The sequence below is a fragment of the Sceloporus occidentalis genome, unplaced genomic scaffold, assembly GCF_023333645.1.
Source record: "Sceloporus occidentalis isolate IW3139 unplaced genomic scaffold, rSceOcc1.0.p SCAF_76, whole genome shotgun sequence".
NCBI lineage: Eukaryota > Metazoa > Chordata > Lepidosauria > Squamata > Phrynosomatidae > Sceloporus > Sceloporus occidentalis.
In genome coordinates this window covers 1,399,762-1,538,879 of record NW_028317056.1, presented here as the reverse complement: position 1 = coordinate 1,538,879, position 139,118 = coordinate 1,399,762, and the positions used below count along the sequence as shown (strand labels likewise).

Genomic DNA, 139,118 nt, shown 5'->3' with positions numbered 1-139,118 from the left:
TGACTGCTGAAGCAGATAAAGATCCCCAAATAATAATAATCACCTGGTGCTTCAAAGTCTTTGAAATCCTCGGGGTAAATATATCGTGTGATGTGTCTTTGTCCAGGGGCTTTGCCAGCCGCCCGCGGGCCAGGAGATCCTGACGCTGAAAGCTGTGATTGGTTATAACGGGAACGGCCGGGGGAACATGGTGTGGAATCCGGACACAGGTATTCTGCAGCGCACAAGGAGTTAATACATTAACCCATTCAGACAGGTCATTAGACGAGTTCACTGCCTTTTATTCAGGTACTTGTCCCTACTACCTCTGTTTCTGCTGCTTTAAGCCCCCGCAGTATTCCATACCGCTCGCTGACGCACACGGAAAAGCATTAAAACCCGTTTAAGATGTATTTTTATTGTAGAAATACACTGTTTATTCCCCAATCTCAAGCCGACTGTTGTTGGTGGTCTTTTCCCTTAAATAATGGAGAAGTGCCACCCTCTGCGCTGTCTGGGGTAACCGCTGGGGGATTGCCCCCCGAGACGGGGGGGTTCACGCGGATCTGATACCCGTGTCGGTTGCCTGACCCGTGTGTTTCTGGAGCAGGTTTTTTCGCGTACACGTGCGGCTGCGTCATCGTAGTGGAAGATCTGCACTCCGGCTCACAGCAGCACTGGCTCGGTCACCCCGAGGAGATCTCCACCCTGGCGCTTGCCAATGATGCCCTGGTGAGTACTCCGCGTGTTAGTCATCTGGACATGGAGATGCCGTGAGATCATAAAGCTTCAGCGTACACTCATTCGCTATAACCCTGGAATATAGAAACTCTTTTTAATTGTTAAACGCAGACAAACATTTCCATGGATGCCGAGAATATTAAGTAAGCTTTATTTTCTTTCATCTGAATTGCCCCCCGAGGGCTACAACATCTTGTCTGCTTGACTGCTTCCATTACCTGCACTATGTCAGAGAGGGTACGGCAGAGACAAATTACCCCCTGCTGAAGCTCAATGAGTGATATATATATGTGTGTGTGTGTGTGTGTGTGTGTGTGTATATGTGTATATATATATATATATATATATATATATATATATATATATATATATATATATATATATATATATATATATATATAGCACCTCGAGTTGCTGTAATGGCAGCTGCGTCTCCAGATTTTTCAGGAGAAGGATGCACATAAGAGGATATGCCCCCTAACCTTCATATTTCGTTTTCCCAATGTTTTTTCTCCCCAGGTCCTGGCTTCTGCCTCTGGCGCAGGCGATGGTTCTTCCCTGTGTCAGATCCGAATATGGGACACTCAGGATGGTTCGTGCGTAAAGATCCTGCAGCATCACATGGCGGAGGTCCAGGTCATGAGCTTCTCCCGGGACGACCGCCTGCTCGTTACTGTCGGTCGGTATTCACTATCGTGCACAATGAGAAATGTGTCCAGAGAAGGGCCACAAGCCATTTCAGCACAGTGTATAAATATCGAAAGCAGTGTTCCTTCATTTTGACTCGATTTTTTTTTTTCTTCCCGCAGGAGACTACCACGATGGCGGGCTCGCTCTGTGGAGCACCGCGTCATACACGCTGCTGGCAAACAGCCGCCTGAGCGAGCCGGTCCACACCACGGCCTTTAATCCTGCGCATGCTGGTAGCTTTGCGTGCGTTGGCTCGAGGGGAGTGAGTTTCTGGAGGATAGACGAGCTGGGATCTGGTACTCAGTTGAAGGTGAGTGCTGTGGAATAATCTTACTCATTGAAAATCACTTCTATAGTAATATATCTGGGTGCCAAAGGACCTGTTCTGCTTTTGTTTTTTCCCCCCCGTCCTGCGGTTTCTTTGATTTGCCCGTTTTTCCTCCCCTTTTCAGGTGTTTAGAGCCTCGGTCCCGGATGACGTTGGCGCCGCAGAACTGACGTCCATCGCCTATAATGCCACCTCGGTGCTGTACGCCGGCTGCAGCACGGGACAAGTGTGCGTGTGGGACGCCCAGACCCACCGGTGCTTCATGACCTGGGAGGCAGACCAGGGGGAGATCGGTGAGCGTCGGCTCTGAAGTAGATGTTAAAAAAAAAAAAAAAAAAAAAAAAAAAAAAAAGTGAATTTCCTGAACTTTTTTTTTTTTTTTTCTCTTAAAAGGTGTTTTGCGGTGTAAAGGGAACAAGCTGCTGACCGGTAGCAACACGCGGAAAATACGGCTGTGGTCGGTGGCCGCCGTGCAGGAACTGAGAGACCGAGGATCTGCGGCCAGGTCTGAGCCCCCATCAGGATGATAATTCCACCCGTTCATACGTGAAGCGTGACCGCAGACCACGGCTCCACGTGATCAGGCCATTTAAACACCCCCCCCCCCCTCTTCTCTTGCGTTTAGCTCCAGCTCAGTCCTCATGGAGCACGAGATGACCCTGGACGGCGCCGTCATCAGCGCGACATTCGACGATAACCTGGACATGGGAATCGTGGGCACCACGGCTGGCACTTTGTGGTACATAAACTGGGTGGAGAACACCAGTATTCGGCTAATCAGCGGCCACAGGAACAAGGTAAAAAGCAAACGGTATACGCTAATCATGTTATTTAAGAAAACCGATATAGTGGATATTAGAGAACATTGAAGCTTTATGTGATGCCTGATGAAATCTGAAGAAGAGACCTCTGAGGTCCCAAAAGCTTGAAACTAATGAACAGAAGCCTGAAACTAATGAATCTTATTTTCTTTGTCTCGTGAAGGTAACGGACGTGGCGGTGGGTCCCGGTGAGAATCATTGTGCTACGTGCGGGGAGGATGGCAGCGTGCGAGTCTGGTCGCTCCACAGCTTTGAGCTCCTTCTTCAGTTCCAAGTCCTCAACCAGGTAATGCGGGGGGCTGCTACGTATCGTTCCTCATGCTGGTAATGTGGGGGGCCCACTGCGTATCGTTCCTCCTGCAGGTAATGCGGGGGGCCGCTGCGTATCGTTCCTCCTGCAGGTAATGCGGGGGGGCCGCTGCGTATCGTTCCTCCTGCAGGTAATGCGGGGGGGGGCGCTGCGTATTGTTCCTCCTGCTGGTAATGCGGGGGGGCCGCTGCGTATCGTTCCTCCTGCAGGTAATGCGGAGGGCTGCTGCGTATCGTTCCTCCTGCTGGTAATGCGGGGGGCTGCTGCGTATCGTTCCTCCTGCTGGTAATGCGGGGGGCTGCTGCGTATCGTTCCTCCTGCAGGTGATGCGGGGGGCCGCTGCGTATTGTTGGGGCAGACGGTATATCCGTTAAGCAGCCGCGGGTTCCTCCTCCTCCTCTTATAATTCCTCCCGTGTTTTAAGAGACGTGGGCTCCTTCCCGTGTGCCAGTGGTCAGTCCGTGATCTCCGTGTCTCCCGCAGAGCTGCTTGTGTGTGACCTGGAGTCCAGCACCAGTATCCGGCTTCCCGAAGGACAAGCAACATATTGCTGCCGGGTACAGCGACGGGACGATCCGCATCTTCAGTGTGTCCAGTACCGAGATGGAGATGAAAATACACCCGCACCCCTGTGCCGTGACCTCCATCGCCTACTCGGGTACAGGTGAGGAGCGTGTCGTGCAGCCTGACTTCGGGGGGGGTCGCGTGTCTGTCCTGGAGATTATATTGTTTGCTGTCTGCGCAGGCGAGGTGCTGCTCTCCGGTGGGAAGGACGGTCTGATCGCCATCAACAGCCCGCGGACAGGAATGACCATACGAGTGCTGAGCGATCACAAAGGATCTCCCATAACGTCCGTGGAATGCAGCCGCAGGAAGGTGAGAGACGCCTCCGGTGGGTCTTCTACATCCAAGAAGGAGACCGACTTTCCCCCAGGGACCTGAGCGTGTGATTTGGGCAGCACTAGCTTTATAAATCGGGCTGCAGCCAGCTGATTGGACACTGCTTTGGAACCCCCCCCCCTATCATATAACATACAGGCTTCCTCCTCTGTTATAGGCGGACGAGCTAGGCCTGGGTGCAGGGGAGCTGTGGCTGGCGGCCAGCGCGGACAGACGCGTTTCCGTGTGGGCGTCCGACTGGACTAAGGATAAATGTGAGCTTCTGGATTGGCTGACCTTCCCAGCGCCCGACGGCGATGATGTAAGTAACAGCTGCCCCTTTAACCGGTAACAGCTGTGACAAGCTTTGTGTGAGGGGCATAGGGCTGACATCGGTGGGGCACAAGGGCAAATTGTCACAGCAGGGCATGGTCAAAATAGTGCATGTGGGTAGGGCCAGATTAAACCCCTCCTGTTTTTCAGTCATGTTGGTAATAGTCTGATGCCAATTGGCTAATGAAAATTTTACGCAGTGACCAATTGCATCTGCTAACCAAGTCCCCCCCCCACAGGAGCAGGACTCGGCCGTGCCCAGCCTGGCAGCTTTTTGCCCGTGGCAGCCTGGCACAGTAGTCTATACCGGGTTCGGCATCGACAAGGAAGTCCTCTTCTACGGTCTGGTCCAGAAACAGGTATTCAGCGTCAAGAAACGGTTTGTGATACAGAGCGAGCCTCTCGTTGGGGGTGGCGAGGCAGCCCCGGCACTTTAAGACCGGCAGCCGCTGGCTGGATCCACGTGGGGCCACAGAACCCGGGAGCTGTGATGTCATACGGCGTTTTCTCTGATGCCTAATAATAATAATAATAATAATAATATGTTTCAGGTGGTGTTGAAGATTCCGCTCTCCCATTTTGCGACGTCTCTCGCCCTCTCTCCTGCCTCGTCACACTTGGCCCTTGGCAGCAATGGTAAGTCTGATATGCCGCCTTTAGTATGATTGCCCCTCCCCTTCATAGACTCCACCCACTCTGGAGGAAGCTGATAAGTCGCGGCTAAAAAGGAGGATCTGCCAGGCTCTGTAAAAATAATAATAAAAAAAGCAATAATTCTGGGTGAAAATGTGTTTTTTTTTTTTTTTTTTTTTTAATGAGCCAGAAGTCCTGAAAGATTCAAAAGCTCCAGTAACACAAAGCCCTCGGGTGATAAAGATCGTTCCGAAAACCGGAGGAGACGCGTCAAAAACGGCCAAATCAGTACAGATCTTAAATGATAAAAAACAGCACTTTCTTAAACATAAGAATTTCTTAAGATTTGTAAAAATTCTTCGTGGACCTCAAATGACCTCAAAACAGAATCGTTTTGTTTTTGTATTCGTTGCTAAAAAGCATTCCAGCGTCATCATAAGGGGGGGGGGGGGGGGGATATTTTTTTTTTACACATTTGGCATTTTATTTGCCTGTTTATCTCCATCTTTACAGAGCGTGTCCTGCGCGTCGTGGACTCCTCCGCAGGGACCCAGCAGGACTTCGCGAGCCACGATGACCGCGTACATCTCTGCCGAGTATCTCCTTCAGGGAAGCTCCTCTTCTCAGCCTCCTATAACCAAGTCCTGGTTTGGGACATTCAGAAATCCTGAAGCTGCGCATGCTCGGGGCACCCAGATGATTGGAGTGTCCGTGGTTCGCGGGGTACATCTCTGCATCCCCCGATCCCTCAACCCGCCGACACTGGCCTGACAGCTGCCGGGGAATCTTGGCCGGCTGTGCCTCTTGGGAGTAGTAGTCCCCAGCCACTCTGTGTCCCCCTGCCTTTGTGTAAATATATTATTTATGTGTTCGGCGCGATGTATTTATCTTTTTAATGATTGTGGTCAGCCACCAGTTACAGTTTCCATAAATCCAAATATATTTTAATGGGTTCTTTGGTAATATGTTGTTTTTAATAAAGTTTTAACTTGTGTAAATCCGCTTTATTGGTTTAATAACCAATAAAGTATATATATACGTGATCTGCTTTAGAAAAAGACACCACAGTCTCCCTTTACGTGATCCCGCGTAAAGAATATGGACAGCGCACGTTACCTATGGATACGATAAGGTGCATATACACCAGGGTACATTATCTATACGTTACAGATCTATAGGATGTACGAGAGGCAGATAGCTGGCGGGATCTCCCTTTTGGCAGTTGGGGGCTTTAGAGAGAGAGAGAGAGAGTGTGTGCGTGTGCGTGTGCGTGTGCGTGTGCGTGTGCGTGTGCGTGTGCGTGTGCGTGTGCGTGTGCGTGTGCGTGTGCGTGTGCGTGTACATGTGTGTGTACATAGATGTACTTGTCCAGCACTGCCTCAGCCATAAACAGTATCCTAATAGACTGGACTTTGCAATGGCTCCCCTAGGCCTGGACACCCCGGAGCCTCCTGGAGAGCCCGAACACCCTCTATGCTCGAGGACACTCGGGGGAGTGCCCGCTCCTCGCTCAGGAAGGTGAGGGGGCTCCGCGCTATCGCTGCAGCTGCAGGCTTACGTGCTATCAGGCAGGTACAGCGAGGGCCGCGCCCCCAACGTTACCATGGCAGCCTTGCCGCGCGCTGACTCTCGCGTGCGGGAAGTGACGACACTGTCTATGTCAGGGAAACCGGAAGCTGAGGCAGCCAGTCGCTTGCTGGTCCTCCGCTTACCCGGAAGTTGGAGGTGACACCGGAGCCATGAAGCGGGACGTGAGGATCCTCCTGCTGGGGGAGGGTGAGAGGGATATTCGTTATACCCCGGGGGTGGAGGAGGGCCCCTCAGAAAAGGGAATGTGAGGGTGGAAAAGCGTGTCAATGTCACCTCTGCAGAGTGGGAGTGCACACTCCATACTGAGTGTGGCTTGGAGGAGTGCGCACACATCACACGGGGTGTATTCACTAAACGGAGAGCTGGCTCCGTCGCTATGAAGAGTTTAGCTGGCCCCGTATAATGTATGATTCAATGGCTAGTAAAAGTTGTACCGCTTTTGCCATAGAAAGGCAAAGAGCACATTTGGTAAAGATAATAACCAAATAGATTGTAAGCTCCCAGGACCAGCGACATTTTCTCCTTCTGTGTGTTTGTCATTTAATGGTTAAATCCTTAATTCTTTTTCACTGTATCCTTATTGTAACTCCGCTACAGAATCTGCAGGCGCTATATCGCTATGAATGTATTGAATAACTCAAGTACAGTAGATTGCATGCTTTTTATAGGAGAGACCTACATGGATTGCTATCTGTTTTACTTCATTTAACCCTTTAAAGGTGTCGTCTTCACCGGCTACGGTGCACGGTTACAGAATGATAATACCAATTCTCCTATGCAGATCGGCCCCATTCGGCCCCCGTCTAGTCGCCCGTTTCTCCTGCTTTCTCGTCTTAGATTCAGGAGCCGTATGTCTATCCCATGCATGTCTACATCCCCTCACTGTATTACCCTCTACCACTTCTGCTGGGAGGCTGTACCACTTATCTACCACTGTCCCAGTAAAGGGGAACCTGCATATTGTAGATTCTGATATCGTATGGTTGGAGTCACCCGCTCAAACTAGATCAACAGTACTGTACTTCGTATGAAATAATCCCGAGCTTTGCAACTTGAATCCTATTCCCTGTGGGTTGGTGTAAGTGGGGGGCAAATGTATATGGGGGGGGATTCTTCAGAAGAAGAGACCCTGTACATTTAAAGGGACCACGCAGTTATCACATGCGTTAAAGAGCACATGGCGACCAGCGTGCCCCTTTAATAACAGATAATAACGGATAAATGTTCAGACTCGGACGCGCCGCGCGATTCTCTGGAGTTTCGTTTTCTATCCTCGTTTTTCTTGCTGAAGGTGTTAATTTCTCCTCGTTTTCTGTCTTTATAGCCCAGGTGGGGAAGACGTCCCTGGTTATGGCTCTGGTGGGCGAGGAATTCCCCGATGAGGTGAGTGGGCTCCTTCAGCAAGTCTGGCTGCGTAAACCCTTAAAGCTGCTGTTCCACCTACACTGCCGAACGTAACACTAAAGGCTGCGTCAGAAAAAGTGTTGTCAGCGCCCCGCTGAACGCGCAAACCTTTCCCGGGGGTGATTCTTTACTCAGGAGCCCCTGATTGTCACGTGACACGAAAGCGGGCGCCAATAGCCTGCTGCGATCAGACCTTCAGAGAAAAGAAATGGCAGATCTAAGGTTTTATTTGCTTTACGTACCAGAGTATAATCGATATCTTGTGTAAGTGGGACAGCAGCTTTAGATTAACGTTCGGAACGCGGGGTTCGTTCTCAGCGCGCTTCGTTGTGTCGCTCGGTGACGGTAAAAAGCTCACGAAATCTCCATGCTTTATGTGAAAGGTCCCGGCGCGCGCCGAAGAAATCACCATACCGGCCGACGTCACCCCAGAGCGAGTCCCGACGCACATCGTGGATTTCTCAGGTATGTAGTTAATCCGGCCCCTTTCGGGGGGGGGGCTGCGTGAGAGTCCTGTCTCTCGCTTTTAACGGCAACCCAACAAAGCGCTGAGTGTTTGACCCGAAACTGGATGCCGCAAACAAGAAGAGGGTTCTGTCCGATCCTCGGCCCGGGGGCATCCTGTACTGAGAAGAGAAGAAATGGACCCGGTGTTTGTATAACTGCGCGCGTCTGAGGCAGATAATGCCCTTCGTTGGGGCATTAATGATACACGGATACTCGGTCGCCGTTCGCCATGTGCCGCCCAAAAAGAAAAAAACACGGCGCTCAGGCAATTTGAGAACACACGGTTTCCATGGCTACTGTATTTTATCACACGGCTCGCATCTTGGCAAAAGAGGAAACTTAGAAAAACAAAAACTGTTTCATCAGCTGCTTCCCGGCGCGCTTCGCGTCTCCAAACTGTGAACGGATCGCGTAAGCAGCGTAGGAAGAAAAGGCCCATCTGCTAAACGCATCCACGCGTCTAAAACTATTCCGCTGCGTGTTTTGTTACTAATGGAGCGTGTGTGTGTATATATATATATATATATATATATATATATATACTGTATATTCATTCTAATCATAGTACCTGCCGGTGGATCGGCCCCCATTCGGCCCCCGTCTAGTCGCCCGTTTCTCCTGCTGTAAAGACTCAAACCTTAATCAGTCGTTGGTCTCGTCTTAGATCCAGGAGCCGTATGTCTATCCCATGCATGTTTAATCCCCTCACTGTATTACCCTCTACCACTTCTGCTGGGAGGCTGTTCCACTTATCTGCCACTTAACTTTCTTTCCGTCCGTCTAGTTTCAGATTCTGACCTGTTGTGACGGGGTTTATGTGTTTTGTGGAGTGAGGTTAAACACACAGAAATCACATTAAACAGAAGCATGCGCTGCAACGGCCGTAAATCCATAAAACTTTGAAATGAACACAAAGTGAGAAGAGATTTAAACGCAAATGTTATGACTTTTTTTACTTTATTGCCCCAATGATCTTTAAGCGCAGCTTTTAGAGAGCTTGTGGTGGCTAAAGGAAAAAGAAAAATAAAGCCCTCACCCGACACAGAAGCTGCCGCCCTGCTGCCGCAGCTGCCCTTCTCCAACATCCATTGCCACTGATTGGCTGCTTGAAGCCGACGGGCGGTAAATCGCGTGCGAGGGGCTGCGTTCAGCTGAACACATACACAGGAAATAGCTGGGGTTTAGAGGGTTAAACGAATATGGGGTGGATTCTGCAAAATCCCCCCAATGTGTTTGCAAACCGGACGCCGCGGAAACTTAAAGGGTCCGCTTTGCCGTCATTGAAGTTCCGATAACGGTTTCCAGCTCGGCTGATAATTCCTACGAATCCTTCATATTGAGTACATTTTTAATGTTAATTTGACAGCAAAGTGAGCAAACGCTGTGTTTTTGTTAAACAGAAGCGGAGCAAACGGAGGAGGAACTCCTGGAGGAAGTAACAAAGGTGAGGCGGGGGGCGTCCGCTCGGAACGGAACTGTTACACCGTTTAACCGGACGCTCCTACAACTAACGCTCCGTCCTCTTTCTCCAGGCGAACGTCGTGTGCGTGGTGTACGACGTCACGGACTTAAACACCATCGAGAAGGTGAGACGGCCCGGCCCGGGACCTGCTGGGCTCTTCTGCCGGGACCTGCTGGGCTCTTCTGCCTGAATGGTTGTGCGGTTATTGCCGTTGTTTGTACACAGAGGAGACGGGAATATGCATAATGTATAACATCGGCCGTTTCTGATCCCGTCCGGTAATCAGCGGCCGGCCCTTTATCTTTTACTGATAAGAACACGGCCGGGTTTTCCTCCTGCTGGCCAAGCACACATGTAGCCCACCCGCTCGTCATGCCTCGCCCTCCTCGCTTTACGGCTTTTGGTGAAGCTGGTGGACGTGCGGCGGGCGCGCGGTGTCACTCGGCTAAGCCGTCGCTTCTCTTTTTCAGATCTCATCCAAATGGATCCCCCTGGTGAACGGCAACGCAGAACGGAATTCCAGGTAAAGCGGCCGGGAGGAAAAGGTCCGGCGGGGGCTCCTAACCCCCCCCGAGCGATGTCAGGATGGCCGACTAACGTAACTCGTGTCTCCCGCAGGCTTCCCATCATCCTAGTGGGCAATAAATCCGATCTGCAGTGTGGCAGCTCCATGGAGGCCATCTTACCCATTATGAACCAGTTCTCTGAGATAGAGACCTGTGTGGAGGTAAGGCCCCCAGGGGCCGGATTCCTGCGGCTCCTGCATGTATTGTTCTTATCTCTAATTGGTTATTATTCTTCTCCGCGCGCCCGGCGGCCCCCCGTGTTCTCGTTTTGGAGATAATGCTTATAAATCGTTTATATCCCCTCCGTTGGTCAGAAAAATAAAAATACTTTGTTTGGTAGAACTGACCCCAGAAATGCCTTTTCCTTCCTCTAGTGTTCAGCAAAAAACTTGAAGAATATCTCTGAGGTCTTCTATTACGCCCAAAAGGCTGTTCTGCACCCCACGGCGCCGCTGTACGACCCCGAGGAGAAGCAGGTGAGTCCGTGCTCGGTCTGAGCTTTAACCCCACGGAAATGGGATCCCGGCTTATGCCACGCTATCCTGTCTCAAAATATGTTCATTCACTTGCTAGATCAGACCTAGACCTAGTACCGGAAGGAAAGGCCGTGATCTGAACCTAGAGGGTCAGAGGATTAGATGGAACGGAAGGAGGTTTTACGTTACTGAGAGGGTGGTAGATAAGTGGAACAGCCTCCCAGCAGAAGCGGTAGAGGGTAATACAGTGAGGGTATTAAACATGCATGGGATAGACATACGGCTCCTGAATCTAAGACGAGACCAACGACTGATTAAGGTTTGAGTCTTTACAGCAGGAGAAACGGGGCGACTAGACGGGACGGAGGAGTCTGAGCTGCGGTAATAGCGTGATGCTCTTCATGGCTGGGGGCGCAGGATCAAACATGTCAGAATGCGTCCTGTGTCTGGTCTTCCGCCTTCCGCCTCTCGTGTTCTAGATACTCTAGGCGTGTAGATGCTCTCCACGCTGTGACGGGGAGGATGGTATAGACGAGGCGTTAGGAGTATTTTTCCGGTTCTCTTCTAGCTGCGGCCGCAGTGCGTTAAAGCTCTGACCCGAATCTTCAGCATCTCCGATCAAGACAACAACCAGATCCTGAGCGACGCAGAACTCAACTATTTCCAGGTAAACGGGGAACCCGCCGCGTGTGCTGTCCCCGTGTCCCGTCCGCACTACATGATCTAGAACGTTCTCCTCTCGCGTTTCCCCTCCCCGCCTGACCGGAACTGTCTCTTTTTGGGAGGCAGCAGTCCTGCTTCGGGAACCCGCTGGCGCCCCAAGCCTTGGAAGACGTGAAGATGGTGGTGAGGAAGAACACGGCAGACGGCGTGCGGGAGAACGGACTTACACTAACCGGTACGAATGGGGAGGAAAACTCCAATGTGTGTGTATCGGTGCCGGTACCGCTATATACCCCCCTAACTCCAGCCTTACTGGCCTGGCAATAAATCAAACAATCAATCTAGGATTGAATATCTTTATTTGTGTTTAGTTCAGCAGGTTAGATGACAGATGAGATTCTCCCGTTAGCCTCACGAGTCTCCTTTAAAAGAACCTTTGGCGGTTGGGCCGGAGCGCCATAAAGATGTTGTTTGTTTCCGGAAGCTCTATTAGTGGAGTTTTTAGTAGAGTCTATTAAATGTTTTAATTGGGTTTAAAGGTCATGCGCCGGGAGGTGCTGATCAGCCGATCAAACTGACCTTTAAATGATCTCACGTCTGGAACACACAGGCTTCCTCTTCCTGAACACCCTGTTCATCCAGCGCGGCCGCCACGAGACCACCTGGACCATTCTCAGACGCTTTGGCTACGACGACGCGCTGGAGCTGACGGATGACTACCTCTACCCCCCGTAAGTCAAACCGACTGCCATGGCTTCTTACTGCCCCAAATCGTTTTAAGCGTAGAGACTCCGGAATATACAGTCGCCGGCGTCCCCGAGACCGCCGTGTCCTTGTTCCTTTTCCCTCTCCCTCCTTACCGACTGCCGTTCCCTCTTCCTCCCGGCGCAGGATCCGCGTCCCTCACGATTCCTCCACCGAGCTCAATCACTTCGGGTACCAATTCCTGCAGAAGGTGTTCGAGAAGCACGACCTGGTGAGTGCCGCCTCCCGCGCTGCACACTCACGCACTCACATACACTCACACTCACACACGTCATAATATCGGTGATAGTGATGCGGGTTAACGCTGTCCCCATTGTGTCCCGGCAGGACGGCGACGGGGCTCTGAGTCCGGGCGAGCTACAGAGTTATTTCAGTGTCTTCCCCTACACCCCGTGGGGGCCGGAGCTTCACAGCACGGTGTGCACGGGCGAGCGGGGCTACCTGCCTCTGCACGGCTACCTGTGCCAGTGGATGTAAGACATCGGACTCGTGTGTTAACCCTTTCTGTGGGCTAAAGCTTGAGGGTCCGTCCTCCCGAGGGGCAGCCTGGACCCAGGGATATCTGGACTCCAGCGTCGCTGTCTGCCTTTCTCCTTCCTTTATGTTCTGACTTTTTCCGTCTCTCTCTCCCCGTCTGTCTGGCAGGATGGTGGCGTATCTGGACGTCCATCGATGCCTCGAGCACCTCGGTTACTTGGGATACCCCATCCTCTGCGAGCAGGAAAGCCAGACCCAAGCCATCACGGGTGGGCACTGATCACCTAAATGTCATTCATTTGGCAAATGTCATATTTTCCCCTTTTATGTATTTTTTTTTTTACTTAGTATAAAATTATACAGATTTTTCAGACAAAAAAAATGAAACGACATCAGATGTGGCAAATGTGTCGCAGTGAACGGTACATTTACATGTAAAATAAGAACACTCCATGTTATCTCTGCACCTGTGTGTCTGATTGATACATAGTATCCCGTCAGGGTAATTCATTGTCGCCCTGATTGCAGAGGGGAAAGAGTTAAAAACACCCCTATTACGAGACCCCATAACTTATCTGAGACCCTCGACCGGTAACGAACCTCGCCATGAAATGTCCAAGACGTGAAAACCTTCACCCGATATCCGCAACCCATCCGCCGCCCCTTACGTTCCACGGCTGCTGTCCATGGCCGGATTTTGTCATATTGGGTTTTGTGGCCCTCGGCTCGGTGAATCGCCGGGTTGTTTGTGGATCCGTCCGTCCGTCTTCCGCCCCACTAATGTCCGTCTGTCCCTTCAGTCACTCGGGAGAAGAGAATAGACCTGGAAAAAGGACAGACGCAGAGGAACGTTTTCCTGTGTAAAGTCATCGGCCCCCGGGGGACGGGGAAATCTGCCTTCCTGCGGACGTTCCTGGGGCCGAGCCTGGAGGTGAGCGGCGTGTAGATGGGATCTGCGTGACTCGTGCCAACTATCAATAGAACTACAACTCCCATTGCTCTAAACCGACCCGTCTCCCCATCCTCGCTTTACGTCCTTTTCTTTTTGTCTCTTTCTGCGGCTTTTTTCCGATCTCACTCTGTTTTATCGGATTTTTTGGCTCTTTCTGTCTCTTTCACTCTTTCGCTAGATTTATCGATTTCTGTTTTATTTTAACCTTTTTTATTCTGTTTTTTGGGGGGGGTTTCCAGGAGCAGCTGCAGAAGCGTCACGAGTCTTCTCTGTACTCTGTGAACACGGTGCTGGTTGGAGGTCAAGAGAAATATCTCATTGTGAGTCACCTGAAATAAAGCAGGGGCCGGGCGGCTCTGTCCTGCTTTAACCCTTTAACCTCGGTGTAAAAAGCAGTGTCACTGAATGACATTTACGTTTCTCCCTTAGCTCTTCGAGGTGGACGTGGACACGGAGTTTTTGAAGGCATCAGACGCTGCCTGTGACGTCGCTTGTCTCATGTATGATGTCAGCGATCCAAAGTCCTTCAATTACTGTGCCAGCATCTATAAGGTGGGCTTATTTTCCTCGCGCGTCCCCCCCGTTTGTGTTTCTTCCACAAGAATCAGCCCTCTGAAGGGCCGTGACCGATATTTAAATTCACGGGCATTAGGCGTGTTGTGTTGTTAGGGATATTAATGAGACAAAATAGGCAAAACCAATATTTTATCACATACGCAAAATAACGACGCTATCAAATATTGTAGTACTACATCCACAATATGAATTTAAGGAGATACCCTATATTTTATCTCCGATCCTAAATTCTTTCAGATCGCCGAAAATTATAATTCAAATTATTATTATTATTATTATCCTTTATTTATATAGCGCCAACAGTTTACGCAGCGCTTAATACAATACATAAATTCAAGGGATATGACAAGACAAGAATTGACAGACTAAGACAAACCGATACATTTGGTGGAGAGAGCCCTGCTCGCAAGCTTACAATCTAGAGGATATCACCACGATAGTCAATCAAAAATATTTATTTATTGTGAATACAATTTATAAAATCTATATATGGGTCACGCAGTGCATAATATAAAACACAACGTTCTTAAAACATGTCAAAATTGAATCAATTCAAATACAATATATTATCGATAGTTATCAATATGAATTAGTACTATATGAGTCTAACACACAATTAATTTCCAGTCCACTCAGCAACCAAAAATTTATAATAATCAGGGCAGTAATAAAAATATCACTATCTCTCTAATATTAGTTCAATTAATATAACAAATTAAAAACTAATTTAATAATGTCTACGAGTATTAGTGAAATTCCTAATAGATGCAAATGATGTCAAACTTCATCTATAGGTAAAAATACCTTTTCATTATTGTTATTATCACGGGTTATAAGCTGCAGTCTCACAAGCCGTCATATACAATAATGCAATATATTATTTCCCAGAAACAGGGAATTCTATACGAAGAAGACAAAATTCACCTCTATTCAGAATAATAAAACAATTATATTTACCACCACTTGTTGCTGTTGTCCAACTGGTCCTTGTAGAAGTTAATCCAGGTTCATTGGCAAGAAATTAAGTGGAAAAGAATATAACTTTCTACCAGTTATATAGGTTAGAACTCCAAGTAACTCCAAGAGTGAAATATGGTGCCAGAATCTTAAGATTCCAATTCTCTGGGGTAACTTTGGTGAATAAGTCCGTCCGGGTCGGTCTGTTTCAGGGTGCGATCTTTTTTTTAAGGTCCGTTTTTTTTTTTAATTATCCAAGACATAAGCTTAAAAACAGAGCTTATTATCATAGCCTCCACCTCTTGATTGGAATTCTCCAATCATAACGGTGGGTTTTACCCATTAAAATTAGGATTTCTACTCATATTTACACCGTTGTAATTTCTTAATTTACCTGTGAGAGACGCTCTGGTCTAAGAATTAATTTAAAACCATTAAATATGTGTTTGGAATTTATCCTTGGTCACCCTAATCGCCAGGTGTTACCTCCTAGATAGTAACTCAGGCCTTGGTAGTCTTACCATGTATCCCCCATTCCAAGTTACATTTCTAAAGATATGCAGCGTCTACTCCTTAACTTTCTCATGGAAGATAACATTAATTGTATCATACTTACTGAAACATCATTATACATGAATACTCCTTTGTTCTCTATTATAGAGGGAACAAGGACAAAAAGAAATCATCACTACATGATTAAGTAAAATAAAATGGCTCTGACTCCATTTTGTGTTCATGTAAAGTACAGAATATATGGAATACATGTTTTCTATCATAAAATATCTGACAGTGTTCCTGCACACGGTATTCACACGCCTTCGTGTCTGTTCCCTTACAGCAGCACTACATGGAGAGCCAGACGCCGTGCCTGTTTGTGGGCTGTAAGTCCGACCTCGGGGAAGTGAAGCAGCAGCACGGGATCTCGCCCTCCGAGTTCTGCCACAAGCACCGGCTGCCCCCGCCGTATCACTTCACCTGCCAGGGGGTCCCGGACAAAGTCGTCTACAACAAGCTCGCCACAGCTGCTGCCTTCCCGTCAGTACCGGGCAGGGGTGGTGGTTGGGGGGGTTGTTACAGATAAAGGTGGGGTAATAAGAGTCAGACCATAGATAAGGAGGGTATGTACGGGAGTGACGTTACCGCTATTCCGTCTCCCATGATCCTTTGCAGTGACGCTTCCTTATTTTTTTTTCTTCTTCCTGTAGCCACCTGCATGACACGGAGCTCAGTACGGCGTCGTTCTGGCTGAGAGTGGCCCTGGGGGCCACAGTCGCCGCCGTTGTGGGATTCACACTCTTCAAAGCGCTGCAACGGAGCAAATGACCCGCGGCGTCCCCTCTAACCCGATAAATCTGCCTACAGACGTTAAAGCCCCGGGTGGGGACCACCGGCGCTGATCACTGTGCCGCCTAACGGGACCCCCGGGGCGGTTTATATACGTGGCTCTATATACTTTTGAGGGACTGTGCCCGTTCCATATATACTTTCTTCCTAAACCCATGGGTCCGGTAACGCGTTTATAACCCCTGTACCGGCCCACAGAGACACTACGGCCGGCGCCGGTCCTTTTACTTTGCGTTTTAACCCTTTCTTTTTGCGTCTGTGGAACGCTTTCGGTGGCGCCGCGCCACGTCAGACCAAAGCGATCGGTTCCCAGCGGGTTTCATGTTACTAATTTCCGCGCCTCCTGCCTGCTTCTCACCCTTTTAGCTTCTCGGGGGTCGGTGTCATCCGGGTCCCGCTCTCCCTCAAGGATTTAACCCCTTTCCCGTGGTACTGGAAGCTGTGTGTAACGGCCACGGTCCAATACTGGGAGAACTGGTTTCATCCAAGCCGCGCTGCGGAGTATCCCCCAAGAGTACAGAAGCCACCTTTACTGGGTCACCGACACCTGCGTCTCTTACTCCGAGATCTCCTTCCTATTAAAACATCCACACGTGGCGTCTGCGTTATCTCAACGTTTATTTTTTTTTGACACGCGATCTTTCATCTTAAAAGAGTATTTTGTAGGAGAAGATCTCCGGGAACATTCCATTTGTTACTATGGCAACTGCGTCACTTTTAGGACCAGAATCCCTGCTTCCCTGTACCTCCCGGCGGGATTTTTAGAGGAACGTCGGGCGAAGGATTATTTCGGACCCCCGTGGCTTCGGCAGATACCGGGTCCTGTTATATTTGTAGCGATAACTACTTTATGAGCATTTTTGGGGGGCCGTCTGGACCGGGGGGGCTCCGAGTCTCCTGCGATCACAGAAGAAATCCAGAAAAATGTATAAAAGCAAGCACCAATCACAAGAAAGAGCCCATCAGCAAACGTATAGAGCGGGAGGGATTCCATTTAGAGTGGGTGGCGCTTTTGTGATGTCATAGTTACCGCATTTTTCAAAATTCTAGAGCCTTTCTCACTTTTCGGTGGTTCTAGAGCAGGGAAGACACTTTTTTATGTGCCTCATCGCTGTAAATATTAGCCCCCCCCCCCCCCCGAATAATTATGATAGAACCGGATAATTACCCAAACGCGGAACTGGAATTTAAACGCCGCGTGTCGGAGGAATCACGTGACGTGCACCCGCTGTGAAGGATTTTGTATCAATTTGTCACCGAAAATAAAGGATTTTTTTAAAACTCATTGTAAGAGGTGTTTCATTTTTTTTTTTTTGTGGATTTATAATTAAAAAACGTTTTCGTGGGATTTAATTTTTGGGGCAGAAAGAATAAGCAGCCGGCCCCAAAGCTGAGGTTTACTAAGGGCCCATTAAAGCCGGCACGGCTCGTTGCTGATTTAATGTTTTTCTGGATTCTCCCCGATTCTGCCCTATTTTCAAACAGTGCAGAAATTTCACTTTTATTTTAAATTCACTTGATTTATTTGAGTAATAATTATGCATGAAATGTATTTTCCCAAATCTTATCAAATACCAAATTTACATCATACACGAAAAGGGGGCGTCAATGAACCAAAGAAAACAAAAATACCCCCCCATAAAAGATACTTTGTAACCTCGTACCTCGTATGTTCTAGAACCCTCTCAGAGCCAACAATGTTTCAAGTTATTTGAATAGTAGATTCCTTTCAATCAGCATAAATGATTCAGCTAGACACGTGTTTCTAATTGAGTCGGCAGAAAACGAAGACGCCAAAAATGAAAAAGAGAAAAGTTTGAATCTGTTTCGCTTGCAGTGTCTACAGTAAAAAGAATCGATTTCATTGGCTCGCCGCGGACTACAAAAATCTTATTCACAAAAACCGTAAAGTGATCATGTGAGGTTATTTTAGGCAAAACAAGGGGATTTGTTGGCATTCTAGCTGGTAATTGATAACATTTAATAATCTTTTATTATTTAAAGTTCATCTTTAAGAGGATTTGGATTCCAAGATCTTGACTCGTGTCTTTTTGCCGGTGGCCGGCAGACCACAAGTAATTTCTTGTTTCTGAGGAGCCACGTGTCGGAACGTCCTTCACAAGTTCCTCGTGACTTATTTTGATTCAAAACAGAGAGGTTTAAATGTAACATAAGAGGGTGGTAGATACATGGAACAGCCTCCCAGCAGAAGTGGTAGAGGGTAATACAGTGAGGGTATTAAACATGCATGGGATAGGCATACAGCTCCTGAATCTAAGACGAGACCAACGACTGATTAAGGTTTGAGTCTTTACAGCGGGAGAAACGGGTGACTAGACGGGGGCCGGATGGGGCCGATCCGCTGGCAGATTCTGGGTTTCCTTCACAGATAATGGGAATTTCCACGTGAACTTTGAACCCGTAACTGCCATAGAAAGAAAAACAAGAGTCCAGGAACTGGTATTTATGAGAAGTTGATTTCCTGGAGCTCGGAGATATTCTGCAGAAGAAGTGCGAGGAGTCTCTGTGCCGAGCAGCGCCCACCAGCCGCTGAGGCTCCCGGATTAACCGATGGCCGCCAATAAAGACCTGCCGGTCGAGCTATCGGGGATTCTGGACAAAAGACGGCAAAACCTGGTGAGATTTTACTTTAACGAAAGAGTGGTGGATGAATGGAACAGTCTCCCAGCAGCAGCGGTAGAGGCTACTATAATGTACCTTTCCTCGAAAGCTTGTCTTAAATTCTCATCATTTTTTTTTCTTTTGCAGAAGTTCCAGTGGAGGACGTACAGCTTCGTTCTGCGGGGGATGGAACTTTCCTATTACAAAATTGGGGGAAGCAACAATAAAGAGGTGCCCCCCGTCCCATAACATTTAACATTAGAAGCAGGGTACTTGTGGCGAGCGTGGAGTCCTGCGCCAGTCATAAAATGTGATGCGTTCTATAGGTAAAGGGTTAATATTGTTCACGTGTCCAGCGATGGAATGCAGGGCCGGACTGGGGCTGACTCCGCGGCGCCGGCATTTAAGGCCAGCAGCCACCCAATGATGGAAGTGCTGCTGCTGGCTGGGCCTGCGCTGCCACACGTAGTGTGCTGGTGGCTGAAAGGGCAGGTTGGGCGGGGATGTCGGGGGCTGTTGGCCAGCGGCCCACCCGGCATTTGCCCCGTTATAACTCACATGGTTCTCTTCTTTCTTCAGGGAGAGCTATGGGGAACGATCGACTTGCAGGAGGTGAGGATTTAGTGGGGACCCCCGCGTTAATCCCCCATATTCTATATCATGTGATACGGATGCATATTATATAAGAACCTTCGCTTCCTAATCCTTGGCTGAGAGCCTCGAGCGGGGTTCATGTGACCCTCAGGCTGATACCCACTACCCCTCGAGACCACCAGACCTTGGAGACCTCTAAAGATGGATTGGAGATGTCCATCTCTTAGTTAATCGGGGGAGGGGGGTATTTATCTCAGTCCTGTGATTACAGAGACTTAGATGGGATTCAAGGAAGTTTTACTTTACTGAGAGGGTGGTAGATAAGTGGAACAGCCTCCCAGCAGAAGTGGTAGAGGGTAATACAGTGAGGGGATTAAACATGCATGGGATAGACATACGGCTCCTGAATCTAAGACGAGACCAACGACTGATAAAGGTTTGAGTCTTTACAGCAGGAGAAACGGACGACTAGACGGGGGCCGGATGGGGCCGATTTGCCGGCGGGTTCTGTGTTTCTATTTAGTGAACCGAACCCACGGAAATTTCTGGAATATTTCTCGATATTATTCTTCCTCCCCATACAGGTGGCGTCCTTGTCCCCGGTCGATCCTGCTGGCGTTCGTTACCCTTTTGCGGTGACATTAAAGAACGGGAAAGCCATCTTGCTTGTATGTATAGAAAAAACACGAGGAAAGAGAGTGTAGGTTTAATGAGCTTCTCTGGTGGCAGCCGTAACGCGCCGCTCTCCCGTTATCTCATCAGGCCTCAGACAGCCATTTTGAAAGAGAGCGCTGGCTGCGAGCTCTTCAGGAGAAGATGGTTTGGGAGAAGAGGTAACTACGATTCCCCGCCTGTCTCGCTGCTTACCCAACCGGCCCCCGACGGCTGTGAGAATGCCCCCGACAGCTGTAAGAAAGCCCCCGGCCTACGAGGACCTGGAAGACCAAGCCCACTCCGTCAGAGACACCCGGGGCGTCTCTTTTCGTTTGGCGTCGGCTGTCGCTGACCGAATCCCCGCTCTCTCGCTGTCTTTTATCGCGTTTTAACCCTTTCTATAACCTCTGTTGTCTCTCACAGACGTTCTTCAGCTGTTACCAACGTCCGCGAGACGTCAACAAAATTACGGCAGGTAATCGCCGAATAAATGACTTATTATTATTATTTGTCATTTTTTTTGTTATTTATCATTATTATTATTAATATTTGTCACTAGTTTTGCTATTATTAATAATAAGAAGAAGAATGACAAATAATACCAAAAATAATGACATAATAATAACGACAAAAATAACAAAACTAATAACACATATTATGATGTCATTATTTTATTATCTTTATTATTATTATAATTTTTTGTCATTATTAATCATTATTACACAGTATTTTTATTATTTATCATTATTAATATTTGTCATTAGTTTTGCCATTATTAATAATAATAAGAAGAAGAATGACAAATAATATCAAAAACAATGACATACATTAATAATGATATTTGTCATTATTTTATTATTATTATTGATATTTTAATTAATATTGTGTTTATTTTTCTAGCCCCAATCGACTACTGAAGCTGAAATCACCGACAGCCTTGCAGGTAGGCGCTCGTTACTAGTCTATGGCGGCACTTTAACCCCGCGAGTGCCGGCTGCATATATTCCAGCTTGTACATCCAGAGGGGTAACTGAGCCTTCCCTGGGTAATTTGCCCCCATCGAGCCGCCCCTCACCCCCACCGCTCAGCAGTCGCCAACTCTGAACGTTTCTAAGAGGCTGACGCTTGTTTTGCAGACCTTGATGAGTTTCCCGATCTGGACGATTTCATCGATCAGACGTTTAACGGGATCACGTTTAATCGCGAGTCACGGATGGTGAGGAGCGAGGAGATCCGACACCAGGGTGAGAATGTAGCGGATGGCAACTGGAACGGGCTAGGGCTGGTAGAAAAGAGGAACAGCCTCCCAGCAGAAGTGGCAGAGGATAATACAGTGTGGGGAGTCCAACGACATGATGGGGAGGGTGGAGGCGGTGGGTGTGATGGGGAGGGGAGAGGCGGCTGGTGTGATGGGGAGGGTGGAGGCGGCGGGTGTGATTGGGAGGGTGGAGGCGGCAGGTGTGATGGGGAGGTTGGAGACGGCGGGTGTGATGGGGAGGTTGGAGGCGGCGGGTGTGATGGGGAGAGGCGGCAGGTGTGATGGGGAGGTTGGAGGCGGCGGGTGTGATGGGGAGAGGCGGCAGGGGTGATGGGGAGGTTGGAGGCGGCGGGTGTGATGGGGAGAGGCGGCAGGTGTGATGGGGAGGTTGGAGGCGGCGGGTGTGATGGGGAGAGGCGGCAGGGGTGATGGGGAGGTTGGAGGCGGCGGGTGTGATGGGGAGAGGCGGCAGGGGTGATGGGGAGGTTGGAGGCGGCGGGTGTGATGGGGAGAGGCGGCAGGTGTGATGGGGAGGTTGGAGGCGGCGGGTGTGATGGGGAGAGGCGGCAGGTGTGATGGGGAGGTTGGAGGCGGCGGGTGTGATGGGGAGGGGAGACTCAGTAAATATTCTTGTTTTGTTCTCCTGATTTTCAGGCTGGGGAGGAAATAAAACCTGAAATCACAGAAATCTTTTTGTCTCCGTGACGTCCTCTCTCCCCCCTCCTGGTGCTTTCATCACAAATTCACATAATTACCCCCGAGGGGGCAGGAGGGCAAAGAACCCACCCCAACTGACTCAACAACACCTAGAAACCCAGAACCCGCCGGCAGATCGGCCCCCGTCTAGTCTGCCCTGCAGGATTAATATTTGTCTAATTTGGGGGGAAATTCAGTGTCCTGTACGGTGCGGCTGGATATGTGCCATGTCTACCGCGTCCCAGTGCCCCGCTACTACTACTACTGCCGTCGCCGCTGCCATATCACGTCCTTACTCCGGGGCATGAATCCGTGGAAGCGGTGCAGTAGTTAGAGAGGTTGAGGTTGCCGTGGGGTGCGTGTGTCTGCGGGGGCTGCTGCGGGGTGCTGGCGGGGGCTGCTGCAGGTGTTCGCGCGGGGTGGGGGGGGATGAATCGCGTGGACGGTGAGTTGAGGAGCTGTCAGGGACCCCCGAATCGAATTATTCCCCCTAATGTCGTCCGCATGGAACGCCCCCCCCCCGACTTTATTCATGAAATAAAATCTTCTGATAGAAAACGGCTTTTTGTGGTTATTTTCTGCTATGAATATCACGGGGTTTGGATAAATGGGGGTCTCTGCGTGTAAGTTGCGTGTTACATGTTTGTGTCATATTTGGGGTCTGCATGTAGTTTGCATGTTACATGTTTATGTCGCGTTTGGAGGTCTCTGCGTGTAGGTTGCGTGTTACATCTTTACGTCGTGTTTGGAGGTCTCTGCGTGTAGTTTACATGTTACATGTTTATGTCATGTTTGGAGGGCCTCTGCGTGTAGGTTACATCTTTCATGTTTATGTTGTGTTTGGGGGTCTCTGCGTGTAGTTTACGTGTTACGTGTTTATGTTGTGTTTGGGGGTCTCTGCGTGTAGTTTACGTGTTACGTGTTTATGTTGTGTTTGGGGGTCTCTGCGTGTAGTTTACGTGTTACGTGTTTATGTTGTGTTTGGGGGTCTCTGCGTGTAGTTTACGTGTTACGTGTTTATGTCATGTTTGGGGGTCTCTGTCAGACTCTGTAAAGCTTCCTCTCCCTTCACTGTCACTGCAGCCACGCCCCCCATTCCCCGGCCTCCGATTGGTCAACCCCTTCCACACCCCCGATCGGGCTCCTTGGCATTGGCGGAGCTCTCGAGGCTGGAGCGCGAGCCGGGGAGGTGACAGACCCACGGAGCGTGGGCCGCGTGGACCGCTCGCCGCTGCCTGCCACCCGCAGCATCAAACCTGCCCCTCCCGTGTGGCAGCATCCTCAGCACCCCTGTGTGTGTCTGCCCCCCCCCCCGGTCTCTATCTGCCCCCTCCGGTCTCTATCTGCCCAACATACCCCGGTCCTCCGCATCCTCGCCTCTCATACCCCTAATATTTACTCCCCTCCTGACCCTCCCCATTCCGACAATCTGCCCCCCGGAACAGCCTTCGCACCCAGTCCTCTCCTCCTGGCTTATTTATCACCGCCCCCCATCTCTCCATCCTTCTATCTGTCCGTCAGCTGTGACTCCCCCTCCCCACTATCTCCCATCACAACCCTCCTCTCCCCACTATCTCCCATCACAACCCTCCTCTCCCCACTATCTCCCATCACAACCCTCCTCTCCCCACTATCTCCCATCACAGACCCCCTCTCCCCACTATCTCCCATCACAGACCCCCTCTCCCCACTATCTTCCATCATAGACCCCCTCTCCCCACTATCTTCCATCACAGACCCCCTCTCCCCACTATCTTCCATCATAGACCCCCTCTCCCCACTATCTTCCATCACAGACCCTCTCTCCCCACTATCTCCCATCACAATCCTCCTCTCCCCACTATCTCCCATCCTTGACCTCTCTCTCGTGTTTGTGGACCATGATTCTCGCTTCTACCTGAACCCCATTATCCCCTCTCCTCCCTGCTGCCCCCGCTATCCCGCCATTAAGGGTGCTGCATGGGAGTGCGGGAGGCAGGGGGTGAGTGCATTTCACACTGATCCAGCACTCCCGTGAGTATATGGACAGGAGCTCCCTGCTGCGGCTCATCCAGGGGCAGGTGAGAGGCTGGGACTGGGGGGGTGAGTGACAAGGGCAGGGAGTGTGAGTGACTGTGGGAAGGGCTGAGACTGAGTGACAGCGAGAAGGGCAGGGAGTGTGAGTGACTGTGAGAAGGGCAGGCAGTGTGAGTGACTGTGAGAAGGGCAGGGAGTGTGAGTGACTGTGAGAAGGGCAGGCAGTGTGAGTGACTGTGGGAAGGGCAGAGGGCTGCACCAGTATACTAGCTTTTTTGGGCCCCTGATTCTGGGGGTTACTGGCAGGGCACATTCTTCCTACGGACAGCCTTTACAGGGGCAGATTACCTTTTGGGACCCCCTGATGCCCCTCTTTCCTCCTCCATACCCCTCTCTCCTCCCCTGATGCCCCTCTCTCCTCCCCCTCACTTTTCTGAATTTTTGCTTAAAAATCACAATAATGTTTAATTAAAACAGCAAAACTTTCCCCCAAATGTGTTTATAAATAATAATAATAACAACAACAACAATAATAACAATAAAAACAATAAATAATAATAATAATAACAATAAAAACAATAAATAATAATAATTGTGCAGAAACCTCCCGGTAACTGGAATGGCCGGAGACGCCAAGGGGTATTAGTGTCTGGGGGGGCATTTAATCTATCAGGGTCCTGTGCCCCCGGCTTTGTTGTTGCAAAGTGGCATTTTTTGGCATTAGTAAGTACCTTGATTTGGCAAACGGAAAGTAGGGGCAATTGCGACGTGGAGATTAGAGAGTACGGGTGTTGTGCCTTTTGGCCCAGTGTTTGAGTCCTATTAGGAGCTGGTTTGGAATTGGTGATTAGAGTGCACGTGGTAGTATTAGAGAGTACAGTTGTTTATGATTGACAGTTAGACTGAGCTGGTTGCTGTGTGTTAGAGTGCTCCGGGGTTGGTGTCTTGGTCATTAGTGAGTGCTGTGTGTTAGAGTGTTCTGGGGTTGGTGTCTTGGTCATTAGTGAGTGCTGTGTGTTAGAGTGTTCTGGGGTTGGTGTCTTGGTCATTAGTGAGTGCTGAGTGCTTGTGGGTCAGTAACTGTGGAGTGCATGCAGTTGTGTTCTATTAATTAAAGAATGCTTGAGGACTGTCAATTAGAGTGCACGTGTCTTGTGGGAATGACAACCAGACGGCGCTGGTGGATGTGTGCTGGTGTAGAGTGCGCTGTTTTCAGTGTCTTCAGAATTAGAGAGCGCTGGTAGTTGTGTCTTAGTAATTAGAGAGTACAAGTGTGTTTGAACTAATTATTAGATAGTTGAGCATTCTGGGTTTTGTGTCATGGCAATTAGAGTGTTCTGGTAGTTGTGGTCTAGTAATTAGAGAGTGCAGGGGTTAAGTTTGTGTTGTGTTAGGTCTGGTAAATACAAAGCATTGGGGGGGGTCATTTTCTCTCTTACCGTGTGCGTGTAGTCGCAAAACACGCGTGTGTAGATATGTAACAATATTGCGGTATAAACGCAAGTTCTGGGGTTTGGCTGCATGAGAGTATTTGGGAAATTAGACAGCAGAGAGTTGGGGTAATTGTGGCTTATAGCGCGCCCTGGTGTGTTCCCTGTGGAAGGCGGGTCTCTCGCTGCGTGGTCGGGTGAGCGGCTGTCTCTGCGTGTGAGAAGGTGTCTCTTGTGCATCCGCCATAACCGGTCCCTCTCCGTTCCTCTACAGCTTGACCCAGAGAACACGGGCTTTGTTTGCGCAGAAACCTTTGCCACCCTGGTGAACAATCATGAGCTGCCCCTGGACCCTGCCAAGCTGGAGATGTTATTTGCCCTTTCTCAGGGCAACGAAGAGGGGCAGATCTGTTACCCTCAGCTGGTGGACCTAGTGAGTAAAACACAGAAGAGTCTTTGAGGAAACAGGCTTTGCCCGCTACGTAGGGGTAGAAGGGGTATATTGAGGATATATCCGTCACCAATGTACAGATTTACCCCGTCGGGGCTATTATGATGATTTAGCGGTAATTTCTGGTGCTGTTTTCCATGGCAGATCAGCAGCAAGAGGTCCAGCAGTTTCCGACGGGCCATCAACAATGGCCAACGCGCACTTCCAAGGGATGTCCTCCTCGACCAGGCCGGGCTGGGCGTCTACAAGAGATTTGTCCGCTATGTGGCCTATGAGATCCTGCCCGGGGAGATGGAGAGGCGGTGGTACTTCTACCAGCACCGACCGTTCCCACCACCCTTCTTCATGGCAGCTGTGACCCTGACCCAGGCAAGATGTCTTCTCTACCTTCTCACTGGGGACATTATGGTCAAGGTCGGCCTTCATGCCCATTAACAGCGCTGCCTTTCATAGATTCATGGCGTCCTATAGGAGCAGGTGCATGCCCATCTCCCCTGAGGAGATCATGGAACCCCAGAGCATCTTCCCAATGGAGTAAACCATTTTTCATGGGCAGCTCAAAGTTTTTCAGGGGCCAATAATGGCATGGTGTGGGAGGGGGGTCCTAATTTGTACTAAAGCTAAGCAGCCCAATACAAGTTTGGCTGTCTTTAATATCCATGTGATGGGGGGCCACATGTATTATTTGGGCCCCTAAGCAGCAGGTGGAGTTAATCTCATGGTAACGCTAGCTATGACTTCTGTAGAGGTGAAAAATCTCATTGTTCTAGAAAGCTCCGTCTTGGTACCCCCCCATCCTTGATCGCAGTGTTAGGGATCGGTGTGAAGAGAAGGAACCTCCTGGGCGGGCCTTTTCTGCTGTTCTTATACATGCCTCATCCTTTCTAGATCATTATTTTCCTGTGTTACGGGGTCAAACTGAACAAATGGGTTTTACAGACGTACCACCCTGAATATATGAAGAGCCCCCTGGTCTACCATCCGGGGCACCGGGCACGCGCCTGGCGGTTCCTCACCTACATGTTCATGCATGTCGGGTAAGCTGGGGCTACTAAGAACGGGAGAGTCAAAATTTCCTCTAAAATAATGAAATCTTATTGTTTGCTTAAAGTTACGGATTCAGCGCCCAGATTTTTTTTCTCTTATATGGTTGCCAGGTAACCGTTGTTAACGAGTCAAGCCTAATAATTAGCTTCAAGCATGCTTTATTATGTTAATGGAGCAAACAATTGCTCGTTTCCACTTTGAGATCCCCACTGACACTGACAATCCACAGTGGGTAGGTAGTGTCCCTGTAATAACTTTATTGCTAAAGAGTTTTGCTCCTCAGGGGCAGGGCTACAGCTTATTGGTTAGCAAGACCCCACTCCCGCACCCCGGAGGATTTGGGTGTTGAGTTCCCAGGTATGTTTCTGAATTACAAATCGATGAAATGATATGAAAGGTTCTTTTAGTTCCGCTAAAGTTAAAGGATCTTGAAATTCCGGAATCTTCTCTGTAATTCAGGAGCACAAATTAGCTTTTTTCCTCCCCTGTGAATAATTTAATTACGATAAAAAAATCACTTTCTTCACTTCCTGACCCACTAACACCCCCCCCCGTGACATTTTATACACCCGCCAAATCGGCGCTTTTAAAAAAAAAAAAGAGCCTAAAATAAGCCGATTTTGTGCCGAATCCGTTCCCCGCGGCCCTCCGCCCGCGGCTCTATTTATTACCGCGTCCCACGCGTCCCCCCCTTCCGTATTATTTAACCTCGGAGGGGCTTATTGCCGATATTGAATCCCCAAGGCCACGCAGAGTGTTGCTATGGTAACCCGAGCGCTTAGCTACGTGGCACCCTATTTAAGGCCCTTTACGAATGTTTCTCCTGTTCACTTGTGGAATTAACACCGAGGCGCCCTTAAAGGGACCTAAAAAATGTCAAACCAACGATAATGTCTTTTATTGTCGTTTTTAGACATATTTCGTTTAATTTATTTAAATCAAAGGGAAGCTGAGACTGGAGGCAGCCTGTGGCAGAGCCAGCATTATCTAATCAATTTCCTGGCCCGAGGTTCTCTTATGTCTCCTCCCCTATCCTTACAAAGTCAGCCTGAACCAATCAGGTGCGACTCCCGCCATTTTCTTATGAAATCCTCTGGGAATCCATTTTTTCCCCTCTCTCTTTTTTTTTCCCCCTGATACCGCCTCCGCCCAGCGCAGCTGCACTGTCCAGACTCCAGGATTTGCTGTAAATAATTGTAACTGGAAGGTTTAAGTATTAAGGAAATTGGATTATTACGGCGATGTTATCTTGCGCCAAAATACATAAAATATATTTTAAAACTGAAAGAATTAGCGGCGCCGGGCGTCCAGCCAGTAGAACGCTCCTCGTGTCCCTTCTTCACGGCCGCGCCAAGAGCCACTTAACACGGAGGCACTAATGGACCCCGCGGCCTCAAAAGGATTTAATCAGCAGATTCTACGATCATCCAAGATGTCCGAACGACGTTTATTATAAAAACATGAGAAAACATCAAACGCTGACGCCATTTAACGATTAATGCCCATTTATTCCCATTATATACAGCGCTGGGGGGTTATATTACTGTATACAGCGCTGGGGGGTTATATTACTGTATACAGTGCTGGGGGTTATTTTACTGTATAAAGCGCTGGGGGGTTATATATTACTGTATACAGTGCTGGGGTTATATTACTGTATACAGCGCTGGGGGTTATATTACTGTATACAGCGCTGGGGGTTATATTACTGCATACAGCGCTGGGGGTTTATATTACTGTATACAGCGCTGGGGGTTTATATTTCTGTATACAGCGCTGGGGGTTATATTACTGTATAAAGCGCTGGGGGGTTATATTACTGTATACAGCGCTGGGGGTTATATTACTGCATACAGCGCTGGGGTTATATTACTGCATACAGCGCTGGGGGTTTATATTACTGTATACAGCGCTGGGGGTTTATATTACTGTATACAGCGCTGGGGGTTATATTACTGTATACAGCGCTGGGGGTTATATTACTGTATACAGCGCTGGGGGGTTATATTACTGTATACAGCGCTGGGGTTATATTACTGTATACAGTGCTGGGGGTTATATTACTGTATACAGTGCTGGGGGGTTATTACTGTATACAGTGCTGGGGGTTATATTACTGTATACAGCGCTGGGGGTTATATTACTGTATACAGCGCTGGGGGGTTATATTACTGTATACAGCGCTGGGGTTATATTACTGTATACAGTGCTGGGGGTTATATTACTGTATACAGTGCTGGGGGGTTATTACTGTATACAGTGCTGGGGGTTATATTACTGTATACAGCGCTGGGGGTTATATTACTGTATACAGCGCTGGGGGGGGTTATTACTGTATACAGCGCTGGGGGTTGTCGCTTTTAGTTGTTTTTGGTAAATGGGATTATACGTTTGGTGTTTCCGGCAGGCTGGAGCAGCTGGGATTTAACACTCTGTTGCAGCTGATGATCGGGGTGCCCCTGGAGATGGTCCACGGAGTCCTGAGAATTAGTTCCTTGTATCTCGCCGGAGTGCTGGCCGGTGAGTCTCCTCTCTACTCAGAAACCCAGAACCTGACGGACATGGCAGGTATTTCAAAAAGTTACAGAAAAAAACGTTCCTCTTAGAACGCACAACATACTTTTACTCATTCGGGGAGGAATAAACAAAATTGTTAACCTCTTATGCACACGGGTTATAAACTAACTCTGCCTCCATGCAGGGTCCTTGGCAGTTTCGGTGACGGATATGAGAGCGCCGTTGGTCGGTGGTTCGGGCGGCGTGTACGCCCTGTGCTCTGCGCATCTCGCCAATGTCGTCATGGTATCTTCTCCTTCACTTTACGCTTTGTTTTTTATCATGTATAGTGAATTAGATAAATCAGAGTAACAGGGAGTGCTTATACCCTTTCTGTGGCAGGGGTGATGTTTTTGTGGTGGCAGGGGAAGGGGTGGTCCCTCTATGTGTCATTGGTGGCAGGGGAAGGGGTGGTCCCTCTATGTGTCGGTGATGGCAGAGGTGGTCCCGCTATGTGTCGCTGGTGGCAGGGGAAGGGGTGGTCCCGCTATGTGTCGCTGGTGGCAGGGGAAGGGGTGGTCCCGCTATGTGTCGGTGTTGGCAGGGGAAGGGGTGTGGTCCCGCTATGTGTCGGTGGTGGCAGGGGAAGGGGTGGTCCCGCTATGTGTCGGTGGTGGCAGGGGAAGGGGTGGTTCCTCTGTGGAACCCATTTGATAACCTGTCCTTCCTCTTCCTCCCACAGAACTGGGCCGGCATGCGCTGTCCGTACAAGGTGCTCCGAATGGTTCTTGCATTGGTCTGCAGTAAGTACACATTTGGAGAAAGGGATTCTGGGTAAACCCGCATTATTGTTTAATACCCCATCTGCCCCTGAGCCTTCCACCTGGTGGGCAATCCCACCAGATGACCAAACACTGAGTCTGACGCTCCCTCTGAGGTGAGTCCAGACGTAGCTCCAGCCGCCATCCTTTCCTCCTTCTTCTCGCAGTGAGCTCCGAGGTGGGCCGCGCCGTCTGGCTCCGCTTCTCTCCTCCATTACCCGCCGCCGGCCCGCAGCCCAGTTTCATGGCCCACCTCGCCGGCGCCGCAGTCGGGGTCAGCATGGGGCTGACCATCTTGCGAAGCTACGAAGAGAACCTCCAGGACCAGTGCGGCTGGTGGGTGATCCTCCTGTGCTACGCCACCTTCCTCGCCTTCGCCATCTTCTGGAATGTTTTTGCTTACGACCTTCTTGGTGTGCAGATCCCGCATCCCCCGTGACCTTTGAACCCTCTACACGTCACCTCCTCGAGGTTAATTCCCACCCCCCCCCCCTCGGTGCTGGACTGCCTGCTGTTTTCTTTTCCCGCCGCCGGGCTCTTCGTCGGACTCCGGCCCAAAAAAAAAAAAAGGTAGTCGCTTGGGTTGGGTTTGGATTTTTGGGGGTGGCCGCTGTCCACGGTCTCCCCACTTTAACCCCACTCAGTAAGGTAGGAAAAGGTATTGCTGCTCGCTGTGTATATAGGCGGCCGGGTGGTTTTATGAGCGGCACACCAGCTGAGATGTTCAGGAGCCGCAAATTTCACCAGGAGAACCTCTGCTGATTTTTGATGGCTTCATCCAAAGAGGAACATCGATGGACCCAACGAGTCCCCCCCCCCATTCGATCTGCGGCCCCTGGGTGCCTTTTTAGGTTCAGTTTCTCAGAAATGCCTTACTTTTCCTGTATCACGGTAGGGTTTGGGCCGTGGCCATTAAGTGCCCCCCCAACTAAAACTCACAGGGGTCGGGTAAAACGGTGGTGGCCCCCGGAGCCCTCTTTGGATCAAACATCTTGGAAAAGAATGTTCTAAATCATTGAGATGTCTCCAGAGAATGTCGATTCTTTTCAGGATAGAAACGTTGTATCCAGTAAGATCATTTACCCAAACGGGGGGAGTGGTTACCTGCTAGCCCCACCCACAATAACGCCAGCATAACCTTTATTCATTCAGATTTTTTAATGAAGGTATTAGATCTATAATACTTTAGGGGGGAGAGTCTAAAATCACTGGGAACAGCCAATTTCTATTGTTTTAACCCTTTAAAAGGAGGCCCAGTCATTTTTATCTGAAACATAAAGTTATTAAGCAAATCATTCAATAATTAAAAAAAAACACATTTAGGGAAAGTTTAAGCGGCGGAAAAGAGGGAGGGTCTGGAATCTTCTGGCGCTATTAACGAGAACGATGAGGTTTTGTTTTTTTTTATCAGCGTCACTTTGTTTCTTTTTCTTTCATTTGAACAGGGATAGCATTTCTTTGAAAATCAACCGTCCAACAGACATCAATGCATTATATATATATATATACATACAGCGTGCGTGTATATATATATATATATATATATATATATATATATATATATATATATATATATATATGTGTGTTAATATAATGGGAAAAAAAACACAATACAGAATTACCGCCTCTCTGTAATAACGTCACCCGGATCCACACCTGCCTCGTGTGCCAAAACGTCTTTATACAAAGAATGGTAACGGGGTCATTTAGAGGGACGGGGGGGGGGGGGCAGTTCATTTACAGGGAACTCCTAAAAACGCCGTTTTTTAGTGCTTGCATTGTAATGTACGTTATAAGGTGAGACATTTGTATGTAAGAGTTAAATGTAACAGAGTCTATATTTATTTCTAAACCCTTTCAGTGCCGAAGCAGCGTGATACATTTCATTACGGGTCCCCTTTGGCTCTGAACGGGTTAAAAAAAAACAGCTTTGTTCATCCTCCCGCGGCCCCCGAGACGCCTCAAAAGTGCCAAAAAACGTAGAATCTCACGAAAATAAACGCATATGCCACGCCGTGCCATTCCGGTTCTTTCTTCTGATTGGTCGGTGCGGCGACTATTTAAATAAAGAATAATGAAATGGAATCCTACGAGCAGCACACGGCTCGCGTCTGTCGCTTTATTTCCGTTCGATAATAAAATATAGATTTGGTAAACATTACACAGAGGGTTCCAGCCGTGAAAGGGTTTATTGGGTGTCCCCCGTTTAACCGGTCAGCTGCTGAGCTTCGTCGATTGTTCGGATCCTCGTTGTGGCCCCTGCGTTTCAGTAACGGGTCCGTACTATCAGCGGTGGGCCGGCCGGCGAGCACCTATTTTTATTTCGTTTTCTGTTTTTTTGGTGGTCTTTCCTCATTTTCAGCTTTTTCCGGGGGCTCCAAAAGATCAGGACGAAGCTTCTGGGCTACTTTCCATGTCCAGAGACAGAGCTCCACGCGGTGGGGGGTCCACGTCTCGCCGGAAGCTGGAAGAGAAAGGCGACCCATGAAGCCCGACCGTAATCTCTGCCCCGTTTAGCGAACCGGGCAGGTCCAGCACTTCAAACACCAAAGCGGCTGGGGGCCCCGCAGAACAAATCTTATGACGCTCAGGCGGATTAAAGGGGAACTCCCGCTATTTTGTCAGCAGGGTGTCTGTCTAGAAAATCCTCTGCATGTCACTTTTTCCTCCCCACCGTGCCCTGCGGTCTTTTCACGCATCTCCGTCTGTCACCCGGGTCTCTCCGGACGTCTCACCTTTGCTCAGCGCCTCGGCTTTCTGCCGTAAAAGCTCCAAGAAGCGGAGATAATGCTTCAGCGTGTACTGCACGGGGCTCAGACCCGGGATACTCTCCACTGCCTCGTCCGCCATAAACGCCGTCAGCTCGGGGGCGCCGGCAGCCAGAACCGCTGGTAACAAAAAAAGACACAGTGTCCGCGAGGAGGCGGGGGATCCTCGGCCACGGGAACGCGTTTCACAAAGCCCCGTCCCCCAAGTGGCCCTCCCCTGCCAGTGCCGGTGGTCTCGCACACTCGGCTTCGTGGCTGAGCTGCAGATACTCCCAGACGGGGCAGATCTAGCGGGGCAGAACTGTCTTGTGGCAAAAGGTGGCATCCTACGAGTCCCTCATTCTACCGCCGCCTGTCTATGGAGAGGGCCGCCTCTTGGCTCGATTTTAGGAAAGGGGGCGGCTGAAACACCTAAAGGGGGTCCGCATACTTTTGCCCCTATAGTGTAAGTACCAACCCAGCTGGGGCTCTGAGCTCACCTGAAGCAGTAGCCGGGCCGATGCCCTTCAGCTGGCTCAGCTCGTTGATGGCGGCCGACACGTCGGGTAGGAGCCGGAAGGCTTTGCCGGTGCAGCTTTCCACGATCTCTTTGGGGTTGCCGGACACCAGCTGCTGCAGCCGGGGGCGGAACTTCCCTCTCTGGCCAATCAGAATAAAGCTCCATTTACCATGGCTACAGCCAGATCTGCCCCAAAAGCTCTCCAATCCCCCTCCCCCGTTAAAATACCCTAGGTTTCACCTCAACCACCTGCCCCCAGGGCCCTGACTCCAGATCTTACCAGCAGCTTCCACTCCATTAGCCTCACCAGGTCTTCATGAGATAAGAACTTCTGGGGCCGCTCTGCGAGGCGGGAGGGCAATTCCTCTTGGTACCTGTAGGTAGGGGCAGAATGTGACGACTAGGGGGCAATTTTTCTAGCAGAAGATGGCAGAATCAGAAGCGAATGGAGCGTCAGGTGAAGAAGGTGCCCCTCACGGGGTATTAGGAGGGGGGGAGCATATTGAGGGGTAAAAGTGACAACACAGGAATAAGGAGGATTTGACATGCGCGGAACGGCCCTGTATAACACCCACCACCTGTCCAGCTGCAGCAGCTGCTTCTGTTTTGCCCCCTTCGCAGCCACCACATCCCAGTAAATGGTGGACACCCTCAGCCACGTCTCAGGATTCTCAGCTGGGAAAAGGCTGGAAGCCGTCGCCATCGTCACAAAGCGCTGAGGGAGAGAAGACGAGAAGGACAGTCAGCCATTTAAACCGTCGCCCTATTGCCTACAATTACCCCGGCGGAATAACAGGACGGGGTAGACGGAAGCTTTAATATGAGCTGCTTTATAAGAGGGATTCCGGTAGCCCCGTTGTACAGCGCTGTGTATACCAACCCTGATCGCAGAGGAGACTGAATGAGAATTCGTTTTGTGAAACTACAATTAGCCTCTACATTTAATTGAGCCAGGGATACCCCTGATATCACCCATATCCGGCCACTCGCTGGGGGGGGGTAGAATCCAAAGACAAAAGTATTAAATAAAACTTCTAACCCTCCCTACAAACCCGCACACGCCGAGGCACAAGTAACACGTGATGTTTGTGTTGTTGCACTTTTTATTACCTCCCCCCGCGGCTGGGGTATTATTAATACATTATTCCCGCTCACAGCAAGAATCACCCCAGCACCGAAAACTAGACCCCGGGCCTCTGCATTGCAAACCAACCACCGGGTGGGCGGAGCCGCGCGTTCCAAGCCTCGCTTTCAGAGTTGAAGCCTATAACTTTGGGGGAAGATTCGCTTACTCGCTGACTGACGGGCGCAGTTTGCGTTCCAAGCCTCAGTCTGGCGGAAACCCCGCCTATTTGGGTAATGTGGGAATCTGATAGGTCCTTGTTGGGCATATGCGAAAAGCTGTGCGTCACTGGTTTGGCTGCGGGCTCACCGGAATTTCCGGCTTGGGGTGCGCTGTTGCTGTGAGGCACTGAGGGGCTGCCTATACGGATTGGGGGACGGAGCAGCGACATTTGGGGTGGGTGGGATTCAGGGCTTTAGTGCTTTTGCGGGTGCTCAGGGAGGGGTAGAAGTTAGGGCCCCTTCAGTAAGTCTGTCAGTGGGTGCTCTGGGGTTTGGGCCCCTGTGGCAGTTGGGTTAGTGGGGGCTCCGGGGATTGGAGGTTTTGGCCCCTGTGGCAGTTGGGTCAGTGGGTGCTCTGGGGTCTGGGCCCCTGTGGCAGTTGGGTCAGAGGAAGCTCTTTTGGTGTTTATTTGCTGAATCAGGATGTGCAGGGATTAGTAGATTTGGGGCTCCATATATTGGGTCCCTGTATCTGTTTATGATGAGAGTCAAACCCCCCATGTTTGCTTCTCATAAGGCTGGCGGATACCAGATCAGACCCCACGGTGTCCACTCAATCTGAGTTCACTCGGGAAACTCGTACGGCTGTGAGGTTCCCGGTCCCCGGGAGACGGCGGGTTCAGATTAGAGGCGCCTCTGTGGTCCGGTTGCATGTAACGGTTCAAGTGCCGGTTTACGGTATTACGGAATCTACCTGTATATGGATTTATACCTCTGGAACTTTAATATAAGAGATCGTATTAATCTGTCAGAGCGACACCAGTGAAAACCAGCAGCAGTAGAATTATGTACTGGGATTACTGGGTTTGTATGTAGACTACTTTCACCCCAAATTAGTAGAAAACAGTTATTTTGGGTTAATTCCGCGGCATATTGGGGAACATAAACATACGTGGGTTTAAACACGAAGCCTCCTGGGATCCGTATGAGATTTTCTCTGCTGGGTGTCTCGGTTCTTGTAAAACATAAAGACGTTTTGGGGGGCGATTGGGTTATTGAGTGGATCTCGTGCCTAAGTGCAAAACTTCCATTTTATTCGAGGAAAAAAAGGGAACCCCTTCAGTTATAGGGGGTCCCTCATTAACTGTAAAATTGGGGGTGACACCAAGCATCCCGAGGTTTGGAGGGGTTACTCCTGGAGGCCCCGGAATGAAAGGGAAGGAAGAAGGTGGAAGCGGAGGAGGGCGCCCCTCGGGGGTGGGTGGGGGTCCCGGGGAGATCGGTGGGAGTCCGGAGAAAAGCGTCAGTGCCCAGGAGTTGAAGGAACAAGGCAACCGGCTGTTCGTGGCTCGTAAATACCAAGAAGCCGTGTCCTGTTACAGCAAGGCTATCGTAAGTCACGAGCCAAGGAGTCCTGTATTGCTGTGAAGCCAGGATGATGTATATGACCTGGGTATGTACTTTCCTCTCTCCCCCTATAGATGCGGAACCCGTCCATCGCTGTGTATTACACCAATCGTGCGCTGTGCTATCTGAAAATGCAGCAGCTGGATAAGGCTTTGGCTGACTGCAAACATGCTCTGGAGCTGGACTGCCAGTCTGTGAAGGCCCACTTCTTCCTGGGGCAATGCCAGATAGAACTGGAGAACTACGACGAGGCGATCGCCAACCTGCAGAGAGGTGAGCTTGGCTCCTGGGGGTCCGCATACCGCCGGGGAAAGCACAGATCTCGCAGGACCGACGGCTCTGGATGCTACCAGGGTTTGCAGTGAAGTAGAGGCTCGACGGCAGCTTTTGAGTCAACCAATCAGTGAACTTCTGATATGGGGGGGGGTTCAAGCGGAGGATTAAAGGGTTTTTTAAAGCAAGTTGAGCTTGAGGCAGAGCCGGAACATCCACAGGAGGTTTTCAGAGAAGGAACAGATTAGCCAAGTGTTTAAACGTAGCGGCAATAGGCAGCCCTAATATGCAGATAGGACTCGAAAAAGGATGTAGGCGACTAACTTGCGGGAGTGGAGAGCGGTAGAGTTGCTGGAGAGGACGCTGTCGGTCACGGCGGGTTGGATAGTGCCACAAAATGAGCAAAAAATCCATGGGGGGGATGTCTCTGGATTGTCCTCCGGTCAATGAGGCACCAAGTCTTTAACCCCTTGGAATAGTAGAGAAAAGGGCAGATTCTTCTTATTCTATAAAGAACTATTTCCTGTGGAAAGTGTTGCAGAAGAAGCAATTAGGTGTAGCTACTGGTCTTCCCATTATGCGATGGCGCCATATCTAATAATAATTCCTAATAACGCACAGACAGAAACCAGACACTGGGCTTTGTGCTGGTCGGCACTACTCCATCTTCCCTGGAACGTGTATGAGATGATCCCTATCGTATTAACCCCTTGCGTAAGATCTCTGAGCATTCACTTTATTTATGGGACCCGGGCTGCTTCTGGCAATAACAGGATACTAAATATAACCGAGCGTGGTTGGGCTGCCAGGCTGATTCCGCCTCGTGACTGTTCCAGCTGCCTTGGGGCGATTGTTACTGTAAAGCAAGCGAGTAGCCGAGCTGTGTTTGGGGTTAAATGTACCCAAAGTGGCCTATTTGTCCCACCAGAGTCATGTAAGAAGACAATCTCTTACTTCTTAACGCCCAAGTCCTTACCCTAAGTGTCCTAATCTATATATGTAACCACTTTGGAATAAATCCTTTCTTCGTCTTCCATCCCCTTCCAACAGCCTATAATTTGGCCAAGGAGCAGAGGCTGAATTTTGGAGATGATATTCCCAGTGCCCTGAGGATTGCCAAAAAGAAACGCTGGAACAACATAGAGGAAAGGAGGATCAACCAGGAGAACGAGTTGCACTCCTATCTCACCAAACTCATCCTGGCTGAAAAGGAGAGGTAGGATTCAGGCAGGTCGTTGCATGCTGATGCCCACCATCTCTGGCACAACGGGTGGGTTTTTCCTCCTGTGCTCTGAGGTCTGTTTACTGCTTGGGTGGCCAGGCTGGAGAGAAGTGCCTGGACAGCTGACTTAATGAACGGATCTTCAAGATTCATACAGAAGCGGACGGGGTTTGCCGAAAAGCCTGGTAGCCCATTGCAGCTTCCTCCGGCGGTGCCACACGACGCAGGGGCTTTAGCGTATTCTTCTCGTGCGGTTGATGGTACCTTTTATTGAAAGCGGATTAATATTTGCACCTAAGAGAATGGATGCTAATCCAGGAGGCAACTAATCTTCAAACCCTTGCAATTCCTTCAGGGAACTTGAAGAAGCCAAGAGAAGGCAGGAGGAGGAGAATGTGGAGGAGAGCCGGCTGAGAGCCCAGCTGAGCAGCGTGGCTTCCAAACATGTGAGTGCACCGGACTCGGCGTGATCTGTAAAAAGATAACAAAAGAGTGTGCGCGTCTCCGTGTTAGTCGCCTGTGAAAGCAGAGAGGGTCTGTGAAGTCTGAGACATAAAGGCTTTCCTTTCATTCCTACAGGACAAGTATCTCGCCGAGATGGACGAACTCTTCTCCCAGGTGGATGAGAAGCGAAAGGTTAGTAGTGTTGGCCGTCGATCCTGCCTCTAATCGTGTTATCCTTGGTTAATTTTTCATTTTAATCATTTTAGGGACATTTAAGGTCCCTGAATCATCCGTAGAGACGCTGCGTAGCGTGACACATGCAGAGACGCACATCACTGGGTTTTTTTTTTTCTCCATTTTAGAAGAGAGACATCCCTGACTATCTGTGCGGTAAGATCAGCTTTGAGTTGATGCGAGAGCCGTGCATCACGCCAAGCGGTATCACCTACGATCGGAAGGACATAGAAGAACATCTCCAGGTATTCTGCGCATGGGGATCGGCGAGGCCCTCTGTACATCAACATGCGCCCTCTGCTTCATTTAAACTTATTCTATGCGGGTAGTTGTTATGGGGATGTTCAAAGCCCTGTTTTAACACCTTAGTAACACTTAAATCTGCAGTCTCTCTATATAAATGTATTGAGTCTGTGCAGTCATTTTAGCCAAGCAAACTTTCTATATGCTGGTATGACGAGAAACCGGTACCTTTCACACCATCAATCCAAAGGAAGTATTAGACTTCATCCTTAATCTTTGTGACCCAAGGCCACTTTAGGAAGGAGATAAGTCATTTATTTTCCCTTTTTTTTTTTTCTTCCTCTCCAGAGAGTTGGTCATTTCGACCCGGTAACCCGCAGCCCTCTAACACAAGATCAGCTGATCCCAAACCTGGCCATGAAGGAGGTGATTGATGCGTTCATATTAGAGAATGGCTGGGTTGAGGACTACTGAGCCGCTGGATACACCGGTGCGAGCCTGCGCTGAACTGAGCCCCCTGGATTATAGGCAGTGCAGCCCCCCAAGCGTCGCTCATCAGTCCTTTCCAGACAATGTTCTACAAGCAGGGAGCGATGAGACCCTTCAACTCTTTTTACTGATTCGGCTGGGGGTCAGAGCTGCTTTTATCCACCTCCAGCCTTCTGCTCCACGGTTGATATTTGATTTTGAGTTCTGTGGCTGAGCTTTTGTGGACGAAGACTCGACGTCTGCTGCCGGTTGTAGTGCGAGTGACGGCGGGGTTGGGTTCTTAATCTAAAAACATGAGTTTGGAGTAGGAAAAAAACTGTTTATTAGCATTGATTTTTTTTGTTGCTGAAGATCTTTATCCTGATTCTAATACAACTATCCCACGGGGGGCTCATAAAGCCTGCCCTGATCCAGGCAACCTGAAGGTATGGCTACTGGCTGATGCTTTGTTAGGGTTTTGGCTCCAGGGCTAATAAATTATTTTAATTAATGCCACGCTGCATCCAAACCCAGTATCCTTTATCATCAAAATGTGGCTTTTCAGTGTTAAGAACTAAAACTTGCGTCCTCGATCAACGCGTCAAGACTAAGGTCTTCTTCCCATCTTCAACAATCTACTCCTTCACCGCGGGTGGGACGTCATAACTTAAAAAGACAGAATGCCGGAGCGTCCAATGACCTCAAGGTAACAACGCTATGGCAAATAAGAGGTGCGAGCATGGGGGTGACTCCCAACCGCAGCCACAACCCTGCTTTATCTCATTCAGACACCGCACGATAAACCAGAAATGTGTTCTGTTGTGGACCTTGGACCAACCGGCCCGCAGGAGTCGGCTACAGGTGCTGGGGTTGAGGGACTCTGTACCGGTGAACATTGGAAGGTGTTTTTGGTCCTTGTTCCCAGACAAGCTTTACGGCTTGCTGTCCCCTGCTAGTATAGAGCTCTCCCGCGTCTGTCTCGTGGGCCGCTGCGTGTTATGTGGGCCGAGTTGCCGACGATCTGCTTTGCCTTGTTTGTATAGTTTGATGTAAATACCTGTGGCCGGTGACGGCGTTCCGTACGTCTCGTGCATCACAGCCGCGGGCACCTCTGTAAACACAAATTGCGTATATTAAAGGTGTTCGGTTATCGCTCCGTGTCTGACTTACTCTCCAGAGCGGCAGAAGCACCGGAGCTCCCGCTGGAAGCGTAACCGGTAACATCATAAGAGGTGCAGCTTCCCAGCGTCTGAACGACCAGCGGATCTCATGCATGTTTAATCCCCTCACTGTATTACCCTCTACCACTTCTGCTGGGAGGCTGTTCCACTTATCTACCCCTCCCCCAGTACAGTAAAACTTCCTTATATTCTGTCTAAGCGCCTGAACTTTCTAGTTTTAGATCGTGGTAGCAATTCTGTAACTCTATTCCCACCGTTATCCCTTAAATGCGAAGGAATTCTGTTAAACATTTAGTGGGTTCGATTTCAGAAACTTGCGCAGCTCAAAAAAAACTTGTTTAAAACGGCATTTATTAAAAGCAGATCCACCAATGAGAAGGGAGCGTTTCCAGACAGATACAGGATCGGCCTATCAAAACGTATTAGGATAACACGCGGAACGTAACGGTAAAATAGTTTAAAAAGATAGTTATAAAAATTAACCGCTTGGGGGTATAAAAATTGGTGGGCACCGGCGGGAGGACAGGGTCCCCCCTCACAGAGCCTGTTGGGTCCGCGGCACTCAATACGTTTTGGAACGAACCGGCTGTTCAAAAATAAAACCAGTTTTCCTGAACTCCCTGAGGTTTTTTCGGAGACGGTGAAGGCGGCAGCGGGTGAAGGCGGCAGCGGGGGAAGCCGGACCTGCGGCCTTCGCTCATCCGAGGAACGTGGAGATGAAGACGCTGGTGTCCAGGTTGAGCGTGGCGTGCCACCAGCGGTCGGGGAAATACAGCACCTGGAGAAAGATAAGAGCGAGAGGAGGGTTAGAGCGCCAGGAGGCGAGAGTCTGCCCGAGACTGGAGAACTTAATACCCACGTCGCGGGTAAAATATCAGCGTATGAGTCCGGTTCTGCCCACAGAGTCCTAGCGCTAAACGGGGGGGGCGATCTCTACAGGAGGGAACCACCAACCCCCCAGGTACGCTTCAGCCTTCACGGACCCCCATCGGTGGGGTGCAGTGGGTGTCCCTCTAGGAACAAGCAAGCAAAGAGGTCCATGTCTCGACTCGCATTTACACTTGGGGGATATCTTGGAAGAAATTGAATAAAAAGGAGTACAAGAGGCACCGGGGGTACGGGGCGAGGTTAGAGAGGGGGCAGACAGGAGCGGTTCCTTAAAGCATGCGGGGTAATCATCTCCAGCGCCGGCTATAATGAGCCCCCCCGACATCCCGCTAGCTGAACCAACCTCGCCCGGCCGTATGGTGCACTCGACGGGGCGCTCCGTCTCGGGGAGGAAGGGGTAAATGTCCAGCAGCCAGGAGAGGGTTGTTTTATTCGGATTGAATTCTGGCGTCCTATCGGGAGGATAGAGAAACCAGCGCTGGAAGGAAGCAGGGCGAGCGAAGGGTTAAATCAGGTAATTATATATCATATTCTATATATTAACGCGTTTAAAAGGCGCCTCCTGTCTGGATCCTTTGTGGCTCCAACTAGAAGCCGGCTGGGATTCCAATCACGGCCACTGACCAGCGTTTGCCCCCCCGATAGGGTAAATAATAACGATAACATGTAACATGTGCACACACACCCAATAAACATGACCGGCGACCGGCACCCCCCTAGCCCCCAAGCTGAAATCATATGTCCTACGAAATAATAAAGAAACATCGCAGCAGAGGAGGCCTCACCTTCCTGCCGTATATGACTTCAGAGTATCCGGGGCCGTGCCAGTGAAACGGAACCCCTGTGCCAGAGCCTAGGAGAAAAGAAAAACAAATTCCCCGGAAGCGTGATTAGTATCGCGGGCGGATAACGGGACCAGGAACAGGAGGAGAGTGGGGGAAGCAATAACCTGCTGCACTCCTTGCTTCCTGTCTCAGCAGCTACTTCCTCCCCGCAGTCTGTTTACTAAGTGTGCGTGGGGTGGGGGTGCGCGGATTTACCGAACATGAAAACACTAATGATACTTTCCTCTTTTTAGTAACCGCGGCAACCCGTATTCTAAGAACACTTCGCTTCTTACCGGCAATCCCAAAGCTGTACGCGCCGCTTGTGCCCGGGATCCGGAACAGTGGCGGGGTGTATCTCTGGAACAGGGCGCCCCACTCCGTGAAGTTATTGTCCCCGAAAAAATAGAGGGTGTCTGAAAGACAAGATAAACGGACAATCCTACATCAGGGTCCGGGGAGCCGTCGGGGTTTGGATCGGAAATGCGTTGGGGAGCACTGCGTCGGGTGCGGGGCGGACTTTTGGGAAGCATCTAATTATCGAGACCGGGGGGGGGGGGTTGGTTTGAAACGTACCACAGCCCAGCGAGTTTAGATCCTGGGGTTTCAATAAATGGTCCACGAATTCCCGGAAAGGCACGTCCACTGCAGAACGGGGAGAAAAAAACTGATTTCGAGCAAAAATATTCAATAATAATAAAAATAAACTCCATCCCTGTGCAGGACACACCTCAAACCTCTCATTCGCTCTAATCTGGTTTGGGGTCTTTAATTCCCCTCGGCCGCCAGCCGACACTTTCTTATTCTCTCCAGCGGACCCCCGACACATTTCACCATCCGCCCTCCACTCACCCTTTTCATAGGAATAGGTGTTGGCCGTACTCAGCCGGACCCTCCGCTCCCCGTACTCCCGGAGAAGATTCCGCTTGGTGCAAAGAGAGCGGAACGCCTGAAAACCGGAAAAAAACGGAGAAAAGACAGGGATTTATACAGAGAGCGAGAGCTTAGTGAATACAGAGGGCGGGGAACCCCCATGCGCCAGGGGGCTGTATGATAAATAACAAGGAATTCCATGATACGCGGGGGTCTCACCACAAAACGGTCAATGTGTCCGGCCGCGTGTGCACGAGGCATGTTATTATTTACCGGTTTTTATGTAGCGCCATCATATTCTGGAGCGCTGTACAACGGGGCTTACGAGGGGGTGAGTCAGTAGCGTTTATGGTTCTCACAGGGTTAAACTGTCTGCGTATACAAAGCAAAGGAAAAAGTCACTTTCCACATGTACACGGATCCGTGCTCAATACACGCCCAGCACACGGACCTGAGCCCAGCACACGCACACGCGGCCTTATTCTTTCATCGTATTATATACTTGGGGGGGTTGGTTTATTTTGGTGGAATTTGGTGCACGGTTATTTGCACGTTGGCGTCAGTCGTGAGTTCTTTAACCCACTGGTTGCTGGCGGGGAGTTTATCCCAGCGGCCAGAGGCTCGTAGCCGCGTGACTCGAAGTCCAGGACCACTCACCGCGTTATCTGTGATCCCCCGGAGGATGACGGGTCTGCCATATGCGTACCTGTCGGGGAGAGAGGAGAGTCAGACCACGGAAGGCAACTCCCACAATCCTCAACCAAACCGCCCAATGCCAAACGCTGGCAGAGGGAAGATCAGGACACGACATCAAACAGACCAACGAGGCTCCCAGCGTGACGGCCGTCCGAAAAAAGGGCTCCCGGGTGCCGCATGGACCCCGTACTCACCGGTGCATGAACTCCGCGTAGGAGATGGAGGCGTCCACCTTCTCCACCGTACATCGCTCCTCTTCCTGCACAGACGCGTAACGATTCACCTCCCTGCAGCCAAAACGCCAAAAGCCATCGTTATAGTCGCTATTTAAATAGCGCCAACATACGCCACGGCGCTGCACACCAGGGCAGACGCACTACAAAGCGCTACGTACCAGCCGCCATCCTCCTCGGTATATTCCAGCACCGCCAGGGGTAACAGGACTTGGAGCAGCAGGCGCACCCGGGCCCCGAACACCATCCCCAAAAACTCCAGCACACGGGGGCCGGAACCAGCCACGGCACCGGGGGGGCCACGCGCAGAACCTGCCGGAACCAGAGTGACTGCGTGAAAACACAGCTTTACGACCTGACGCGCAGGTCAGTGGCATCACGTCACGTGGCATTCCTCACCTTCACAGGTTTAACACACGTGCATGCGCAGACGATGCTGCCTTACAATACATACATACATTAATATATCATATATATAATGTATACATTATATTAACCCCACGGGGGGAGGGAGAGAGAGAGAGAGAGATGATGACTGAACTTATAAACAGACAGCAAGGTGATCTGTCCCTTTAAATCCCCCCCAACAATCTGCTGTACCCGGGGCTGCGGTGGTGCTCTTGCGGGGTGAGGATGCTGGATCCCGGGCAGCCCCGACACTCAGCCCCCCGCTTCTGTTCGGATGATGTGGAGCCGCCTGATGATCCCCAGCGGGTCGCGGAAGCTTCCCAGCCCCGGCACCATTCAGCGCCTTCTCCCGGACACTGATAATGCGCCGTGCCGCGGCATGCCGGGAAATGTAGTTCGCTGGCGGCCTGCAGAGGGCGACCGAGAGCGAGTAGAAAACTACATTACCCGGCATGCCCCGGGACACGCCGTAGGCAAACAGCTGTCCGGGCGGTGAAAAGAACGGCGCATTAACCTGTTCGGTGCTGGCCTGCAGCATTCCGATACATTTATTCCGCAGACAGTGAGCAGCGCCCGGAGCGAGCGGATAATGCAGGGCTCAGGCTAATTTACATAATACATGCTAATTATCAGTACATATTTCATTATATGAAAAAATAAAATTATTTACATGGGTCGCATTATTCCGAACGAATATCGTTACACAGAAATGACTTCACGTGTCACTAAAAACACAAAATGCACCTTTTTTAATAAATATGACGGGTTTTCACTCAGGCGACGCGTCGGGTATTTTCCAAAGGCCTCCCCTGTACCCTTCTCTCCTCCCCTGATACCCCTCTTTCCTCCCCTGATGCCCCTCTTTCCTCCCCTGATGCCCCTCTCTCCTCCCCTGATGCCCCTCTTTTCTAGGAGGTCAGAATGTTTGCTGGGTATGAGGGGATCGCAGGGTTCTACAGCCCTAAAAGCCCCGATAATGTGTATAGAAACAGCAGGAAACGGCTTTATAAATTAAACGGGGTAAATAAACCCCAGTTTTTCTTCTACTAAATGCCCCCCCCCCAGTTACACAGAAGGCACAAATGCACAGAAGTCTCTTTCTGAAGCTATTATCAGACAGTATCATGAAGGGGTCTTTTTAACCATCTCTAGCGCACGTCTCCTGGCCCCGAAGGGGTTAATGCCGGACGTGTTTCATGCGGCGCATTGGCTGCGGATGACACTGAGGACGTGCAGTTGCGTTTCCCCCCAGCGGGTGGCGCCGTCGCTGCGTTTATCGGCGAGGCCCATTCATCCTCCGCAGCCGCTGCATTCATCCTTTTTTTTTTGCTGAGGATGTCGGCTCCGCTGCTGCTGCTGCCGCTGCTGATGTTGGTGACATTTGTCAGTGAGTAATGGATGTGACGGGGACACCCCAGGCCGGAGATGCCCCGGTGTTGGGTGGGGGTATTGGGGCAGATGTGTGCTTAACATGTAACGTTGTGCAGGGATTGAGTGGAAGGTGCGTGGATCCCGATAACCATCAATACGCCGGGTGCCGCCGTGCCTGGATCTGCCTCCTGCCTCCCCATAACATTCAACGTCTCTGCCTGGGGCATCGCGGGGTGTCTGTCGTTCTGAGGGGTCCGTCAGTCTGCGCTCATCCGCTCACACGCTCCACACACGCGTCGTGTCTCCCATCCCCGGCTGTCTCTGCGTCTGTTCATTCCACTCGAGCCCTCCGAAGCCCGCCATTCCTGCCCTTAAGGCTAGATTGTCAGCTCACTGGCCGGGTCCTCAGCTCCTGTTGTATCCGTATGCGTAAACGTCTCTTTATTTAAATTGTGCAGCGCTATGGAATATGTTGGCGCTGATACGTTCTGAGTACTGGGATCTGGGGATGGATTGTAGGCTCTCAGTCAAGACAGAATGAGCCGTCTTCTGTAGCTGTTCTAGGTGCTAACACTCAATACCCTCAGGCAGCCATTGCATGCAGCCCACATGAGTTGATACTCTCTCCACATGTCCACAGAGCTGACACTCGCCAGACTTAGAAGTTATTCCCCTTGTGGAAGAAACAAGCTCCGGGTACTATCAGCGGCGTATTCACCCGTTTGATACCGTCTAACGTGTAAATGGGCCGGTTGGGGAGATCCAAATATCTGCCCCGTGATTGGCCCGTTGAGCAGCGGGACGCCCGGGGGACCCTAGTTGGGACCCATTACTGTGTCCTCTCACATTGGCCACCAAAAGCTCTGGATGAAACACAAACCAGGATGCGTTACGATGGTGGCCAGGGCCAAGTTTGGACAGCTTCATGAGTGACTGTTTTCGGTGGACGAACCCATCTGGTAAACGTTTTCTGCTTCTCTCTCAGGTGCTCAGCTGCAGGTCACCACCTCGCCGGTGCCCATCGTTACTCAGGTGGGCGCCACCGCCGTCCTCCATTGTAACTTCACGCTGGGAGTGCCGCCGGTAGACCCGGCGCAGGTGCACGTGGTGTGGAAGAATGAGGGCAAGAAAGTTCTATCCTACACGGGGCAAATGACGGCGTTCAGACCCGGGGCGTATCTCTCCGAGGAGCACCTGGCACGCGGAGACGCGTCGTTGACCCTGCCGAACGTCAGCAATATGGATGGAGGGAGATACTCCTGCAGCGTCCGGCTGGCGTCAGAACAGGAGACACAGATCGTTACCTTGGTCGTTAAAGGTCAGTAAAGGGTTAAACACGCGTGTCGTCAATCCGTCATAATAGCCTCGTGAATCCGTCATAATAGCCTCGTGACCAAAGCGTTCCCGTGTTCCCCCTCCACAGACCACCGGCACATCTGGGTTGAAGGCACCACGGTGACTCTGAACCAGTCCAGCGAGCTCCATTGCTGGGCGAGCAACTTGTCGTCTCCCGACGTGATGTTTGAGTGGATGAGGAACGGACAGGTGCTGAGCACGACCACGCCGGACGTTCAGCAAGACGACGACGGCCAAGGGGTCACAGTCAAGAGCTCCTTCTGCTTCACCCCGACCACCAGCGATAAGGACGTCCAGTACTCCTGTCAAGTTCTACAAAAGACCTCGTACCCCCTAAAGAAATCCTTCCATCTTACCTTTGGAGGTGAGTCAAGTCACCTGGCAACATGTTTTTGGGGATAAGATCAGGTTTTTCGGATGGTGACCAAACTCTGACATACCAACCCAACACACGCTTTACATTAACTATTTTATATAATCTCCGAACATATAGCTAATCCCGTCCTTATAACCCGTTATATCCCTGTATATTCCTCATATTATATATTATATACTCCCCCCCCCGTATAACTAATCCCGTCCTTATAACCCGTTATATCCCTGTATATTCCTCATATTATATATTATATACTCTCCGGCCGTATAACTAATCCCATCCTTATAACCCGTTATATCCTGTATATTCCTCATATTATATATTATATACTCTCCGGCCGTATAACTAATCCCGTCCTTATAACCCGTTATATCCCTGTATATTCCTCATATTATATATTATATACTCTCCCGCCGTATAACTAATCCCGTCCTTATAACCCGTTATATCCTGTATATTCCTCATATTATATATTATATACTCTCCGGCCCGTATAACTAATCCCGTCCTTATAACCCGTTATATCCCTGTATATTCCTCATATTATATATTATATACTCTCCGGCCGTATAACTAATCCCGTCCTTATAACCCGTTATATCCCTGTATATTCCTCATATTATATATTATATACTCTCCCTGTATAACTAATCCCGTCCTTATAACCCGTTATATCCTGTATATTCCTCATATTATATATTATATACTCTCTGGCGATATAACTAATCCCATCCTTATAACCCGTTATATCCTGTATATTCCTCATATTATATATTATATACTCCCCGGCCGTATAACTAATCCCATCCTTATAACCCGTTATATCCCTGTATATTCCTCATATTATATATTATATACTCTCCGGCCGTATAACTAATCCCATCCTTATAACCCGTTATATCCCTGTATATTCCTCATATTATATATTATATACTCTCCGGCCGTATAACTAATCCCATCCTTATAACCCGTTATATCCCTGTATATTCCTCATATTATATATTATATACTCTCCCCCGTATAACTAATCCCGTCCTTATAACCCGTTATATCCCTGTATATTCCTCATATTATATATTATATACTCTCCCCCGTATAACTAATCCCGTCCTTATAACCCGTTATATCCCTGTATATTCCTCATATTATATATTATATACTCTCCGGCTGTATAACTAATCCCGTCCTTATAACCCGTTATATCTCTGTATATTCCTCATATTATATATTATATATTACATATTTCTCATGCATAAAACCTGTCTTTTTTATTTCCCGTTTTAATGTCCACTGTTGGGTTTCTCCAGTTCGCCCGGACATCAGTATTTTCCTTACCGGTAAGGGCCGTAAGAATTCCTCCCTGGTCTGCTTAGTGTCCGGTTTTTACCCAGAAGATCTGAACTTGTCGTTGGAGAGAGACGGACACCCCCTGGCAGAGACGTCCAAGAAATGGATCAACCCCAACGGCACCTTCTCATTGATCGCGGTCTTCCTGATGGACGTGACCCCCGATGACGATAATATTGATTATACCTGCACCATTCACCACCCCACAGTCCCAGGAGGGGTGACGGAGAGACTGCGGTTTGTGGGTAATTAACCTTTAAAACTTATTAACATTAAGAATAAAGGCGTTATATTGTAACTCGGGATTCAGAATCAGCTGGTAGCCTCGGGATGCTATTGGCCTGGTGACCTGTCACTCATCTTGGAACCGGCAGAGACCAAAGGTGGCGAATGCAGCATTTTGTTAAATGATTATAAAATAATTGAAACATAATAATCCATTTAAGTAAAAATGTAACCAATTAATGTAACAACAATATAAGGTCAAAACATACATAAATATACGGTATATTATATGATATATATTTATTATTACATGTGCTACAAACAAGCAGTGATGTAATAGGGTCACATGAAGTTTGGCTGAGCATAGTGGGATTTGTATTACATACAGGGAACTTATTACAATTACTGAGCGTTTCTTCGCTGGGTTCTGTGATATACATGGAAGCGTTTCTAACGTCTGGCTGCCTCTCTCTCGCTCTCTCTCTCTCGCTCTCTCTCTTTAGTGGATCCGTACATTCCCAAAGTGTTCTGGGTGATCATATCCGTCGCGTTTTTCTTTGCCATAGGAATTCCGTCTTTGTGCAAACACGGTAAGAGAAAAGAAAAAAAGAGATCGAAAGCCCAGATACGATGTAACGGATACACGCTACTTATGACATCACTGCGGATTATTAACGGCTGCAGGAAGGGCTTGACCGGCCCTGAATGATGTATATCTAATGCGGGAAGATTACTTTAAAGTCATCTCACCGATTCAGCGATACGTTCACGTTCCTTTCTTAAAGGAGAACTGCCTCTTTTTCTTATTTTTCCCTTTTATGTATTATATTTATTTTGTCAGTAGGATCCCAACTAGTTTTTTTGTTGTTGTTTAAAGCAGAAGAGACTTTTTGCAACAAATACGTTAAATTCCTTACAAACATAAGAGAATAGCTGGATATCGATGTACACCGGGAGATCCCCTTTAAGGAGAAGCTCCGGGGGGGATCGGATCCCGTAAATGAAACAACGTACAGCCTCCTGGTCTCAGATCGTGGCCCCAAAGGCTGACAGCGACGTAAAAAGTAGCCCATAAAGTATTTAACGCCTCGTGTTCCATGAATTTATTATCGCAAATTATACTCATGGTTGGGAACTGGAGGAATTTTATCGCTGTGGTTTTTTTTCTCCCCAGTGACCGATATAACCACGTGCAAGGACTGGACAAACGGATGTACAGCTGTCCTGAAGTGCACCATCTCTGGCCGGTACCCCAAGGCCATCACCGCCGTGTGGATAATCAGACGTGGGGAGAAGGAGCTTGAGATAAAAGAGAGGGGGTCCATCCAGCCTCTGGGGGATTACAGGGAGCTACAGGAACAGGATCTATACACCTGCTGGAACAACATCAAGAGCATGTCCGTCTGCGGCCTGCGCCATTCCCTGTCTTCCATCCTCTGCTTCCAGGTGCGCAAAGAGCAGCACGACCAGGCCGAGTTCATATGCCGGTTCATGAAAGGAGACAAGATCCTGGAGGAGAAACACATCTTTGGAAGCGTCCTGGGTAAGAGAGCGACAGTGTGCCTCGGCGTGAGTGAAGGTCCACGCTGTTCTACACGCAAACTCATCGGCTATCACGTGCAAACGTATAGGTCATGTTAAGGAAATCAAAATTTGGTGGACAAGTGAAATCCTAAACCTAGCTCCAGGCCTGAGCCACATCTTTCAGCCTAACCTCTTATTCCAGCCTCAGCAATCAGCTTTGTTTCATGTTTTGACCTCTGTTTTCAGGACAACTCCATATCTCAACCTAAGCCATCTTCAGCCAAACTCCAAATCCCAACCACAGCCTCCAACATAACTCCAAATCCCAACCTCGGTCTTCAGCCAAACTCCAAATCCCAACCACAGCCTCCAACATAACTCCAAATCCCAACCTCGGTCTTCAGCCAAACTCCAAATCCCAACCACAGCCTCCAACATAACTCCAAATCCCAACCTCGGTCTTCAGCCAAACTCCAAATCCCAACCCCAGCCTCCAACCTAACTCCAAATCCCAACCTCGGTCTTCAGCCAAACTCCAAATCCCAACCCCAGCCTCCAACCTAACTCCAAACCCCAACCCCAGTCTTCTTCTTAATTGAAAATGTGTATCTCTGTGTTTCCGTAAAGAGAAGTTCATTTCTTGTCTCTTTTTTTCTCCTCCAGATAATTATGGGTTTTTCTCGGTTTCTGACGTGTGCGTCCCGGAGATATGCAACGTGGGCGATAAAGTGACCCTGAGCTGCATCATGCATGGAAACGTCCCGCGCGAGATCAGAGTATTATGGGAGAGATGCGCAGATGAGGAAAGGACAATTATTTGCAAGGACCAAGATGCCAACTACCAAGTGACTGAGAATAAATCGGGAGGGCAGATCTGCTCGTTTCTCACTTTCTGTCCCTCGGAGGATGATTCCGATGCCGTCTTCACGTGTTCCTTCACCGAGAACGAAGGGAGGATCCTTGCCGAACGCAGTTCAAAGCCTCTGAAAATGGCCGGTAAGTATCATGTATCCAAGAGTTGACGGCAGTGTCAAGGTATGGGAAGAATGGGTAGGTGGAAACTCACACGAGTTCCTCAACAACAGTTTTGGGGAGATATAAGCTCTTCCATTCCATGTGATGGACCTTCTCGTCTGACCCTTCCACTTTTTTCATTTACAGAACCAAGGAAGAATCCTTGGTCACGGACATATCAGGACTGGGGTTTCCGTGCATTCGACGAACCAGGGACCACGGAACTATAACTTTTGTTCTTCTTGGCTTGACCAACCTTCATGATCAACCTTCTCACATCATATTCTCATCGTCCGGACCCGACTGTCTAGGCTTCGGGGAGACGCTGGGAGCGGCACGCGGTTGAACAGATGCATGGTAGGACCTGAGGAACATCTCATCTTCTGCCAGTCTCCTCGTTCCCTCGATGACGCGAACGCGAGCACAACGTTCCGACAGCATCCGTGCGTGGATTAACGCTCAACGTTCCTCATTGTCACGTCACAAATACAAGCAGGCCGCCATTTTGCAGTAAGCCAAAGTGTTTCTCTCCTCCTGGATCTACCACCTTGATAGAATGTTACAGGTAAACCTACAGATGCTTCAAATATTTATATAATACACATCAAATTACCTACTTTTACTTTCTGGAGTCCCGCACCAGTCAAACAAAACAACATGCAAAAGCCTCGGCCAATCAGAAGCAGGATATCAGGTATGCGCTGGGAAGTATTATGGAAGGAGACGGTTCTAAGCACAAAGATAGACATCAAGCGGCGGGAAAAAGCAAATAAACCTGTCCTCATAAGAAATATTATGTAGAAAAAAAGCGATTCCGGTGTAAATTCCGGGGGGGGGGGGGGGGAAGGAGCTTATCGCCATGACAACTATTGGAATGTTCCTGTTGAATAAGGCATTCCATTAGTTGCTACGGCGATAAGAACACATTCTAAAACCCAGACCACAATCGCCTTTTTTTTTTATTGTGATGCGCGGTACTGATCCACAATGTGATGTGAGAAATCTATTTATTATTTAAAACTGTGAATTCACATTTTTATAAAAATTCAAAAATATAACAGAAAGCATGAAAAACAAGCTATTATTTGTTTCCATGTTTTATCTCCGAAGAAAATTATGGGAAAAGAAAATTCAACTTTATTCTTGCAAGATTCCAAAGAAAATGAAGAAAAATGTCAGGATTTTCAATGTCTTTTGGCGTATTATTATTATTATTATTTTACAGTATTTTGTGCAAATTGTAAAAAAATATTTGAAAAAAATATACTATTTGTGTTAATGGAAAGTTTTGGGTTTTTTTTGTTTTAATTGGAAGCGAAAATTGAAAACAATTTAAAACAATTCACCAAATCTTTAGTTCTCTAAACAAATTTTAGAAAATCTAATTTCCTGAAGATTTCTTGTCTTCATAAAGACTTCCAAAAACTCTTATTACCCACAAAAATTTTAGTAAAATCCGTATTGTTTGTATAAATGAAAGTTTGTTTTTTTCTCGGGATATTTCCTTTTCCTTTTTGTGAAATGTAAAAATTAAATATTTTAAAAAAATACCGAAAGATTTGCTCATTGATGACCTTTATGGTCAGTGTTAAATTTGGGGGTTAATTCCGGGAATTTCTGTGGGGGTGGATTGGAGATTTTTAAGTGGGTTTAAGTGACTGTGAGTTGTAGTTCCCGGGGCCCGGACAGGTCTCGGTGTCTTTCTGTGTTTGCGGTGTCACAATAAACGAGTTGTATCATTACACACATCCCTGATCTCTGTGAGTTGTGTGAGTGCTGTGAGTTGTGTGGCTGCCTGTGAGTGCTGTGAGTTGTGCGACTGCCTGTGAGTGCTGTGAGTTGTGTTATTGTGTGTAAGTTCTGTGGGTATGTGACTGCCTGTGAGTGCTGTGACTGCCTGGGAGTGCTGTGAGTTGTGTGACTACCTGGGAGTGATGTGAGTTGTGTGACTGCCTGGGAGTGATGCGAGTTGTGTGAGTGCTGTGGGTATGGGGCTGCCTGTGAGTGCTGTGAGTTGTGTGATTGTCTATATTTGCTGTGAGTTGTGTGAGTGTCTGTCTGTAGGCACGGTGAGTTCTTGTGTTGAGTGCTGAGTGTTTGTGAGAGTCTATGAATTATGTGAGTGGCAGTGTGAGTGTTCAGCCAGTTAAACGGCCGCCCTGATCACATTACTCCATATGACCACTAGGTGTCACTGTATATCCCACTCACTGCAGGACGATGTATTAAAGGGGCAGTTTAAAGCCCCAGACAGCCCCAGACGGGTATTAGGGTATCTTCTGAGCCCTTTCATCTATAGTCCTTGAAAATAAAAAAAATAACTTGCCTTAGGCAGAAGCTGCAGCTACAGAGCGATCCCATTAAAATTTATTGGGGGCACTTTCTGCGCAACCTGAAAGCTTTCCTGATATACTGAACATATTCACCGGCTGTAAGACGCCCCCCAATACTGAGTGACCCCCTGAGTGCACCCCCTGAGCTCCCCACTCCAGTAAAAGAATAAGTGACTGTTCAATCCTATTCCGGCTCAGACATGTAGAAGCACTCCATGGCCTCACGGGGGCGCCGCTCAGAACCGTTCCCTGCCGGCCGCATTTAGATCTCCGTCGGTTTCTCGCTCCTCACTTTGTGGGAAAATTATAATCTTAGTTTCCTCTTTTCGATGTTGCAAACACCCCCCCCCCTTCCCCCGCCTGCACTATATGAGAGCGGTTTCACTGCGGCCTCCACTGCATGTCCTCCCTGCCATGTATCCACCAGAAGCAGAACCCGCCGGCAGATCGGCCTCGTCCGGCCCCCGTCTAGTCGCCCGTTTCTCCTGCTGTAACGACTCAAACCTTAATCAGTCTTTGGTCTCGTCTTAGATTCAAGAGCCGTATGTCTATCCCACGCATGTTTAATACCCTCGCTGTATTACCCTCTACCACTTCTGCTGGGAGGCTGTTCCACTTATCTACACCTCGTTCTCAGGGCTTTCTCCGGTTACATGTGCTCAGTGTGATTAAATGCTGATGCGTGGGATTCTGTGCCGTTTAATCCTGCGCTCGGAGCAGGAAATCCCAGCTGCGGGGGTCTCTTTAACCTTGAGCCGCTCACTCGGTGCCTCTGGGCAGACGTCACTTGCCGTAAATATAACTGCAACACTATATACCCGGGGCAAAGCTTCTAGGCTCGTGTCTGTGGGGGCAGAGAGGGGCATTTGCGGCTCCTGTTTGCGGTGCGGGGTATTTGTGCTGAGATTGGAGGCACTTTTGGAGTTACTTTTCTATCGACCCTCACAATGTAACGTTAATTAATTACCCCGTGGATACAAAGTATGACTACGTGAAGGGCCCCAATCCATGATACAGTGATACCCCGAGGACACGGACCGGCGGGGTGTTTACACCAGGGGTCCGTGGGGGCCGGGGGGGGGGTGCTTCTAAAAAGATTTAGACTGAAAGCTAACAATTGCAGGGCATGGACCAATCATACTTCCCAAGTGTCCCGTGGAGCTGTCCCAATATCCGGCACTGTACTGCTGCCCCTCTTTGCTGCCCCTCTGTGGGCTTCATGTGGATCATCCCTGACCACTGGGGCATAAAGTAGATTGAAGTGTGACATCACAGCATCCAGGTGGCTTCCATGTGCACCAGGATATGACATCATATTCCAGCATCTGGCTTCACTGACTCGGAAGGGGTGAGGTAATTATAATTACCCCTAGTCCCGCCCCCCATAGTAAATAATGTCCAAACAAAAATTATATTTCAAAAAGCGTAACATCTCATATAGAATGATAGGAGGGGTTATATGGAATTATAGGAGGGGTTATGTTCAATGATAGGAGGGGTTATATGGAATTATAGGAGGGGTTATATGGAATTATAGTAGGGGTTATATTCAATGATAGGAGGGGTTATATGGAATTATAGGAGGTGTTATATGGAATTATAGGAGGCCCGGAGTATTCGGGTGTCTACCGGAGAACCGGAGGAGCGGCGCTTCTACCGGAGTCTCCAGGGAAATCTGGAGGGTTCCCAGGAATGGTTATAGGGAGGTTTATATGAAGCACTAGGAGGGGTAATAGGGAGGGTTTTTTTGGGGGGGTAATAGGAGGGGTTATAGTATACCTTCCAACATCGGCAATGTCCGAATCAGTACACCAGCGTTTGGGGTGTGGAAAAAGGTGGGGCTGCCAGAAGTGGGTGGGGCCAGGGAGTGTTCCGCCTTCCCGGAAGAGTCCCCGTGTGGTGCTCACGTCGGAGCTAAAGCCCAGCTCCCCGCGCCATGATCCCCCCTGCCCCGGGGCAACTACGTGGGGCAGCGCCCGAAAACCAGGGCCGTCCTGCAAAAAAACTAAACGTAACGGGTGTAATTCTGCAGGGAGAGCTGTATCGACGACTGCTGCTACAGACTAAGCAGATAATGGCCAGATTTAGGGTGCGTTTGGCTGCAGCGTAACGGGAAACAGCGGTAAAACAATTACTTGACACCTATCTCCTAATGTCCCAGTTTTAGCGCGGCCGGCATCACCCGGGTAACCGGCTCATTCATACTCAGCTGTCGTCTGCCTGATGAACGCCCGTCAATCACACGAACACTTTCCCTGCAACCGAGAAGATCAACGTTATGCAATTTCGGTTTATAATCCCCCCCTCCCCCGAAAGCTTCATCCGATGGCGTTTAGAGTGTCCGTGAACCCGTTACCTTCCGGAACTCCTTCATCCATCAGAGAGAAATGAAGATTTTATTATATCAATTATTTTTATATTAATTAAAAATGTATCATTGCTGGTTAAAAATAGCAATTTATTTTGTAAGAATAGAGGAATTTGTCTCGAGGCGCCGCCTCTGAGGAGCTGTCCTTGGTGCCGAGCCCCACCTTTTACCCGGAGCGCTTCCTTTTCATATCAGTGGGCGGTCCCACCGAAAGCTGCCCATGTTTGGACGGGAAGTGGGTGGGGAATGGGGCACCGCTTGACCCCAAGTCTCCGGGCAAATACCTGGAGAGCCCTCAGGTGTGTGCACCAGGCGGAAGGAAGGTATGGAGGACTGGCCTCCCCCTCCCCAACCTCCATTGTAAGCTCCTGGTGCAGATCCAATATGTCAATGAATGAAAAAAAAAAAAAAAAAAAAGAGGGGGCATTATTAATAAAACATGAGCGCTGAAACTTTAGGACATTAGTTAAAGTTACAGGGTGCATAGTGAGGAAAAAATCCACTTCACTGAGTGGGTAGAAGATACATGGGATAGACTTCCAGTGGAAGCAGTGCAGGCAGACACAGTAAAGGGATGTAGGTAAAGCTCTCCTAAAGAATGAATAAATAAAAAGGGGGATTCAAAAATGGCAGCCGAGATGGGCCGATGGTTTCTTTTTGCTTTGGCGTTGTTCAGTGGGAAGCGGCTATACTGGGTCTCCATGGCCGGCGCAGTGCTGCGATGGCCGCGATGTTGCGAGGGGTTAACCCGCAGACCGTGGCAGTGTATGGAAGTTCTCCGTCAGGGAGCTCTAATCCTTCATCAGGATGAGAAGCAACTGCTGTGTGCCCCCCGCCGCGTCCCTCCCTCCGACCGCCGTCCGCAGCCTCGGCTTCTCTCCTCTCCCTGGCTGCAGAACATTTATTTTGAGCCCAAGGAGCTGGGGACGCGTCGCCAAATTTGGTCAAAGATAGAGGGCTGTGATTGACAGCGGCTCCTTGAGACAGACGGCCGCTGCTGAGACAGCTCCATCTGTCCCTGAATCCTTCACAGGGTCAGGGGCACCCGGGGCGCTGGGGGGGGCGCGTTACCGCACGCCGCGGGTGTGGGACACGGATGTATGGATCTGACACCCGGGCGTATGCGGGATACAACGCGGGATACAGGTGTTATAGGGAGGGGTATATGGGGTAATAGGAGGCGTTATGAGGATCAGTTATATGGAGTAATAGGAGGCGTTATAAAGAGGGGTTATAGGGAGGGGAGTAATAAGACGGGTTATAAAGCGGTATATGGAGTAATAGGAGGGGTTGTGGGGGTAATATGGAGTAATAGGAGGGGTTACAGGGAGTATACAGAGTAATAGGAGGAGTTGTGGGGGTAATATGGAGTAATAGGCGGGGTTATGTTGAGTGGCAGATATATCAGAATAATGCACACAATTATATCTGGGGTCCTCATCGCACGACGTCCAATTAACTGCCCCCAGTCTCATATTGTACGTCTTATTACATATTATTGGACGAGACCCCCTGTGGCCTCGTTGCATCTGAAACTAATTTACCGACCCTGCAGCAACAAAGCACCGGTTATTGGTCCCATAATTCCATCTGTTCATATAGCGCCAGCAGGTTCAGTAGCGCTGTGAAAACACACGACGCGATGGTTTTAGCAGAGGGGGTTCCACCGACCATGTGCGGCAGGTGGACACCGCGGGACGCCCTCGAAATGTTTTTCCTCCCCATGTGAATCGCGCCTGTGGGAAATATAAGCGCGTAGAGTAGGGTTTTTCTTGGTGGCTCTAATAAGACTGATCCACGCGGTTATATTTGGGATAAGTGCGGCATCGGGTTACTACTAATCGCTCCCATGGCCCCGGGTTTAGAAGCATTACAGAGAATCAGGTCAAGAGCCCCGGAGCGCCTGAACAAGTCCCAAATAAACTCGCTGACCTCTGGCCGCTGTTCGTGAGCTAAAAATAAGCGCGAGGGACGGCGCGAGAATGGATCCAAATAAATGATTCCATGTGATGTGTGAGGGGCGGCCATGATATACATGACATCATAACCTCTTGAGAGGCCTCCATCTATTGGAACGACCGACGGAGTCGTCAAAATGCGTCGGCGGGGCGGACTGGGGATAATGAGGCGGCGATGGCGCTTTAAGGCCAGAGGGCGCCTAATGAAGTCCATCCGGCGGCCACACACTGCGGATCAGTGGCCATGGGGCGGTCGGGCAGTGGGCCGCTGGGAGTCTGCGTGGTGTGTCGGGGGGGTTTATTCGCATTGATAAAGGGTAAGAACTGTGGGGGGGCGGAAGGTGGTCCTAGGAGTTGGTGGGACGCGTGGCCCCCTGCCCCTTTTACCTAAATAGCGTCTCCTGGAGGCCATCGTGGACCTCCATTGATTTTTCACCTCTTCCAAACCGGCCCATTCCCCCCCCAAGCATGACAATGGGGCAGCTACCTGGTACAGTGCCTAAAATTCAGGACTGTCCTGCTAAAACGAGGACAGTTGGGAGGTATACCTGGAGTTTTCTACTCTAGGACTTAACTAACTTTTTTTTGGCAATTTGGAAGAGAAAAAAATCGATGAAAGAGATTTTTTACCATAAATTTATACTACGTCTCAGGCCACGGGGCAACAAAATAACGAGCTGGGCTCATACGGGGTTCCGTGGGACTCGGGGGAACGGCACCAGTTCGCGTACCGGTTTTATTTGGGGGTCCAGAAGCCCCCCCATTAGTTTGCCCACCGTATGGTATTGAACTCCTTTGAGTCGTGTAACACTTATTTTTGGCACCAAAAAAAAGTCCGCATTCTTTGCGCTTCCAAAGCTATAAGTGGCCTTTGTGGACAGGCGGCATCCTCAGAATGTGTCCATCTGTCTGTGCAGAATCCCCCCACTGCTAGCCTCGGCAGCCGCCTGTCCCGTGACGAAACGCGTCCTCTGCCCCCCTTACAACCTTCACGCTTTGCCACATTTGGACCGTGGTGGGCCCTTCTCTAATAGCATTTAACCCTCAATCTGCCTGTGAAGTGCCACTCGGCCCCCCTCAAGCCATTGCAAACCCATCACTTGTCATTGTGTACATTTTTACTGTTTAAAATCCAAAATCCCCCTAAATTTATGCACCAGCCTCTTATAACGCGGCCACGGCGGGGACATTTCAGGTGACCGCCGGTTAGACGCCGGCTCAGTTCCGTGGCACCCAAAAACTTCCATCTAACTTTAGCATAAAGACGTAGTCTTCCGATACGGCTTCTAGTCTCGGAATAATAAATATATTTATTTTTTTTTAAAAAAGATGTGTTCGGTATCCATGTAATAAAATTTTGCCCACCTTCCCTGCCCCCTTTCTTCTCCAATTTGGGTCAGGGCACTGAAGGGGTTACCAGGCACTTACAGAGGGCGATATCTTTCGGCTGCAGGAATCGGACCTGGAACACCGAGTAATCCAATCAGTCGAAAAAACCCATCAATTAACATCGCTAGGGGTACGTACTCTCGACTAAACCCTTTCACCGCCGCGGCCCAGAAGGTCAGCATTCCTCCCCGCGATATCATAATATTTTCCAGCGGCCGGGTTCTGGGTATCCCGGGAGGCGGAAATTCCAAGAAATGGGTTTTGGAGGAAGGAAAAAAAAAAATGGGTGTGGGGGGGAGGGGGTGTGTGGGGGGCATTAGACACCGGAGAATGTGATGGGAGATGTAAAGATAGATTATTAACTAAAGAGACCACAGCAAAAAATGTGACAACATTCAGAGGGATCCGTAATGTGACAGCAGAGAAGCCCCAAGGACGTGACAGCGACGGAGCCTAAAATTCACAGAATAAGAGAACGGGAGAAATGCATTTCATTACATCGTTTATAATAAAGCTACAAGTTACATTTATAACGACAAAGCAACATGAGACGGGAAGAGCGATGTAACAGCATGTAACGAGGAGCATAGCTGCCAAGTGTCTTCTTTCAGCCTGGTCAGTCCTTCTCTGTCCCTTCTTCCATCACTCTTTTCTAGGAGGTCAGAATGTTTGCTGGGTATGAGGGGATCGCAGGGTTCTACAGCCCTAAAAGCCCCTAAGAAACAGCAGGAAACGGTTCTATAAATTAAACGGGGTAAATAAACCCCATTATTCTTCTTCTAATGACCCTGACCGCGCGCCACTTCTGGCCGTCGGGAATGTTGGGAGGTATGGAGACCATCATGCAGATCATCGTACAAGAGTCATGATGTAACAGTTTCCAGAATTATGTCATCACGTCGAGTGATAAGGCTGTCTGTCGTCACTCTGTAAACGAACCAATAATATAATAAAGAACATTAAATGCTGATAATTCGGGGGGCTTTTAGTCCGTATGTCTGAGATCCGTGTCCTCTGTCCGTGTATTGAAGGATTCTATAGGTTCCTTTATTTATCCTATATTTTTTTTTTCTATTTTTTTCAGTTTTTCTAATCCATCCTCTCATTATCTACCCAACACTCTATTTACTATCATTAGGGTTCTAATGGAATTTATTAAATGACATCGTCGCACAGATCATCAACTCCAACCCACCCCGTTCCATTTTTTGCTAGATCCAGACAAAACACGATGCCGACGGACAATTTCCCTTACTGGGAAGGAATCCTCCATGACCCCAAAAAAGCTAATGAGTGGAATTCTCTCCCGCGTCATTCTCAGCTTGTTATGGCCCTCTTTCACCAACAACGCATTGATCTCTTAGATATCTCCTAGCGAAGGGTGGATTCCCCATCTTTCCTGCCCTTCATTTTCCAGATTCCCTGTCATTTGGCTCTCATAGGATGGTTTATGATGAAATATTTTCTACAAGCTCACCGGAAGACCCTTAAATGAAGCTGAAGCCCAAAAGTGGTGTATAAAGTAAAATTAATGGTAATTAATGGTAACATATGACTAATATACGTGATGAATAACAAGCTGCTGTGGTTCTTGTAGTTAATCACTGCACCAATTGCATAACCTTGCATTTCATCATGTTTAACCGACTTCAATACATATAATGAACTAAAGTACAAAACACTTCTTATCACTTTTTTAAAAAGACATTTCAATGGATTGGGTCCACCTTTTGACCACCTTAGTCCACTAGAACCTCTTTTACCCCCCTTTGGTGTCTATACTACCCCTCCAACCTCAGTGTTAACCTCTTATAGTTCTCTTATCTCCCGCGCTCTCTCTTTCTATCTCCTTGTCTCGTGGACTCCTTGCCTCGCTCTCTCCTTCGTTCGGCGTCCCTCCCCCCACCTCTGCTGCTGACTCTGCCAAATTGGAAAGGGCGAGAAGGTAATCGGAGTCCCCGGTGCCCGCAGCTGTTACTCCCATTATTGGGAACAGAGAACTGGCCCCCTGTGACACTGACATATAAAATTTGCAGGTTCCCCCGCGGCATACAAACATCCCGCAGAGCTCCTTTCAATCAAGACTTACATTTATCACAACAATGAAGCCTATATCATGACTCGACGGAGCAGTCCCGAAAAATGTCCAAATTGCCCCAAATTTGAAATTTTACAAAACAAATTATTTATACATTTTTGGGATTCAAAGTAAATATCCCAACCAATTTTACCACCTTTTTTTTTTTTTTTTTTTTTTTAGCGTCCCATGTGTAAGTGGCGGGACTGCGATGATCGGGGGGGGGGCAAAGGTAAAGAAGGATGCTGAGTTATGGACCATAATTAACGATCCATAATTAAGTGTTAGAACGCTGAAACCCCTCTCCATCTCCTCATTACATCATGAAATAGATGGCCGGGGCGAGGCTGAGGTCACCCGGGCTTAATGGGCACGTTTGCCACGACGCGGGGGAAAATCGCTACCAAAAAGATAAATATAAAAATAATATATATTATTATTTATTCATTTCCGTAGGCACATTTTCCGTCCCTTCACCATTTTTTTGAATAATCAAGAAAAAATGTGCACATTTTAAATTATTATTATTATTTAGGTAGGAGGGTGAAGCATTTTTTTTTTTTTTATTAATTTATCTTGAAGTTGCATATTACCCGAACGGTGCAAAATTAAAATAGTCCCCGCGGTTGGGTTCATTTATGCTTCCTTTTTATTAATATAAAAATCAAATTATTTAACTCCTGTAAAAATAAAAATATATATATATATATTTTTTTTTATTATTACAAACAAAGCCTCCAATTTAATCCTAGGCTTAAAAACACGGAAATTTCAAAAATATTTTCCAAAAACATTGATTAAAACCTAAATTAAATATTTAAAATTTATATTAATATATAAAAATTATAATATATTAGATATAATATAAGAAGCTTGGATTTTATAAATGAAATACTCCGTCTCAGGGTGACATCTCTTCTCTTTTTGGCTACTCCTGGACCAGTGTCTGGCTGAGAGTCATGGGAATTACTAAAGCAAACACATAAACCAATTGGTGTGCAACTTTTTTAAAATTTTTTAAAATTATTTTATTTTGTCGAGACTCCCAAAACAAAAAGAGGTTACATTACATCGTCGATAATAAATGCCCGGAATAAGCCAGCTTTTTTTTTTTTTTTGGCTTTTAACCCTTTGTTTTAACACACTGCTCCATAGACCGGGGGGATTAGTCGATTTCAATCCTAAACCCTACCGACCACAACTATGAAAACATCCGTCCGATAACGCCGCGTGCGACGGCCGGGTCTTTCCATAAAAATTTTCGCGATAAATAAAAATATTTCTTGCAATAACCCTTCGTAGCTCGACCGGCCCCCCTCGGGCACGCATCCAAAAACCATCAAGCACATGAGCGCCCGATGCGAAGAGGCCATTGTGAGAGATTTATCTGACAGTTCATTGACTGCAAATAAGTATCTGAGCCATAATTGGACATTTCCTCGGCGAAGATGCCGGCGGCGGGCGGCGCGGTGTTGCTGTAGCATAGCTTTTGTTAGGCAATGTATATCGAGTGGCCTTTTGCACTTCATGGAACACTTAAGGAGGTCACTCGATCCGTGTCCCACCAACTGCTGCCACCCGATAGGGTTCTAATTACTTAAGATGTATAAATAAATATATAAATATATATAGCGGCATCACACGAGAGGTTAAAGTGCGACCGAGTATTCTGAGTATTGGACATGCCGGCCTCCTTCATCTCCGGGGAGCTTCGAGTGTCCGCGGCCGGCCTCGTTGAGTTCTAGAGTCAGCGGGGCGGCCGTGGCCGGCGTACGGGGGATTAGTGTTCCGGAATTGGGTTTCTTTGAGTATATGTTTTCATGTCACACTGCATGACGAGGCACATAATAGTGGACTATCTCGCTTTGCAAAGCCCCGGCTGGGCTGCAGAATAGATTGTCAGCTCACGAGAGCAGGGCCCTCTTCTCCTTCTGGGACAGTATGTCCTCCTAACCATGCTAATTCTGTATATTGTTAATGTTGTTACTTTTCACTGTCCTCTTATTGTAGTAGAGCTACGGAACCCGCTAGAGCTTTATAAACGTAATATGGAGGGTAGGGTCACCTGTTGGCTATCTGGATCCTGGAGGTGGTGGTCCACTCCCCACCAAAGACAAGGGAAGACTTATTGTCTTTCGTACTCTTTGAGTATGGCTCCTCTTCGGTCAGGGCAGGCAACTGAGGTTCAGGAACAAGGTTTTAAGTTTAAGGGTCAGTAACAGAATGCTGAGGGGCTCTGACAGAGAACACCTGAGCATTTCAAAGGAGGGCTCAGGTGTGTTATATACACCTCTACGAGACGCGGGCTACAGTCCCAATTGGTTACAGCCAGCTATATAGATTGGCTCATGTTTACCAAATTGTACAAGTTATTGGATGCATTTAGTTTTGGAGTCTATAAAGGTATAAAGGAGTGTGTGAGTATGTATGAGTGTGTGCGAGTATGTGTGCTTGTATGTGAGTATGTGTGAGTATGTGTGAGCATGTGTGCGTGTATGTGAGTATGTGTGAGTGTGTGCGAGTATGTGCATGTATGTGTGGGTATGTGTGAGTGTGTGCGAGTATGTGCATGTATGTGTGGGTATGTGTGAGTGTGTGTGCGTGTATGTGAGTATGTGCAAGTATGTGTGAGTGTGTGCGAGTATGTGTGAGTATGTGTGCATGTATGTGAGTATGTGTGAGTGTGTGTATGTGTGAGTATGTGTGAGTGTGTGTGAGTGTGTGCGAGTAGGTGTGAGTGAGTGCGAGTATGTGTGAGTCTGTGTGAGTATGTGTGAGTATGTGTGAGTATGTGTGTGAGTATGTGTGTGAGTATGTGAGTATGTGCGAGTATGTGTGTGAGTATGTGAGTATGTGTGTGAATATGTGTGAGTATGTGTGAGTCTGTGTGAGTATGTGTGAGTCTGTGTGAGTATGTGTGTGAGTATGTGAGTATGTGTGAGTATGTGTGCATGCATGTGAGTATGTGTGAGTGTGCGTGTATGTGTGAGTATGTGCGAGTATGTGCATGTATGTGTGAGTGTGTGTGAGTATGTGAGTAGGAGTGAGTATGTAGATGTGAATGTGAACGTCCCTTTTACATTAAACAGCAGATTAGGAAGCATTATTACAATGAGATGAAAATACAAAGTTAACAACAACATAAGCAGACATAGTGGTAGGGAAGGTGAAGCGGGCCCTGATCCTGAGAGCTTACAATCTAGTAACCATCAAACTGGGACGACTTGGCACTAATTATTATTATTATTATTATTATTAACCAAAGTTCATACATTTGTATAATTATGTTCATGGAGTGATTTTATTAATTTCCTTTAATGGGGTGGGGGGGGGCGCTGCATTGTGCACTCAGAGGGTCGAATCAGAGAACGGGGATTCATTTATTATTTTAAACAATAAGATTGTATTTATAATCTCGGGGTGACGCCGGGTTGTAGCTAATCATGAGACAGCTTTTTGGATAAGGTGACCCCTGATTGCAATGAAACCAGAAGCGGTGGATTTAGTCTTTGGCACCGTTAAGGATACAAGTACCAGACACTCGCAACTCCAGGAAAGGTGGCACTTTTTAGGTTAGGAGAGGTGAGTTTAGGATAGAAACTGGTTTACTCATGCTTGTGCCAGGGAGACTTAATCCCAATGATACTGCTGCCAGATAGAAGAGATATTAAACCGTCCTCGGAGTCATCGTAAGATCAGCTTCCCGCCAGCACCTAATAAATCACGATGGCTCCTCGGGGTTGTCCTCTGCCAAAGCTCAGCAAGGTATCTCTGAGGGGAGCAAAACACTTTCTGGGATAGTCCTCTTCCCGTTAAACACATTCTAGGATAGTCTCCTTCCCCGGTAAACACTTCCAGGGATAGTCCTCTTATCCGGCAAACACTTCCAGGGATAGTCCTCTTCCCCGGCAAACACTTCCAGGGATAGTCCTCTTATCCCGCAAACACTTCCAGGGATAGTCCTCTTATCCCGCAAACACTTCCAGGGATAGTCCTCTTATCCGGCAAACACTTCCAGGGATAGTCCTCTTCCCCGGCAAACACTTCCAGGGATAGTCCTCTTATCCCGCAAACACTTCCAGGGATAGTCCTCTTATCCCGCAAACACTTCCAGGGATAGTCCTCTTATCCGGCAAACACTTCCAGCGATAGTCCTCTTATCCCGCAAACATGGGTTTGGTGTTGGAGAGCGTCTATGTATGCATGTATGTGTTTGTGTTAGAGTGTGTGTTACTGTATGGTGTTAGCATGTGTATGTGTGTGCATATGGTGTTAGCGTGTGCGTGCATGTGAGTGTGTGCTAAGGCATGGTGTTAGTATATGCAAGTGTACATTGTCAGCTTGAGTGTGGGTCAGCATGTGTGTGTGCTAGTATATGGTGTTAGGATGAGTGTGTGAGTTAGTATTTTCTGTTTAACATGAGTATAAGAGTGTTAGGGTCAGCATAGTGGTAGAAGGGAGGGAGATGTGGATGGATGTGTAAGTGTATGGTTGGTTGGGTGTTAGAGTGAAGTTGTATGTTACTATGTGCTTGTGTTTTAGTTGTGGAGAAAGGAGCCAACGAAATACTGCACCCAGGGGCCACTTACCCTATGCTCACCCCTGGTGTCTCATTTCTGAAAAGATTCACAAAGGTCCTTAAAAACCTGCTAAACACATATAATGTTTTTTGTTTAGTGCAGATTTCTCTACAAATAACAGGCAAATCAGGCAAACCAGAGGACATTAATAATTTTGCGAATACTCTTTCAAATACTATTCAGGTGAATCTGTCCTCTATTTCAGATTGAGAAACAATGAGGATCTGCGTAACGTCTCCTGCGTCCTTTCAGAGACAAACATGAATATCAGAGACTTAGATGTAACGGGAGGAAGCTTTAAGTTACTGAGAGGGTGAACAGCCTCCCAGCAGAGGTGGTAGAGGGTAATACAGCGAGGGTATTAAACATGCGCAGGATAGACATACGGCTCCTGAATCTAAGACGAGACCAACGACTGATTAAGGTTTGAGTCTTTACAGCAGGAGAAACGGGGACTAGACGGGGGCCGGATGGGGGCCGATCTGCCGGCAGGTTCGCGCTTATTCCTTTTTCGGCCTTGGCTCCCCAAATGTATCGAGACGTGCCTCGCCGTTTGCACTTGAATGTAATAAGCCTTCCAAGTCATTAGCGTTTACCACCTCCTGGCAAAGTCATCAGGCCCCCTGGAGTCGTATAACTGACAGGTAATAACTCGGGGGGGTCGGGTGTCCAAGTATTTTGGCCGTAAACTAGCGGGTCAGGATCTATCGGAGCCGTTCTCGCGGGACTCATGGGGAGATGCTGTGGTCTGGTCGCATCGAGGTGGAGGGTATATCGATGACATGTTTTTAATGCGTTTGTCGCTCACGTCCCTTTTTTTTAATGGTTTTTAACCCATTTTGTACCCGGGCCCCGCGTTCCAAAAACCTCTGAATTAGATTAGAATAACATCTGATCGTCATGGCGATCCTTCTGTCCATCCCGGAATATAAATTCCATCACGCATCATCGTGTTTGTTACAGAATATTATTGGCTCGTTCGGGAATATCATGTGCTCTGTCACTGCGGGGGCCGGCATGTCCTGGTGACGGGGGGGATGTTTATTTGGCAACAAGGAGATCTCCCCCTCTGTCTCACTTTAGACCAAAAAGGGGTCCCGACACTTATTTAAGTGGTAATGATAGTAAAAAAAAAATTAATAAATAAATGGAATTTTAGGGACTTTAAGTATCGGATCGCGTGAAATGTCGCGTCTTCTTCTTCCTTGCGAAGCCGCAGATTTTATTTCGGTTTATGGTTGGGATTCGGTAAAGCTTTTACACGAATGTCTGTGAATTTAGACATGTCTCTGTAGGCATTGGAGACGTCAGACTTTAAGGGGTTAACAACAATAAACTAATGAAAAAAATGTCCAATTTTACGTTTTAGTAAGAAAAAAGAAAAAGCAGTATATTGACCGTTTCCCTTTGAGTATCAGGGCTATGAAGTATGATATGTTTATATACCTTGTTATATACCTTGTTAACCCCTTACAGCCCTGAGGGATGCTCCAGCTGTCATATGCACTTTAATGCTGCGTGGGCCCTTTAAATTTCCATGTTGTCCCTTTTGCAAATGCATGGGGGGATTCTGCAGACCCCCCTGCCCCCCCATATAGATTTGCCCCTTTTCTTACCCCAAAGTTTCTTTCTGTGCAGATCTCCCGGCACTTGATATACTGGGGGGATCAACCGAGACCCCCACATCCCCAATTACCGGAAAGCACCCCCATTAATTTCGAGGGGAGCGATTCCCTGCCGCTGACTGCCTGCTTCGAGCAGACATTCAGCAGCACAGGTTATCAGAACACACAGGAGGCTGGGAGCTGCAGCTCTGGAGCTGCAGCTTCTACCTAAGGCAAGTGCTTTAGTCTTTGAACTTTTTTAAGAATGCACATTAATGTCACCAGAAAGTGCCTTAATATGCGTTATTATTTCGTAATAAGTTCCCCAGGACATTAAACTGTCCCTCTAAGTTATATTGGTTCTGAATGTCCCCATTCCACGTCCGAGTCCCTTGTGCTATGACATCTGTGCGTCCCATCTGATAAAATTACCCAGCGAGGGTGTCAGGGCCGGGGTCAGATCTTCCCATTCCGAGATCTTTGGTTACAAGAACGTGTGGCCAACAGTTTCTACAACACAAAGAACGGCCCCGACCAGATCCGCGGACACCGACTGCTATCCAATTACTGCGGGGCAGACATTTTTTACTGCACTGCTGCAAAGCGGCACCGAGGCGGCATTTTCCGTGAAACTGCCCCGCGGAACACAAATCTAGGAAAGCTTCGAGGGCACCGCAGCCCGACGTGGGTTAGTTTGGCTCAAGCGCTTGCAATTTTATTAAAAGTCTTACAGTGTATACCACACCTGCTCAATGTCCCTGTTTTTTTGGGCCAGTCCCAAACTCCCGTGACATTCTTCCCTCCATTGATGCCCTCCTTTCCTCCATTGTGCCCCTCTTTCCTCCCCAGGTGCCCTGCTTTTCTGGGAGCTCACTGGTCATATTATCTGTCCTGAGCCAGCATTACATACGTGCAAATATACTCACACTCATGCTAACGCCATACAATAACTAATAATTAGTATGAGCCCAGGGGTTATGGTGCCTGGTGCAGGATTTCTTTGTCTCCCCCGTAACTAAAACACACGCACATACAACACGCAAACTCACTCTAACACTCTATCTATTATCTATCTATCTATCTATCTATTATCTATCTATCTATCTATCTATCTATCTATCTATCTATCTATCTATCTATCTATCTATCTAGCTATCTATCTATCTATCTATCTAGCTATCTATCTATTATTTCTCCATCTCTCTCTTTCTCTCTCTATGATGTATCTCTGGATTTATGTCATTCGGTTGTTCTATCTATATGCCTGTCTCCGTCCGTCTGTCTGTCTGTCCGTCTGTCTGCTATATATATCTGCCTGCCTGTCATCGGCTCCCAATCTGCTTTAGATCTTACTCACTGCATGCGCCCCTCTCTGCCCCTCTCTGCCCCTCTCTGCCCCCCTCTGCCCCTCTCTGCCCCTCTCTGCCTCCCTCAAATACCGCAGGGCTGAACATTCAATCCGTCCTGATTCCGGCTCGTGGTCAGAACACTAAATCCCACCGCGGAGGATGCGGCCGGCGAGGAGTCGGGGGGGGGGTTAGTGGAGGAAGGGGGGAGGACGGGGGTCTCGGGAGGAAAAGAATGGGGGTCCTGGGGAATTAGCAGCCGGAGAATTGTGGGTATAGAGAGGAAAATGATGGAGCGGTTTTATCCCAGAACAGGTCCAACAGCAAAAACAGCCAAAAAAACAAAATATCTAAATCTGTCGACAAAAAAACCACACAATACTATATAATATTCCATGAAATGTTATATGCAGTTTATTATGGGCCAACCCACGGAAGGAATACGGCATCCGGGGCTCACGTCCAGGGGCTGGGTGTTCAGTATTTAATCCTAAAAAGTAGGTATTCGCTAATAGTCCCGCCGCCACTATATGAAACACATTATATACACATTCTCCAAGCTCTTTTACTTTATTGAGAGGGCGGTCGATAAGTGGAAGAGCCTCCCAGCAGAAGCGGTAGAGGGTAATACAGTGAGGGGATTAAACATGCATGGGATAGACATACGGCTCCTGAATCTAAGACGAGACCAACGACTGATTAAGGTTTGAGTCTTTACAGCAGGAGAAACGGGCGACCAGACGGGGGCCGGATGGGGGCCGCTCTTCGGGCCGGTTCTGGGTTTCTTAATATTGAGGGTTTTTTTAACTGGAATAACTAAAGCCAGAATATACGAAATGCTGGTAAAAATTATTGTTCTAAATTGGTGGTGAATGGATGAGAAGAGTTGGAAAGCGATACGTTTCTATTCATCGTATTCTATGCATTCCTCTAAATAAATTCAGGGCGTTTTGGATACATTTAGTTATTTGTAGCCACATTAGGTATTTTCTCTACATTCTCGATACATTATGTGGGATTATTCGCGCCGGGCTCGCTGAGTACGTTGGGCTCGCTGAGTACGTTGGGCTCGCTGAGTACGTTGGGCTCGCTGAGTACGTTGGGCTCGTTGAGTACGTTGGGCTCGCTGAGTACGTTGGGCTCGTTGAGTACGTTGGGCTCGTTGAGTTTTACAATCATTGGCCCGACGCATCGACGTCACTTCGGAGCCGATAGCAGCCATTGCTCAGCAAAAGAGCCCCGGGGCAGCTGGCGCTCTATCGGATAATTACCCCCCCCCCCCCGAAAGGACACGGGAAGGAGAAGAGGCCTTAAGGAGGGGGCTTCATCCATTCCGTCCTCCTTAAAAGGCAGAGGGTCTCAGAGACAGAACCCGGCCCTCCTCCTCCTTACAGGGCCAGGAGAAAACATCCAGAAGACGCCTTGTGCTGATTTCAGCGCTTCTGCCATAACCCAAAACGACCACCTTTCCCCAACAGCGTGACCTCTGTGACCTTTCCAGCAGCCCCTCTCACTCTGCTGCTGCAGCTTGCTCAGATTTCTGCTCGTCTGGTTTAACACATCGCTGTCTGGGGCCTCAAATTGTTTTTTGGATGATGATCAGCAAGTGCTTCATCTTATTTCATAACCTGCTCCCTCTTTAATGGAGGTGGCCGTATACCCGGTATATATATATATATATATATATATATATATATACCCCTCTATTTACTAACATCAACATGGAAGCCATGTTTCCTGTCCCAATGAGCTTACAATCCATTAATAAAAAAAAGGAATGAATGAAGGAAGGGAGGGAGGAAAAAAGAAGGATGGAAGGAAGGAAGGAAGAGGATGGGAAACAAGAAGGATGGAAGGAAGGGAGGCAAAAAGTAGGGAGGAAGAAAGAAAGAAAAAAAAGAAAGAAAGAAAGAAAGAATGAAAGATGGGTGGAAGGAAATAAAGGAGGATGTAAGGAAAGAAGGATATGTTAGTTTCACTTTATTTTTGTAAATAGCACCGGTTTTCATGCATTTTTCGGTTGACTTCCCGTCCCAGGGCAAAGCAAAGTGCTTGTGATCCTAACCCTTTAGAAGACCACTACTCTTATCACTCTCAGCAACAGCTGAACAGGATCAGGTTGCCCAGCAGGGCCAGACGTTTAAGACGTGAATGATTGACTCGCCTGTTCCTTATTTGCAGAATCCCTTTTCGCCGAAAGCAATTACTGTCTTAATTTAGGGGCAGAGTTACAGGATGATTAAGTAATTGCCCCAAGGTCACAAGCTGCCAGAAGAAGGTCACAAGAAGCTGACAGCCAGATCTGAACCTGTCTTATTCCCCCCCACACACAGGTGCAAAGTTCTTAGTTACCACCATGAGAAGTAGCCGAAAAATCCCTGCCTGGTCTCCTAGCCGGAGGAGGCCGGTTCCTGGTTACAGCAGCGACATGGAGGGGTTAAAAGGGCACAGCAATGGGGGCTTTAATTTATAACTCATTTAACTATCTTATACTTATAGATCTCAAGGTCCATGATGGAATTCTGCAGACTTCTCGTCCACATGGACTAAGAGCTGACATCACTTCCTGCTGCTCTTCTGCCATTGAATATTAGGTTTCTATTCAATAAGTGGAACAGCCTCCCAGCAGAGGTGGTAGAGGGTAATACAGTGAGCGGAGTTAAACATGCATGGGATAGACATACGGCTCCTGAATCTAAGACGAGACCAACGACTGATTAAGGTTTCAGTTTTTGCAGCAGGAGAAACGGCGACTAGACGGGGGCCGACGGGGGCCGGCAGGTTCTAAGTTTTATCATATTTTGCATTTCAAACCTTAGAGAAGCATCTTTGGATGACATAAAGTGGGCTTCATGGTTATGTTGCCCAAAATGTGGAAAATGCCCCCCCCTCCCCCGAGGAGTAAGAGCTGATATAATGTTGCCCCGGAGACAGTCCGTTTGCCCCCTTGTACGGGAGACCTTGTAACGTTATCTCCCAAACGCTGTTTCTCTTTGTTCACAAGTGAATGCTTGTCCCGTAATCACTGCGTCAACACTTTGGGCAGGCGGGCAGGCGGGCAGGCGAGGTGGCCAGCGCCGTCCCACCTCCAGATCCATCTCGTTACTTTGTTTATTTTTAGTCTGTGGCAATAAAAAGGGGGGGGGGTAAATTTATCTCACAAAATGTCTGCGTTCAGGTGCCCCCTCGCCTCGAGAGATAAAGCTTTATCGATACACGAGAGCCCCAGGAAGGGCCTTTATTCTAAATGGGGATCAATCACTGGGAACATTCCACTGTTTCCATGGTTACTGCCCCTGGATTGACCTTAACATACATGACCCATCGATCAATGGCAACTGTTTTAACAGGAGGCTATTCCTGTCTGAGGAGACGTTTTTCGCTGTGACATCTTGCTGTGAAACCACCTGTGTTCATGCAGGGATGTCCGTAATATCTGAGCTGCGGCTAATTTTAACGTTAACAGGTTACTCGCAGGGCACAATCAAAGGGGACACCAATGATCAAGGAGACCCTTTAATAAGAGTCTTTTAACCCTTTTAGGCACATTGGTGTAGGCCACCAAGGCCACCAAGTTGAAATACACTATCCCAGGGCCTGTTACTTTGTTTCAGAAATGAAGTCATTAAGTATCTTCTAGATCTCTTATCTGACCGTCACCTTCATCGCGTCTCTGTGCTCTTTTTTGGGATCCATTGATGACGAATCTCGGCAATGACATCATCACCTGCGCATTTCATCATAAAGGCTCTCTGCTGGTGGAGTCCAGAACGTTCTTGCCGCCGCCCACCAGGGTCTTTATGGTTTCCTCATTTCTTTGTATTATATTTATTTGTTGATGATATTTATCCAAGACTCAAACCTTAATCAGTCGTTGGTCTCGTCTTAGATTCAGGAGCCGTATGTCTATCCCATGCATGTTTAATACCCTCACTGTATTATCCTCTACCACCTCTGCTGGGAGGCTGTTCCACTTATCTACACCCTCTAAGTACAGTAAAACTCCCTTCCATTCCAACTTAGCCTCTGACCCTCTAGTTTTTGATTACGGTCATCATCTGCGATGTGCGTATTGTCCACTCTCTACACCCGCCGTGGGCCGACGCAGTTCAGCGGCTGACCCGCATTAGATTTTATGACCTATTACCTTCTTAACATTCATAAAAGAGACTTTCGATGTTTCACGTTACAAAGTTCAATTTTTATTTTCCAGCTTTATTTTTGGTGATTTCTACATTCACGTCATCGAATCAGCGCAAGGCACGGGGCGGGGGGCCATTGGCGCTATATAAAAAAGATACTAAAAATTGGGAACTTTCGGTAAAAAAAGGCAAGAATCAAAGGCGTTTACAAAGCAATTATGTAACAAGCAGCCGGTTCGCTGCCGAGCGCCGACGTATATATAAATATACATGTAACCATTACGGACGGCGACAGAAATAACTGGAATAAGTGTATACTGGGGGGGGCCTCAGGGGGGGGTCTCCATATGGTCTTTTCACAATCCTGTCCTGGGCTTTGATTGACAGCCTGGTGTGTGTGAGCGTGTCTATGTGTGTGTGCGTGTGTGTGTGTGTGCGTGTGTGTTGGATACGCCTACCAGGCTCATCTCAAGTCAGCAAAAACAAAAAAAAAACCCTAAGAGGGTCTCCTTTCGGCGAAGGGCCGGGCGGGGCGTGAATGCCCTAGGTGACATCAAAGATGCCACCGGCCAATGGCGGCGCTGGGTTGGGCTTGAGCTTCTCACCGCCTTATAAGCGCCTCTCCAGCGGGGCTTCTCTCTGACAGCTTCTGTGTGGGGTTCGGGGGTCTAAGTTGTTCCAATCTCCTGCAGAGGACACAGCGCAGGAGATGAGCTGCTGAGCCAACGGGGAGGCTCTTTAGGGTGAATCGGCCGCAGAAAAAGAAAACGTTTAAAAAAAAAAAAGGGGGACTACAAGAGGCGGGGGGGGAAAAGGAGACCTTTCTTCATTTTTACGGACGAGGCGAGCCCACCGCGGCGAGGGGCTAAAAAGCAAAGATGGAGAACGCTCACATGAAAAGCACCGAGGAATGTCTGGCCTATTTTGGCGTCAACGAGAACACGGGTCTGTCTCCCGAGCAGGTCAAGAAGAACTTCGACAAGTTTGGGCCCAACGGTATGTAAAAAAAACCCAAAAAACCCAATTTCATGCATTTTAGATCCTTGGAGATCGGTAGTAGACGCCTCCGTATCACCTCGAGGGGGTTTATTGGGCTGAATGGTTTGGGTTCACGCTCCGTAGGTTTTTTTTCCTGGATTTACCAGGTTTGGGGTTTTTTTGTGTGTTACGGATAATCGTGTTTCGTCGCTAGGGGGGTTTCCCGGTTATGTCACCATTCAGCGGATTTCGGCCCCCCGAGATCGCAGGCAATAGATATAAAGTTTAAGGCATTGTTGGGAGATGGAAAGGAACTCAATGAGTTGAGCGTTAAAAGGAACTTTGGGTCTTCTTTCCTATGAAAAAAGGGGAAATTTCTCCAGTTTGTGCATGATGCCCATGAGAGGTCGGGATGGGGGGGGTAAAGGGGGTAAATATCACGGCGGGGAAGGTAAAAGCATCGGCGAAGGGGGCAGAACGCTCTACAGGGCTCCGCCATAGAAAGTTTGTTACAAAGTTATGCTTTCTTAACTGTTTCAGTAGCAGGTCGCTCGTATCTAAAGGACGGCAATTAGAGAGGGGGGAGTTAAGGAGGGAATGCGTGATACGGGGGTCTGGGGGGTCTGGAGATATAAGCTGTCGTTAGCCAGAGCTGTATTGGGGGGGCACTCATTTCTGGAGCATTTACACAAGACGTGCAACGTCTCTCCTGCAATAATATCCGGGTTCTCCAGGAAACCGCAGAGACCTCACTCCAGTCGCCGGTGGTTAAGGGAGACTCGGTTTAGAAGGCAGGGGGTCCCGGCGGGGCGAGGAATGAAGCCCTTCCACTGAACATGACACATGTAGAGGACACGGCATCTGCTCTTTGCTTCATGTCACCTTCCAGGGAGATAAGAAGAGCTGAGGATCCTCGGCAGACAGGCCCCGCTCTCATTACGCAATACTTACTGTCCGTGCGGAATGCGTGTGCCGGTCGCCCCGCGTGACGCACGCTTTCTGCATTCAACACGGTTCTCGCACGCGTGTCTGGGAATAGAACAGAGAGCGGTGCGGGGGGCTCTCCCCGAGAACGCGTTACACAGGGGTTCCCGGCTCGTGTTACTATCATTATCTTTTACTGTCCCCCGGGGGCCGTGCGGGGATGTCTCTAAATGTCACATTCCCGCCTGCGAGACATATTTATAGGGCTGTAACTTTATGAGAATCCCCCGGGGGGGGCGGGGGGTCTGTCTAATTCTAAAGAACCGCACGCTCTAAAATAGATTGCAAGCTCTGTAGGACAGACTATAGAACCTCCAACGCCCAGGGCGGCGGGGTGGCTGCAGGCCCCTGATCCGGAATTTACCCCGGGACAGCATTTAATGTTCATCGGATTCGTGGTGTCCCAGAATTGTATCCAACACAGTGACACAATGTTATTATTCCGCACGTAGCGCCATCATAGTCCACAGCGCTGTACAATGGAGGGGCAGGAGGGCGCATCGTATTGCCCTTCTGTACTTTCCTAGTGATATATGGTGTTCCTGTTCTGTATTGTGTTACCGTTTTCTACACAACTCGCACATTCCTGGCGATATCTATAGAGCGGGATTACGCCACAAATATCCTACACATCCCGGGCGACACGCAGAGGGCAGATAGGGAGCTCTCACTGCAGACCTGCCCCGCACGCTCCGCGCATGGACGGGAAACGACAGACGTGTCATCTGATGCCACCACCTTATACAGACACCTCAGCTGTGTCCTTTCACGGAGGGGGTCCCCGAGTATAAACTGCCAGGTGGCCCCTTCGCAACCGGTGCCAGACTCAGTGCCGAGATAGATACCTAATAACCGCTACGAGCCAGCGCATTCAAACCCTGATACCTGACTCGGCCACACTCCCGTTAAAGGAAACATTAATCCTTTTATCGATATGATAATTAGAATGAGAATCGTCTAATTAAGTCACAGTTTAAGGAATTCCAGAGAATTTCGGGAAAAAAAAGGGATTTGGCTGGAAATGATACATTTTTGATATTAATTGGTTATTAAGGTTCTAGAACGGAAACACCCGCTAGAACATTGTTGCGTTTGGTTTGTAAGGCAGGCGACTAGTTCTGTTGACCCCTCGAGGGCTGACAGCCCGCTGCAGCAGTGACGGGGTTAAAGGGCGCGTGAGGACTATTCGGGGCTAGAATGTGCGCTGGAGGCTGCCAGCATTGCTGTGTTATACAGAGATTTACCGCTGGGTGCATTCTGTTCTCTGGGTGTTTGGATCGTACATAGTAACTGCATGACCAAAGCTAATACACAGGAGGGGGGATTTACGAAGCTTTTACAGCTCGGAGCACGCAGACCCACACGCTTCACTCCGTTACATACGTGTAACACCTGTAACCATTAGATACGGTGTTATTTTACCCTAATTATTAATCAGTTTCTGCTTCTTAAATAAAATTTGTGAACATACCAACACACGCACACACGCTAACACTCACGCTAACACTCAAACACATATATACCGTATATATATATATATACAAGATTTAAGAGATGGAGGAAATCTCTCTATGGCTTCTTATTTGAGAAGGATACCCACATTTGATAAAAATAATACTAATATTAATAATAGATATAATAATTTTTGGTATATTTAATTTAACTTACATTATATATATATATGAAAAGCATATTGTGGTCTTCCAGGACCTTTTCGGAAACCGTATTTAATGCCAAACCCCGCAATTACCCGATTTCTCAGATATGGAAGCATTTACACACACACATATATATATATATTATATTACATATTATATATTTTATATACATTGATATATTTTGTAAATGCAGTCAACTATTTTACGTAACATTAAACATTTTCTTTTTTTTTTTAACATTTTGTGGTTCATTAAACTCAAATACTTGACACTTAATTAACATATTTAAATAAGAAAAATGTATGTATTAAAAATATATATATAATTTGTGTATACTATGGCAGCACCCATCTAAGCTTCCTGTTCTGCATGATTATTCCTCCCCAGTAGGTTGCTCCTCCCCTTCCTGGGCACACTTGCTATTGTTACTCAAAATATCTGCTATAAATCTTGAAAAATTATGATGATGATGATTAGAACTCATAACAACTATCTCTGCTTGGTTATAATTAATTTTAATTATTTTCTTTAATTAAAAAAGTAATAATATTTTTTCTCTCTTTTTTTCCCATTTTTCTCCCCGCGGATCAGAGCTCCCAGCTGAGGAAGGTACGTTTCATACTGCGGCGGTAATAGGGGGCCCATACTTGTGTGAATTTTAAGGGGGTCCATACCTTTATGTTTAAAAAGAAAACAGACAACAAAAGTGGGATTTCTGAAAATTTAATATCTATAGCAATTTTTTATTTTAGTTTTTTTGTTATTAAGAACAATTTAAAAATTCTAAATTTCTAATATTTAAATTACAAACTTCCAGAACTATTAAATATTCATCGATTTGTATCGATTTATCGTGAGGAACCCGCGTTTACTTTTGACATCCAAAATAATGAATCGGGAAAAGAATTATTAGCACTTAGGGTTGGTAGATACAATGTGTCGAGTGCCACGTCTTACCGTATACTTTGTATTTTAGGAAAGTCCATTTGGGAGCTGGTTGCAGAACAGTTTGAGGATCTGTTAGTCCGAATTCTGCTGCTGGCTGCATGTATATCATTCGTAAGTATACATAGTATGACATCATAACAGAGAATGACGGAGGGCAGCTATTGGTTAAAGTGAAGAATAGGGAAGATGGAGTGTTTAGCGGAAGAGTCACGCAAGCTTTCAAAACTTCAGAGGTCTCTTTTTCCCCCCAAAGTGGCAAAATTAGAAAAAATTATTTAATTGGGTTTTTCTTCCTTCTTTTGGATCGTTAGAAGGGGGGCTGGTGAACTTTTTCCAACCTAAATTACTATGTTACTATGTTAATTACTATGTTACTATGTTAATTACTATGTTACTATGTTAATTACTATGTTACTATGTTAACATGATAGCCTTTATAAGGATCACACACAGGATATTTATAGGTTGGATAGAATACTGATAATTGTCTATAAACCGGCTATAAACTCTGCGTCTGGTCGGTGAGCGTCAGCCTTTGAGATGTTTTATCTCTGGAGATACTGCAGATATTATTTATTATTATTATTATTATGATTATTATTATTATATATGTTGTATGTACACGGCGTGGGCTTCCTCTGGCAGTTTACGTATATTGGAGATACATTGTTTCACTGTGTCCTGCAAACAGCGAGAGGTGGTTCCGGGGGCCCTATGTCCAGTGATGACGTGTTCTCTCGTGTGGCTTCTCTTGTACCTGGCCTATAAATCCATCGCAAACCCATCCAACATACACACACACACACTAACACCAGTTACTGGAGCACACGCACCAAGCGCATTATATGATCCTGGCGACACCATGTCATACATAGATTGGATTACGTAGGGTACATACATACGTGTAATACAGTCTGTAGACACACATGCTGGTTGGAGGACACGCGCTCAGATTTCACCCTGTCACCCGTAACCCTCCTCCCCAGCACCCTCCGCTCCGTGCCCAGGCTTGTGACTCCCTCCCCATGAAAGGGTTAAGTCAGTTTTCACCCTGACCTTTTCTTTTCCCAATGAGCGGCACATTCTGTAAGTTAAATTTGTCTTGAAGATAACTTGATCCGGCCAGTGGCCATCTCAAGTGTCAGACAGCTGCAGGGGGGCCAGAGGACGAGGCCAGGCAGAGACACGGGAGGCCGAGGGTGTCCCTCGCCCCCCGTGAGTGACAGGCCCGCGTGGCATGTGTTTTCAGAGGGTGACAGCTGCACGAAGCATGAGAGGGCCCCATATAATAGCTGTAAATCTACCCCGGTGTAACACAAGAGGGGGGGGCAGTGACACGGGTGTCACCTTTATGGGGTCCAGGAGACACACACGGGGCGACACGGAAAGTCACTGATCGCGGACAGACTTATTTAACACATAGGATAAAAAAATGGAGCTTTTAACCCTTTTCTGTGCTTTGTTGCTACCCGTTGGCTATGAAGGGGTTAATTTCAGTTTGTTTATTACCAGTGCGAATTAACTTAGTAGTGATTTGCCAAAATGGTGGCAAATTTCGTGTTAGTTTGGGTGGCTAGGATTATGTAAAACGATTTAGGTGGACAGACCGAAGGTGGCCAATGGGAGACGGAATCTCAGCCCTGTTTTGTTCCCTTTGGCTGCACGGTGTTCTAATTAAGAACACTGACATTCACATACAGACTCTAAATATACATTTGTATGGCATGTATCCTTCATGCGTGTACTGCTCGGTATGCATGGAGGGTGCGTGTAACCCGAGCGCCCTGAAAGCAGAATCTTTCCCGTAAATCATCGATCTGTTTTATCATGGCTGGTAGAAGTCCATGGGAGCCATAATATTCAGAACACGGAGGTTCAGGGGTCCCTGTACCCCTCGACAGGGATGTGCGGACCCCCTTTTGACATCCTTTCCATCCTGCAGGTCCTGGCCTGGTTCGAGGAAGGCGAAGAGACCATCACCGCTTTTGTGGAGCCCTTTGTCATCCTCCTTATCCTCATCGCTAATGCCGTTGTCGGTGTGTGGCAGGTAAGAATGCAACACTTGGGGGGTCTTTGGGGACGAAATAGGTAAATGTGTAAGATTATGTAACAGGTAAATGTCTAAAAAGTTTAAAACTGTAATAGAAAAGTGCATAATTTAGCAGAGTGTGGCCCCACTGGAGGTCCAGGGGCCTCCCCGGCAATCGGGAAAAAACCCACTACCACCGACACTGTCCTATGCTATACGCGGCCCTCCTTATTAAACAATTTAACACAAAAAAATTTCAGAAAATAGTACATTCTGCAGCAGCAAAGATATTTCCAGCCAGAGGGATGAGGGCGATGCAACGATATTTACGTATATTTACGGTATTTAGCATTTACCGAAAACCCGTTTCCTTGTCGCCGCAGGAAAGGAACGCAGAAGACGCCATTGAGGCTCTGAAGGAATATGAGCCCGAAATGGGTAAAGTTTACCGCAGCGACAGAAAATCTGTGCAAAGAATCAAGGCCAGAGAACTCGTCCCCGGAGACATTGTGGAGGTGGCAGGTGAGCTGGGGTGGTGTGTATTGGAGCTGGAGGTATTGCATTCTAGAGCTGGGGGCTTTTTATTTTAGACCTATCAACGTCTCATTGCATTTACTAACCATTTCTATCTCTCCCTACTAGTCGGTGACAAAGTCCCAGCTGACATCAGACTTATCAGCATCAAATCCACCACCCTGCGTATCGACCAGTCCATCCTCACAGGTAAGGAGGAGATCTGGGGTACGAGAGACCTCTTTCTGCTCTGCCCGTGCGTCCTTCTAAGCCTCACACGAGCCTTCTGTCCTCCACAGGAGAGTCCGTGTCTGTCATTAAACACACAGAAGTGGTACCCGACGCCAGAGCTGTCAACCAGGACAAGAAAAACATGCTGTTCTCCGTAAGTAAATCTCACTCGCGCCTCTCTACACCGTGAGGGCGGAAAAGAAATGCTGGGGACTAAAAAATGTAGAAGATGGTGGAGACCTCTTTGCATATGTTTTAACCTCTGTTCCTCACATTCCCCAGGGTACCAATGTAGGAGCTGGTAAGGCCATTGGCATTGTCATTGCCACTGCAGCCAACACTGAGATTGGTAAAATCCGTGATGAGATGGCAGCCACCGAGCAGGAGAAGACCCCTCTGCAGCAGAAGCTGGATGAGTTTGGAGAGCAGTTGTCCAAAGTCATCACCCTCATCTGTATCGCTGTCTGGATGATTAACATTGGACACTTTAACGACCCCATCCATGGTGGCTCCTGGCTCAAAGGCGCTATTTACTACTTCAAAATCGCCGTTGCCCTGGCCGTAGCTGCTATTCCAGAAGGTATGTCCTATCGGTTAATCCTGGCCAGGGTTGGACTAAGCGTGGCTGGAAGTATGGGAACTAGTAGACTCAACAAGAATAGGAATGACCAATGAAACCATCTGCCCCACAAATCTGAACTAATCGTTACTAAAGGACTGATACATGAGTATCAATCTACTCATTACCTACCAACATTTGGTTATTTATTTTTACTCTTTAGCAAGGGAGACCTGGCTAAGGGTCCTAAGCTCAACAATTTCACAACAATATGGACTACAATATAGCTGGGTGTATAGGCAGTATTTCTTTTATCCTTCGATGACCTCCTGTTGTGCGGGGATAGTGTCTGTGTGTCCAGCATGGGTTGTGACAAAATCCATTTGGTTGGATGACTTTACTGGGTAAATTACCATGAATACCTATCTCATAATTACATTATTCTGGTTATTCTGGTCCTCACAGGGGGTCCTCACAGGATGAATATGTAGTTACTCCAACAATAGTTGAGTCATGTCTCATGTCTACTTACAGGTCTGCCCGCTGTAATTACCACTTGCCTGGCCTTGGGTACAAGACGTATGGCCAAGAAGAACGCCATTGTGAGGAGCCTGCCCTCTGTGGAGACTCTGGGCTGCACATCCGTCATCTGCTCTGACAAGACCGGAACCCTGACCACCAACCAGATGTCCGTCTGCAGGGTGAGAGCGCACCTCCTGGGGACACCAAAGTGCAATTAATACATTAATTGTGTCTATAAGACTGTTGGAACATTTATTTTAACGGAATCGGTGTGGTTTGTGCGTGGAATTGTTGCGTGGCCCACGGGTAATCACATCCGCCAAAGCATTAGCCATATTTGTTGTCGATTGGTTGATAACCATCTGCCATCTCCTTGCACCCGGCAGATGTTCGTGATGGACAAAGTTGAAGGAGATTCCTGCTCCCTGAATGATTTCGCTATCACAGGATCCACCTACGCCCCCGAAGGAGAAGTGTGAGTCTACACGTGGCTTCCTATCACCGACACACACTCACACTCACACGCCTCACTGCCGGCCCCTGATAGACAACGTCATTAGTCTTTTTTTGTTATTTTATATTAAAATATTGAAAGCTGCGGCACATACACGGAGATGAATAGGTTACAAATAACGCAATCTCCTCGAGACCTTCCATTACTACATTTCCTAATTCCATTTAATTTTGTGTCCTCCTAAATCCATCTGTTTTCTCAATGAACCCTCATTCTCTCTATTTTCTCTCCGACCCCCGCCCTGTCACTCGCTCCCCTCATTCCCTTTCTGTTTCCATCCATCTTTGTCCGCTCCATCTCTTTATTCTAAATTCTTCACTCTGCAAACCCATCGTCCTGTTTCTCATTTTACCCGCTCTTCCCGTGTCTTCTGCTCTCTCTACTATGACATCCTCGTTTTTCCTTCTATTGTCTCCCTTCGATCCTTTTCTGTTCTTCCCTTGGTGTCCTTGACCCCATTTCTGTGGCACCCCTCTCAGTATGAAGAACGATAAGCCTACCAAGGCCGGCCAGTACGATGGCCTGGTGGAACTGGCCACAATCTGTGCTCTTTGTAATGACTCTTCCCTCGACTTTAATGAGGTAAAAACCAAGAAGACTAATCCTTCCTTCCTTTTTTCGCCCCTTATCCCGTGTGGACTTCATCTAACCTATGCTTGGCTGCATGCGCTAAACAACACAGGAATTAGTTCTAACAATATAGGATACAATCTTACAGGTCAATGTTAGTAAAGCTTTTCCGACACAATGTAACAACCCCTTCTAAAATCCGATGTACGGAATTAAGGCGGAATAACTGATAGATACAATGTAACAACCCCTCCTAAAATACAATGTATGGAATTAAGGAGGAATAACTGATAGATACAATGTAACAACCTCTCCTAAAATCCAAATACAGGATAAATGAAGAATAGACTGAAACAGCTGGAAGATTATTTATCTACACAAAAAATCTCATACAAATTTGGTTACGTGTTCACAGCGGCTGTTTAATTGCCATAAACGTTATGGAACCCTATAGACTCGATTATGTTACTGCTTGACACATTTACTGAGTATTCACAAAGCATGGAAATGTAACCTTCTATGTTTTTGACATTAATTTGTTTGACCAGAAAGCGCTCGTGCCTCTCCCCCCCCCCGTGGCTGATTTTATCTTAAAACGCAGAGCCAATGCCTGTTGTATATTTTTTTTTTTACCAGTCCAAGGGTGTATTTGAGAAGGTCGGTGAAGCCACAGAGACTGCGCTGACAACTCTTGTTGAGAAGATGAACGTATTTAACACAGATGTGAGGAGCCTGTCCAAAGTTGAGCGCGCCAATGCCTGCAACTCTGTGAGTACAAGAAACTCTCTCTAATTCTAAATCCTCCATATGCATGCCGGCTGGTACCTATAGCCATGGGATCTGCCTACATTAAATCTCCGATTCCAGGACGAGTAGAGTCTTCTCCGCTATGTACCCATTCCATTCCAACCAAGTACCACGAAAGTATAACCTTCTCCTTCCCAGAAATATTGCCCATGCAGTGACATATAATCCCTTCTGCCTCCGTGCCACAGTTATAGAAATGGAATTCTGTAACATGTAGCCGTGTACCGAGGACCGCACTACGCCAACCACCTGCCCTCAGCTCGTCAGGAGCAAGAAACTTAACTCCATTCCAGCTATCTGCCTCTTAATGAGTCCCTGGGTTACATTCTCTCCCAAACACCTGCCGTCTCTGTATTACACGCGGCTCCCTCGTATGACTCGAGTAGAACATCACACACCTCTGGTGTCACCGACCACTAACTGCGTCTTACAGACCCTCAATCTCCACGGAAGAGGGAAGCCCAGAATTAAAATGTGAATAATATCACCCTTTATGGCATTAGTTGGCTTTAGTTCTGATACATTGTATCACCAGCCCCCAGATCTCAGTTAGGTTTCATCTAGAATATATAGTAGCGTGGACACTGCGATGTCCCTCCTCATAACCCTCTGCGTCTCCGACCTTTCAGGTTATTAAGCAGCTGATGAAGAAAGAATTCACCCTGGAGTTCTCCCGCGACAGAAAGTCCATGTCTGTGTACTGCACCCCAGCCAAGGCTTCCCGCGCTGCAGTTGGAAACAAGATGTTTGTGAAGGTGAGGTGTTGAGGAACGCGTGGACTTGGACATAGGGTCCAACCAGTGGCGTATTCTGGACTAAGCCGACTAGTCCCAAGCCTTGGGGGGCAGACCGAAGGGGAGCAGCAGCCCTTTTGCCGCATAACAATGCCCTATTGTGCAATAAGGCTCCCTGTAACGTCACTACTCAACGCACCCGTTAAGAGGGAGATCACTGATCTTCTCAACAGGTCCAGTAACACTATGGAGAACTGTACTGAGTTGGCAAAGCCCTCCATATTTTCCTACTACGCCATGCTTCCTTTAAAAATGGAGCTCTGGGATATGACATCAAATTCTGACGCTCACTAGAAAGGGCAGCGGCGAGGAGCGGGGCGATTGGTGGGGCAGCCATGGGTTAGTCCTAGGGCAGCGTCGAAGGTAGATAAGCCACTGGCTTCCACATCGTAAAAAATATTGGAAAACTAATCTTCTTTGTGTGTTTTGACACTTTCATTCACAGGGTGCCCCCGAGGGTGTGATTGACCGTTGCAACTACGTCCGCGTTGGAACAACCCGTGTCCCCCTGACTGCTCCCATCAAGGAGAAGATCCTGTCCATAATCAAGGAATGGGGTACAGGCAGAGACACCCTGCGTTGTTTGGCTCTGGCCACCAGGGACACCCCACCAAAGAGAGAAGACATGGTGCTTGAAGACGCCACCAAGTTTGTTGACTATGAGGTACTGAGGGTCTCACGATAAGACCTCTTAAAACAGTTGAGAAAATGATTGCAATGGTTTTGCTTGTCCTTGAAGAAAACCCTTTAAATATCATCATAAAACATCTCTCAATGGCCTTCACCAGCCCGTTTCTAATTATTTCTATGTTTTGAGTGTCCCACCCTTTGCTATCTAACATCCTCGTCCTCTTTTAAATGATGTTTGGTCTTGTCTCTGACATCTCCATCATAAGTTTGTCTGTGTTCCAGAACACCACTCCATTAAAATGTTCTCTTACAGACCGACCTGACCTTTGTTGGATGCGTTGGTATGTTGGATCCCCCTCGTAAGGAAGTTGTAGGCTCCATCAAGCTCTGCCGTGAAGCCGGTATCCGTGTCATCATGATCACTGGTGACAACAAGGGAACAGCTATTGCCATCTGCCGTCGTATTGGCATCTTTGGTGAGGACGACGAGGTCACAGGACGTGCCTACACCGGCCGTGAGTTTGACGACTTGCCCCCCGCCGAACAGAGAGAGGCCTGCAAACGTGCTTCCTGCTTCGCCAGAGTGGAGCCGTCACACAAGTCCAAGATCGTTGAGTTCCTGCAGTCCTTCGATGAGATCACAGCTATGGTGAGTTCTACAAGGCCATCCAAGCTGGGGTGGCAGACCATGGGTGGTACGTCACGAGGTCTCTGTATGACACACTGTATCGTCTTTTGTCTTCCCTCAGACTGGTGATGGTGTAAATGATGCCCCAGCTCTGAAAAAGGCTGAGATCGGTATTGCTATGGGTTCTGGAACAGCTGTGGCCAAGACAGCTTCCGAGATGGTGTTGGCTGATGATAACTTCTCCACCATTGTGGCTGCAGTAGAAGAGGGTCGTGCCATTTACAACAACATGAAGCAATTTATCCGCTACCTCATCTCCTCCAATGTAGGAGAGGTCGTCTGGTGAGTGTTGTACCTGGATTTCGGAAACCACACACCTCTAAGCATTCCATTGGTTTTCACATTCCATGGTGATTTCTCCACACTTTTGTTCCAGAACATTGTTTGTTACAATATGACCCTGTTTTTTTCCATACAGTATTTTCTTGACTGCTGCTCTGGGTCTGCCTGAGGCTTTGATCCCCGTACAACTTCTCTGGGTGAACTTGGTCACAGATGGTCTGCCAGCCACAGCCCTGGGCTTCAACCCCCCTGATCTGGACATCATGGACAGGCCACCCCGTAGCCCCAAGGAGCCCCTCATCAGCGGATGGCTCTTCTTCCGCTACATGGCCATTGGAGGTTATGTAGGTGCTGCCACCGTCGGAGCTGCTGCCTGGTGGTTCTTGTACGCTGAAGATGGCCCTGGAGTTACTTTCTACCAGCTGGTGAGACTATTTTGCTTTCTTTCCTTAGTCCATAACTTTCACCCCAATACTGTAATCTAGCCTGCGAAGAGATTGACCAGTCCTGTCACAGTTATACTGCAATTGCCCATCTTCTCTCTACCCCCAGAGCCACTTCATGCAGTGCACAGAAGACAACTCAGAGTTTGAGGGCCTGGAGTGTGAAATCTTTGAGTCTCCAGTTCCCATGACCATGGCGCTGTCTGTGCTCGTCACCATCGAGATGTGCAACGCTCTTAACAGGCAAGGAAATGCTTCTATACTCTCGCTTCAACTTCTGCCTTCATAAAAATTGTAAAAAACAAAAAAAAAAAAAAAAAGAAGAACTTGTATAACTTTACAGAATCTATAAGAGATCTAGAAAATATCAGAGGAGGGGGAACCCATTTTTCTACACACAGCTGACATCCTTCTTAGGAAGTGCTCTTAGGAGCGAGAGCAAATGAAAATGTCTTCCCCGGTCTTGGCCAAAAGCCAACGTAGCTCCGAATAACTTCTGCGACGCTATCTTACTATCATTGTATCCATTTATCTTGAATTATTTTCTTCTTCTTACAGTTTATCAGAGAACCAGTCTCTGATCAGGATGCCCCCATGGGTGAACATTTGGCTGCTGGGCTCCATCTGCCTCTCTATGTCCCTCCACTTCCTTATCCTCTACGTTGAACCTCTACCCGTGAGTACAAACATCATACCAGACTCCTTCTCCTCCAGCGGCGAATACCGAAAACCATGTGGACAATCCCTGACAACTAACCTTTGGATGTCCCTTTCTGGATAACCATAAGGAACATTATCGAAAAAAATGCATCTATTAAAAAATAAAGAAATATATTTTTTTTATTTAAGTCAAATGTGGGGACAAAGTCTTACAATGTGTCCTGTGCCACCCTTGTTTCTACCAGCGACTGCGCTCTTATGTTACATTATTTGACTCATCCCGTTCCGTTCCTCCTAACAGATGATCTTCAAATTGACCCCCTTGAACTTCACTCAGTGGTTTATTGTCCTCAAGATGTCCTTCCCCGTAATCCTGTTGGATGAGCTCTTGAAATTTGTTGCCCGTAACTACCTGGAAGGTAAGCCTCCTGACTTTCTATAGCCAGACGCCACCCCGACTTTGCCCAATACAGTTGTTGTTCTCCAAAGGAACAATCCCGGCCCCTCTCACTCCCCAATGGATTATTTTATTCTTCTCCCACTTCCTTGTCTTTTTCCCCATTTTTCTTACCCTCCCCTATTCCATTATATTAATTTCTCTGTAACATCCATTATCCCATAAACCTCGATCCAGACTGTGACATCAAACACGGGATGTTAAAACCTATTTTTTTCTTATAATTTATTAAAAAACATATTTTGGGGGGGTAAATAGTTGTGCCCCGTGGCTGGTATTTTATCAAACAAATAAGCTTTGTTTTTCGTTTTTTTTTGGTAAAAATGCAACCCCCGAAGCACCGTCTATTAAATAATTCATTGCCCTTCACACAACGTGGAGATGAAGACACTCTAGTGTTCGATGCGTCAGTCTGGAAAGGGTTAAATTTATCATCCTGATCGCGGTTCCTTTCACTCGATATTAAACTGGATTTTTTTTTATCCTTTCCCGTAGCATAATTTCTTTTTTCTTCACCTTCCCCGTTCCTGTCTAACAGGTATCCCATCATTTTATCGTGCATGAAATGCATTTCCTCCATGTTGTCTTACAAGCACTTCCTGTCTGCTTTGTCTGCATCCACTTCCTGTCTTTACCTACATCATTTGCTTTTCATAGTTCCCGCCTACAAAACGATTTTCCCACCTGTTCCCTAAATATGTAAAATTCTGTTACCGTGACCACGCATTCCCCTCTAACACATAATACAGGAAACATACATGTTCTAGGAAGTCATAGCATGTTGGTCTCTCCATTAACGGGAACGTTAATCCTGTTTAACTTCCTGTTCGCCATAATCACATATTCTCCATTCCCACTAACACTCCTCATCCTCTACCACTACCCACCGACAATCTGCCTTCTTGCCCCGTACCTCTTGCCCCTGCCGGTAGCTGCTGCTTTGGGCATGCTTAGTAGGTCAACGAGCTTCAGGATGCCCGTTTGACGGCTCTGCATACGTGTCTCCGACCGCCTTATGCCCCAGCGTTCATACGTTACCACGTCTGTAACATATGTATCCGTGTTCTACTGTGCATCCGCAAATAATGATGACATTATTTGGTTTTGTGAGGGTCCCGAGTTTTATAAGTCGATGGCGGGTTATGCACTAATAGGAGAGTTTGCAGTAGAGTTGAACGTTTCATCTCCCTGGTGTCACTATACAGTGTACTGGGTCTTCTAAATGTACTGGCCCTCAGGGGCCAGCCCTTCGTAACACCCAGAATGCCCCCCCCCAAAAAATGTGGGGGTTTCTTTTGCTTTGTAACAATTGTGGCAGAAAAGTTCTAATCCCAACATTCCGATTAGAACCGCAGCCTCCGCTAGTAACGTCTCTCACTTGCATGGAAGCGGCAGGCTAAAGGGTTGTTTGTCATGTATTTTGGGCTTTCTTGGTGTCTGTCGAAGCAATGCATGCTGGGAAAGTGGTTTCAGAAACAAGGGCTATAATGTAGTTCATTTACTGTTACATTAAAGGTTACACGGGTTTTCATGCAATAAATATAGACAGGTTTTACAAAGCATTGGCCCGCACATTTATAATGTCTGCTGTTTAGTATGCGATTAGGAAAAATCCCGTGGATAAATAGAGTAATTAATTCGCTTTCATCCAGATTTTATTTATTATTATTATTGATTTTATTGATTATTTTATTATTTTTCATCATATTTATTATATATTATGTTTTTTAGTTTTATTTATTATTATTATTGATTTTATTTATTATTTATTGTATTTATTCTTATTTATTTTATTATTTTTCTCATTTATTATTATTTATTTTATTTATTATATATATATATTTTATTTTATTTTTATTATTATTATTTATTGAGCTTCTCATAGCATTTAATTTTTCTGCAATACAGATATTGCACTCGCATATTTCCTATATATGTAAATACCCAGAACACTAAAAGGGCCGCCAAATTATTACACGGGTTGTGGGCGTGGGATTCATTTTTCAGGGCAGCCATATTCAATCTCGAATACCAAAATATATATTTTAGGCTAGAAAAAAAGATCTTTTAACACGGATACTGACTGTCTCTTCTCTTGCTCTCTCTCCGCAGAAAAAGAAAAAATACATTAAAAGGAATTCAGCGTTTGTCTGAAATAAAATCAGATCTCAGCCCAAATCTCCGTTCAAACTTTTCTGTTTCACCTTTTTTTCTCCCCGAAAATCTTCCTTCTTTACCAAACATCACTGCCAACCTTATACCCTTTCGTGCCCCAAACCTGCCGGGTTTGAGGATACCCAGGATACGAGGGTTATGGATTTTTTGGGCTGTCTTTCTGGTTTACATGTGCCTTTTAAATCGTGCTTCCATTGTGACCCCCCTTTTTATAGCGCTCCCCTCTCTATAACGCCATTAATTATTCAAACCGTTAACGTAAAGAAGCTTTCACTCAGGTGAAGGACCCAAAATCATTTTCCTCGCCCCCGCCGGTGTTTTGTACACGCGGCGTCCTGTTCTAATGCCCCAGCCCCCCGAGGGAGATACAGCTTGTAGCAGAAAAATGGAAGCCAGTTATAACCAAATGGAAACTGTTCTAGCTATTTATTAAAATTAAACAATAAGTTAAAATCTGAGTTGTCGTGTCCTTGATTTGGCGCGCCGCCCGGACTCAGCAATAAGCTGATTGGTTGGCCATATTTTTCCCAATGGGATGCTGACCGTGCCCAGTGCTGCCCCCTGCAGTATGTGGGGAGAATAGCAACTGAGTCCCTTATAGAATGCTTTATATTCACCAAATGATACATTTATGAAACTAGTGTATTGCTCATGGTGAATACGCACACACATACATGCACACCAACATACTCATATACATACTCACATACATGCACACACACATACATACTCACATACATGCACATGGAATCAGGTGAAGCCAAGAGTGGTATCGAACACCCACCTTACCTTGCAGTTCTCAGCTACAGAGCTTCACAAGGTGGCCACATGAGAGCTGCGATCAGAGGATCTCCCTAACCTGCCTGTAATCCCTACTACACGGAAAATCAGGACTGCTCTGTGAAACCTGGGACACTTGGGAGCTATGTCATCCCGGCTTTGAAAGGGGAAAAAAGCCTTCAGACCCTACAACTTACCTACAGCCTGATCCTAAACTGCCTGCCTAGTGATCGAGAAGAAGGCGAGAAAACATATAACGTATATAATGTTATGGCTGATCGCTGTGTATATATTTATATATATATATATATATATATAGGTTGTGACAGGAAGATGCTTAGTGTGGCATTTGGGTACAGGTGCTATCCAGATCGTAAATATGGGTCCCTGTGGTGGAGCAATTGGAGAGCAGAGTGGGCCAATGCTCCGTGCCGGCTTTTCCAGGAGGCTAGAAGTCTGCAGGATCCGGTCCGGGATTCCTATGGGGCCGGCATCAGGCACAGGTGCTGGGCATTAAAAACCCTGGAGCCGGATAATCAGGGAGACTGTGAGGGGAAGCGGAAGCTTCCCTGCGCTCCCAGGGCAAGGAGAGGCCCTGAAGAAGACCATCCCTGAGCCAAGTGAGGAATCACCTGCCTGGACCTGTGTGCTGTCTGGGGAGGTTTTCCAGAGCCTGGCATAGCTGGGTCTGGCTGGGAGGTCGAGTTAGTGGGTGATTAGGCCGGTCAGTCTGGACTAGTTCCCTGCGCGGGACTGCTTTTTAAATCCCGCTCCCGCCCGCTCTAGATGATTTTTTGGCCAATCCCGCCCGCTCCCGCCACATTTGTGGCCAATCACGCCCACCTCCTTACCTGAACTGCGGTCCCGCAAGGCTGCCCTCGAGTTGCTCCCTCACAGCGTCTCTTCTCTTGCTCCACCCAGGAACAAGGCGGAGTCACGGAAAGTGACATCACATCACGTGACTCCGCTGTGTTCCTGGGCGGAGCAAGAGAAGAGACGCTGTGAGGGAGCAGCGCAAAGGCAGCCTTTCAGAACTGCGTGAGATTCCCAGGACCTGCAGGTACAGCGCCTGACCGCCCGCTCCCACCCGCAACCCCAACAAGACCGCCCGCAACCCAACAAGACTGCCCGCTCCGCCCGCAACCCCAACAAGACCGCCCGCTCCGCCCGCAACCCCAACAAGACCGCCCGCTCCGCCCGCAACCCCAACAAGACCGCCCGCTCCGCCCGCAACCCCAACAAGACCGCCCGCTCCCACCCGCAACCCCAACAAGACCGCCCGCTCCGGCCGCAACCCCAACAAGACCACCCGCTCCTGCAAGTTTTTTGGCGGGACCCACATTCCAATGCAGTCCTCTAGTCTGGAACAGCATAGTTTCGTTAGGGAGGATCCAATCGGAAGCTAGGTTTTCTTTTTATGAATTGGTTTTGGGGTTTGAGTTAAAATAAAGCGCTGTTTTGCTACCAGCTGGTGTTCCTGACTCCGATTGCCCCAGAGGACTGTGCTTAAGACCCCTAACTGTGACGTTTATGGCCCTCGTGCTGCAGGGTTTGTCACAATATACGGTATATATATATATGATGTCATGGCTGATCGGTGTATATGGGTGATATTACAGAGCCAGCCTAGCAGGGGACTGGATGGCCTGTGTGGCATCATGTTCGCGTAGCCATGGTTCCTGTAGGCAATATGCCCCCCCTAATGCCCCCCTAATCAGCCCCTAGTTTACATTCTGCTTGTACGCACATTCAATACCCTCCAGCTGTCCCGATTTGTGCTGGACAGTCTCAACTTTGCCACTCTATCCAGCCACCCCGCCAAGCTTTACCTCCGCACTCGGGGGGATTTGGGGCCGCAATTCTGCAAACCCCCGATTTCATTATCCGGGGTCTAGGATACCGCGCATGTGCAGCGGTGCCAGTGACGCTCTCAATACCTCTGCCCCTGGCATCCCGATTCTCCGGGGGGGGGGAGTTGGGAATTTTAACGGCCGGATAAAAATAACAAGACGCGCATGTGAATTACGTGGAGTTTTAATGAGGAAAATTTGCAGTAAGCAATACAGTCATTATATGATATTATCTGGAATATTAAAGCGATTTGTGCCCGCGCAGTATATTTTTATATATTTCTATATTTTCATTAAAAAAACATTTTTGAGAGCATTTGCTGTCTCGAGCGACTTCATCGAATTTTAAGTGACAAATAATTGTATTTTTTTAAAGTTAAATGAAATGTTATTCGAAAAGAGAAAAGCTTTTAGGAAGGAGAAGAATAAAGCCGGGGGGGCCGGGGAACACCGACCGCTTCCTCACGTTTCATTATATTCTCTAAGCTCAGCTCCTTTCCTGCTAAAGGAACCGGAAAATGGAATTTAACAGAATCAAAAAGTATGATTTATTTTTATAATTTATAAATCTTACGAAAAAGTGCAAAAAGTAGCTGGAAATGACTTCATTTATTTGAATTTAATTAAGGACAGGAGGGAGGTTGATTTCGGAGGAGGGGAAATGTGAGAACAAGAGACCATGAATCTGGAAAGAGAGGGTCGGAGGCTGAGGTGGAATGGAAGGAAGTTTTACTTTACTGAGAGGGTGGTAGTTAAGTGGAACAGCCTCCCAGCAGAAGTGGCCCGCGGAGACTTTAAACATACTTTTCAGGTCTTGTATTAAGAACCTCACTGTGGGATATTTCTACTCTCGCGCTTGAGATGGTTCGATGATTTTTAAAAGCGTTAATAGAGCGTTAAGCATTTTAAGCCTGAGGACCTCTGAAGAAACAGATCCTCCTACATAAGACTACATTTACCCTCAAGCTCTTTTATGCGCTTTTCTAGTTCCGCACGCTCTTTTTTCCTTTGTTCCTCGATCAGCTTCATGGCCCCCTTTATAAATTCGATTTTCTGGTCTTTGCCCTGTTTTTTTTCTATCATTCTTTCGGCCTCAGACATGCAGACATCCAGGAAATTTAGGATTTTGGTGTCCATCTCTGGGTTGCGTTCCTTGTTGGTAGTCGTGTAGTTTTCAAGGGAAATGACGTAATTGGCTCCAAGTTCCTGAAATCTCTCGACAACTTCGTCGGTTCTCACATTTGCGGTTTTAGTAAGAACAACAATGGGAAAGATTTCTGGAAGAAAATGTAAAAAAAAATATATATTTATGGAAGAAACCAGAAATTTTAACCATGAACTTAATTGAAGTTCATATAAAAAGCAGGGAATTCGGGACAATAAGGCCTCTAAATATATATATATATTGTGATATTTTGGGATTTTTTTTTTTTTGATTATTAAAAAAATATTATTTTTCTCAATAATGGTGGCAGCTCGGCCTCTGTGACATAATTTGCCCTTAACATCTGTCAGGCTGCTTTATTTTTTAAAGATGAGATTTGTTGCCTGCTGCCAATAGGAAAGCAGCAATTTGCATATGATTTGCATATATATTAGTGGACTGAAAATCCGGTGTGAAATTTGACTGCTTTGTGAGTTCTTATGTAATTAGTAGGTTTTCTAATTAATAATACCTGTTATGTGGAAGGTCTCTAAGAGTAAGGTCAGAATGTCTGAAGATATGTGATCATTGAGGAGGCATTCAGCACTTTAACAAAAAAACAAACAAACACTGAATTAAACACATTTTTCAGTTGATATACCTAGAACGTGAACCTTTCTACCACTGCTATGATATACTAGGATACAGAAATATTGGACAATCCCATTTGGAAAATATTTGTAACTCCAGTACACAGACCCAGCACCTTTAGAACATAAATTTATGTCCTGGCGTGTAGACATCAAGAACACTAATCTAGTGGACTATTCCACTACACAAAATATCAGGAATGTTTCACTTTTTGTTGTTGAGACGTCTAGAACACTAAAAATAAAATGGCTCTTGCAACAATAACTAAAACATTGTATATTGTGTCTTCTTTATAGAGGTACCTAGAACATAAATACAGTTATTGACATTGTGATATCTGGAACACTACAATATTAGATCTATACCTTGTAGGTCTAAAACACCTAGAACACTGAAATCAATATGATTGCATGAGTTATTCGGTACCTGTACACAAATACCGGCAGCGTTATATCGGTTTCACAGATGTCCAACCCGTGAAGAATCTTTTCAAAAGTCCTCTCCATCACTCTCTCCCAACGCACCGCTCCTGTGTCCCGTACATTACCTTTAAGACAAATATTTAAAAGCAACAATTCAAGAAGACAAAATATATGTATGTGATTCTAAAACCACCTTTTGACATTTTTATAGCCTTTTCCCCCTGCACTTCCTTAGTAAATATCAGTGACTTTCAGGTCTCCCACTTATGGTTCTAGATCAGTACCAACCAAAAGACCAGATTTTGCTCGGTTTAATGAAAGCTGATTCAGTGATATAATGAATGCGTTATTTGGGTTATTAAGACAAAGCTAGTCCCTTACGGAACTGAGCTGCTATTTCCTGAAGCTCCTCGTCGCTTAGTTTGATTAATCCTCGGTTATCGGTGATGTAGATGCTGTCTTTTATTTTATACTCTCTCCTTTCCATGGTGATCGGCTCTTGACTTTGACCAGATCCAGCCTCGTTCATAAACTTCCGGTCTTGCCCCACACAAAGGCAGGAGTTGATGAGGGAGGACTTGCCGTGCCCTGCCATCCCGAAGACCTGGATACCTAGTTTCTGAAAGCCATGATCTGTACGATTTAGGGTAGAACCCGGCGTGTACTCCAACAGTCTACTGCGTATATCGTTATCACCAGCAGGACTCAGCATGTTTGGGTCTATACGGTGGTGGAACCTTCTACGGATCTGTCAACGCCAAAAAAAGTATGAGTCAAGTCCAAGTTTCCTGTTTAGCCCATAAACCCCAGACTCATATACCCCCTTCACTCCATAAACCATGGCATATACACTAGAGCAACCAGATGTCCCCTGTAACCGGAGATGTTTTGAATGCGTTACGCGAGGTTCCACAAGGCTCTGATGTGTCCCTGAAGAAGGCCTATAACACCTTTAGCAGACCAATTTCCTTGAACTAAATCCAGATCTGCTCCGCCACTTGGCCTGTGATGGAAGGGGGTAAATTAGTCGCTCAAAGTCCTAAAGAATAACACTTTGGACCATAAAGAATAACACGCTGGACACTAAACAGGGTCGGTGCCACCTATACGCAAAGTAGGCGCCCGCCTAGGGCCGGCCACATACATTCATTAGAAGCGTGGCCACGGCTCACGGTCACTATGGGGAGGAGGGGCTTGTGGGGGTGGAGCCAGAGGGCGGCAAAATTATGTTTTGTCTAGGGTGGCAAAAATCCTTGCACCAGCCCTGACCATAAAGAAAACCGCGCTGGACCAGGGGAGAGACTTTCCTGTTACACAGAATGAAAGTGAAAGAATAATCTGCAGAGAATCGCAAACAACTAAACGGAAATTTACACAAAGACTACAAGTGAGACAGACGGCAACCCCCCCCCAGGGCAATTAATGGGTTAACGGTTACCACCCCATATCCCCGTGCTCGGCATTTTAAGCATGCGCCGCGGAGCCTGGCCACCGAATAGGGAGATCTTCCCACGTTATCCCATAACCGGGAACTCTCAGTGTTTGCCCCGGTCTCTCGGGGGGTTTTGCCTCAATCTCAGGGTCTCAGGGGCAGATTCTCAGGGGTCACATAGTCTGGAGCCAACTCCTTCCTATCATCCCCCCCTGCTGGGATCATATATAAGACTCCCAGTGGGTGCCTAGTATGTTAATGGTTGATCTCCCTGCTTGAACGCAGGTGTTTCAATTAAGTGTATCTTTAAATAATGACAAGATTTCCATGATGACCGGTATTAGAGCAATTTGGTTAACGCATTCAAGAGTCACTATATATATAATCTTCACAATGGGCTATTGAAGGGTTAATACTTGAAGAGTCTCAGGGGCAGTTACAGGTATGAGGTAGGGGGGTTTCCACCGCGCCCACCCCCCCAAAAAAAAAACCCTGCCGTGTCCTGCCAGAATATGCCACTGCCTGCCTTCTACCTTCCGTCGATCAACCACATACCCCGACGCACCATACCGGGCGGTAATTAAAGTGAAATGCTTAATACTTATTAACGGGTGGAATGAGGCAGTAGATACTCCATACCCATCATCAGCGGAACCTGAAACATAATAACTACAATACAGACGGCTGCGCGGAACGTTCTGTGGGCATTGAACCCAAAATTCATCTATAAGTATCCCCCCTGCGTGGACAAATGCCGTATAGGCTGACTGTGTCATGATGACATCATAATCAGTGAGGAATATATATTATTTACAGACCTGCTCGGCGCTCCAGGCTCACGCTCCAGGGAGGAATAAGACACAGACGCAAGAGACTTTCCCGTTATAAAGAATGAAAGTGAAAGAATCTGCAGAGAATCCACAAAAATGGAAATTTACCAATTAAAGTGACAGTAAAGGCTAAAAGGGAACCAGCCAGCAAGTACAGGGTTAACGGTTAGGGCCAGAATAAAGGGGCTGCACTTACCCCTTATATTACATACGGGGCCCCGAAAACTCTACGTTTTATATAACCGGCTACTAAATAAAGAGAATTTGGGGTAATAAAGTATCATTTTTGTAACACAAAAATACAAATAGGTTTTGAACCTTAAAGACATGGAGTTTTTGTGAATTATATTTGTGGGGATTTTACAAATTTTACTTATTATGGAATTTTTCTTAAAATTCAACTTTTCTCAATTTCTTTTTTTTTTTTATTCACAAAAAGAAAATCTTTAAAGCACACCCCATACCGTTATTTGCAGAATATCTACACAAAGCATTTAAAAGGGGATCTCCCGACCTTTGTTTATTTCTAGTATCAAGTTAAAAATACGTTTTCTTTTTTACCCCAGTTGTAGTTTTTGCCCCATAATATAAAGTTTTCAGGCAGCTGCATATCAACCGTTTGTATGATTCTCGCTCTGTTATCTGATCCTCGATCTACTAAACCCCCCGACTCCTCATCATACTGCCTGTGGGGAACAACAGAATGGCTCAGTCTTCATTACCAAGTCGGACTCTCTGACTAATGAAAGTCTATGGAGGAATGGACTTCATTAGCATTGCCATAAAGCATCAGCTCAGTGTGGTGTTTGAGCCGGGAAACTCACCCAAAATATCACATGACTGACAGCAACGGCGGCTCCAGGTCTGCAGTTTATCGGGGCAAAATGAGTTAAAACCAGGTTTTTGTAAATTCCGACCAACATTACTGTATACAGCGCTGGGGGGTTATATTACTGTATACAGCGCTGGGGGGATTATATTACTGTATTCATTGCTGGGGGGTTATATTACTGTATACAGCGCTGGGGGTTATATTTCTGTATACAGTGCTGGGAGTTATATTACTGTATACAGTGCTGGGGGGCTATATTACTGTATACAGCGCTGGGGGTTATATTATTGTATACAGAGCTGGGGGTTATATTACTGTATACAGCGCTGGGGGGTTATATTACTGTATTCATCGCTGGGGGGTATATTACTGTATACAGCGCTGGGGGTTATATTACTGTATACAGCGCTGGGGGGTTATATTACTGTATACAGCGCTGGGGGTTATATTACTGTATACAGCGCTGGGGGGTTATATTACTGTATACAGCGCTGGGGGTTATATTACTGTATACAGCACTGGGGGTTATATTACTGTATACAGCGCTGGGGGGTTATATTACTGTATACAGCGCTGGGGGGTTATATTACTGTATACAGCGCTGGGGGTTATATTACTGTATACAGTGCTGGGGGTTATTACTGTATACAGCGCTGGGCGTTATATTACTGTATACAGCGCTGGGGGGTATATTACTGTATACAGCGCTGGGGGGTTATATTACTGTATACAGCGCTGGGGGTTATATTACTGTATACAGCGCTGGGGGGTTATATTACTGTATACAGCGCTGGGGGGTTATATTACTGTATACAGCGCTGGGGGGTTATATTACTGTATACAGCGCTGGGGGTTATATTACTGTATACAGTACTGGGGGTTATTACTGTATACAGCGCTGGGCGTTATATTACTGTATACAGCGCTGGGGGGTATATTTCTGTATGACATTAAATTTATTTATAAAGTGCCGGCAGGTTCCGCAGCGCTGTTACAGTCAGAAGAACAGTTTAGAAAGACATACAATAACAAACTGGTGCAAAGGAGAAGAGGGCCCGGCTCCCGGGAGCTTACAATCTAGTCGGTGGTTGAGGAGGAAGTGAGACAATAGGACGGTTTGGATGGGGATGAGTTAATCTGGTTCCGTTGATGAGTTGAAGCTGTTGATTGGTCAGATTGCTTATGATGATGGCTGGGAGTGATGGGAAGGAACGCTGTCGCTTCCCTGAACAGGTGGGTTTTTGGGACAGGTTTTGAAAGTTGCGTACGAGGCAGAAAGTCCTTGAGCTTTTAGATGAACTCTGAACCGGCCCCGTATAATGTATAGCCAAATCTAGAGATCTCTTCGCATGGATTACACATTTTACGGGGCCAACAGCTTGGTGTTCACACCTGAATTGCATTGTATACTGTGTGCATTTAACCCTTTGAGGTTTCCCCACACACACTTTATTTAGCTTTTTCCACAGTTAACACCAGAAACAAACACCAATAATGTGATACAATGTATGATTTTAATAAAGCGCAGCGTTTAGACGAGTAATGAAGGTTCCGCGCCAATGATGGCTGTCTGGCCACGTTCTTCTGGTATCTTTGGTATCCCGAGGGGTCCATTTGGAAGGGCGCTCATGGCTGCCATACCGGCAATGACTACAATGACCCTGCGGCAGCATTCAGGAGGCAGAAGTCTCGCTCCGAGAGAACGGTTTGGGCATGGTCCCTCTTTAATGTGATGTGAACCAGCATTCTAAAGCTTTTTATACGTCTAACCCCATCTATAGGTGTTTTATCCTTTGAAATGTAAAGCCTCATCGGTCTCGTGGTCCCGCTTCAAACACCAATCTAAAAAGCCTCACTGACACTGAGCAGCCCGGAAGCTCCACTCCCATTACTGACCGCCACCAACGCTCCACTCACCTTGCTTACAACTTCATGGGCTCCTCACGGAGTACCCCTAGGGCTATACCTCCCGCGAGCTCCCCGTAGTGTTACATTCTCGCAGATCTCTATACAATATTAGCACCGGGGTTGATTAGGTTCATATATCGGTCAGTATATACAATATATACAGATCACTAGTGTTTCAGCAGTCCAGAGTCTACTTGGTCTGGCGGCATTCAGGTGACGTTGAGCTGGTTAACATCGGTAAACCGAGTGCCCTCCAAGATGTCTTGCACATCCTTCAGAGACTTGGCCTGCCGTATCCTCTCCAAGCTGACCTGCGAGCCGGAGACGAGAGGACACGCAACTATTAGTACAGACGTGAAACATAAAATACACGGGTGACAAATAATCAGAGAGCTGCGACAAGCACCAGGTCACTGGGCCGAGGTCCGAGGAGGCCATGCAGAAACAGAAGAGATGGAAACGGTTCGAACAAACCAAGCAAGGACCACAGTGGTCTGTAATCGGGGTCGTCTTTACCTGCAGTGATTGTGACAGGCGGACGAAGTCCCTCTGCACCTCCTCGCTGGTCCCTAATTCCACTTGCAGCCTGGAAGTCTTCTTTCTTTCTTCCTTTAATGTCTCCTGGAGAGAAGCCTAGAAAGAGAGATAGGAATTACAGAAGAAAAGGCGACCGCGCGCCGCCATCGGAGATCTGTGGCCGTAATGGGGGAGGCCGTGAGATACCTTCTCCTCCTGCTCCGCTCGGAGGAGCTTCTCCTGGTCTGTGAGAGACTCCCACAGCTTCTGAACCTGGATTTCCGAGTCCTGAAGCTGTAACTCTATCTGGGAGCAGAGACCGGTACAGACAGAAGAGAAACGAAGAAAAAAAAATACATACATTAAAATTAAGGAGACAGTGAAACCAAAGAAAAAAAAAAAAAGAAGACACACACATGAAAATGAGAGAGCTACAAAAAAATACCACTGGGATAAAGCAATGAAAAGGAAAATAAATGAGTGCGTGATGAGAAAAACAGACAGAAAAATCCCAAAAATACAGGAAAAAAAGGGCACAGCAAGAAATTGCATTTTTATCCATTAAAAAACGTGTTCATGGCCGATCCACGTCCCATCAGTAACTCACCTGCTTCCTCTCCTGCTGCATCCTCTCCATCTCTGTTCTGAGACTGGAGAGAGTTGCTGTGAGAACATAAAATATCATATAAATAAAAAAAAAATTAAATAAAAAAACCCCCTCAACCACTTATCACGCAATCCCAAACAGGGAGCCGTTAGCATTAGAACGTCATCATGCCGCCACGTGCTCCCTGGATACATCGTATTCAACGAGTCAACAAAATACGTTACCTTCCATGATCTCTGCGGTCCGATGATGTCACAGATTGGTAGAAGGGGGAAAAAAAAACCAGAAAAAATATTTTACATTGTAGTCTCACTCCACTCCAAGCCTCCTCCACTCGCTAGTAGCCTCTCCATGGTTTTGTGTGAGTCTATAAACTTTCATCCCTTTTAGGCTCCCTCTCTCCGCCCATGCATGACCTCCTCCGACCCGTGATTGAGACTAACCCCTTTCCTCATTGTGATTTTCCTTGTCTCTCCTGAGCTGCTCCTCCAGGTCCTGCTTGGCCGCCGTCTCCGAGTTCAGCTCCTCCTGTAGAGTAACGACCTCTATACACAGCCGTTCCTGCCTGTGCTGCGCTGCCCTCTGCGGGGAGAGATGTATCATTACACATCCCGCCAGCCCTGCGCCGACCAAAAGCAGAGATAGAAGGGGCCGGTGGGAACGGGGTACCTGCACCGAGGACGTCTGCGCTGCCGGAGTCCCGGGGGGTGTCGAGCCGCCGACAGCTCTTAGCTTTTCGTTCTCTTCGTTGAGGACGTTCGCCTCCTGGAACAAGCGCCTGAAGGATGCCGTCAGCGCCGCCTGAGTGGCGGAAAAGTTTCCAGAACCCCCAAAAAAATTAGAGAAGGACGCATTAGAAAATAAAAGCTCGGGCCGGCGCTGGACGGAGCCGTTGCTCAGGACTCTCAAGCAGGTCAGCGATTTAGAAAAAGATGTGGAAGTGGACAAAAAAAATATAAATGCATAAAAATAACAAAACTCCTTTTGCCCCGAAATGGCAAAACCTTCAGATGCTTCCAGTGGTGGTCAGACGACATGTTTGTTAAGAGCAGAAGTTCTAAATGTGGAGCAATCACCGTAGCAACCGATGCAATGTTCCTGCTGACCGCTTCACTTTGGACGAGAATCGCTCTTGATATATATATGGCCGGCTGCGGTTATTTTTTGGATATTACACAGTATCGATGATATTGATGATTTTTTGGTAACCATGCATTGCAGATAAGAAGTGGGTTTTGGACCTGGCCACGCCGGAGTCGGCTCGGAAAGAGAGCCGCTCACAGACCACCCGCTACTCACTCACGCTCCTATCTCAGCGCCGGATCCCACTCACCATTTGCCGAGTTGTCTTCTGTTGGGCGTCAGACAAGTTCCTCTGCAGAGCGGCCAAAAGTTCTTCTGAGCTCTTGATCTGATCCAGCAGCAGCGTGACCTGCAGGGAAACACGTATAATACATGCCTTTCACGATACGCACGGAACGGGGGGGTCAATCGGTGGCCACCGGGGGGCGCAGCTCTTCTCCAGGTCAGCTTAAGACCCCCCCCACAGAGAAGAGCTAGAAAAAAGTTCCAGGGAGCCTATATATATATATATATATATATATATATATATATATATATATACACACACACACATTACAGGGCAATAAAGGGGGGAGTGAGCACTCACCTGGTTAGCGCAGTCCTCAGAGCTGCATCGCAGAGCTTCCTTTTCGCGCATCACGTTCTCCAGCCGCTCATTGCTGCTCTGCAGGGCCAACTTCTGCTGCGCAAGCTGCGAAAAACCAAAAAAAAAACAACAACATATGGATCACTTTCTAAAGCCGGACGATAAACATGGTACTGATTCCTATCGTAACGCCCTGCGGCAGCCCGGAGGGGTAAGGACGTCCGACGCGTTTTACACACAGCCCTCATCCCAACGTCTTAAAGCCAGCAAATCATTTCCACGTCATTCCAAACTTTTACGCATCAATAAAAAATATATATATTTCAAAGCTATTTGTTTGAAATGAAACGTTCTATCTCTGAAACAACTGGAAATATATATATTTTTTTCTTTTACGGCCCCTTTAAAGTCACCGGGGTCCGGGATCTACCAACGCAACCGCCAGATCCAACTGCTTTTTTTTTGTAGAAGCTGCAGTACTGGATCTGCAGCTGCCTGCTTTGCCACTGATTGGCTGTTTCAGGCGGGCGATCAACACCGGGAATGGGGGGGGGGGTCTGCCAAGCATGTGCAGACTGGGGGGGTAATTAATACACATATAGAGAGACTGACACATCAGCTGGGAGGGGCAAATACAAGCAGGGGGGTCACAGTAATTTAAAGGGACCTCTCATGCGCATTAAAGTAACTTTTTGGCTGCTGTTTGTCATGTGGCGGGTCGGTACCACGTCGACCGCCCCCCCCCCCGTCCTGATTGATTACATCTCTACGTGTCGGAGCTTCCTGTTGAATTCGTGATGTCGGCCAACTGGCACGGCGGTGATTTCCTGCTCTTTGTTTAAACGACGCGCCCCTCGGCAGAACAATGCTTCCTCCGGCACTCAATCCGGCGTTACGGTCCTCGAGAACCGATGAAACCGCGCTATAGAATTCAGGGGATTAAAGGGTTAATTTAAAAAATCAGCATTTGGTGTATGAGAAAACCCAAAATGTGACGTTTCCACAGCAGCCCTATTATAGAAAGACAGAACCCGCTGGCAGATCGGCCCCATTCGGCCCCCGTCTAGTCGCCCGCTTCTCCTGCTGTAAAGACTTAATCAGTCGTTGGTCTTGTCTTAGATTAATATAGCACCATCATACTCCGCAGCGTTGTACAATGTGTAATATTGATCTATATCGCGCCATCATATTCCGCAGCGTTGTACAATGTGTAATATTGATCTATATCGCGCCATCATATTCCGCAGCGCTGTAGAAGTAGTGGTGCACGTTCTGCTGTAGGAAGCGCTAGGCTGGCCATGTATCATGTATAGTTAAATCAGTGAGATGTCCTGGATAATGTATGGTTAAAACCTGCCTGTGTCAGCACTTAGAATAGCAAAGCAAACTCTCTCCTTAGTGAATAAGACCCCAGAGAGCATCCACTGGTGTTAATGCTGTAACCGGGGATCGCCATGATAAGGATACGGGGACATGTTAAGGTATGTTGGGGATCGCGTATAAAAGGTGATTCTGGTGCCGCTTCCGCCATGGCAACGGGGTAAAATGGGCCAAACCTTTGCACCAGAATCTGCATGGTTCATCACCCGCATGCGGTGCCCAAGCCGTGTGCGGGTCGCCCCTCTAATTACCTCCTGATCTGACAGCAGTTGGTACCCGGCGGGCGGGAGGTAGATGCACTCGGGCACTAGGGTTGCCGTGGAAACCAAGGATGCCGTATCCTCCTGAACCTTTCTAGCACTGGAGAAGGAAGAAATGGAGACACAGTCATAGCCCCGGGCGAAGGCTTCGGCCGCCATGGACAGCTCAGGGTCATCGCCGGGACTATCCGGGCAGGCGGCAAGAGCCCCCGGCAGCAGGCTAGCCTCGTCTGGCTGGGCCATGGCGGAGCTGTGGAGGGGGGAGGGACAAAATGGGGGGGTTAAGGAGAGTCAAGTAAAGATACGCATTTCATAAACGGAAGTAAAATATTATATATTATTTATTATTAATAATTATTATTTATTATTAGCCAATACTAGATAAAACGTAACCGTCTGGCACTCTGATGGTTAAAGTCTACCTGCAGGAAAATGGTTGACCTGCTAAAATTATGAGTTTTAATCAAATTGTTCCCAAAATATGAATTCTGGGTTAACTGTTTCAGAGCCGGATGAGCTGCGAGACGCTAAAACAAGAAATTAACCATTTGAGTGCCAGCTGGTGCAGCTTAGCATGCACTTTACCCTGGCTCTCGTGGGGTTAAAAGTACGCAGTGGCATGTACTATGCAACATACATGTTTTAGCAGCGTCCGTACGTTTTGTCCCGGTAATGGCCCATCATTTGCAAGAATACAAAGAGCAGCCGCAAAAACAACCGTGAAAGTACGGAAAGCGGGTTACCATAACTACCTGGGCGAGTCTTTCTTTAGTTTTTTTCACTTTTTGGGGATTTGCCCGATTCCTCTATTTTCTTCCCCAACTTCTGTCCTTATGAATCACCGCAAATCCGCATCCGCGTGGGACACGTTTCCGTATCCGCTCGGCAATCTCCGTCAAAGCTCGGAAGCTTCAGTCTTTCACTGATCGGCAATCTCTGTCACGGCTCGGCCTGTTGTCGCAGACGGATCCTAGTCCTGGACGCGCGTCGTTTCCTGTCACGGGGCCTCTTCCCGCGCTCAGGAGGATGTGTGGCGTGTGCTTTGTCTGTGAGAAGATGGGCGAGCCGTCCGTGTTTTATTAACCAAGATAGAAAAAACTTAGACATCAGTTAGCAACAGATAACAAAATATGGAGGCCATGTGAGTTACTCCATAAGCGCAGTTCCAGCTGCGAGGCTGAGGATGCTGAGAGTTGTCAATAGAGAAGGCCTATGGCTGGTCACAGCTGTAGTGTGTGTCAGAAACATTAATGGCAGCCATTGTGTTTTTTGCATAGGCTTGGTATAAGAGTTAAGTGCATACGCTGCTGACCTGCATTCAGGACACCAGCCTGGAGATAGGCCTCAAAATCATGGCTTCACCTGGGTTCCGCTTACATCTCTGGACCACCTAAATAATAGCCAGACTCCACCCACATAACACCTGGACCCTGCCCACATGTTTAGGATCCACCTACCTCCCATCTAGCATCCTCTGGCATAACACCATGGTTCCACATCCAATATGGCATCCGTGTCTAAGAAGGCCTTCCTTACAGTAAATTTTTTTATAGAGCTCTAGCAGATTCCGTAGCGCTGTTGCAATAAGGGTACAGTGAGAATAAATTAGACAATTTAAATATCATTAACAGACTGATACAGAAGGAGAAGATGGCACTGATTCTGGGAGCTTACGATCTATTTTGTGGTTGAGCAGGAGGAGAGACAGTAGGGGAGGGCTGCTTGGGTGAGTCGACAGGCCCAAGGGATTTAAACATGGCCGCTCAGAGCTCTCCTGAGCAGATCAGCCGCAAACATCCTTTACCCAGAAATATCAACAGGAAGCAGCCGCTCGTGGGGGGTTAAAGAGGAAAGACCTTCACACTCGGGTTACTCGGCACGTCTTATTATACGGTGAACACATCTGGGTGTCACCGAGCAGCACAAGTCTCACCGATGATAACCAGAACCCTAATGCAGAACTGGCCGCCACATTGTGTAGAGCCCACTGAAAACCAGTACAACCCCAGCCACCAGACTGTGTGCAACCCACTGAAAACCAGTACAATGCCAGCCACCAGACTGTGTGCAACCCACTGAAAACCAGTACAACCCCAGCCACCAGACTGTGTGCAACCCACTGAAAACCAGTACAACCCCAGCCACCAGACTGTGTGCAACCCACTGAAAACCAGTACAACCCCAGCCACCAGACTGTGTGCAACCCACTGAAAACCAGTACAACCCCAGCCACCAGACTGTGTGCAACCCACTGAAAACCAGTACAATGCCAGCCACCAGACTGTGTGCAACCCACTGAAAACCAGTACAACCCCAGCCACCAGACTGTGTGCAATCCACTGAAAACCAGTACAGTCTCTGCTATGAAATGATCTGGAGCGCGGTGCCCGCCGACTCACTAAGTCTTTAAAACGCTGTTGACTGGAGTGACCCCATCGCCCATATTTTCCGGAACACGTATGTGCTTTGATGACCAGCGCAGGTAAAGCGCTGCCGTGTAGTATGCAGGATGTATAGACTCATGGAAATGAACCAATGAGTTATACATCCTCCATACTGCAGGGCAGCACTTTATTCGTGCTGGTCATTTTGACTTCTCATACACCAGCCGGCTGCTCCGTGTGACTCTCAAGGAGTGTGAGGGTCCTGCGGTTCTTTTTCCTGTTTTCACGAGCGGTTCCCCTTCTTGGTTCTGCTTTATAGGAGATGCTGGGAAGGCAGGATGGAGGCCGAGGGGTTCGGACGCTCCTCCTCTTCCTCGCACCCACTCGGCAGCTGTGCTCAGCTCTCTCAGGGGAGCGGGTTCTGAGAAGTGTACGGTCCGGTGAGTCCCATGCGCAGTCCCCTCCGCTGTGCAGCGTGCCGCTCACTCACCCCTGGGGCAGTGGATGATGCCGCTGTGGCTTCTCATCCTCTGTACTTGCTGCCCCGTTTCAACCCATCTGCCGGAGGACAGAGGCAACATCACTGTACCTGCTGCAGGTAGGGCATATTATACCCCGTCCACTGACTGATAGTCTGCCCCGCACTGTGCTCTGCTTTCTGCATGCGTTCCGGTGTCTGCAAGTGTTCTCTGTGCTGAGCACTCTCTCTTTAACTATTTATAGAACATAGAACGTTGCCTATCCCCTCACTGTATTACCCCCTAGCACTTCTGCTGGGAGGCTGTTCCACTTATCCACCACTCTCTCAGTAAAGTAAAAATACCTTCCATTCCATCTCAGCCTCTGACCCTCTAGTGTTAGATTCTGGTCTCTTATTCAAACATTTCCCCTCCTTTCCTTGCTTTAAGATTTTAGAATCAACTGCCCTTAAAATCTGGCCTCCTGCCGAGTCAATCCAAATGTACTCCGGCTGGACAGTCCTTTAGCGGGCTCTGCAGTCCCTGTCTAGTTAATGGCAGTGTACTCTGCGCTGTCCCTATCTTTGCAACCTATCGTTCTGCTCATCCTCTTACATTTCCAGAACGCGGTGCTGTATGCCGGTATTCTTTAATCAGTGATAATACCGGTGGTCGGCGCTGCTGATACACGCATTTTATTTCTTCCTCTTTTGCTAGGTAATGCCTTATTGCCCTGTGGCCCCGCGCCACCGCCACCTTTTACATTACGATGGCGAATGGAGGAGGCTGAGAATGACACGCGGGGAGCCCTGGCGGTAACATCAGAAGGCTTGGAATTTCATTCCCCATCGCTCATGGTCATCAAACATGCGAGCCTGGAGGATTCTGGGAGTTACTCCTGCTCAGTAGACAATAAAATGGAAAATTATGTCATCACGAGAGTCCAGAGGACAGGTAACGGCGTAGAGTTCGTAAGCAAATCCACGTATTACCCCTCCATTCCCTATAAACCCCTATTACTGTATATAACCCTCCCTATAACCCCTCCTATTACTGCATATAAACCTCTCTATAACCCCCTTTGTTACTCCATATAACCCTCCCTATAACCCCTCCTATTACTACATATAAACCTCTCTATAACCCCCTTTGTTACTCCATATAACCCTCCCTATAACTTATATAACTACTTAGTCAATATAGCTCTTTCTGTAACCCCTTATATTATGCCATATTACCATATCTCCCAAGTGTCCTGGTTTTCATGGGCACTGTCCTGCTGTCCCTTACATTAAAACACAGGTTGGGGAGATCCTCTGATCTCCTTTGATAGACCCAGGAACGTTCACCCCAATTGTCTCCTTCTCATTTCAGGCGTGCAGAACTTGGGTGTTGACCCTGAAAATGAGACTCTGCTTTCATGTGAAGCTCCTCGGAACTGGACCCATCTGTTCTGGTACCGAGGTGACCAGGTGATTCTGGAGGAAACAAGAGGACAAGGGGCCAGCCGTAGCCACGTAACGCTGGTGGGGAACGAGACTTATCTGTTAATCACCTCTGTCACCCCCGAAGACGCCGGGGTCTACCACTGCCATCAAAATGGATTGAATAGCTCCGTGCGGCTGGTTGTGACACAGAGGACAGGTGAAGCTCTGGAGCTGCAGCCACACCAGGGGTGCCCAGCCTCCAGTTCCGTGGAATATTTCATTTGTCTAGGGCCACTTTTAATGGTCACCCCTGGGGGAACCCCAAATTCATGGGTTCCTCCACAACACTCATACTCGCTACTCACACCCCACCATAGTTCTCCGCGTGTTCCCTGAGCTACCCTTTTACCACGGCACAGATTTTAAAAGCAATATGTTGGTGCGAAGCGCAGAATATGGGGGAGATCAGTAAAAACATTCCATGGGTTTCCATGGTGACTACTCCACATTTAGATTTCTGCCCTATTATTGTTCCTTAGGAACACAGTCCATCGCTTCTTTTGGGAAATGTTCACTCGCTAAACACTCGACAAATGCTCTTCAATTTCTTCCCCCGACAGGTTTGGAGATGTTTTTCAGCGAGAGATATTGGATCATCGTGGCTGCGGCGCTGAGTTACTTAGCACTCTGCGGCGCCGTGATGAGCTTCTTCGTGTGCACGAGACGCGGTACGTGGAATATCTCATGTCACATGTATTCATGGCATTAAGGTGGCGTGCGTCTGCTGTGTGCTTCTATGGATTATCCATCAAAAGGGTCAAAGGAAAGAGAATGGAAAGAGAAGGATAATAATCCCATCATGGCCGGAGATAGATGGAAGAAAGATAGATAAAAGAAACCAAGTGGCCGCTCGATACTAAGTATCCTCTACCCTGTCAGGGGGGTTAATATGACGTGCGTGGCTTTGAGGTTCAAAAGCTTCTTATGTACTTTGTATCAATGCAGACATTAACGAGAGACTTGGAAGGGGTTAAGTTTTACTACACGATTTGACAGCTTTTGGTCCCTGTTGGATCCCACGGGTCGGTGTGAATAGGCAATGCCAAAGCGTGCCATACTGGTGCCAAAGCGTGCCATACTGGTGCCAAAGCGTGCCATACTGGTGCCAAAGCGTGCCATACTGGTGATAAATGGCCATTGGGTTGGTGCCATTTTTTGCAGCCGATCCCATCCTTTAGTGCGCGGCTGCCGTGTCAGAGTGAGAGTGCGGCTCTGCATGCCCTAAACGCTAGGAAGCTTTTCCTCCCCGGTCACAAAACTTGTCGTGTTCTGTGCAGGAAGACTTGGTCTTTTGAGATGCTCACAATGGGTTGTGTCCGACGGGCTTGGGGACTCCCATGTTCTGGGCAAATGTATTTTTATCCACAGTGGGTTTCCTTTGCCCCTTTGACCACCACAGACACGTCAACCAGATACACGTATGTAGGTCTTGCATGCTGCCGCTTAGCAATATGTGAGATACATCCGTTTGGCGGGGAAAGTGAGTCCAGTAATCATGGTGGCTCCACTGAGGTCCACTCTGTGTGCCTTTTTTGGGGGCTCTACTAGCCATGGTCATCACACGTGAACAGGATAAGCTCTCCGTGCTAAAGCGTACATGTGTCTTGTATGTATCCGTGCCACGTGGCCATTCTGTGTCTTGTGCATTATACGATATAGCATTCTGTATCCAGATCCACGTCTCCTAAACTGTAACGTTATTTGTCTCACGGCAGGAAGATCGAAGCAGCAGCCAGTGGCCAGGTAACCCCTTCTCCGCTGGTTTTATGTTTTTTTTCCATTATTAGGGTTTTTCATATCAAACTGGTTTGCATCTTTGTCTTCAGATTCTATAAGGTCAGCAGCGCGGCCAGGAACCTATACACCAATGCAGCCAACCAAATGGAAGGTGAGTAAAGGACGCATAAAACACGTGGATCCGCACGGCAGCCGTCACGTCTCTGCTCAATCCGCTGTCCCCATCTCTGCCTCCAGACACGGAGCGGAAGCCGGCAGACGGCACCTACCAGAACATCGCCGGGATCTCTCTGAAACGGAGGAGTAAAGAATGTTACTCGGACTGCAGCTCCTTCATGGAGAACTCTTCGGGTGAGTACTTTAGGAGGAATGACCTATACAATAATCACCAATATACGTCCCCCAGTCACCCCGCCGTTGGGTCTGGTGGCCCCTTATAGACCCCAAAGCTGGCGGTGACATCACTAAGCGTATCTCATACAAGGGAAAGTAGGGGAGAACATAAACATTCTTAAGGGGGAGTCCCATGGAAAACAATCAGTAATAACCCCCAGCGCTGTATACAGTAATATAACCCCCAGCACTGTATACAGTAATATAACCCCCAGCGCTTTATACAGTAATAAAAACCCCCAGCGCTGTATACAGTAATATAACCCCCCAGCGCTGTATACAGTAATATAACCCCCCAGCGCTGTATACAGTAATATAACCCCCCAACAATGTATACAGTAATATAACCCCAGCACTGTATACAGTAATATAACCCCCAGCGCTGTATACAGTAATATAACCCCCAGCGCTGTATATACAGTAATATAACCCCCAGCGCTGTATACAGTAATATAACCCCCAGCGCTGTATACAGTAATATAACCCCCAGCGCTGTATATACAGTAATATAACCCCCAGCGCTGTATACAGTAATATAACCCCCAGCGCTGTATACAGTAATAACCCCCAGTGCTGTATACAGTAATATAACCCCCAGCGCTGTATACAGTAAATTAACCCCCCCAGCGATGAATACAGTAATATAACCCCCAGCGTTGTATACAGTAATATAACCCCCAGCACTGTATACAGTAATATAACCCCCAACAATGTATACAGTAATATAACCCCCAGCGCTGTATACAGTAATATAACCCCCAGCGCTGTATACAGTAATATAACACCCAGCGCTGTATACAGTAATATAACCCCCCGCACTGTATACAGTAATATAACCCCCAGCGCTGTATACAGTAATATTGGGCGGAATTTACAAAAACCTGGTTTTAACTCATTTTGCCCTGATAAACTGCAGACCTGGAGCCGCCGTTGGTTGCTGGCAGTCACGTGATATTTTGGGTGACTTTCCCGGCTCAAACACCACACTGAGCTGATGCTTTATGGCGATGCTAATGAAGTCCATTCCTCCATAGACTTCCATTAGTCAGAGAGTCTTGCAGGGTGATTAAGACTGAGCCATTCTATTGTTCCCCACAGGCAGTATGATAAGGAATCGGGGTGTTTTGTAGATCGGGGATCAGATAACAGAGCGAGAATCATACAAATGGCTGATATGCAGCTGCCGGAAAACATTTATATTATGGGGCAAAAACTGCAACTGGGGTAAAAAAGAAAACAGAGCGATATTTATGAAAACTGAAGGTTTTTCTCTTAGTAATTAGTATTATTGTCTTATTTTTGCCCTTTTCTGATTTACGCCTGGAGCAGCCGGCAGGTAGAGATCTATGGCCTGTATAGCCTGTGGTGTTCTCTGCCGGCACACGCCATGATGGCGTCAGACCATACATGAGGCGCACACGGTAGAGAGTTCATGTCACTTCTGCTTCTGGCGGTGAAGTCACGCATCAGAAAATTAACCAAACGTTTGTGGTTTTAACTTAAAACAAACATGAATACGAGCAAAACTGCCCCTGAGCCAGAGAGGAACATGTCTATGCAAAAGAGAAGCTTCCTTCCGACACTGATCCCTGCCTGTGGCAAAATCGGGACTGCCCCACGCAAAGCAGGACAGTTGGGAGGCATGCTCACCTCGTGTACATTATAAAGTCATTTTTCAGACACAATTTTTATCAGCTTTTGAGGAAAGTTTTATAAATTCTGATACGAAATGAAAAGCAATTTTTTTTCACGTTTTTCTGTCGGTTTCTGTATTTTTGTTTTTCGATGCGCCGTCCGGTTTCGGTTTCCTCTGATCTGGAACTTCTCTGAACCCAACAGGAGATAACTACGAGATCGCGGACGAGGAGAACACGCAGGGTGAGTTACCGAGAGCCGCACGGATTATAAAGCGTGAGCGAGACGCCGAGTCTCAACAGAAATCTGGTAATAAAATATCAATAAAGGAAGTTATTCGGCAAAAAAAGAAATCACTTCCCTTTTTGTAAAAAAAATCTGAATTTCTCATAATATGCTCACCGAGTTCACCTCGTTTCAGATGGAGCCTCATATCTGGAGCCAAACGCAACCGCCGAGGATCAGATTTCTGATGGTGAGAGAGGGATAGAGGGGAGGAAAAACAGGGGGCAAACGAAGTGCGGGGGGGGGGGGCGCAGGATGGTGAACGAGGCAAATATTAGAGAAATATTAACCATTTGCATGCAGCTGCTGTATGTTTCCCCAGAGCAGTGAGAGGACATATAACATTCACACAAACCTTCCACCAGCACCAAGATAATCAAATCCAACAGCGGCAAACAACATAGAAACATATATATGAACCTGTCCATCCTGTCTGCCTAATACTTTCCTTAGTCCCTGTGGAACAGCCTCCCAGCAGAGGTGGTAGAGGGTAATACAGTGAGGGGATTAAACATGCTTGGTTTTTCCGTTATCGCCTTTAAATTAAAACGTCGTCTCCATGTGGTTGCAGTTCCCCCGATCGGTCGCGTCCTCGCCATTACACTGACTCGCTGCTCTTGTCCCCCAACAGGCGGCTGCTACGAGAACCCAGACGGGGAGGACGTGGAAGGTACGTGAATACGACCCGAAGCTTTATAGGAACGCATGTCACGGAACGCGGACGGGTCCTCATTCACCTCATTGTCTTTTCTAGATGGAGAGCACTACGAAAACGCAAGCGAAGCCATTAAGGAGACATCAGAGGGTAACGAACGAGGCCTTTCCATCAATTTACTCCGTTCAGGGATCACTCCCCCTACGCCTCGGATTAATTACCGTATTATCCTGATTAATTAAAATCTTAAACCCCTATAATCGGGGGTTTCGATATTCTCAAGGTCTCCGTGCCGTCCGCTTCCGTGTCCTCGTCTCCTTCCGTGTCCCCGTCTCTTTCCGTGTCCCCGTCTCCTTCCGTGTCCCCGTCTCCTTCCGTGTCCCCGTCTCTTTCCGTGTCCCCGTCTCCTTCCGTGTCCCCGTCTCGTTCCGTGTCCCCGTCTCTTTCTGTGTCCCCGTCTCCTTCCGTGTCCCCGTCTCCTTCCGTGTCCCTGTCTCCTTTTCATCACTTCTCTTGCCTCTTCTTTTCCTTCTGTCTCCTTTCTTCGTCTGCTTCTCCTTGGAATCAGATCCGTGAGCCCTTGCTGTGTCTTCTCGGACTAACAGCCAGCTCCCCATGGGGCATATTCCCTAAACTGTTAGCCCCGTGTGGCAGATCACTCTGGGTCGGGGCAGCTGGATAACTTCCGGGTCCCTGTTTCAGGTTCACAGTCATATGAGGACATGATGGGTTCCATGCGCGTTCCAAACACCAACCACGTGGGTGAGGAGAGGGAGGAAGGTGAGAAGATATTTCGCTTTCTGAGGCTTCTTTTACTTATTGGTGGTTTTTTTATTATTAGTTTTTTATTGGTTTTCGAAGCGGCTCTCTGAGGACCAGCAGAGGTTCTTACAGACGATTTCCATGCCGCAAAACGAAACAAAATATTTTATACCTAAAAAAAATAAAAGTACCGGTAATTTTAGTTTGAAAATATATTTAATTTTACTTTTCAGTTTTGGTTTAATGATGTCACGGTGACATAAGATAGCGGCCCCTATACCTAAAGTTACAGAAGTAGCGTCACAGATAAAGTGCCGTCATTCCTAGGCAGATGATGTAAGAAAAGCAAATCAACGCGATCACGGGCTGCTGCACTCGGGGGGGTAGAGACCAATCACCGATACCCTGATAATACCGGATAATAATACCTGATAATAATACTCGATAATGATACCCGATAATAATACCTGATAATAATACCCGATAATAATACCCGATAATGATACCCGATAATGATACCCGATAATAATACTCGATAATAATACCCGATAATAATACCCGATAATGATACCCGATAATAATACCCGATAATGATACCCGATAATAATACCCGATAATAATACTCGATAATAATACCCGATAATAATACCCGATAATGATACCCGATAATAATACCCGATAATGATACCCGATAATGATACCCGATAATGATACCCGATAATAATACCCGATAATAATACTCGATAATAATACCCGATAATGATACCCGATAATGATACCCGATAATAATACCCGATAATAATACTCGATAATAATACCCGATAATAATACCCGATAATAATACCGGATATTAATACCTGATAATAATACCCGATAATAATACCCGATAATAATACTCGATAATGATACCCGATAATAATACCCGATAATAATACTCGATAATGATACCCGATAATAATACCTGATAATAATACTCGATAATACCTGATAATATCCCTGCCGGTACCCCGCCGTGGCACAGAAGACGGGGGTTATTCTGCTGATTGTGTATTTTATTTCGTGCCGCAGACACAGATTCTTATGAGAACATGCAGACCCCCGCGTACCCTCACTCCCAGTCCACTCATGGAAAGGAAAGACCGGCAGCCACAGAGAACCGGGGGAAGGTGTTCTTTGACAGACCTACTGAGTTGTTGTTGGATCAATACCAACCAATCAACAAGCTCCGTCAGGAGGGTGAGTGTGTACTTCAGCCTACCCTCTGTTCCAGAGCTGGCTAGCAAACACTACGTCTAGACAGTATATACCAGACAGACAGACAGACGATATATACCAGGCATAGACAGTATACACCAGACAGACAGTATATACCAGACAGACAGTATATACCAGACAGACAGTATCTACCAGGCATACACAGTATATATATATATATGGGACAGGTGTATAGGTGTATTTGAGGTTTACATGGCTTGTGTTCCGCAAGTCCTAGAAATGGTCACAAGAGTTGACAATCTCCTCGTTCTCCAACATGATACATGCGATGCTGTTGTCCAAAAGGATGATGGGCATTGTTGTTTAATGCCGCAGACTGTAAGGTTTTCCCCGTTCCCAACACTGGTGCTTCTTTATTTTTTTCTGTACTGAAAGAACAGAGTAAAACGTCAGGTAACCCCCGGCAACGGCTGATATTTCTCCTTTCTGACAGACGGAGATTTCTATCTATCTTTTGAAAAGCAGAAGATATTTGCAGGCGCGGAGTGAATGATATCTGCAGATTATTGCGCAGTTTGATGGGTTTTTGGTGCAGCGTATCGCGCAGGGTGATGCTGTCCGCGAGTCCTTCGAGTAACATCCATCCAAAATGAGGCGCTTCCAATCAACGCAGCCGGCGGACCGATTAATACAAGCGAGCGCCGGGAGAACATTCCAGATCTTTATAATGACTCCCAAAGATAACGGGATAATTCATCACTGACCAATCAGGACCCATTTCCCATACACCGTTCATCCAATCGAAATGACTTTGTGTTTGATTGTTTTATAGTATTTTTTATGTCATAAAACTGTTATATTAAGCAAAACAGCCAATAAAATCATCAGGAAACCACGAAAGGATTCATCACGCCCCGCTAAACCTGACCCCACCTCTTGTCGCAAGCCCCGCTCCTTACATGCCCTGGTTTGAGATTCAGGAGCCGTATGTCTATCCCATGCATGTTTAATACCCTCACTGTATTATCCCCTACCACCTCTGCTGGGAAGATGTTCCACTTATCCACCACCCTCTCAGTAATAGCAGTGCATTTCTGCAAGATATCTGTCGGGTGCATATTGCAGATGTTAGTCTGTTAAATATTTCTTGGAGTCTGTGATAGTTCAGACCATATGATATATATATATATAAAAACAATAAATAATAATAATATATATGTCCCGGTTCTCGAGCATAGAGCTGTCCTAGAGGTTGTAAGACATTGTTCTGTCAAGCTTTCTAGGTCCTAGACCTTGCAGTCTGTTGTTCTACGGATCCGTCTCAGATCTAGCGTTTGTAGATTAGAAGTTAAACCGGTTTCGGTATTCCGTATCCGTAAATGAATGATGTGAATGAACCCGCAGTGATTACCCCGCCGTGGGGTGGAGTTAGTGGGGCTGCTGCCTCCTCCGCGCCCCCTGCCGGCTCGGGGACACAATGACAGAGGCGCTGCTGCGAGACGGAACTACATTTCCCGGCAGGCATTGGCGCAAAGGCGTCGAAGTGAGCTCGACCCGTCGCGCCGGTTATGACGTAGTTTTCTAGGTTACCTCGGTTACTGGACGCTGCGGCCTGAATATGGGTCGCGTGATGCTGCTCCTGCTCCTCGGGGTCGCCGTGGGGTCAGAGGTCAGATCGGGGACCGGAGACAGCCGGGCTTCTGGCGGTGAGTGATGTCATTAGTGTGCTCCGTCATCTCTCTCCTCCTGGACCCCTCTGTCCCGTTTATCCCAGACCCCCTGCTGCCCCTTTAACCCTCTCAGTCCCTATTTGTTTTGCCCCGTCCCCCCCTTTCCTCCTCTATCTTCCCCATCACCCCTTTCTTATTCCCATCCTCTGCCCCTATCTCTTCCTCAATCTCCCATATTTATTTACCCCAGCAGGCGTTTCTCTTTCTTACCCTTCTCCCCGGTGCTTCCATCACCCCCCCCCCCATTCCCCCCTTTGGTCTAACCGCACTGGCATGTAACAGGTTAAAGTGTCCCCCCCCCCACACACACACACACACACACTGGTGATGCCCCTGGTCCTGGTAAAGATGTTTACCCCACAGAATACTAACGGCTGGCGCGGTCATCTGCTCCGCTCCTCCTTTACACGCGCAGCTGCTCTTTGGCCCCCGGAATGTGGCCCCCGTCTTTGAGTTTCCCCGCTCCTGACGTCCTCGCTCTTTCTCCGGCAGCCGTGACGATCTGCACCTGTGATCTCTCCCCTGCGATCTGCGACCTGAACTGCTGCTGCGACCCGGACTGCGAGAGCGGCGACCCCGCCAGCGTCTTCTCGTTCTGCCTGCCCGGGAGCGTCCCGTAAGTCTTCAGCTCACGTCGGGGCGGCCGGGCGTCTCATGCGGTCTCTGTGTAAACGGCGCGTTACGGCTGTCTCTTCCCCGCAGGGTGCGCTCGCAGGTCTGTCTGTACGGCTGGCTGCTTTTCCGCAGTAACTCCCCGTATCCCACCGCGTTGATCCCGGCGTCTCCCCCCCAGACCCCGGAGCTCTTCTGTGTCCTTCCCGCGGACCGTAAGTCTCTCTAATAAAGCTGCCGGCGTGACGGCAGTTAAACCCTCTCTTATCCATGGGTGATGTCTCGTTGGTCTCCTGGTGATCCCCGTCTCCGCTCCCTGTGTCCCCAGCCTCGCTGAATTACTTCGTCACCCCGCGGAATGTGGATGCAACAAATTTCTCCAAACTAGCGGACAAATTGCGAGCGTTCTCCTTCTCTCCCGTCTCCAGCCCCGTCCCGACGTTCCCGGACTTCTACAAGGTAAGCGCTCTGGCGCTCTGACATTAGAGCGCGGCGCTCCGTCTGGCTTCTGACGCTTGCTCTCTGCCCGTAGGCCGATGACCCTGTCCTGGCTCTCTCTCGGTCCGGCACCATCGAGGTCCTGATACAGCCAGCGCCGGTGGGGGCCCAAAACCTCTGCTCCGACAACAACCCCGCAAGTAAGAGAATGTCGGAGGGTTCCTGGCTGCCACTCCATGAGATTGCAGTCTCTTTCTCTTTCACTGTCACTTTTCCTCTAATGCTGTCCCCTCCATGTCCTGGTAACGGTCTCTCCGGTCACCGACACGCAGTCCTCTGGATCACCACGGCTCGCTGTGCTGTGGAGGTGGCTCCTGTCGCCATGTTTTCTGGACACTCTAGTGCGAACGCTCTCTCGTTCTTCCGCTCACTCTCTCTCTCTTTCCTCCCGCAGGGTTCCTCCGCTCCAGCAACACCACGTGCCGGCGAGAAATCCAGAACCTGAGCGACAGCTGCCTGGCGGATCCCTGGCTGAGCGCGCGCCATTATTATCAGAACTTCAGCGTGTTCCGGGTAATGGGCAGAGGCGTCTCGTAGGACTCCCGGCGTGAAGGGGTTAAACCGCTTGCATCTACGCCGTTTTAGTGTTTTTTGTGAAGCCCCTAAAACTTAATTAATTTGGGTATTTTTTTTCCCAAAGGTTCCAAAAGATGTGATAAACGGCACAGCTTTAAAGGTAAGGAGGTGGGAGACGGGGGAGGGGGTGACGGGCGAGAGGGCAGAAGGTAGCGAGTCTCTGCCACCCATAGGCACTAATACACCCGGGGCTTGTCTAAAACCCCCGCTAAGTATTAGAAGTAACCGGAGGCGCCTGAAGAAGCCAGAATTAATCCTTCCGTATCTTTCTGTAGCTCAGGATTCCTTAGTTTAGAATTTTATCAAAAGGGGGTGGATTACGGCCAAAAGAGAGATATGAGTGTCGACGATGCCGGATGGAGCCGCGCTCACGCTCACTTTTCCTTCAGGTCGAGGTGACCGGGCCGGTGCCAGACAGCCCGACGCTGCAGGGAGGCCGGTGTCACAACGTGGTGTCTCGGGTAACCCTTTAACTCAACGGCTGTTATTCCTCCCCCCACACCGGCATCTGCCGCTCGACCGCTTTCCTTTGTGTTGCAGGTGGTGTACACAGTGCTGTATAACGGGACCCAGGGCATCGCCAACGTGTCCGTCCGTTTCGCCCTGGTCAATGTGTCCGGGGCCCGTCTGCAGCAGGAGTTCGAGGTCAACTACCAGGTGAGTTCGCGAGACCGGACACGGACCCCGCGTGATCTGCAGAACGTCTCGCAGGGGGTCTGTGGGGTTACCCCGGCGTCACCCGGTCCGCCTCGCTTCCGAGGAATGTTCTAGAGTTAGACAAAAGCCTTTGTGCTCCTCGTTTAGGAGAAAGGCAAACATATTATTTCCAAATAACTGGAGTACGTCGTGTCCGGAGAATGCAGTAATAATAATAATAATTACGCGGTTATAGAGTAATAACGAGCACCCGGAATCTGGGTATTTATCACCCGTCACGTGCTCGGCTTATCGTACGAGGAGGTCACCGTGATAACCGGTTAATGTACGTTCTCTTGCAGTCTGTTTCTGCTCCGGCATTCGGTCTCAGCAGGAGCGGAAACCCCGGCTACTTGGCGGGACTCCCCGTGCTGGCGGATACCGGATCTGTATCCTTTTATATTCTGTGCTCCTACAACCCCCCGGGAGGGTCTATAAACCTGTTTTTTTTTTCGGGGGGGGGGAGTTTTGCTGCTGCTCGCGCCCCAAACATACCCTTTCCTGGCTTCCGTCTCTTACAGCGTCACCTGCACCGCCCTCCGGCGGGGAGGAGGAACCCGTTAGAATAGTTTGGGTTTCTCATCCATGCTCCTTGCGCTCGTATCCCAAATGTTCTGCCGTGATTCTGATCTTATGACCTCATACGACCCAAACCTATCTCCAGGACGCAGACAAGAACCCCAAACCAAGCAAAGGGTTTATGGTGATGCCTTCAGAGATGGCCAAGTATACAACCCAACTGTCCTGAGATAGCTTGCACCAAGAGAGGTTGTTTTGCAGCCTTTTCTTGCCCCCCAGCCGCAGAGCGCTGATTTCTCTCCCTGTATCTCTCGTTACGATGAGGTCTCTGATCAACCTCTAGGAGGATAATGTTCCTCAGGACCTCCTCCGCGTAGATCTTCCGGTCCTTGGCCGTTCAGTTCTAGGTGTTTTGCGTCTTGGTTACGGTTCCGTGACAATCCGCCAGCTGAGCGCCCCGAGTCCGCAGGGAGACGGTTCGTGCTCTCGCCGGCCCGTGCAGTTTGGAGTGAACGCCCTGAGCGGCTGCTCTGTCAGGTAATTCGGCGTCGGGTTCCGTGTAGGGGGGAGGCGGTGTGATTTCAGTTCTAAGGCTTTCTCTCGTGTGAAGGGGAGAATTGGCGGAGACGTGCGAGAGCCTGCGCACCAGAGCATACAACGTACTTCTTGGCGAGCCGTGGCCCCGGCAGCTGGGGGCCTTTGGAAACGCCAGCACCCTGCGGAGCGACGACTGGATCCCGATCATCTACAAAAACTGCACTGACCAGGTTGGGTTCTGTCGCCGCTGACCGGCCGCGTGTTTCTGCCCCCTGTAACTGCCCTCATTAACCCCATTCTCTGCAGGCTGTAGGTGATTGTAAAACCGGCTGCCTCCTCCCCGTCTTCCTGCGCACGCAGATCCTGTGGGCCGAGGTCGGACTGCTGTCTAACCCGCAAGCTCAGATCCAGGGAGCTCGGTTTAGGTTCAGCTGCCGTGTCGTTTCGGTGAGTCTGAGGAACGAGTCGCCAGCCGGTCCCGACAATCGCTTTCACTGCAGAGATACCACGGCTGCAGCGGCCTATTCACAAAGGTCCAATTTTGTACAGTCGGTCCGACATAGAAACCCAGAAACTGCCGGCAGATCGGCCCCATCTGGCCCCCGTCTAGTCACTCGTGTCTCCTGCTGTAAAGACTCAAACCTTAATCAGTCATTGGTCTTGTCTTAGATTCAGGAGCATGCATGTTTAATACCCTCTACCACCTCTGCTGGGAGGCTGCCCCATTGATCTATCATTTTCTTGCTACAACTAAATCCCAATGCATAGACTGTCTCGCAGAAAGCAGAGTTGTAAATATTATGTTGGTTAAATAATTCTGGTCCTCTTTCCCCCCCCCATTAGTGTCTCGATGTCACCGTTCTTCGGAGCCAGGCCTCGTTCACAGACATCACACGCCGCGGGCCTCCTCCTCGCTCACATCCCGGCATCACCGCCCGCGAACCCCTGGATTTCTTCTACCCGTTCCGCACTAGTGGATCCGCTCCGGCGTGCGCGGGTCCCGGCCCTGGCTTTGTGCTCGTGGTATTGACTGTAATGCTGTTTGTTTAGGGCATGGAGACGCCCCGGCTGCCGGAGAGACTGCCCCAGCCCGCGATGATGCAGCCTGGTCCTCCGCGCCGGGTCCGACCGTCGGGGTAAAGAGGTTTATTTCCCTACAGCGCATCCATCCCATGAGGTATAATCCAAGCTTGTGACTTACAGGAAGTGATGTCATTACAAAGTAAATCAGAATCTCTCCCTAGTCCACGACCATCCCCCGGCACTGGCTGACCAGCAGTTGTGTCAAACTAACCGCAACTCTCACCCCCATCACTCTCAGAATTGGGTAGCGTTAGCCCTGATTGCTCTACACAGCCGGTAGCCCGAAAATGACGTTGAACTCATGGCAGTTTGTTCACCCAAGGGGTGTTACACGATTTTTCTGCACTTTTTTTTGTAGCAATGTTTCAATTTAATGAATAAATTATTTTTTATATCTGAAGCAGCGAGCGTCCAGACTGAACCCCTTAAACACACCGGCCAGCACTCCAACCATAAACACTCCGAGCCAGGAAACGGGCAGCAGAGGCAGTGTTTGTTTCTCCCCATACCTTCTGAGCCCTGATATATATATACACACACACACACACACACAGTAACTATACAATCACACCTCACACTAGCCATTGGTTCCTCTCCGATACGCAGAACCCACTGGCAAATCAGACCCATCTAGTTGCCCATATTTCTATCTGTATTACCCTCTACTGCTTTTACTGGGAGGCTGTTCCACCTATCTACCACCCTCTCAGTAAAGTAAAACTTCCTTCCCTTCCCTCTCAGCCTCTGCCCCTCTAGTGTTAGATTTATGGTCTCTTGTACTTGACCCAGAACCGCGATCCCCGGCCATAACCCAGCTCGTAGCAACCGTATTTAGAACCAGGCGCAGAGCTCGGGTTTGATCGGATCGGTGGGTTTCTCTGCTCGCCCTTCAGTCCGTTTACCAATCACCGTCCCGAAGCAGCCCAGCACCCAAGCACTCAAACCCCAGACAGACAGTCGGTCTCACGGCCCCCGGGAACAGACAGACCGCGCTGCACAGCAATCAGCAACCATCGTAAGAAAATACACAGAGTCAGTTTTATTTCTCTACATTCATTTCAATTCAAACGTGATAAAAAGAATTTCGTTAAAAAGCCATGATTCATAGCTTTCAAGGACCGCCACGAGAACCCCCTCCCCAAAAACCGGCCCCCCTTCTAGCACCCCCGGCTGGACGAGTTCCCTTCCTAACGATGTGGGTCGCTGTACAGCAGGTCAAAGCTTCCGGAATATTCCCAGATCCACCAGCCATCTGGGGACAGTGAGATTGGTCCCTCGGCAGAGAGAGGGTTACATGTCAGACAGACGGCTCATTGGTCAATTCGGACGATTGCCAACGTCAGTTTCTTTATTAAAATAAAAATAAAAAAAAAAGGGGCACAGGCTTCCTAAACAGACCAATTCTACTTAAATGAAGTAAAAAAAAAAAAAAAAAAATAATGAACCCCCCCCCCCAAGTTACGTCACAGAATACAGCAAGAGAAACGCAACGCAGGGAGTCTCCACGCACGGCGAGCGACGGATACAACAAACAAAACGGAAGAATCTACATATGACCTGGCCTCTGCCACAACCCCCTCCCCCAATGCATGCTGGGCATTATGGAACCAGTCCCAACTATCCAGTTTCCGTACACTGAGCGTTAACAGCTTTACAAACCGACCGGTAGCCGGGCAGCAGTCGTAAAGCCGGAAGGGGGGTGGAGAGGTGCCTGCCTGTACCTCTAGGACTACAGAAGCGTTACTCTGCCCGCCCGTGAACCTATTTCTGGGGTAAACAAAGAAAAAAAACATTAGAAGAGACAACCGTGAGCAAGTGGGTTTTATGCGGTCGTCAGCCTGTAACGATTCACTGGCCATAATGCTACAGAAACGAGAAGACTCCCATCATGCCGAGCCCCGGCGACGTGACACGTAGGTAGACACGTTAACCATTTAGTGGCCGGGATACTGCACCTGGGGTTAAAGTAGATTTATTTTGCTACCGTCCAGGAGAAGCGAGTGACCCTGAGATTCCATCCGAATTACCGGCGACGCCGCGTTAAGGCACCGCCTCGAGAAAACGAGTCTTTCCTCCCCGGCGCCGGCGGCTTTGGAGAAAGTGGAGGCAGCTCTTCGGACGCGTCGAAGCATTAAGGCAGAAGAATCGGCTGATTTCGCAGGTGCCCTCCGTCCTCCCCCTCATACCCATGAGTCAGTGCGAGGTAAACCGGTCCCCCCCCCCCACCAGCGGGCGAGAGGTGGGTAACAGAACTTGGATGAAACGCGGCGGGAGGTCAGTGGGTGAGTGTCGGGGAGCGGGGGAGAAGCTAGAAGGTGCCCCGAGGAGGTCATTTCTTCTGCTTGTTCTTAGCAGAGTTTCTAGGAGGGGTGACGGGACGGTTCTGGTTCACTCCTCCGTAAGCAAACAGTTTCTTGTCGGCTGGTTTTAGGATCTAAAAGACGAAGAAAAGGACGTTTAAATAAAGTTTGCAAAAAACCAGAATGTTGCAGAATCTTGTAAGACCTTTTTTATTGGACTAACAGTATTTAAAATAATAGACGAGCTTTCGGGAGTCCTCCCTTTATCCAGTCAAGAGAAATGCTTTTAAATCGATAAAGGGAGGACTCCCGAAAGCTCGTCTATTATTTTAAATACTGTTAGTCCAATAAAAAAGGTCTTACAAGATTCTGCAACATTCTGGTTTTTTGCATTCTTATACACTGGACTAATACGGCCCCCCCAAACTACAGTAAATAAAGTTTGAAATTGAAAGTATCCTTCGACGGCAGCTATCCTCCGAAAACATGGCCGGGCAGTGAAGGGTAATGTTCAGCTTCACCACTGGTGGGGGGTGGTTGGGGGTACAGTGAGATGTCCCGGCCAACCAGGGAAAAAAAAAGACATTAATGGGCCACAAGCTGGCATTGCCCATTAGCAGGCAGGGGCCAGACAGTGGGGGGGGGGGGGGTACCAATAATAAGTGGCAACTTTAAAGCAAGTTGTCGGTGATAACTGTCCGTCAGCCCACACGCCGAGGACTGATACATGGACAGAAGTTACCAACCTGGAAGGAGCACATCAGGGACTCGTCTACGCTCATCATGGAGCCGGCGTTATCAAACTCCCCGCAGTAATTGGGTGCCGAGAAGAGCGTCACCAGCTGTCTCTTCGCAAAGAACTCGTAGCCGTCTTCCACCACCTGTGAATGGAGTCTGCAGTGAGATGGGTGAAGAGACAGACGAGGGGCGCTTGGAGAGAGAAGCTCACCTGATGAGCTCGGCAGATGAGGTCCAGGTCGTGTTTGTGGAGGAATTTGGCCACCACATCAGCTCCGAAGGTGAAGGAGACGCCGCGGTCGTTCTCACCCCAGCCGAGGACATCCTTGTCGGGGTCGGACCACAGGAGATCGCACAGAAGGCCCTGGTCTGGGACGTCGGTGGGACGCAGGATCCTTCGCACCTGCTCCATGGATTGCAGGTCAGGAGAGAGACCTTCGAGGAATCGTGAGAGAGAATACAATGAAACCCCTCAGTGTGAGACATCCAAGGATCCCTTACACCAGCGATTGATGCCTCTGCCGCGGTTCTAGAGCCACTCGGGAGAACATCACAGAACCCCCACCTTCTCCGCGCCGTCGGCACTCACCTCCGTGACAGCAGAAGATCTTTTCATCGACTATCGCGGCGACCGGCAGACAGTTAAAGCAGTCGGTGAAGGTCTTCCACAGCTTGATGTTATACCGTCTTTTACCTGGAGAGGAGAAACACCAAGTGGCCGGTCAGACACCAAACGCATGATCTCCGGCCCCCGCGGGATGCACCCCCAACAGGAAGAATCTACGGCCTGTAAAGATCGGACGCGTTTCTTACACTCGTCGTAGAAGCCGTAGATGCGGTTGATGCTCGCGCACTCGTGGTTCCCGCGCAGCAAGAAGAAGTTTTCGGGGTATTTAATCTTGTAGGCGAGCAGCAGGCAGATGGTTTCCAGCGACTGCTTGCCACGGTCCACGTAATCCCCCAGGAACAGGTAGTTACTCTCCGGGGGGAAGCCTCCATATTCGAAGAGCCTAAGTAGGTCGTAATACTGGCCGTGAACGTCGCCTGGCAGGAAGAAAGACCACACCAATTACCGGCTGTTCCCGCGTTATACACACGAGCTTAAAACCTACTGAATGGCAATATATTCAATCCAAGGGACGGCATCGGCCTCGTCGCAGTATTTGGCTAATAGAGACTCAAACACTGATAAAACTTATCAAGATCAGAGAAGCAAAGCGACCAACAGGAGCAGCCGATACGAGGAAACCGCCGGCCGCCAGCAAGTGAAAGTAAATATTTGGCAGATGGGAGAAGTGTTTTTCCAGCCTCGTTCTCACGGAGCGCAGGTTTTCAGGGATTTTTGGTGGACAACTTGGCCCGGGGTTGGGGGGCTGGGAGACTAGAGACGTATTATTTCCTCTGGATTGTCAGATAAGATCATGTGGGGGGGGGGGGGTAAATAGAGGATTTGGCCAACAAGGTGCAGACCTGCCCGGGTAATATACACACACATTTAACGGGGTTGGCAGATACCACCCTCTGTTGGCATCTGAAGGTGTTTGCCTGTAACCGGCCCAGCTCTTAGTAGCTTTCTGCCGGGGGGGGCGCACGCGTTGCGCTCGGTACTCACCACAGATCTTCAGCGGGGCTTCCAGCTCCAGCAGGATGGGCTGACTGAGGAAGATCTCGCGGGATTTCAGGCACAAGCCACGGATCTCGTTCTCTGACAGCTGGACATTCTTCCCCGGACGGCAGCCTTTAACTGCGGAGAGAGAGCGAGCGCGAGCGGCAGTGAGTGAGTGGTCAACAAGCACCCTTCGCACCCTCTGTGGTATTGGGGGCCGCAGACTTCATTTACACGGCAAGACAACCCGGCCAGTCTGTGTCATCCACGAAACCGACAAACCCCAGCGCAAACATCTTGCATGTCAATTTAATCAACCCGATCAATACAGCCGGTCCCCATAAACCTAGGCCTGGCGCCCCCCCCACCCCCCGAGACACGCGCTTGTTATACAGAAACCCTTTAAACTCCGAAGCAAAACAGGGCTGGGGGCCACAACATAATAAGCTCCCCCTCGCGAGGACATCGATCCTCCGCTGCCAGGGAGACGTTCATAATACTCTGCGGGGGGGGGGGGGGGCAGTCACACCTTTCCAAGATGTCTCTACATGTTAAACGTCCGTCTTATTCGTCGACGTCCTCCTGACGCATCATTCCTCGATTCTATGATCAGTTGTTAAAGAACGCGAGGGTTTATTCACTAAGGGGAGAGTTGGGACTTTTCCCTATGAAGATGCAGGGTTTACGTTCCTCCAGCGGCAACGACCGATAACGGTTTGAGTCTTTACAGCAGGAGAAACGGGGGACTAGACGGGGGCCGGATGGGCTCCCTAGCTACGCTTGGAAGGGAGAAGGTGAGAAAATAACCCAGGAATCGGATAACACGCAGGAGCTTGGTGGCCCCTCGTCTCGGCACAGAGTGGCTCCTGTTGAACAGACACGAGCAGCAATCGGCCCCGTCTCTCCCACAGCGCCGGAACGCATTCTGCGGTTGCCAGGACCGGTCGGACTGTGCCCCCCCCCCATGCACCCGTGTGCAGGAATACCCACTGCAACCAACAAGAGCAGCACGGCGCGGTATAATGACATCATCACGGCGAGACGCAAATCCAGTCAGCAGGAAATCAGGTCCATTTAAGGAAAGTGACAGAAATCGCCTCGAGGAGGCACTAGCCCCGGGGCAACCGTCTCCAGGAGCCCAAGCTGCGCGATTCCCTTCACCCAGGGTAATTACACCCCACCGGGCCCCAGGAGAAGGACTCTCCCCGCCGAGAGCCAGGCCGGACCCGGAATCAGAGCCGGTACCGGGTATTACCGCTCAGACACAAAACACACGGACTCAGCCCGTCTAGTCTACCCCCGTCTCTCGCTAGGACAAACCTTGATCAGTCGTCAGTCAGGAGCCGTATGTCTATCCCATGCATGTTTAATCCCCTCACTGTATTACCCTCTACCACCTCTATTGGGAGGCTGTTCCATTGATCTACCACCCTCTCTATTCCAGCATCATTCCCCAATCACACACAGGTTTAAACACCTCTTCCCATGGACATGCATGTTTTCTCCAGACATAGAAGATCTAAAATGCCACCAGATCAGAGTTTCCCTCACACAACGGATCTCATAACGCCGAGCCAGCCAGGGAAACACCCCGCCAGCTAACGAGGCATCAGAATATCACACAGCACAGGAGCAGCTGCAGACTATCGCTTCCCGCAGCTATCGGGGTTCCATATTTTATAAAAGGGACCTTGAAAGCAGTTTCTGCCTCACAGTGTATTAAACATACAGCACCAGCAATCCCTGTTATTACAGACATGTTACAGGGCCCCAGATCCCCAGAGAAAGCAGCGTTTACAGGCTGGAGACTCTGGGTTATACAGGATCCCCTCCATCACTAGCCTGATACCCCCAGCAAGGGCAAAAGACACAACACAGGGGGATTCTGGGGCAGGTATGAGCCGAAGGATGTTGCTATGGCGACACCCCCACTTTGCTCCAGAATAATCCCCCCCCCCCCAGGTATCAGAATCCCACTGGCCAGAGGAAGAGCCCCGACTGCCCACATCACGCACTCAGGGTCAGGGGCAAAAACACCATAAAACCGGGGCAAATATACACCTCTTATCCCAGGGGCAGAAATCCCTCAGACCGCGAGGGGAGAAATAATGGCTGCAGCCCGCATTCAAACAGGCGATCCAGTCGAGAGCTTATACCGAGGCCACATAACGAACAAACCAAACACCCTACTCGGGAGCCAATCCGCGCGAACACATAGAGATATATACACATAATCACGATACATAAAATAGATATACCCTCACATAAACAGTTCCCCTCCCCCAACAGTCTTCCTCCCCCCGCCCGCTCTCCCTTCACACGGTACTCATAACCTCCCCGGTGCCTGAGACGCCCTCCGCACACAAGGCCCTCACCTTCCAGCAGCCGCTGAATGATCGAGTCGATGTTGAGTTTCTCTCCGTCGCCCATGGCTCGGTGTGTGAGGGCTGGGGGTGCTGCTAAAGAAGGTCACGTGCCCGCCGAAGCGCTCGGTCGCTGTCTCCCACGGTTGGTGACGTCAGTGCACGCACGAGGCCCACCCGCTCCCTTCGCTTTCCTCTAGTGAATGAAGAAGCCGAGGTGCGCCTGCGTCACCCGGCCGGTCGGCTTCTGATTGGCTTCTGAGGAACGGAGGAATGTCACCCCTCCCTTTTCCGTTGCGCACCCGGCCGGATGATGAGAAGAAGGCTCGAGTAGAAGCCACGCCCTGCCTCTACTGACTGGCCGGAATTATTCGCGCCGCTGATTGGTGGGAATGCACAGCGGGTGAAAAAAGCGGGATGATGCCTGCAGGTGTGAATGACGTCACTCTCAGGAGCGCAGACTCGTAGCTCTATTGGTCAGATGCTGGGATGGCACAGATATAAATACAGGGGGGACCTTTCCGCTGAGACAATTAAACCAGCACATCCAGCAGGGGTTGGGCAGCATCTGGGTATACCTTCCACATGACCCTGTTTAGTGTGACCAGTCCCTCACTCAAACTGGTACCCCTTTCCTCCCCTGTACCCCTCTCTCCTCCCCTGATGCCCCTCTTTTCTAGGAGGTCAGAGTGTTTGCTGGGTATAAGGGTATCGCAGGGTTCTACAGCCCTAAAAGCCCTGATAAAGCTTTTCAGGATAAGTCCGAGCCGCAGCTTTACGGATGCTCCAGGCTCTCGAAATCCCTGTAAGATACTCAGCGGCCAGGTGCAGTAAAGCGAGGATTTTACGGGAAATAAATGTCAAGTTTTCTTTTTCAATAAAGTTTTCCGATTCAAAGATTTATTAATATAATTACACTTTATTATTATTATTATTCAGGGAGCCTTCTTTCCGACAGGTACGTATGGCTCTCCATGCGCAATCTCCTGATACCGATACTCTGATTGGCCGCTCCACGCTCAGAATGCGCAGCTCAGGTTACCGCGGCATTCTACAGACATTCTAAACATAAATTACAGTAACAGCCCCCCAAACCCCCATACAAACCCCCTTCCCGCTATACATTATATATACATTGCTACGGTGTAATCCCTATATATAGCTGCCAATACAGGGATCGGGCTGGCCAATCAGCTGCTGCGGGTGCCACCCAAAAAGTGTCTAATTTAACTTTATTTAATGTCTTTGGGGGGCTTCGGTGCCGGTTCCGAAAGGCACTTGGCATGTTCTCCTACAGAAAAAAAAACATCTGCCAGGAATATGCTCCCTCTGACCCCAGGCTCCCGCTCAACGCATCCACTACCCCTGCGATAGCGGGAATCGGTGAGTTCTCCCGCGCATGTCCGATATTTTGCCGCTTGCTGCTCATTTGGAGCCGTGGGATGTCACTGCCTCCTGGCGGGTCTCGGACCCCCGAGCGCCGTTCTTCACATATCTCAGCAGATTCACTATGGCCACAGGCGTCACGCCGGGGATCCGCGCCGCGGCTCCGATCTACCAGGAACAAATCACAAGCGCAGTGAGAAATCCTCCTAAAGGAAACGAACCGCTGAGTATTTGGGGTCATTTAGCCGGATTACGGCATATCCGGGATTTGGGTGACAGGGGGGGGGGCAGATATTTCTATTAAAGCCCTTATGGTTTTACCGCACTGTAAAGTAGCGCTGCAGAGGACGCAGGCGACACCTGCCAGGCTGGGGTTTAAAGGGACCTCGGAAGACGTCTCACCGTCTCGGGCCGGCTCTGCGACAGCTTCTCCCGCGCTTCCAGCGACAGCACGGCGTCCAGGGACTGGTAGTCGATGTCTTCGGGGAGCTCCAGCGCCTCGTCTCGCTGCACCTCGGAGATCTCCTTCTGCTGCTGAGCGACGTGCAGCTCGTACACGGCTTTGGACACACAACACGCGGGGGGTTATTTCACCGGGACGCAGACAATGTGATCGGGGGGGATGGGTGTACAGCGAGGGGGCTTTAGTGGCAGGAAGGGAGAGCGGGTTCTGCCACTTTACAGATCAGACCTCATCTAGAGTACAGGGGGGCAGTTCTGGAGACACATTGGAGAGAGGCAGGGAGACGAGAGTGATGAGCAGGAAAGAATCAGGGCACTCGATATGTCTGGCTTTGTAGGAGAGAAGAGAGAGAGAAACAGTGGGGTGGGGGAGAAACGGTGGTGGGGGGGAAATGGTGGAGGGGAGAAACGGGGGAGAGGAGAGAAGAGAGAGAGAGAAAGGGGGGAGAGAAGAGAGAGAGAGAGAAAGGGGGGGGGCAAGAGAGAGAGAGAAACCGCTGCAGCTTCCTTCAGTCTCTCTGTTTCTTTACCTTCGATCTCTAATCGCCGGGAGATCTCCGGTCTGTCGGCAAATCTCTGCAGGCCGCCGGGGAAAGCTCTGCAGATGCTTTCTACATCAACGCCCCGATATCTGAGGAGCTCCGCAGCGCTGCGCGGGAAACAGAATGAGACGTCGAGAAAGGACAAAATATATGACATCATAAAACAGTTAAAGAGACGGGAGCAAGGACAGGGGGCCGGATGGGGGCCGATCTGCTGGCGGGTTCTGGATTTCTATTGGAGGACGCAGTCACCTGATGATGGAGGTTTTCAGGCTGCTGATGGGGATGCCAGGAATGAGCTGCTGCCACTTGGAAGCAGAGAGCCGCAGGGAGCGAAGGGCAGACAGACCCTCGTTCAAAGTCTCTTTGGTGGTCCGGGCAAGAAAGTAACGCTCCTGAGACACGCAGCCGGCTTCCTCATAACCTGCGGCCAGTGAAAGATAGAAATGTATATACCGCCGACATACTGCGACACCGCGGGACACGCATGAAACACGCAAGCGTGACGGGGAATGAGACAAGACAGAAAAAAGGGTAGCAAATCCCCTGTAACGCGAAGCGATCCGCCCCCCGGGGTGAGAGACACAGGTAACGTTTGAGGAGTTGTTCGCCGCTTTCTCACCCCTCAGGCTGAGTCTGGAGTCCGCGTTGTCCGGCCGCAGAGACATGCGGAACTCGGCGCGGCTCGTGAACATGCGATACGGCTCCCTCGTTCCACGTGTGGTCAGATCATCAATAAGAACCCCGATGTATCCCTCGGTCCGGCTCACTGTGAAGGCAGTACGGCTGCTCGCCTTCAGAGCAGCGTTTATCCCGGCGATCAACCCCTGAGACACAGAAATCAATCAAACACAACTGCACAGAGGGTGGTGGATAAGTGGAACAGCCTCCCAGCAGAAGTGGTAGAGGGTAATACAGTGAGAGTATTAAACATGCATGGGATAGACATACGGCTCCTGAATCTAAGACGAGACCAGCGACTGATTAAGGTTTGAGTCTTTACAGCAGGAGAAATGGGCAGAGTAGACCTTCAGTATTTAGCAGATAAGTCCCAGACATCCAGTCATTCCGGCCCCAAATCTCAAGGAAAGAATAAATCCCTCATCGCTTGGTCTTTCCGAAGCAGTAAAACCCGAGCGACGTACCTGGGCGGCTGCCTCCTCGTAGCCAGTGGTCCCGTTGATCTGTCCGGCCAGGAACAGCCTCTGGACGAGGAAGGTCTCCAGGGAGGTTCGGAGCTGCCGAGGGTCCAGAAAGTCATACTGCACCCCGTAACCTGATGGGAGAGGAGGGCAGGTCACTCTCCATGCCGGCCTCCTACCCCCCGTGACGTCACAATCTGCCCTACGTACCTGGCCGGAGCATCTGCGCGTTCCCCAACCCGGGTATCTCCCGCAGGAACCGCTCCTGTGCGTCGGCCGGCAGCGTCACCGAGAGCCCCTGGGGGTAAATCACCTCCGAATCGAGACCCTCCGGCTCCAACCACACCTGGTGACGCCGGCCGGGGAACCGCAGGATCTTGGATTCGATGGAAGGGCAATACCTACAAAGACAGCGGCCAGGGAGTGAGCCCAGGCCGACACGCCGCTGTCAGACCCCCCCGAGCCCCCCGCCGGCAGGGGCCGACGTCTCTCACCTGGGGCCGGCGCTGGTCTCCTTGACGTGATCGCTCAGATGGAGATTCTCTCTGATAATCTGCTCTGCGGCAGGGGTCGTGTAGGTCAGGTGACACGGGAGCTGCTCCTCAGGCTGCGGAGAGAGCGATTCCATACGTGTAGCCCAAAAATTGGGGTCAAAACGAACGGGGTCTATAATCTACACAGCCACCGGGGGCCACCAGGGGCCCCGATCACGGCTTCGAGTTAAACGGGTTCTTACCCTGATCCAGACGCTGCTGTTCATGAAGCTGAAAGGCACCGGCGGGTTATCCGCGTCGTGTCGCTCCAAGACGGTAAAGTCCACCGAGTGTTTGGAGATGCGCGGGGGGGTGCCGGTCTTCAGCCTCCCAACCGCGAATCCCAGCCGTTCCAGCGTCTGCGCCAGGCCGACGGACGGCTCCTCCCCCCAGCGGCCGGCGGCTCTCTGCTCCGTGCCTATCCTCACCGTACCGCGCAGGAACGTGCCGTTGGTCAGCACCACGCTGCGGGCTGAAACCCGGCTGCCGTCCGCTACAGCGAGGAGCAAAGCAAACTGTATATCACATACAGGGGGTTGTGGTCGGACCCCCAAACAGTTGGGAGGCGCCAAATGTTTTTAGGGGGCCTCTGCAGAATCCCCCCATGAAAATGTAAAGGGGCCGAGCATTCACGAAAGACAGCTGTATATATACGAAGATCAATAGATTTTAATGTATTAGCTAAGAGTAAATAAGTGCAGGAAGAGGCAGATAACGGATCCAGGCCAGGGGTGCCCGGTAGAGTGCTCTGCAGATACACACAGCGCAGGTACAGAGACGCCGGCAGAATCTTCCACTTCTATCTATTCACCGACCACGATTTATTAAATAAACGTTATGGATTTATATGAAATTCACCTAAAATAACTCCACTAACTCGACATTTCCCTGGCTGACTGGGATCTGCTGGTTCCAGTACCAGATCCTCGACGGATCCCTCTCTGACAGTGAGGCCCGGTGTGTTCAGTATCTCTCTCTGCATAAAAAAGAACAACGATCATCAGATTCTCCAGATATACCCACCGGCCAGAAGTTTGGGGTCACTTAGAAATATCCTTGGTTTTGAAAGAAAGGCAGATTTTGTCCATTAAAATAACATGAAATGGATGAGAAACCCAGCGCAGACGGGGTTAATGTTGTAAATGACTATTGTAGCTGGAAACGGCTGATTTTTAATGGAACTCCATTTTTTTTTAAACTCCATTTATTGCCAGAATCCGGACCCTAATGAGTCCTGTCCGGTGCGATATAACAGATTAGCCCCCCCGCCACGCATGTTGCTCACCTGCATGTTTTGCTTGTATAAAGTCCTATCGATCTGAGCCCGCAGACCCCACACCGCCGGCCCTTTGCACCTGTTCAGGACTTTGTAATGAACCCCAGAGAGGTCGCAGATCCGGCTGCAGACGCCATCCAGGGCATCCACCTCTCTCATCAGGTGGCCCTTCCCAATCCCCCCGAAAGAAGGGTTACAGGACATCTGACCTGGGTGGGCACAAAGAGGGGGCACTGAATGCCATTCATTTACATGCGAGAATATATTCAACAATTACATATAAATCACACGCTAACAATCATTCATTTACGATGGACTGGGCTGCCCATGCGCCGTGGGTCAAGTTTGGGTTGATGGTGGCCCCGGTCTGCTTACCTATTGTGTCTGCTTTGTGCGTGACGAGTAAAGTCTCAGCTCCGGTTCTCGCAGCCGCGGCTGCAGCTTCAGTGCCAGCGTGCCCTCCCCCTACAACCACAACCTGGTACCGGGAAGCTTCAGCATCGCCCGGCGAGGAGCCCAGCGGGCGGCCGCCGCTCCGAATCCGGGAAAGGGAGCCGCGGACGCCACGACGGAGGATCTCCTGAAAAGGCAGAAGAGCGCGGGGTGACGTAAAGCGGAACTCCGGCATCGGTCACTAAATACAAACGCTTTTAGGAAACGTTTAAGAGGTTTTTTTTAACCAAAATAAAGTTATTTTTGTCTCTAAATGCTGGTTGCGGGGTGCGGGGTAGTAGTGCGTGTTAGCAGATGGGGTTAACAGCCCCTGTGTTTCCCACGTGCACACCTGGGGACATTCTCAAAGCGCTGACCCCGAGACTTATTAACCCTTTCATATCAACCCTTTGATACTAGATTAATCTTTCCCTGCCACTGGTTTTCCTCCCCGGACCCAAAGATCCCCCAATATCTCTCCCCTCCTATCCCCCTTCTTCATTCCTCTCATTACCTCCTCTCACCCCAGTATTCAGGATTTGCCCCGCTTCTCTGGAATTACCCCTCCCCCTTCTGCCAGATTTTCTCCCCCTTATGAAAATTTCAAAAGCTTTCTGAACCCCCCCCCTTTTCCCACCTCTCCTCCCAACACTCTCAGCCAGCATCCTCTCCAAGCCATCTGACCGACCAACAACCTCTGCCAATCACCCTGACCCGACCAAATCATCCCCATTCGAGTCGTTCCTCTGCTACTGCTTCACTTCCCGCTCAACCCGCTAGATTGTAAGCTCCTGGGAGCCGGGCCCTCGTGATTGTTGGTGATTTTTCCCACCGGTTCTGACTGTGAATCGCTACGGTATCTGCAGGCGCTGTATACATGTAATGTAAAGTTCAATGAAGATTATATGCAGCGACTCTCCAAATGTGTTACCCAAATGGCTCTAATACCGGTCGTCATGGAAACCTTGACTTTATTTGAAGATACACTTGAGTCACCTGCATTCAAGCAGGGATATCAACCACCATAACATACTGGGAGCAAAAGCACCAACTGGGAGTCTTATTTATGATCCCAGCGTGGGTCAATAGGACGGAGTGGGATCCAGACTCTGTAACCCTGAGAATCTGCCCCTTTACCCCGAGAGCCATTGATTGGGGCAAAAACCCTGAGAGTTAGCCGGTGTGCCCATGACCCCTATGAAGCCGCACACTTCAGATTGGAGTATTTGTAGAAGCATATAGGCATAAAGTGACAAGTTTGCATCAGAAATACGGTGCAGGCCTTGCGACAAACACCCAAAGCAGCTCGTAATGGGAGTTGCAGTCCAGCTGACAACTGCTGAAATGCCCTTCAATGAACGCACATACCGATCAGCCTGGGACCCCCATCCCCTCCTCAATGAAATAAAACGGGGGTCTCCCGTCTCCGCAATTACATTAAGGATGCCTCAGTGGCTACAAAATGGGCAAAACCCCGTACAGATGTGCCCTGCTTCCCGTGTGTTGGGTGGGCATGTTACACCACGGTATTGGGGGGTCTCTGCCCTGACTGCCCGCGCCTCACCTTCCCCCCATGTTCAAACACGGACGCCGCCATCTTTGTGACTCCAAGACCTACCATAGAGAGGAAGCACGTGAGGTAAGAGCAGACGCTCTGGTTGGATCTCTGCTGCTCTGGAGGACTGGAGGTGGCGCAGGCTCTGTTTACTTTACTAGCAATGGAGATCCCTGATTGCTATCTTCGGTCTACAAATCCCATCCTGCTCAGCCAGCCTTACCGGGGCGTGATAGGAGTTCCTCCTTTAGTCTTGTACGTGAATGCAACATTAACTATTAGAATTATTCTATACCTTCCAAGTGTCCCTATTTAGTTTGGGCAGTCCCTCTTTGTGCTCCCAATGTACTTGTGTCCTTCTCTCCTTCCCTGAGGCCCCTCTTTTCTAGGGTATGAGGGGATCGCAGGGTTCTACAGCCCTAAAAGCCCCGATAATGTGTATAGAAACAGCAGGAAACGGCTTTATAAACATAATGGGGTACATAAACATTCTAAATGCCCCACCCAGTGACACAAATACCCCGCAATGGTGCTGAAAGTAGTAAAAGTCCAGTAACACCCCCTCTGATCGCCCCCCTATTTGGCAGATACACGTTACGGGGGTCTATGCTTTTCGGAAGGTCCGTCTGGCTTTACTCCACAGTGCAGAGACTTTCCCCGTTTCATGACTTTATTAGATACGGCCAAGAGAATGAAGTCTAGTAATTTTCTTCTACGAGACGATAACATTAACACCAACACATCTTAATGTTACATTACTGAGAGGGTGGTAGATAAGGGGAACAGCCTCCCAGCAGAGGTGGTAGAGGGTAACACAGTGAGGGGATTAAACACGCATGGGATAGACATACGGCTCCTGAATCTAAGACGAGACCAACGACTGATTAAGGTTCGAGTCTTTACAGCAGGAGAAACGGGCGACTAGACGGGGGCCGGATGGGGCCGATCTGCTGACAGGATACAGCAGCTGATAAGGATGTTTGGCTGGTGTTATCACTATATTACCTGAAATCATGTCTTTTTAGACACCATATTTAATAGATTTTTATATATATATAAATATATATATATAAAATATATAGAGAGACACCCCTCCCCCATCATTCTCACCACAACTACCCCCTGGTATTCACATCCTAGCAGAAATCAGACACAGACCACAGGACGTTTAGTTAAGTGATTTAATTTTGTTAAACAATAAATTTTTTGGGGTTTTTGTGTTTTTTTTATATTTTTTTTTTTTTATCTAAAACCGATCCATCAATTTCATATAATAAATAATTTAAAGATATACTTTAGGCGAATAGATTTTAAGGGTAAATACCATTTCACAAACACAAAATTAACAGAAGACCTCCGATAAAATAAAAATAGCACCCCCCCCAAAAAAAAAAAAAAAAGTACCTATTCTCACTATTCCACAGTAGAAAAATAAATAATAAAAAAAAAAAAGACATAATTGCGAAATTGTGTGTACGTATACACACGCCATACAGAGGGGTAATAGATACACCGTGTGCGCACTCGTATACATACATGTACTTTATACGTATACATTCTCACACACGTACTAAAAAGCAGACGACACCCCTTTTTTTTTTTTTTTTAAAGTTCGCCATTTAGAGAATAGTGTCCTTTTTAAATCATCATTATTAACCACTAAACCTGCCATTGAAATGATGAGCAGTAGAGGCCGGTTCTAACCGCACGAGCCTAGCCAGGCCGCAGTACACTGTCGGGATCCAAGCCGTGCCCAGCTGGCACAATTAGCGTTCCCAATACCTGCCCTCGGCTACAAAGGGGCTGATTTTCGTTAAGAATGGCCATAGGTGGGCTGTGCTCAAGAGAGGAGACCCTGAAACCCTGCAGGGGGGCTTAAAGACTGCATTGAGAAACTGATCCCACACGTTATGTTGGGTACACGCACACGCACACGCACTATATGCATTTCCTTTTAGTCCACACAAAAGTTTGGGGTCACTTAGAAATGTCTTTTTTTTTTTTTTAAAGAAAGGCAGGTTTTGTCCATTAAAATAACATGAAATAGATCAGAAATCCAGCACAGACGGGGTTAATGTTATAAATGACTATTGTAGCTGGAAACGGCTGATTTTTAATGGAATCTCTTCATAGGCGTACAGAGGCCGTTTATCACTCCCATCACTCCTGTGCTCCAATGGCCCTTTATCACTCCCATCCCTCCTGGGTTCTAATGGCCCTTTATCACTCCCATCACTCCTGGGTTCCAATGGCCCTTTATCACTCCCATCACTCCTGTGTCCGCCGACCCAAGTTTAAGTTTAAAAGGCTAATTGATGGTTAGAAAACACTTTTGCAAATTATGTTACAGACAGAAATTTACTGGTTTTCCATAAAAACAGCCGAGTGAACCCAAACTTTTGTTCAGCGGTATATATATTTCATCCGTATAGCACACAGGCTGGCGTTGGGGGAATGGACGGGGTTTGTTCCTTTAAATATGAAAACGTTCAATGGAATCCCATTATCCTTCGCTACTTAAAGGGACAGTCCTCGTTTGCACAAGTCGGCTGATCGTTAACTTATATTTAATCAACATCATGATTATCTCTTTACATTTGATCCGCCTCCCCTCCCCCACTCGCCTTGCACGAGATGTGCCTCGTCTCTTGCCGAGGACTGTTCATGCGCGGGTGCCGGCATGCACGTTGGGTACTGCATGGGGGAGGAGGGCTGCACACGGCAGCGTTTACAGTAATAAATATATTATTAAATTAGTAATTAAGTACCTTAATACGTATTTCATGTACGGGAAGGCTGTTAGCGGACTGTCCTTTTAAGGCTGCGTTAAAACATACGTTCCCTTGAAACGCGCGACGCCGTAACATACACCCGCGGGGCCAGAGGTCGCCTTTACACGCTCCGCTCTACACAATCCATATCAATAAATATAATCAGACAGTATACGTGTTACTCGGTGAACGCACAAGTACAGTTAACTCTACATTAGAAGAATATAAGCAGCCTTTACAGACGGCGGCGGCTCTGAAGCTCGGGGCGGGACGCGCGATACATACCGGGTTACTGTGACCTATTACACTAAACAGCCACGGCACCAAAAATAAACAACCGACGCGCCTCCTCCGGGGTAAAGAAAGCTGCAGGGCTTGTGCATACGGGGCTCCATTTTCTATTCTTCTGGCCAGCAAAAGGCCGACCGACGCATTTCGCGTCATTTGGAGGATCAGGAAATAAAGAAAAAAATAATCAGATTCGCCGCGTATGGTTTTAAAGAATTGTGCTGCCTGCAAACACATTCCGCCCCC

General features: G+C 48.4%; 10 protein-coding genes across 17 annotated transcripts in view; 5 read left to right on the top strand and 5 right to left on the bottom strand.

Annotated features, from left to right (window-relative positions):
- The window catches only part of LOC149285726 (WD repeat-containing protein 90-like), a 14,939-nt gene extending 9,554 nt beyond the window's left edge, over positions 1-5,385 (top strand). Inside the window, exons 30-43 of the mRNA XM_089494817.1 lie at positions 107-209; positions 590-711; positions 1,240-1,399; positions 1,530-1,720; positions 1,863-2,031; positions 2,132-2,243; positions 2,364-2,535; positions 2,723-2,845; positions 3,353-3,533; positions 3,615-3,745; positions 3,936-4,070; positions 4,321-4,440; positions 4,633-4,717; positions 5,228-5,385. Of these exons, the coding sequence (XP_089350943.1) occupies positions 107-209; positions 590-711; positions 1,240-1,399; positions 1,530-1,720; positions 1,863-2,031; positions 2,132-2,243; positions 2,364-2,535; positions 2,723-2,845; positions 3,353-3,533; positions 3,615-3,745; positions 3,936-4,070; positions 4,321-4,440; positions 4,633-4,717; positions 5,228-5,385 (1,962 nt within the window). The remainder of the gene's footprint in view (positions 1-106; positions 210-589; positions 712-1,239; positions 1,400-1,529; positions 1,721-1,862; positions 2,032-2,131; positions 2,244-2,363; positions 2,536-2,722; positions 2,846-3,352; positions 3,534-3,614; positions 3,746-3,935; positions 4,071-4,320; positions 4,441-4,632; positions 4,718-5,227) is intronic.
- A 1,068-nt stretch (positions 5,386-6,453) lies between these two features.
- LOC149285725 (mitochondrial Rho GTPase 2) lies at positions 6,454-16,432 on the top strand. 6 transcript variants are annotated; one of them, XM_089494884.1, is made up of 19 exons: positions 6,454-6,490; positions 7,629-7,687; positions 8,092-8,173; positions 9,616-9,659; positions 9,748-9,801; positions 10,148-10,200; positions 10,296-10,404; positions 10,618-10,719; positions 11,288-11,386; positions 11,509-11,617; positions 11,993-12,113; positions 12,274-12,358; positions 12,475-12,620; positions 12,793-12,893; positions 13,425-13,555; positions 13,822-13,896; positions 14,006-14,128; positions 15,948-16,144; positions 16,315-16,432. In XM_089494884.1, exons 1-19 carry the CDS (start codon positions 6,454-6,456, stop codon positions 16,430-16,432), a joined length of 1,845 nt encoding a protein of 614 aa, XP_089351010.1. The 6 variants fall into 6 exon arrangements, with proteins under 6 accessions (XP_089351010.1, XP_089351009.1, XP_089351008.1 ...); XM_089494883.1 differs by having other exon boundaries at positions 13,819-13,896; XM_089494882.1 differs by having other exon boundaries at positions 13,816-13,896.
- Positions 16,433-24,298: 7,866 nt separating this feature from the next.
- Positions 24,299-30,977, top strand: LOC149285724 (rhomboid-related protein 1). 3 transcript variants are annotated; one of them, XM_089495012.1, is made up of 9 exons: positions 24,299-24,337; positions 25,998-26,160; positions 26,216-26,220; positions 26,319-26,543; positions 27,063-27,211; positions 29,629-29,741; positions 29,923-30,023; positions 30,460-30,520; positions 30,706-30,977. In XM_089495012.1, the coding sequence occupies exons 1-9, from the start codon at positions 24,299-24,301 to the stop codon at positions 30,975-30,977; spliced, it is 1,128 nt and encodes a 375-aa protein (XP_089351138.1). The 3 variants fall into 3 exon arrangements, with proteins under 3 accessions (XP_089351138.1, XP_089351139.1, XP_089351140.1); XM_089495013.1 differs by lacking the exon at positions 26,216-26,220 and having other exon boundaries at positions 25,998-26,156; XM_089495014.1 differs by lacking the exons at positions 26,216-26,220; positions 26,319-26,543 and having other exon boundaries at positions 25,998-26,156.
- Positions 30,978-32,856: 1,879 nt separating this feature from the next.
- LOC149285723 (uncharacterized) lies at positions 32,857-35,319 on the bottom strand. The gene is made up of 6 exons (XM_089494816.1): positions 35,098-35,319; positions 34,381-34,520; positions 34,086-34,179; positions 33,786-33,945; positions 33,274-33,426; positions 32,857-33,002 (listed from the first exon to the last, which is right to left on the bottom strand). The coding sequence occupies exons 1-6, from the start codon at positions 35,317-35,319 to the stop codon at positions 32,857-32,859; spliced, it is 915 nt and encodes a 304-aa protein (XP_089350942.1).
- Positions 35,320-36,298: 979 nt separating this feature from the next.
- LOC149285722 (E3 ubiquitin-protein ligase CHIP-like) lies at positions 36,299-39,386 on the top strand. The gene is made up of 7 exons (XM_089495047.1): positions 36,299-36,481; positions 36,571-36,769; positions 37,820-37,985; positions 38,347-38,437; positions 38,571-38,627; positions 38,798-38,914; positions 39,261-39,386. The coding sequence occupies exons 1-7, from the start codon at positions 36,299-36,301 to the stop codon at positions 39,384-39,386; spliced, it is 939 nt and encodes a 312-aa protein (XP_089351173.1).
- A 1,872-nt stretch (positions 39,387-41,258) lies between these two features.
- LOC149285721 (jmjC domain-containing protein 8-like) lies at positions 41,259-45,021 on the bottom strand. Its single transcript, XM_089494815.1, has 10 exons — positions 44,676-45,021; positions 44,237-44,387; positions 44,037-44,129; positions 43,804-43,852; positions 43,126-43,222; positions 42,850-42,918; positions 42,570-42,689; positions 42,235-42,302; positions 41,793-41,927; positions 41,259-41,339 (listed from the first exon to the last, which is right to left on the bottom strand). The coding sequence occupies exons 1-10, from the start codon at positions 45,019-45,021 to the stop codon at positions 41,259-41,261; spliced, it is 1,209 nt and encodes a 402-aa protein (XP_089350941.1).
- A 29,139-nt stretch (positions 45,022-74,160) lies between these two features.
- On the top strand, positions 74,161-90,342 carry LOC149285720 (sarcoplasmic/endoplasmic reticulum calcium ATPase 1). Its single transcript, XM_089495039.1, has 22 exons — positions 74,161-74,489; positions 77,705-77,722; positions 78,090-78,172; positions 80,004-80,108; positions 80,474-80,612; positions 80,733-80,813; positions 80,903-80,988; positions 81,117-81,414; positions 81,928-82,094; positions 82,302-82,390; positions 82,909-83,011; positions 83,636-83,767; positions 84,436-84,561; positions 85,046-85,264; positions 85,544-85,879; positions 85,980-86,200; positions 86,337-86,625; positions 86,753-86,886; positions 87,202-87,319; positions 87,605-87,722; positions 88,256-88,298; positions 89,873-90,342. Exons 1-21 carry the CDS (start codon positions 74,372-74,374, stop codon positions 88,258-88,260), a joined length of 2,985 nt encoding a protein of 994 aa, XP_089351165.1. The 5' UTR covers positions 74,161-74,371; the 3' UTR covers positions 88,261-88,298; positions 89,873-90,342.
- A 9,651-nt stretch (positions 90,343-99,993) lies between these two features.
- LOC149285719 (rab GTPase-binding effector protein 2-like) lies at positions 99,994-105,705 on the bottom strand. Its single transcript, XM_089494813.1, has 9 exons — positions 105,674-105,705; positions 104,208-104,466; positions 102,577-102,681; positions 102,241-102,339; positions 101,577-101,708; positions 101,351-101,489; positions 100,908-100,963; positions 100,301-100,417; positions 99,994-100,095 (listed from the first exon to the last, which is right to left on the bottom strand). The coding sequence occupies exons 1-9, from the start codon at positions 105,703-105,705 to the stop codon at positions 99,994-99,996; spliced, it is 1,041 nt and encodes a 346-aa protein (XP_089350939.1).
- An 18,102-nt stretch (positions 105,706-123,807) lies between these two features.
- LOC149285718 (serine/threonine-protein phosphatase PP1-gamma catalytic subunit B-like) lies at positions 123,808-128,552 on the bottom strand. Its single transcript, XM_089494899.1, has 7 exons — positions 128,498-128,552; positions 126,129-126,260; positions 125,330-125,560; positions 125,106-125,210; positions 124,728-124,951; positions 124,525-124,659; positions 123,808-123,912 (listed from the first exon to the last, which is right to left on the bottom strand). Exons 1-7 carry the CDS (start codon positions 128,550-128,552, stop codon positions 123,808-123,810), a joined length of 987 nt encoding a protein of 328 aa, XP_089351025.1.
- Positions 128,553-129,910: 1,358 nt separating this feature from the next.
- Positions 129,911-134,454, bottom strand: LOC149285717 (5-taurinomethyluridine-[tRNA] synthase subunit MTO1, mitochondrial-like). Its single transcript, XM_089494812.1, has 12 exons — positions 134,202-134,454; positions 133,836-134,035; positions 133,409-133,526; positions 132,754-133,043; positions 132,512-132,624; positions 132,228-132,418; positions 132,021-132,151; positions 131,498-131,702; positions 131,128-131,299; positions 130,864-130,982; positions 130,274-130,431; positions 129,911-130,039 (listed from the first exon to the last, which is right to left on the bottom strand). Exons 1-12 carry the CDS (start codon positions 134,452-134,454, stop codon positions 129,911-129,913), a joined length of 2,079 nt encoding a protein of 692 aa, XP_089350938.1.
- Positions 134,455-139,118: the final 4,664 nt, after the last annotated feature.

Excerpts from the sequence above, each read along its gene's own strand:
- LOC149285725 (XM_089494882.1), top strand. The coding sequence starts at position 6,454 with ATGAAGCGGGACGTGAGGATCCTCCTGCTGGGGGAGG. Across the intron at positions 9,660-9,747 it reads TCCTGGAGGAAGTAACAAAG|GCGAACGTCGTGTGCGTGGT; the intron begins GTGAGGCGGGGG and ends CTCTTTCTCCAG. Across the intron at positions 12,114-12,273 it reads GATGACTACCTCTACCCCCC|GATCCGCGTCCCTCACGATT; the intron begins GTAAGTCAAACC and ends CTCCCGGCGCAG.
- LOC149285724 (XM_089495012.1), top strand. The coding sequence starts at position 24,299 with ATGGACAGGAGCTCCCTGCTGCGGCTCATCCAGGGGCAG. Across the intron at positions 26,544-27,062 it reads CAGCTGTGACCCTGACCCAG|ATCATTATTTTCCTGTGTTA; the intron begins GCAAGATGTCTT and ends CATCCTTTCTAG. Across the intron at positions 27,212-29,628 it reads TACATGTTCATGCATGTCGG|GCTGGAGCAGCTGGGATTTA; the intron begins GTAAGCTGGGGC and ends TGTTTCCGGCAG.
- LOC149285723 (XM_089494816.1), bottom strand. The coding sequence starts at position 35,319 with ATGTCGCTGCTCCGTCCCCCAATCCGTATAGGCAGCCCCTCAGTGCCT. Across the intron at positions 34,180-34,380 it reads CTGCTGCAGCTGGACAGGTG|GTACCAAGAGGAATTGCCCT; the intron begins GTGGGTGTTATA and ends CCCTACCTACAG. Across the intron at positions 33,427-33,785 it reads CGGCCCGGCTACTGCTTCAG|CGGTTCTGGCTGCCGGCGCC; the intron begins GTGAGCTCAGAG and ends TTTTGTTACCAG.
- LOC149285722 (XM_089495047.1), top strand. The coding sequence starts at position 36,299 with ATGAAAGGGAAGGAAGAAGGTGGAAGCGGAGGAGGGCGCCCCTCGGGG. Across the intron at positions 36,770-37,819 it reads GATCGCCAACCTGCAGAGAG|CCTATAATTTGGCCAAGGAG; the intron begins GTGAGCTTGGCT and ends CCCTTCCAACAG. Across the intron at positions 38,628-38,797 it reads AGGTGGATGAGAAGCGAAAG|AAGAGAGACATCCCTGACTA; the intron begins GTTAGTAGTGTT and ends TCTCCATTTTAG.
- LOC149285721 (XM_089494815.1), bottom strand. The coding sequence starts at position 45,021 with ATGCTGCAGGCCAGCACCGAACAGGTTAATGCGCCGTTCTTTTCACCG. Across the intron at positions 44,130-44,236 it reads ACCGAGGAGGATGGCGGCTG|GGAGGTGAATCGTTACGCGT; the intron begins GTACGTAGCGCT and ends TTTTGGCTGCAG. Across the intron at positions 43,853-44,036 it reads TACGCGGAGTTCATGCACCG|GTACGCATATGGCAGACCCG; the intron begins GTGAGTACGGGG and ends TCTCCCCGACAG.
- LOC149285720 (XM_089495039.1), top strand. The coding sequence starts at position 74,372 with ATGGAGAACGCTCACATGAAAAGCACCGAGGAATGTCTGGCCTATTTT. Across the intron at positions 80,109-80,473 it reads CCGTTGTCGGTGTGTGGCAG|GAAAGGAACGCAGAAGACGC; the intron begins GTAAGAATGCAA and ends TTGTCGCCGCAG. Across the intron at positions 81,415-81,927 it reads CGTAGCTGCTATTCCAGAAG|GTCTGCCCGCTGTAATTACC; the intron begins GTATGTCCTATC and ends GTCTACTTACAG.
- LOC149285719 (XM_089494813.1), bottom strand. The coding sequence starts at position 105,705 with ATGGTGTTATGCCAGAGGATGCTAGATGGGAG. Across the intron at positions 102,340-102,576 it reads CTGAGGACTGCGCTAACCAG|GTCACGCTGCTGCTGGATCA; the intron begins GTGAGTGCTCAC and ends GTTTCCCTGCAG. Across the intron at positions 101,709-102,240 it reads AGAAGACAACTCGGCAAATG|GCGGCGCTGACGGCATCCTT; the intron begins GTGAGTGGGATC and ends TCCGCCACTCAG.
- LOC149285718 (XM_089494899.1), bottom strand. The coding sequence starts at position 128,552 with ATGGGCGACGGAGAGAAACTCAACATCGACTCGATCATTCAGCGGCTG. Across the intron at positions 125,211-125,329 it reads CTACGGCTTCTACGACGAGT|GTAAAAGACGGTATAACATC; the intron begins GTAAGAAACGCG and ends TCTCCTCTCCAG. Across the intron at positions 123,913-124,524 it reads CCCTGATGTGCTCCTTCCAG|ATCCTAAAACCAGCCGACAA; the intron begins GTTGGTAACTTC and ends TTCGTCTTTTAG.
- LOC149285717 (XM_089494812.1), bottom strand. The coding sequence starts at position 134,454 with ATGCCGGAGTTCCGCTTTACGTCACCCCGCGCTCTTCTGCCTTTTCAG. Across the intron at positions 134,036-134,201 it reads GCACAAAGCAGACACAATAG|GTCAGATGTCCTGTAACCCT; the intron begins GTAAGCAGACCG and ends GTGCCCACCCAG. Across the intron at positions 130,432-130,863 it reads CCGGCGATTAGAGATCGAAG|CCGTGTACGAGCTGCACGTC; the intron begins GTAAAGAAACAG and ends GTGTGTCCAAAG.